Source organism: Mustelus asterias, unplaced genomic scaffold (assembly GCF_964213995.1).
Source record: "Mustelus asterias unplaced genomic scaffold, sMusAst1.hap1.1 HAP1_SCAFFOLD_1091, whole genome shotgun sequence".
Taxonomy (NCBI): Eukaryota; Metazoa; Chordata; class Chondrichthyes; order Carcharhiniformes; family Triakidae; genus Mustelus; species Mustelus asterias.
In genome coordinates, this window is record NW_027591036.1 from 1 (window position 1) to 126,977 (window position 126,977).

General features: G+C 44.4%; 1 protein-coding gene, 1 long non-coding RNA gene and 7 other non-coding genes across 9 annotated transcripts; 4 read left to right on the forward strand and 5 right to left on the reverse strand.

Moving 5' to 3' along the window:
- The first annotated feature begins 20,380 nt into the window (after window positions 1-20,380).
- On the forward strand, window positions 20,381-30,973 carry LOC144487869 (uncharacterized). The gene is made up of 3 exons (XR_013496477.1): window positions 20,381-20,456; window positions 21,600-21,757; window positions 30,754-30,973. It is a non-coding gene; the product is annotated as an uncharacterized LOC144487869 (long non-coding RNA).
- A 705-nt stretch (window positions 30,974-31,678) lies between these two features.
- LOC144487868 (histone H4-like) lies at window positions 31,679-31,990 on the reverse strand. The gene has a single exon (XM_078205922.1). The coding sequence runs from the start codon at window positions 31,988-31,990 to the stop codon at window positions 31,679-31,681; it is 312 nt and encodes a 103-aa protein (XP_078062048.1).
- A 5,890-nt stretch (window positions 31,991-37,880) lies between these two features.
- trnag-ucc (transfer RNA glycine (anticodon UCC)) lies at window positions 37,881-37,952 on the forward strand. Its single transcript has one exon. It is a non-coding gene; the product is annotated as a tRNA-Gly (tRNA).
- Window positions 37,953-57,892: 19,940 nt separating this feature from the next.
- On the reverse strand, window positions 57,893-57,964 carry trnam-cau (transfer RNA methionine (anticodon CAU)). Its single transcript has one exon. It is a non-coding gene; the product is annotated as a tRNA-Met (tRNA).
- A 9,414-nt stretch (window positions 57,965-67,378) lies between these two features.
- On the reverse strand, window positions 67,379-67,468 carry trnap-cgg (transfer RNA proline (anticodon CGG)). Its single transcript is given in 2 exon segments — window positions 67,379-67,414; window positions 67,433-67,468. It is a non-coding gene; the product is annotated as a tRNA-Pro (tRNA).
- A 30,256-nt stretch (window positions 67,469-97,724) lies between these two features.
- trnag-ucc (transfer RNA glycine (anticodon UCC)) lies at window positions 97,725-97,797 on the reverse strand. The gene has a single exon. It is a non-coding gene; the product is annotated as a tRNA-Gly (tRNA).
- A 1,842-nt stretch (window positions 97,798-99,639) lies between these two features.
- On the reverse strand, window positions 99,640-99,721 carry trnas-gcu (transfer RNA serine (anticodon GCU)). Its single transcript has one exon. It is a non-coding gene; the product is annotated as a tRNA-Ser (tRNA).
- A 5,638-nt stretch (window positions 99,722-105,359) lies between these two features.
- Window positions 105,360-105,443, forward strand: trnal-cag (transfer RNA leucine (anticodon CAG)). Its single transcript has one exon. It is a non-coding gene; the product is annotated as a tRNA-Leu (tRNA).
- A 6,757-nt stretch (window positions 105,444-112,200) lies between these two features.
- Window positions 112,201-112,272, forward strand: trnam-cau (transfer RNA methionine (anticodon CAU)). Its single transcript has one exon. It is a non-coding gene; the product is annotated as a tRNA-Met (tRNA).
- Window positions 112,273-126,977: the final 14,705 nt, after the last annotated feature.

Below are 126,977 nucleotides of genomic sequence, written 5' to 3' on the forward strand. Positions count from 1 at the left end.
TTATGGGGAAAAGGCAGGAGAATGGGGGATGAGAAAAATATCAGCCATGACTGAATGGTGGAGCAGACCTGATGGGCCGAGTGGCCTCATTCTGCTCCTATGTCTTATGGTCTTCTGGTTTTATGAACGAAAAATATACACAATACTTCAGTACGTGTATCCAGTACCCATCATTGGCCTGCAACCCCGAGAGAGGAGGATGAGGGGTTTTCAAGGTAGCGGGAGAGATGTCCGAGTTGCAACATTCTCTCACGCCCAAGTGTCCATCCTCGGGCTGTTGCTATGTTCCAGTGACACCCAACGCCAACTGGAGGAGCAGCACCTTTCGATTGTCCTTGTGAGTCTTCTGGACTCAACGTTGAGTTCAACAGTTTTAGAATGCAGACTTCCCCCTATCTTAATGCCCCATCCCACCCCTTTCTTATTTTGCTGTCAGTTGCTTTACGGCACACTGGCCTGCCCCCAGCACAACACCCCCCCCCCTTCCCCCCCACCCCCACTTGACCACCTGTGCCTTGTTCTGCTGTGGCTCCAATTAACAGATTCTGCCACCTCACCGTTTGCCGCTTTTAACACTCTTCATTCCTTCGTGGCACCATTAATACTTCCCATGTATCTGACATCCAGGACAAAGCTTAGATCTCTCCTTTCATCAAATCCATACGGTGCAGAAGGAGGTCATTCAGCGCATTAAGTCGACACTGGCAACAATTCCACCCATTCCATCTCCCCGTAACTGCAAGTATTTAACCTACTCGTCCCCCTGACACTAAGGGACAATTTAGCATGGCCAATCCACCTAACCCACACTCTTTGGATAACAAAGGGGCAACTTAGCATGGCCAATTCACCTCACCAGCACATCTTCGTGCACTAAGGGACGAATTAACATGGTCAATCCACCTAACCTGCATATCATTGGACGCCACGGGGCAATTTGGCATGGCCAATCCACCTAACCTGAAAATGATTGAACATTAAGGGGCAATTTCGCACGACCAATCCACCTAACCTACACATTTCTGGGCATTAAGGGACAATTTAGCATGGTCAATCCACCTAACCTACACGTCTTTAGACACTGAGGGTCAATTTAGCATGGCCAATCCACCTAACCCGCACATCTTTAGAATCTGGGACCAAATCTGGAGCACCTGGAGGAAACCCACAGAGACACGGAGAGAAGATGCACCGAGGCTGGAATCGATATAATAATACTGATGGAAACATAATAACGTAGAAAATAGAAGCAGGAGTAGGCCATTCGGCCCTTCGAGCCTGCTCCACCGTTCATTTTGATCATGGATGATCATCAAATTCAATATCCTGATTTCCCCCACCCCCCCTTCCCCCCAATATCTCTCGATCCTTTTAGACCCAAGAGCGGTATCTAATTTATTGTTGAAATCTCACAACGTTTTGACCTCAGCTGCTTTCTGCAGTAGAGAATCCCACCACTCTCTGGGTAAATAAAGTTCTCCTCACGTCAGTTCTAAAAGGTTATCCTCAAACTATGTCCCTCTAGTTCTGGACTCCCCCACCATCGTAACATTCTTTCTGTATCCACACTGTCTAACCCTGTTAGAATTTTATAAGTTTCTGTGAGAACCCCTCTCACTTTTCTAAACTCCAGTGAACATAACTGACTTAGTCTCTCCTCATATGTCACACCTGCTATCCCAGGAATCAGCCTGGTAAACCTTTGCTGCACTCCCTCGACAGCAAGTATATCCTTCCTCAGATAAGGACACCAAAACTGCACACAACACTCCAGGTGTGGCCTGGACAAAGTAGATAAGGAGCAGCTGTTCCCCTTAGTTGAAGGGTCAGTCACGAGGGGGCATAGGTTCAAGGTGAGGGGCAGGAGGTTTAGGGGGGATGTGAGGAAAAACGTCCTGAACCAGAGGGTGGTGACAGTCTGGAATGTGCTGCCTGGGAGGGTGATGGAGGCGGGTTGCCTCACATCCTTTAAAAGGTAGCCAAAGACGTGCAAGACAGGTGGATGCCCTGTACAATTGCAGCAAAACGTCCCTATTCCACTACTCAAATACTCTCGCTATGGAGGTTGTGTTTGTGAAGTTGGTATGCCAAATCTCACTGTATTGTACAGTTCGGAAACCATTGTAAACTAGTCATTAAAATAAAAACACATGGGCTGGATAGGTTAAATCAGCTATACAACAAAAGACATCAGTAAGGCCACACTTGGAATACTGTACAGTTCTGATCAGCCTATTGTCGAAAGGATTTTATTAAAACTGGAAAGAGTGCAGAAACGATTTACTAGAATGCTTCCAGGACTTGACTGTTTGAGTTATAAGGAGAAGCTGGGTAGACTGGGACTTTTTTCCCTGGAGTGTACGAGACATAGGGGTTAGCTTTTTGAAGTCTAAAAAATAATGAGGGGCATAGATCAGCTGGATAGTCAACATATTTTCCTAAAGGCAGGGGAGTCTAAAACTAAAGGGCATAGGTTGAAGGTGAGAGGGGAGAGATACGAAAGGGGCAAGAGGGGCACTTTTTTAACACAGAGGGTGGTGAGTGTCTGGAACAAGCTGCCAGATGTAGTAGTCGAGGCGGGTACAATTTTATCTTTTAAAAAGCATTTAGACAGTTGCATGGGTAAGATGGGTAAAGAGGGATATGGGCCAAACGTGGGCAATTGGGACCAGCTTAGTGGTTCGAAAGAGTGGCAGCATGGACAAGTTTGGCCAAAGGGCCTGTTTCCATGCTGTAAACCTCTATGGCTCTAAAGAAAACGCTGCAGATTCTCAGCGCGAGAGGCTGCATCTCTGGAGAAAGGCCCTTCGAACCTGATCCGCCATTCATTTTGATCATGGCTGATCATCAAATTCATTATCCTGATCCCCCCCGACCCTCCCCCATATCCCATGATCCCTTCAGCCCCAAGAGCGATATCTAATTTCTACTTGAAATCAGACAATGTTTTAGCCTCAACTACTTTCCATGGTGGTGAATTCCACACATTCGCCACTCTTTGGGTGAAGAAATTTCTCTTCACCTCAGGTCTAAAAGGTTTACTCCTTATCCTCAAACTATGACCCCGAGAATCACAGAATCTCTACAATTCAGAAGAAGGCCATTCAGCCCACCGAGTCTGTACCGACTACAATCCCACCCACGCCCTATTCCCGCAACCCCACACATTTACCCCACTAATCCCCCGACACTACAGTCAGTTTAGCATGGCCCATCAACCTAACACGCACATATTTGGAGTGTGGGAGGAAACCGGACCACCCGGATGAAACCCACGCGGACACAGAGAGAAAGTGAAAACTCCGAACAGATAGTGACCCGAGGTTGGAATTGAACCCGTGTCCCTGGCACTGTGAGGGAACAGTGCTAACCACGGTGCCCTCGTTCTCCTTCATCTGAATGAGGTTAGATATGTAATAGGTTTCATATTTTGACAAGAAAAAGAAGGAATGTGGATGGGAAGAAGAAAAAAAAATGAAATGTCCACGATCAAGAAAAAGTGAGAGATGAGGTGGTGAAATGCCTGAAGGAATCAGAGTGCAAGATAAAAGGCTGTGGTGAAGAATTATTGGAACCAGTGGTATAGTTGACCTGAAAATGAGAAAAAGCAAATCATAGAAGCTTACACTGCACAAGGAGGCCATTCGGCCCATCAAGCCTGCACCGACCACAGCCCCTTTCCCATTTAACCGAAGCTAGTCACCATGACGCAAAGGGGGAATTTAGCATGGCCAACCCATCTAACCCACGCATCTTTGGACTGTGGAACGGAGCCGGAGCACCCAGAGAAAACCCACGCAGACATGGGGGAGAATGTGCAAACTCCACACAGACAGTGACCCAAGCCAGGAATCGAAACCAGGTTCTTGACGCTGTAAGGTAGCACTGCCACCCACTGTGCCACCGTGCCGCCCCATTCCCATCATTTCCAGCAACTGTTCAGCAAAAGAAGTGATGACGTTGATCATGAAGCGAAATTGATCGACTGATTTTTGAGCCTGGGAGTTTGCAATGGGCCACAGCTCTGTCACATTTATGTTACAATTCCCTGGTGTTAAGGACTAGATCAGAAATTCCAAGGTGCATTGTGAAGTTAGCCTAGCCCCTAACTTTTCATTTGATTTTGGCATTATGGTGAGCATTTTGCACCAGGTATGAGTCGAATTACCCATTCGGAAGCTTTTATTGGAACAGGCTTCATTTAAGAACACAGTTTGAATATAACAAAAAGAATTAACATGACTTTTCCGAATTACAATACTTAAACATGACAAAGTATAATTCTTAACAGCTAGCTATCTCTATAGTTCCAATTAAAGCAATATCCCCACAGACATAGAACATAGAACATAGAACAGTACAGCACAGAACAGGCCCTTCAGCCCACGATGTTGTGCCGAGCTTTATCTGAAACCTAGATCAAGCTATCCCACTCCCTATCATCCTGGTGTGCTCCATGTGCCTATCCAATAACCGCTTAAATGTTCCTAAAGTGTCTGACTCCACTATCACTGCAGGCAGTCCATTCCACACCCCAACCACTCTCTGCGTAAAGAACCTACCTCTGATATCCTTCCTATATCTCCCACCACGAACCCTATAGTTATGCCCCCTTGTAATAGCTCCATCCACCCGAGGAAATAGTCTTTGAACGTTCACTCTATCTATCCCCTTCATCATTTTATAAACCTCTATTAAGTTTCCCCTCAGCCTCCTCCACTCCAGAGAGAACAGCCCTAGCTTCCTCAACCTTTCCTCATAAGACCTACCCTCCAAACCAGGCAGCATCCTGGTAAATCTCCTCTGCACTCTTTCCAGCGCTTCCACATCCTTCTTATAGTGAGGTGACCAGAACTGCACACAATATTCCAAATGTGGTCTCACCAAGGTCCTGTACAGTTGCAGCATAACCCCACAGCTCTTAAACTCCAACCCTCTGTTAATAAAAGCTAACATACTATAGGCCTTCTTCACAGCTCTATCCACTTGAGTGGCAACCTTTAGAGATCTGTGGATATGGACCCCAAGATCTCTCTGTTCCTCCACAGTCTTCAGAACCCTACCTTTGACTCTGTAAATTAGTCCTACCAAAATGAATCACCTCACATTTATCAGGGTTAAACTCCATTTGCCATTTTTCAGCCCAGCTTTGCATCCTATCTATTTCTCTTTGCAGCCTACAACAGCCCTCCACCTCATCCACTACTCCACCAACCTTGGTGTCATCAGCAAATTTACTGATCCACCCTTCAACCCCCTCCTCTAAGTCATTAATAAAAATCACAAAGAGCAGAGGACCAAGCACTGATCCCTGTGGCACTCCGCTCGCAATCTGCCTCCAATCCGAAAATTTTCCATCCACCACCACCCTCTGTCTTCGATCAGACAGCCAGTTACCTATCCAATCGGCCAACTTTCCCTCTATCCCACACCTCCTCACTTTCATCATAAGCCGACCATGGGGGACCTTATCAAACGCCTTACTAAAATCCATGTACATGACATCAACTGCCCGACCTTCATCAATACACTTAGTTACCTCCTCAAAAAATTCAATCAAATTTGTGAGGCACGACTTGCCCTTCACGAATCCGTGCTGACTATCCCAGATTAATCCGCATCTTTCTAAATGATCGTAAATCCCATCCCTCAGGACCTTTTCCGTCAATTTACCAACCACCGAAGGAAGACTAACCGGTCTATAATTACCAGGGTCATTTCTATTCCCTTTCTTCAACAGAGGAACAACATTCGCCATTCTCCAGTCCTCTGGCACCATCCCCGTGGACAGCGAGGACCCAAAGATCAAAGCCAAAGGTTCTGCAATCTCATCCCTTGCCTCCCAAATAATCCTAGGATATCTTTCATCAGGCCCAGGGGACTTATCAACCTTCAGTTTATTCAAAACTGCCAGGATATCCTCCCTCCGAATATCTATTTCCTCCAGCCTATTAGCCTGTAACACCTTCTCTTCCTCAAAAACATGGCCCCTCTCCTTGGTGAACACTGAAGAAAAGTATTCATTCATCACCTCGCCTATCTCTACTGACTCCACACACAAGTTCCCACGACTGTCCTTGACCGGCCCTAACCTCACCCTGGTCATTCTTTTATTCCTCACATAAGAGTAAAAAGCCTTGGGGTTTTCCTTGATCCGACCCACCAAGGACTTCTCATGTCCCCTCCTCGCTCTCCTAAGCCCCTTTTTCAGCTCGTTCCTTGCTAACTTGTAACCCTCAATCGAGCCATCTGAACCTTGTTTCCTCATCCCTACATAAGCTTCCCTCTTCCTTTTCACAAGACATTCCATCTCTTTCGTGAAACATGGTTCCCTCACTCGGCCATTTCCTTCCTGCCTGACAGGGACATACCTATCAAGGACACCCAGTATTTGTTCCTTGAAAAAGTTCCACTTTTCATTAGTGCCTTTCCCTGACAGTTTCTGTTCCCAACTTATGCCCCCTAATTCTTGCCTAATCGCATCATTATTACCTCTCCCTTGCTTTGAAATCTCTCCGGATTATCGTACTGTGAATTTCACTCATTCCCTAGCTTTGTTGAAACAGTTTCCTCGAACGTCATTCTAATATTTGTTATCCTGCAGGCCGTTTTTGTTTGTGTTACGTAAGCAGGATGTGCTTTACCCTTCCCTGAGGCAATAGTGTGCTGTATGGGAATAAGCTCCACACATCTGAAGCAATTCCCTGCCAACCATTAAAATGTTTTTGATGAATTTGGCAAATTGATCATTTAATTCAGTAACAGAGATATACAGTCAAAAATAAAGTTATAAAAAGCAAGCTTTATAAGATAAACCGGACAGAATACTTCACAGGTGTAAGAACATTCAAACACATCTGAAATGGGAACAGGAATAGGCCGTGAAGCCTCCGGAAGCTGCGCTGATACTCAATATGATAATGACTGGTCTTCTATCTGAAGTCAACCTTCCAGATACACCCCCTTATCCTTTTATCCTCTTGGTATCCAAACATCTATCATATTGTCTCCTAAATATACCCAATGCCTGAGCGTCTACAATCTGGGATAGGAAACGCCAAAGAGTCACAGTCATTTCAACAATAAATTTTCCTTGATCTTTGTCACTAATGACTGATCTTTAATATAAGAATGAGTCCTGTGGTTCTACATTCCCCATGCAGCACATATCCATAAGTGAGTGGCTATATCTACCAAATAGGATGAAATAGAGTTAGTTCTGGAGATCGGAAGGCAGAACTGCAGAAAAACATTGGAATGAAAAGCAAAGGTTCCTCTCGATTTCATCCCTATCTTGTTGTACTTGAAGCCATGGATGGAGCCTGGAACATTCAGGCAGCTCATTTCAAACAGGGAATGGAGAAGCTGGATTCATCAGAAAGCAATGTGTTAGACTACAGGCTGGGTTCAAGTGGAAAGGTTTGTTTTCGCACTGACCTAAAACATCAACAATTTTATTTTTTAGGGTAGACATGGGTAGAGAGGGGAAAGAAACAGATTGAAAGGAAACGGACATAGTGAAGACAGGATTACGGAGAGTGGAGAAGAAAGACAATGGGATGAAGAGAAATTCTTAATGAGAGAAGAGAGAATGAATGAGCGGGATGAGGTAGAGAAAATCAAGAGGGAAAGAGGAGGGAGCAGGGGATGCAGAAGCCAAAAGATGGAGAATGCAGAAGCAAGAAGGGAAAATGAGAATTGAATGAAAAGCAAGGGTCAGAGAATAAGAAAGTGAGATGACTCGAGAGTAAGCAGAGGGGGAGAAATGCTGGAAGACTGAAAGGGAATGAACTAGGAGTGGCACAATCAGAAAGAGAGATGGAGCAGAGACAGAGATGAGGGGCTTCACCTTAACTTGAGGAAAATGTTTCCTTTAGGATTCATTCAGCTGAAGAATTAGTTTCTTTTTCTCTATCGAATTTCATCCTATATTCAGCTTATTATTACCAAAGATTGTCTCTTCATCTGCGAATGTTTAGAGGCAACAGTACTCTTCTACACAATCGGTCCTCGTAATGACACCCTTCAATCGTTAGTATCATCCGGTAGAATCTGTCCTCTGCACCCCATCCTGAGAAAATACCTCATTCTTGAGGTGTGAAGTCTAGATCTGACTGCATCAGCTCCAGTGGGATCTTCCCTTACCTGTATTAGCATAACTGGATACAATTCATCCTTCTCCATGGATTTATCACCTCCATGTTTCACTGCTATCCCCTCTTTAATAGACGTCCTGAAATTTTCTTGACATGACGTTCAGCCCATTTGGTCAGTTGACTTGTAAAAACTGAGGCAGAGTAACAATTCAATATTTCTCCTACAATTCTGTCATCTGAGTTTATTACTTGTGCATCCTTCGGTGACTTTTTCTCGATTCTGATTTGCCTTCTCTTATTCTGTGCCCATTGTAAATTTTACTCATTAATTTGGCGTTCCTTCATAAATTGATGGAGACGTGAGAGGTGTTGGAGGATTGCGGATGTGGTTCCTATTTTCAAGAAGGGGAATAGGGATAGCCCAGGTAATTACCGACCGGTGAGTCTAACCTCAGTGGTTGGTAACTGATGGAGAAGATCCTGAGGGACAGGATATCTGAGCATTTAGAGAGGTTTAGTATGCTCAAGAATACTCAGCATGGCTTTGTCAAGGGCAGATTGTGCCTTACGAGCCTGGTGGAGTTCTTCGAAAATGTGACTAAACACATGGACGAAGGGAAGGCGGTAGATGTGGTTTATATGGATTTTAGCAAGGCGTTCGATAAGGTCCCCCCCATGCAAGGCTTCTAGAAAAAGTGAGAGGGCATGGGATCCAAGGGGCTGCTGCCCGGTGGATCCAGAACTGGCTTGCCCAAAGGAGGCAGAGAGTGGGTATAGATGGGTCTTTTTCTAAATGGAGGTCGGTCACCAGTGGTGTGCCCCAGGGATCTGTTCTGGGACCCTTGCTGTTTGTCATTTTCATAAATGACCTGGATGGGGAAGTGGAGGGATGGGTTGGTAAGTTTGCCGATGACACGAAGGTTGGTGGGGTTGTGGATAGTCTGGAGGGATGTCAGAAGTTACAGAGGGACAGAGATAGGATGCAAGACTGGGCAGAGAAGTGGCAGATGGACTTCAACCCAGATAAATGCGTCGTGGTCCATTTTGGTAGGTCAAATGGGATGAAGGAGTACAATATAAAGGGAAAGACTCTTAGTACGGTAGAGGATCAGAAGGACCTTGGGGTTCCGGGTCCATAGGACTCTAAAATCGGCCCCGCAGGTGGAGGAGGTGGTTAAGAAGGCATATGGTGTGCTGGCCTTTATCAATCGAGGGATTGAGTTTTGGAGTCCGGGGGTAATGATGCAGCTATATAAGACCCTCGTCAGACCCCACTTGGAGTACTGTGCTCAGTTCTGGTCGCCTCACTATAGGAAGGATGTGGAAAAGATTGAAAGGGTGCAGAGGAGATTTACAAGGATGTTGCCTGGATTGAGTGGCATGCCTTATGAGGATAGGCTGAGCGAGCTCGGTCTTTTCTCCTTGGAGAGACGAAGGATGAGAGGAGACCTAATAGAGGTGTATAAGATGTTGAGAGGCATAGATCGGGTGGACTCTCGGAGGCTTTTTCTCAGGGTGGAAATGTCTGCTACGAGAGGACACAGGTTTAAGGTGCTGGGGGGTAGGTAGAGGGGAGATGTTAGGGGTAAGTTTTTCACACAGAGGGTGGTGGGCGAGTGGAATCGGCTGACGTCAGTGGTGGTGGAGGCGAACTCAATAGGGTCTTTTAAGAGACTCCTGGATGAGTACATGGAGCTTAATAGGATGGAGGGTTATAGGTAGGTCTAGAAGGTAGGGACGTGTTCGGCACAACTTGTGGGCTGAAGGGCCTGTTTGTGCTGTAGTTTTTCTATGTTTCTATAACTTAATTATGTAGTTTCTCTTTGACACAGGAAAGGTGGAAAATGGTTGGCACTGCTGTCTCACAGCGCCAGGGACCCGGTTTGATTCCCGGCTTGTGCAGAGTTTGCACATTCTCCCCATGTCTGCGTGGGTTCCCTCCGGGTGCTCCGCTTTCCTCCCACAGTCCAAAGGTGTGCGGGTTAGATGGATTGGCCCTGCTAAATTGCCCTTTCGTGTCGGGGGGACTAGCTACGGTAAATATGTGGGGTTGTGGGGATGGGGGCTGGGTGGGAGTGTGGTCTGTGCCGACTCGAGGGGCCGAATAGCCTCCTTCTGCACTATCGAATTGTCTGATTTCTATGCTGCCGGACATCCTGATGTTTCCTTTCATCATCCTCTCATTTGCTGTTAATGTTTTTTCAGCACAAACCTTTTATTTAATTTCAATTTCCCCCTCATCCCTTTATTCGTCCAAGGCATTTCATTATTGGATAATGGGTTCCTGTTTGAGCAGAATATATTTCTCCTGATGTTGTTGAATCATTGCTATTCTCTTTGTTCATCAGCATTCTGTTCAGGTTTATCTTCATAAGTTACATTGTCAACTCCTCAGAATGTTCTATTTGTAATCTATTATTTTTCTTCTTTACATTTTTCTCAGTTATTACCTTGATCCTTATTGTATTCTGTTTGATAACTGGTTGTCACTGAACTGACTTCTCATTTCTGCTGGGGTTTATTTTCAATGACTGGACCCATCACCACTGTCTTCCTGGACTTCCTATCTACTGAAAATACTCCATTCCCTTTTCCCTTTCCCAACATTTTCTTCCTAGCTACTTTGCTGTTTAATGTTCACACTATTCACCTAAAATTTTTATTCACTTAACTCTCATGCAATGTAAATTCTATCTATAAATATGCCTCTAAATTCTATTCATTACATTGCTTTGCTGAGATATTTTCCTGGATTTGCTTCTATTATGAGATGCTGTGTAGAATGTATTTTTCATGTTATTTAACAAGGCTGTGATTCACCCTCCCTTGAGGGCTTTGTGCGCTCTGTGAGAAACGCACTCAGCCCAGCAGCAGCAATGGCTTGCAAATTATTCAAATATCTCACATCTATTTGCCAGCTGACCAAACAGCTTCGGTTACAGAGGCAGGTGATCAAATATAAGGAAAACAGGACCCGGACACGTAGTGTGCAGACACTTGGCAAAGAAATGTATAAAACAACATTAGAAATCAGAGCAACAGTCAACCACTCAACCCATCAGTGCTGTTCTCCTGATGAATGAAGTGCGGCTGATCCATTGCCTTAACTCCGTGAGTCTACCTTCCCACTCTTCAAATCCCTTATTGTCCAAAATTCTTATGGATTTCAGTTTTGAACATAAACAACAGCTGATCATCCACTGCTCTGTGGGATAGAGAATTCCAAAAATCCAAAAACATTTGAGTGAAGACAGACCTAATTTCAGTCTGAAGTGGCTGATCCTCGTTGTGCGACTGTGTCTCCTAGTTCGAGACACCCCGGCTGGTTCATAAACTGAACAAGTGGATAAGTCACCCAAAAGATGAGAGGAAATATGTAGGTAAAACATGCGAGCAGACAGACAGGACAGGGTTTATGGCTCAAATAAATACTCTTTATACAAGCACGCACAGTCTTTAGGCACATACTGAATTGCAAGTGCAAATGCAACTTGGAGGATACAATATGTTCACCTCAATGGTGCATGGCTCCATGACCGTCAGAACTGGGAACTAAACATACAAGGAACTAGGTCTACAGGAAAGATAGGGAAAATGGAGAGGCTGAAGCTTAACCCTAATTATTATAGATAAAATCACAAAAGGGCAGCACATTGGCACATTGGTTAGTGCTGCTGCCTCAGCGCCAAGGACAAGGGTTCATTTTCCGGCTTGAGTCACTATCTGTGTAGCATTTGCACGTTCTCCCCATGTCTGTGTGGGTTTCCACTTGGTTCCTCCCACAGTGCTCAAGACATGCTGGTTAGGTGCATTGGCCATGCTAAATTCTCCCTCAGTCTACCCGAAGAGGCGTCGGAGTGTGAGGAAAAGGGGATTTTCACAGTAACTTCATTACAGTGTTAACGTAAGACTATGTGTGAAACTAATAAATAAACATAAACTTCCATAATAAGGTAGGATATAAGGTGAGATCAGCCAGGACTGAAATAGATGAAATAAAGAAGTGATTAATATTTTAAATTTTGGCTGGAGTTGTCACCGGATAGCAGCCTGGAAATAGTTTATATACATTGTGAGATCTGACAAGCCTGCAGTGAAGTAGGTGTCGTTTCACTGGGGGATTTTAACTTCTGTGTAGATTGGAATAAGCAGAGCAGCACATGTCAAAAATGTAGGGAGTTTCTTTGGCATACCTGGGATAGCTTTCTGTTAGAGGAACAAGTTGGCAGATTATAGTAGAATTAACAATAAGAAATGAACCAGGGTGAGTTAACAGCCGAAAGGGAATTTTAAAATTACTTCATGGGATCCAGGCATTGCGAGTGAGACCAACATTTTGTGACCAGCCCTAATTCATCTTGAGAATGTGGTGAACGGCTGCAGGCCTTCAGGTGCAGGAAGAGCCACAGTGCTGCGAGGAATGGAGTTCCATGATTCTAACCCAGCGACAGTGAAGGAACAGAGGTTTTGGGAGGGAGGGGACGTGGTGAGAGCAAAGGTGTGTTAAATGGGACAGGAGCACTTTGCAGCCTTGTCAGCCACAGATAAAGCAGATTATCAGTTGACAAAAGAAACAGAAGATAAATTAGCAGTGTTTTTTATGAAACATTCCATATCTCTCCTCACAGGAGAAACAGTGATTTGTGTTCACTTCCTTAAGTTATGTATCCAACAGTCACTGCTCACTACTTTGGGCAAACTGAGTGATTGGTTTATGGAACATCCGTTCAGTTTGCAAGTCTGACTCCGAGTTTCTGATCACCAGTCATTTTAATTCTCCATCTTTTTCTCACACTGACCTTTCTGTCCTCAACCTCCTGCAGTTTTCTAATGAGCCTCAATATAAGCTCATCTTTCCTTTGAGAACTTTACAGCCTTCCAGACTCAACACTCTGTTTAGCAGTTTGAGAGTGCAATCTGTGTCCCAAGCTTAAGCATTTCTTTGAGTTTTAGACACATTTTTAGTTTCAATACGAGAGCATTTACCTTAGCCTTATATCATCAACTCCTTTGTCATTTACTGTCTCCTGCACTCGATGATGCTTTGAAACCAGCAGAGAAATATTCATGCTGAATTCAGTCATAAGTAACGAGAGAGAGTTAATTAATATTCTGACAGCAGCGAAGCATTCAGCAATGAGTGACCACAATATGTTTGAGGCAGAGAAAGGTCACACAAATGCTGTAATTTTTACCTTATGTAAGGTTGATATGGACAGAATGAGCGGTAAGTTGAACATGTTAAATTGGAACAGGTGCTAACAGGCAAACACAAACAATCAGAGACTGAGAAAGAAACATATGGAACAATATGTTTCTCATACAATCCCAAAGAAAGGAAATTTCACCTTCTCAATTCATGCTGATTTTCAGAACGAAATTTTATATTTTAAAGCAATGGTTAAGAAAGAGTGTAGATTTATGTCCCAGTAATTATTAATTGTGTCTTTAATGTGATGCAGTCTCCGCTGTGCTGAAACGCTTGTCCCTCTCAATGATATTTGTCACAGGGAAGATGCTGCTGTCCAAATAAGCATGGCGACGGACTGCAGGGTGAACTGGAGATTAGACACATTGCAGCTAATATGTACAAACTGTTACTGCAAAATCATTGATCGTCTCTGCTTCCACCATCCTCAAAGGGAATGAGTTTGAACCATTACTCGCAGCGAAATACTGCTGCTGTGGACGTGCGATGGTGGTGTAGTGGTGAGGATGGCTGCTTTCCAAGCATTTGACTCGGGTTCGATTCCTGGCCATCGCCCTCGTTTAATTTATTTACAACCTTATTCACAGCCTCATCTGGCCAGTGACCCGGTTTCAATTCCATCCTTGATTCACTGTCTGTGTGAAGTTTGCACATTCTCTTCGTGTCTGCGTGAGTTTCTTCAAAGATGTGCAGGTTTGGTGGACTGATCACGCTAGCTTGATGTCCGAGGATGTTTGGTTTGGGGGAAATATCGGGGTAATTACGTGGGGATAGTGCGGGATGCCCTGTCGGAGAGTTGGTGCAATCTCAATGGGCCGAATGCTTCCTTCTGAAGTGCGATGATGCTCTGACTTCTATGCATCTTAGAACTTCAGTGTTCCAAATCCTTCTGCTCGCAGTTACTGTAACAATTGCCCCCTGTGTAATATAGTTCAATATTTTATACAGTTTTACAGACCTCTCAGAGCACCACTCAATCCAGTTTGCTTCAATGGGAGGAACTCCGGATTCCCCAACCCAACCTTGCATCTAAGATCTCTCATTGCCTGGGTCCAATCCAGTAAATCTCATTGACAACCACCCAAGGATCCTGATACACTTCTGAAAATATGGTATCTCGGCCTGGATGCAATCCTAAAGCAGCTGCAGTTAACCAGAGCTTTATAAAAATGGAGCATAGCTTCCCTGATTTTATACTCAGTGCCTCCACTTACGAAGCCAAGGATCCAAACCACTTTCCTAATGACTCATTCAAAATTTCCTTTCACCTTCAAGGATCTCTCTGAACCTCAGCTCCCTCTGCACACTGTTTAGAACTGGACCATTCAGTTCCTATTGCATCTCCCCATCTCTTCTGTCAAATGCAGCACTGTCCCTGAGTGTGGGATTAATAATGTGCCTCTGCGACAATGTCAGTGAGAGCTGAGACTGCAGCTTCTGTTTCTCCAAAATAATTTTTCTGGACAAAGCAGGAATGTACAAGGATTTCAGTCACTGAGACATTCACAAGCATTATATTGCTTGTGAGTAATAATGCCTCGATTTTCATGAAACTTTAATATTGTTCTCTGCTCTCCTCATTGGAAGCAGCTGGAGGCAGCCCTGAATCCCCTTGTTTACCTTCAGAGATTCTGGGGGAGAAATGCGGCTTGAACACAGGGTAAATCCCCAATTCCTGTTTTGTATTCTACACTTGCTTCGTGTTTTCCCAGCCTCCTAGCTTTGACAAATGCTTCCTTTTTCCTTTTGACTAGGCTCACAATATCTCTCGTTACCCAAGGTTACCAAAACTTGTCATACTTATCCTTCATCCTTCCAGGAATGTGCCGGTCCTGAATTCCTATCAAGTTACACTTGAAAGCCTTCCACATGCTAGACGTTGATTTGCCCTCAAACATCTGCCCCCAATCTACATTATTCAGTTCCTGCCTAATATTGTTGCAATTAGCCTTCCCCCAATTTAGCACCTTAACTTGAGGACTACACTTATCTTTATCGATCAGTACCTTAAAACTTACTGAATTGTGGTCACTGTTCCCGAACTGCTCCCCTGCTGAAACATCGACCACCTGGGCGGGCTCATTCCCCAATACCAGGTCCAGTATGGCCCCTTCCCTAGTTGGACTATCTACTGTTTCAGGAAGCCCTCCTGGATGCTCCTTACAAACTCTGCCCCTTCCACGCCCCTAGTGCTAAGTGAGTCCCAGTCAATATCGGGGAAATTAAAATCTCTCACCACAACAACCCTGTTACTTTTACACGTTGCCAAAATCTGCCTACATACCTGTTCCTCAATCTCCCGCTGGCGGTTGGGTGGCCTATAGTAAACCCTCAAAATTATGACTACACCTTTCCTATTCCTGAGCTCTACCCATATTGCCTCGCTGTATGAGCCCTCCGAGGTGTCCTCCCAGAGTACAGCTGTGATATTCTATTTAACCAGTAGTGCAACTCCCCCACCCGTTTTACATCCCCCTCTATCCCGCCTGAAACATCTGTAACCTGGAATGTTAAGCTGTCAATCCTGTCCTTCCCTTAATCTGCATTGGCAACAACATCGTAGTTCCTAGTACTGATCCAAGCTCGAAGCTCATCTGCCTTACCTGTTACATTTCTCGCATTGAAACAAATGCACTTCAGTCCACCACATCCTCTCTGATTTGCAATCCCACCCTGCCTGCTGTTTCTCTGAGTCTTACTGGCCCTACTCTCTGGTTCCCCTTCAGCAAATTCACCTTTGCTTTGGTTCCCACTCCTTTGCCAAACTAGTTTAAATCCTCCCGTGTGACACTAGCAAGCCCGGCCAGAATATTTGTGCCCTTCCAGTTTAGATGCAACCCGTCCTTCTTGTACAGGTCCCATCTGCCCCTGAAGAGACCCCAATGGTCCAGATATCTGAAACCCTCCCTCCTGCACCAGCTGTTTAGCCACGTGTGGAGCTGCACTATCTTCCTCTTCCTTGCCTCACTAGCACGTGGCACAGGGAGTAATCCTGAGATTACAACCCGAGAGGTCCTGCTTTTTAACTTTCTACCAGCTCCCTAAACTGCTGCTGCAGGACCTCATCACTCTTCCTGCCTATGTTGTTAGTACCAATATGTACCACGACCTCTGGTTGTTCACCCTCTCCCTTCAGAATGTTTTCTGTCCGTTCAGAGACATCTTGGACCCTGGCACCAGGGAGGCAACATACCATCCTAGAGTCTATTTCATGTCCACATCTGCACCCCTAACTATAGAGTCCCCTATAACTATTGCTCTAGTCCTCTTTGTCCCTCCCTGCTTACAACAGAGCCAGCCGGAGTACAACTGCTTTGGTTGTTGCTGCTGGTATCCCCTGATAGCCCATCTCCCCCAACAGTATCCAAAACGTTATACTTATTAGAGAGGGGGATGACCACAGGGGATTCCTGCACTGACTGCCTGCCCTTTCTGGCAGTCACCCATCTATCAGCCAGCAATTTCGGTGTGACCACGTCTCTAAAGCTCCTATCTATGACACTTTCTGCCTCCTTCATGCTCCTAAGTGCATCCAACTGCTGCTTCAACATACCCAAGCATTCTGTAAGGAGCTGCAATTGGGTGCACGCCCTGCAGACATAGTCGTCCGAGATGCTGGAATTCATTCATTAGTTCAGAGACTTTTCTTCTATTTCAGCATTTTTTGTTCAATATAAAGAAATTGAAGCCGAATTTTCTGGCCGAAAGCATAATGTTAAAAAGTGAAGTCCATTCTATTCAGCGGCAAATGTTGCAGTCAAACTGCATTTGTCAAGATGCTTTGAAATGCAAGAGGATGTGGTTAAGGTTATAAAGACGTGACCAATATGATGACCAGGAATTGGACCTGGATCAATTGCTTGGAAAGCAGCAATGCTAACCACTATACCATCATTGCTCACTCAGTCGAATCAATAATTATTTCCGTTAGTTATAATTACAGAACTACTTCAGTCACTGATACAAGGAGTGTCCATGCCACAGTTCGTAAACTAATCTTGGCTGGGGGGTTTTCTGGACAGTTTAACTTACCTTTTTACTGTTGTTTCTGACTGAGAACACATTGATTAGCTCTGAGGCCTCTTCTTCCATTGAAACAAAGTTTACACTGAAATAAAGTTGAAGCTGGATTTTCCGTTAGTAACCCATTGATAATGAGAATATTCAGTGAATTTCATTTTAGGAGTGACCCCCTTCTGTTGTGACCTGCGATAGCTAATTAAATAAGTCACCGCTGTGCTGGCCAGGAACTGACCATTAGTCAAATGCTCGCACAGTGACCACCATCGCTCACCTCACTCTGCCACCCCCTCTGTATTTACGGAATGAATACACAAGCAATGAAGTGACAAAGAAATCAGAGATTAGAGAATCCTTGAACCGACATTCCAGTTCTGGGAGTTTTACATTTTCTGATAGATCGGGGTGAGCAGGGACGTGCAGTCAGAAAGCATATGTCCGGGACATGGAATTTGATTAATATCATGTCTTACAATCATTTCAATCGGTAAGTAAGTTATTTCACTCCAATTCAAAAAGGTTCTGAATTAATCATTACCTTGTTGTACAACTCGCGTTCAGCCAGGAGATCGCAGCAGTGAACAATAATTGAGATTTCCCGTTTGTGTCCACACATCTGGACAGGAATGGAGCTGCTGCTGCTTGCGGAGCTGGCCAAGCAAGAGGCACAGATATTGACAAACTGCACCCGCTCCAAATAGATTCACAAAATTACTGAACAAAAAAAAAACAAGTGCCACTGATCTTTTAAGAAGATATGACAGTCTCTCTGAAAGCATAATATCAACACTTATTCACAAATCAATTGCTGTAACTAATTCGATATGAACCATTTCGCTGTCAGCCCTATTCATGGCCAGTTCTCTAACAGGCATTGACTGGTTAGAAGTTTTAATGTTGTAGAGTCATCGAGGTTTACAGCATGGAAACAGGCCCTTTGTTTCTGCCGCCCTTTTATAAACCCCTGAGCTAATCCCAATTGCCTGCATTTGGCCCATGTAACTATCTAAATGCTTTTTAAAAGATAAAATTGTACCCGCCTCTACTACCACCTCTGACAGCTTGTTCCAGACACTCACCACCCTCTGTGTGAAAACATTGCCCCTCTGGACACTTTCGTATCTTTCCCCTCTCACCTTAAACCGATGCCCTCTCGTTTTAGACTCCACTACCTTTGGGAAAAGATATTGACTATCTACCTTGTCTCTGCCCCTCATTATTTTGTAGGCCTCTATAAGGTCATCCCTCAGCCTCCTACTCTCAAGAAAGAAAAGTCCCAGTCTATTCAGCCTCTCCTTATAACTCAATCCATCAAGTCACGGTAGCATCTTAGTAAATCTTTTTTGCACTCTTTCTAGTTTAATAATATCCTTTCTATAATAGGGTGACCAGAATTGCACACAGTATTCCAAGTGTGGCCTTACCAATGTCTTGCACAACTTCAACAAGACGTCCCAACTCCTGTATTCAATGTTCAACGGAGAACAGTTTTCAATATTCTTAGAGAAGTGAAACTGCTGCCCCGAACTTCATAGAATACCTACAGTACAGAAGGAGGCCATTCGGCCCATGGAGCCTGCGCCGACAACAATCCCATGCAGGCCCTATCCCCATAACCCCACGTCTGCAACATGCTCCTGACACGAAGGGGCAATTTAACATGATCATTCCATCTAACCTGGCACTAATTTTCATGGCTGACCTGCCGATTCTGGACAGACAAAATCTGCCTCTGGTGACACAAATGAAGCTGGTGCCTGCTTTGGAGCTTCTGAAACCATATGTTTTCATGGTGACAAAATCCTGCCCAAAACCGGTGTCTTGATTTGAATCGATTGCCAGCTCGAGTTTCCTATTTGGATGAGTAATACGGAATCGTATTCACCCCTCAAACAAACAACCAAAGAACAATAGAGCACAGGAACGGGCCCTTTGGCCCTCCAAACCCGCGCCGCTCCCTGGTCCAAACTAGACCATTCTTTTGGATCCCTCCATTCTCACTCCGTTCATGTGGCTATCGAGATAAGTCTTAAACGTCCCCAGTGTGTCCGCCTCCACCACCTTGCCCGGCAGCGCATTCCAGGCCCCCACCACCCTCTGTGTAAAATACGTCCTTCTGATATCCGTGTTAAACCTCCACCCCCCGCCTCACCTTGAACTCTGTGATGAACTCCGAAAATGAAATTCACTGAATATTCTCAATGACACTCTTGAAACCTTTTGAACTCTGAGTTGAAACTTCACCTCGGTTGGTGAATCTCAAAATAATTCATCAGTTCATTCTTAATAAGTGGGTCAACACGGACAGATGGTAAATGGATCTCCGACAAAGATGGGATGCGAATCCACGCTTACAGAGCACAATAGATTCGCAGTCCATCGCCTTCACCGCTCGGCTCCCACGTCAGGTGTTTGCTTTCTTTCAAACCAGCTCTTGTGTTCTTCACACCTGTAACCATATGTATATGATTGCACCTCGAATCGAGTAATTTTATTTGCCATGATTGGGTCTTTTTTCCTGTTATGCTTTTGCTCCTGAAGGAAATGTATAACTGTTACATTTTTTTAGTTTGCTCTTTTTGATATCTGACTGTCTCCGTTGCATTTTCTTAAAACGTATTACATTTCTAACTTTTACTTGTCCTGAGGAAAGAATGTTGGCTTGAAACATTAAACTTGAACAATTTTGCCTCCACAGGTGCTGACTTGTATACTTCCGAATTTGAATACGAAGTTCATATTTTCAGCATTCATTGGATATGGGCGATTTTCAGGACAACAAGATGGATTTGCAACGAAATCGCCGGCAGAATTACTACGGGTTTAAATATAATCACATGCACAATATTATTCAATGTAATGGTGGGAAGGGTAGCCCAGGACGCACCGCGCGTGTGAATACAGTCCATTTCATTCAGAACGGTCCTCAGTACGCGGGCGCCATTAGGCTGCGCCCCCCCCCCCTCCCCCCCGGTGCGGTTCCCGGAAGCTGAATTGGGCCGCGCGTAGCAGCAGCAAAACCGAATCTCAGTGGCTCTCCGAGCCCGGATCAGAGCCGGCGGAGTGCGGCGAGGGAGCCCGGGGAGCGGATGGTGCAGCGGGGCCACCCTCACCGCCCCATATGGAATAGTGTGAGTGAGAGGAAACAGAGAGTCGTGGTTAAAGGTTGTTTCCTCAGACTGGAGGAAGTGGAGTTCCCCATGGCTCGGTGTTAGGAGCCCTGCTCTTCCTGACATATATTAATGATGATGTGGAGATGCCGGCGTTGGACTGGGGTAAACACAGTAAGAAGTTGAACAACACCAGGTTAAAGTCCAACAGGTTTATTTGGTAGCAAAAGCAAAAGTGTGGCTTTTGCTACCAAATAAACCTGTTGGACTTTAACCTGGTGTTGTTAAACTTCTTAATATATTAATGACACACACCTTGGTGTACAGGACACAAGCTCAACATTTCCACACGCCACCAAAGTTGGAGGCATTGGCAACTGTGAGGAGGAAAGTGGGAAACTTCAAAAGGACACAGGCAGCTTGGTGGGATGGGAGACAAGGCGGCTCCTGGGGGGTATGTCCACTGTAAGAGTTTTAACAACACCAGGTTAAAGTCCAACAGGCTTATTTGGTAACAAATACCATTAGCTTTCGGAGCGCTGTGGAAAGCTAATGGTATTTGCTACCAAATAACCTGTTGGACTTTAACCTGGTGTTGTTAAAACTCTTACTGTGTTCACCCCAGTCCAACGCCGGCATCTCCACATCATGAGTATGCCCACTCTCAGTGCCTGAGCAATGTGTTGGATAGAGTGCTTTCTGGGTGCTGAGAACTGTGTTTCATCATTCATGTCATGTGGGCTTCACTGATATGACCACCATTTATTGCCCTAATTATCCTTGAACTGAGTGGCTTGTTAAATCATTTCACAGGTCATTCAAGTGTCAACCACATTGCTGTGTGTCTGACGTCACATGTAAACTAGAACAGTTCATGTGGGCAGATTTGCTTCCCTGTAGGGGCATCAGTGAATCAAATGGGTGGTTATGAGATGGCCCTCTTTAGACCTTCAATTCCAGATTTTTTTTGCGTTCAAATTTTACTCTCTACTATAATAATATTTGGTCCCATTGCATTGCACTGAATCACTAGTCCAGCGACAGTACAACTACGCATTACCTCACCATGTGGAAACCACGGCCACCATTAGCAGATATCAGTAAGTTTTATTTCAGGCTGATTGTCAGTGAGCTGAAACATGAACTCTGTTTCTCCTTCCACAGATGCTGCCTGCCTTGTGTATTTTTTGTGCACATGATTTCACTGGTGAATTATTGCAGCTCTTGCTCTGAAAACTGAGGCCAGAAATAGACAAATGAAGAACCATGTTTAATCAGGGTGGATGTTGGACGTGGCAGTCAGTTGCACACTTTCTGTGAAGGTAGGTTCTTGTTGGCTGATTTTGAACTGGGGTGTTGATGGAGGGAAAGCTGATGGGTTTAACCCTGAGTACGTTTGAGACCAGTAGCACTCAAACATTTCTCCTCGTGGTTTCCCGTACAGTAACAGAGACTGACAGAATCATTGCACTCTCACATAAAATAAGTGATAGACAGGGAATCAGTTCTGCACTCATCTGCAGTGTCAAATTTGAGTTAATTCCACACTAAATACTGTAACAGAGATGAACAAACAGAGGGTTCGTTCCACATTGACATCAAATCAGAACATACAAAGCAGGAGCAGCAGAAGGCAATTTCTTCTTTAGGGTTACCCCACTATTCAGAAAGATCATGGTTGATGTGATTATGGCCTCAACTCCACTTTATTGTCTGCTCCATAACCCTTGACTCTCCTGTAAATCAAAACTCTTTCTAACTTAGGATGGAGTCTATTCAATACCAAAGATTAAGGACAGTTTAAGAGAAGAAATTCCTTCTCATCTCCATCTTAAGTGGGGCATACTTTATTTTTAAACTGTATCCTCGAGTTCTAATTTTGCCCTCAAATGAAAACATTCCTCTTAATATCTACCCAGTCCCCTCAGATTCTTCAATGTTTCAATATGATCATATCTCATTCTTCTCAACTTCTATGAGATCGGCTCAACTTGATTAAACTTTCCTCATAAGATGACTCCTTCATCTCAGCAATCGGATAAGTGAATCTTCACTGCCTCCAATACAAGTATTTCCCCCTTTAAATCAGAGAAAACCTTTAAACATGTACAAGCAGCAATGTCATGTATTTGCAGCAACATTTCCCTACTTTTTTACTCCACAGATGTACTTATAATTACAGTTCGATCCTTCTGTACTGTAACATTCTGCTGTCTCTTTCTCTATGTAAATAATGTTCTGCCTTCCTATTCTTCCCTCTGAAGTGGAAAGCCTCACATTTTCCTAAATTTATCGTGGCTGCCAAATTTGTGTCCACTCACTTAACCTCTCTATATCCCCTTGCAGACTCTGTGTCCTCCTCACAACTTGCTTTCCCACCTATCTATGTATTGTCTGAAAATTTGGTGATGGCCTGTCCCTTCATCTGAGTCATTAATATAGATTGTAAATAGCTGAGAACCTAGCACTGATCACTAGGTCACTGATCTACTCGCTGTAGTTTGCTAAGCTGACAGTGACCCACTTTCATACAGTAACAGAGACTGACAGACAAAGAGTTAGTTACGCACATTATTATTGATAGATAGGGAGTGAATTACACAGTCACATAGAGTAACAGAGATTGACACAGTGGTAATTCCAAACTAAAATACAGTGATGGTGATTAAAGGATAGATAATTAATTCCACACACATACAGTAACACAGAGAGAGAGTTAATTACACATTCAGTTATACCAGCAGATCTGAAAACGGGGTAATGCTGCACTCATTCACAGTAACAAAGACTGACAGTTAATTCCATTCTCACACGCAATAACGGCGATGAACAGAGAGTTACTATTCCACTCACATTCAGTAATAGTGAAAAATAAATACAGATTTAATTCCATCCTCACATTCACGAATGAACATGAACTGAAGTAATTCCAAACTGAAACACAGGAAAAGAGAATGGCTGACAGAATTAATTCCACACTCTCACACAGTAATAGATTGAGAGTGAGTTAATTCCACACTCTCATACAGTAATCGATTGAGAGAGAGTTAATTCCGATCGCGTTTTTCGAGGAAGTGACGAGGGTGATTGATGAGGGTAGGGCAGTGGATGTTGTCTACATGGACTTCAGTAAGACCCTTGACAAGGTCCCTCATGGCAGACTGGTGCAGAAGGTGAAGTCGCATGGGATCAGAGATGAGTTGGCAAGGTGGATACAGAACTGGCTCGGTCATAGAAGTGGAGATGCCGGCATTGGACTGGGGTAAACACAGTAAGAAGTCTAACAACACCAGGTTAAAGTCCAACAGGTTTATTTGGTAGCAAACACAAAAATGTTTGCTTCCAAATAAACCTGTTGGACTTTAACCTGGTGTTGTCAGACTTCTTACTTGGTCATAGAAGACAGAGAGTAGTAGTGGTAGGATGCGTTTCTGAATGGAGGGCTGTGACAAGTGGAGTTCCTCAGGGATCAGTGATGGCACCTTTACTCTTTGTGATATATGTAAATGATTTGGAGGAAAATGTAACTGGTTTGATTAGTAAATTTGCGGATGACACAAAGGTTGGTGGATTTGCGGATAGCGATGAGGACCATTAGAGGATACAGCAGGATTTAGAACGGTTGCAGACGCGGGCAGAGAGATGGCAGATGGAGTTTAATCCGGACAAATGTGAGGTAATGCATTTTGGAAGGTCTAATACAGATAGGAAATATACAGTCAATGGCAGAACCTTAAGTGCATTGATAGGCAAAGGGTTCTGGTTGTACAGGTACACAGGTCACTGAAAGTGGCAACACAGGTTGAGAAGGTAGTCAGGAAGGCATACAGCTAGCTTGCTTTGGATCATTGAGTTTAAAAATTGGCAGGCCATGTTGCAGCTTTATAGAACCTTAGTTAGGCTGCACTTGGAATATAGTGTTCAGTTCTGGTCGCCACACTACCAGAAAGATGTGGAGGCTTTGGAGAGGGTACAGAAAAGATTTACCAGGGTGTTGCCTGGTATGGGAGGGCATTAGCTATGAGGAGAGGTTGGAGAAACTTGGTTTAATCTCACTGGAACGATGGAGGTTGAGGGGCGACCTGATAGAAGTCTACAAGATTATTAGAGGCATGGATAGAGTGGATGATCAGAAGCTTTTTCCCAGGGTGGAAGAATCAATTATTAGGGTGCAGAGGTTTAAGGTGCGAGGGGCAAGGTTAAAGGAGATGTACAAGGCATGTTTTTTACACACAGGGTGGTGGGTGCCTGGAAGCGCTGCCAGGAGAGGTGGTGGGAGCAGAAACGATAGTGAGTTTTAAGGGCATCTGGACAAATACATTAATACAATGGGAATAGAGGGAAATGGTCCCTCGAAGGGTAGGAGGTTTTAGTTCAGTCGGGCAGCATGCTCGGTGCAGGCTTGGAGGGCCGAAAGGCTGTTCCTGTGCTTAATTTCTTTTGTTGTTTGTTCTAATTCCGCACTGACATACAGTAATAGATTGAGAGATAGTTAATTCCACACTCTCACACAGTAATAGATTGAGAGAGAGTTAATTCCACACTCTCACACAGTAATAGATTGGGTGAGTCAATTCCACATTCTCACACACTAATGGATTGAGAGAGAGTTAATTCCGCAATGATTTGAGGGCCGAAGGGCCTGTTTCCTGTGCTGTACTGTTCTATGACACACAGCAATAGATTGAGAGTTAATTCCACACTCTCTCACAGTAATAGATTGAGAGAGAGTTAATTCCACACTGACACACAGCAATAGATTGAGAGTTAATTCCACACTGTCTCACAGTAATTGATTGAGGGAGTGTTAATTTCACACTCCCACTAAACAATTGAGAGTTAATTCCACATTCTCACACAGTCATATATTGAGAGAGTGTTAATTCCACACACACAGGAATGCATGGAGGGAGAGTTAATTCCACGCTGACATACAATAATAGAGTGAGAGGGAGTTAATTCCACACTCTCTCACAGTAATAGATTGAGAGAGAGTTAATTCCACACTTGTGCGGTCATGGATTGAGAGTTAATTCCACACTCTCAGTAAAAATTGAGAGAGTTAATACCACACTGACACACAGAAATGGATTGAGAGAGAGTTAATTCCACAGACACACAGTAATATATTGAGGGAGAGTTAGTTCCACACTGTCACACACTGTAATAGATTGAGAGAGAATAGACAGGAAGAAATTTACTGCATTTCCACCCTGCAACACAGTAACTGACACTGACAGATAGAGAGTGAATGGTGCTCTCATGTACAGATTGACTGATAGCGGGAATCAGTTAACTCCACATTCACATACAGTAACAGAGATGGCCAGATAGAGAGTTAAATCCACATACTCTCACTATAAAGGTTCTCATTTGAAGAATTCTTCTGACATGCTTCATACGGCATCTTCATTGTTTAATTATATTTTCTATCTTCCTCATCATCCAGCCCTGGCTTTGGTTCCCCTCCCTTTCACCCTCATAGGCATTTACCGAGTCAGTACCTGAAACATCTGAAAGATCACCCATTGTTCTGTTACAGTTTTTCATGTAAAGTTTGACTTCATTTAACCCTGGCTCAATCCCAGCTCCTCCCATTGAAGTTAGTCCACTTCCAATTGAGAATTTTTACTTTTGATTGTTACACACTAATCTTAATCTTATGATACAATGATCACTCCACCCCAAGTGTTAACCGACAGACACTTGGTTCATGTGGCCAACCTTGGCTCACCCCATTCCCCAGCAGCAGACCCAGCAATGCCTCCTTCATCATTTGACCGAGAGCATTCTGCTCCAGGAAATTCTCTTGAACACACTTGAGATACACCAGATATATGAATTAGGAGCAGGAGTAGGGCATTCGGCTCCTTGGGCTTGTTCCTCCATTCAATCTGATCATGGTTTATCAGATTATCATGATTTATCAGAACCTCAAACCCACATTCCATTCTACCCCCGATAACCTTTCACCCCCTTGTTAATCAAGAATCAATTTACCTCTGCCTTCAATATAATTAAAGACTCGACTTCCACTTCCTTTGCAGGAAGAGAGTTCCAGAGACTCAGAGAAAACATTTCTCTTGATCTCTGTCTCAAATTACGGACAATTTACATTTAAACAGTGGCCTCTAGTTCCAAATTCTCGCCATCCACCTTGCCAATACCACTCAGGATCTTAAATGCAGAATTAACTGATTCTCGCTATCAGTCAATCTGTACATGAAAGCACAATTCACTCTCTATCTGTCAGTGTCAGTTACAGTTTTGCAGGGTGGAAATGCAGTAAATTTCTTCCTGTCTACTCTCTCACTTTTCTAAACTCTGGTGAATATAAACCTAACCTCTCCAACCTTTCCTCATAAGAAAGCCCGCTCATTCCTGGTATCATAAACCATCTCTGAACTGCTTTTAACATGTTTACATCTCTCCTTAGGTAAGGAGACCAGTACTGTACACAATACTCCAGACGTGGTCTCACCAATGTCCTGTTCAACTGAAGCATCAATTCCCTACAATTCCTCACAAGCAATAACACTCTTATTTGCATTCCTAATTACTTGCTGCGCATCTATATCAGCCTTTTCTGATTCATGCACTAGGACACCCAGAACCCTCTGCACCTCAGAGCTCTGCAATCTCCCACCATTTGGATAATGAGCTTTGTTTCTATTTCCTGTCAAAATGGACTGTTTCACATTCCCAAACATATAGAATCATAGCATTTTATAAGCACAGAAGAAGGCCATTCAGCCTATTGTGTCTGCACCAGCTCCCCAGAGAGCTACCCAGCTCATCCCTTTCTTCAGCCCTATCCCTGAAGCCCTCTAAATTCATCACTTTCAAACATGTATCCAGCTCTCTTTTCAAACCTCCTGTGGAATCCGTCTCCACCACTCTCCCAGGCAGCGCATTCCAAATCCCAACTACTCTCTGAGTAAAGAGAGTTAATCTCTTTATTCTCTCTGTGGACAGCTGGAAGCAGTCTTTTCCCCCAGTTTTTGTGGCTATGACTCATCTTCATCCCCTCATCCTGCAGTATAAATATCTCCCACTTTCTATGCCTTGCAGCCTTGACAAAGGGTTGTCTGGACTCAAAACGTCAGCTCTTTTCTCTCCTTACAGAAGCTGCCAGACCTGCTGCGATTTTCCAGCATTTTCTCTTTTGGTCGCTGAGGAAAGAGATTTCTCCTCATCTCACTCCCAGCTCTCTTGCTGACCTTCTTGAAATTGTGACCAAGGCATTTTATTCATACGTTAGGAACAAAAGGGTTGTCAGGGAATAAATCGGATCTCTCGGGGACAAAAGTGGGGAATTATGCTTGGAGCCCAAAGAAGTCGGGGAGATCCAAAATGAATACTTGGCGTCGGTATTCACAAAGGAGAGGGATGTGTTGACTGGGAGTGTCTCGGAGGGGAGTGTTGACCCGTTAGAGAAAATCTCCATTACAAGGGAGGAAGTGTTAGGTTTTTTAGGGAATATAAAGACTGACATATCCCCAGGGCCTGATGGAATCTATCCAAGGCTGCTCAGGGAGACGAGAGATGAAATCGCTGGGCCTCTGACACAAATCTTTGTCTCGTCACCGGACACAGGTGAGGTCCCAGAGAATTGGAGGATAGCTAATGTGGTCCCGTTATTTAAGAAGGGTAGGAAGGATAACCCGGGAAATTATAGGCCGGTGAGCTTGACGTCCGTGGTAGGGAAGTTGTTGGAGAGGATTCTTCAAGATAGGATGTATGCGCATTTAGAAAGGAATAAACTCATTAACGATAGTCAGCATGGTTTTGTGAGAGGGAGGTCATGCCTCACTAACCTGTTTTTTGAAGAAGTGACTAGAATGGTTGACCAGGGAAGGGCCGTGGATGTCGTCTATATGGACTTTAGCAAAGTGTTTGACAAAGTCCCTCATGGTAGGTTGGTGCAAAAGGTTGGATCTCATGGGATAGAGGGGGAGGTGGCTAGATGGGCGGAGAACTGGCTTGGTCACAGAAGACAGAGGGTGGTAGTGGAAAGGTCTTTTTCCGGCTGGATGCCTGTGACTAATGATGTTCCGCAGGGCTTTGTATTGGGACCTCTGATGTTTGTGATTTATATAAACGATCTGGAAGAAGGTGTAACTGGAGTGATCAGTAAGTTTGCGGACGACACGAAAATGGCTGGACTTGCAGATAGTGAGGAACATTGTCAGAGGCTACAGAAGGATATAGATAGGCTGGAAATTTGGGCAAAGAAATGGCAGATGGAGTTCAATCCAGATAAATGCGAAGTGATGCATTTTGGTAGAACTAACGTAGGGGGCAGCTATACGATAAATGGCAGAACCATAAAGGGTGTAGATACGCAGAGAGACCTGGGTGTGCAAGTCCACAGATCCTTGAAGGTGACGTCACAGGTGGAGAAGGTAGTGAATAAGGCATATGGCATGCTTGCCTTTATAGGACGGGGCATAGAGTATAAAAGTTGGGGTCTGATGTTGCAGTTGTATAGAACGTTGTTTTGGCGGCATTGGGAATACTGCGCCCAGTTCTGGTCGCCACACTACCAAAAGGACGTGGAGGCTTTAGAGAGAGTGCAGAGGAGGTTTACCAGGATGTTGCCTGGTATGGAAGGGCTTAGTTATGAGGAGAGATTGGGTAAACTGGGGTTGTTCTCACTGGAAAGACGGAGGATGAGGGTTGACCTAATAGAGGTGTATAAAATTATGAAAGGCATAGATAGGGTGAACGGTGGGAAGCTTTTTCCCAGATCGGTGGTGACGTTCACGAAGGGTCATAGGTTCAAGGTGAGGGGGGGGGGGGTGGGGGGGGGGGAGAGGTTTAACACGGATATCAGAAGGATGTATTTTCCACAGAGGGTGGTGGGGGCCTGGAATGCGCTGCCGGGCAAGGTGGTGGAGGCGGACACACTGGGAACTTATCTAGATAGCCACATGAACGGAGTGGGAATGGAGGCATACAAAAGAATGGTCTCGTTTGGACCGGGAGCGGTGCGGGCTTGGAGGGCCGAATGGCCTGTTCCTGTGCTGTATTGTTCTTTGTTCTTTGTGACTCCAAGTCACTGACATCCCAACTACTGGAAACAAAATATCCTTCTTTCCCCTGTCAAAAGGGATCAGTGCTGGGTCCATTGTTGTTTGTTATCTATATCAATGATATGGATGATAATGTGGTAAATTGGATCAGCAAATTTGCTGATGATACCAAGATTGGAGGTGCAGTGGACAGTGAGGAAGGTTTTCATAGCATGCAGAGGGATTTGGACCAGCTCGAAAAATGGCAGATGGAGTTTAATGCAGACAAGTGTGAGGTATTGCACTTGGGAAGGACAAACCAAGGTAGAACATACAAGGTAAATGGTAGGACACTGAAGAGTGCAGTAGAACAGAGAGATCTGGGAATACAGATACATAATTCCCTAAAAGTGACGTCACAGGTAGATAGAGTCGTAAAGAGTGTTTTTGCTAATTTGGCCTTTATAAATCAAAAGTATTGAGTATAAGAGTTGGAATGTTATGGTGAGGCTGTATAAGACATTGGTGAGGCCGAATTTAGAGTATTGTGTGCAGTTTTGGTCACCTAATTACAGGAAGGATATTAATAAGGTTGAAAGAGTGCAGAGAAGGTTTACAAGGATGTTGCCAGGATTTGAGAAACTGTGTTACAGAGAAAGGTTGAATAGGTTAGGACCTTATTCCCTGGGGCGTAGAAGAATGAGGGGAGATTTGATAGAGGTGTATAAAATCATGATGGGTATAGATAGAGTGAATGCAAGCAGGCTTTTTCCACTGAGGCGAGGGGAGAAAAAAACTTGAGGACATGGGTTAAGGGTGAAGGGCGAAAAGTTTAAAGGGAATATTAGAGGGGGCTTCTTCACACAGAGAGTGGTGGGAGTGTGGAATGAGCTGCCAGATGAAGTGGTGAATGCGGGCTCACTCCTAACATTTAAGAAAAACCTGGACAGGTACATGGATGAGAGGGGTGTGGAGGTCCAAGAGCAGGTCAGTGGGACTAGGCACAAAAATGGTTTGGCACAGCCAAGAAGGGCCATAAGGCCTGTTTCTGTGCTGTAATGTTCTATCGTTCTAAAATTGTTCATAATTCTAAACACCTCAAGAAGGTCACCACTTAATCTTCCTTGCTCCAAGGAGAATAAGTTCAATTTCTCGAATCTTTCCTTGTATATAAAATTCCTCTTTTCTGAAATCATGTTTGATGATGTTTGAGATGACATCATCTCACGTGAGAACACCATCCACCAGGTACACGGTACATGCACTTGCAACTCGGCCAATGTTGTCTCCCTGATACGCTGCAGGAAAGGATGTCCCGAGGCATGGTACATTGGGGAGACGATGCAGACGCTATGACAACGGATGAATGAACGCCGCTCGACAATCATCAGGCATGAGTGTTCTCTTCCTGTTGGGGAACACTTCAGCAGTCTCAGGCATTCGGCCTCTGATCTTCGGGTAAGCGTTCTCCAAGGCGGCCTTCACGACAACGCGGAGTTGCTGAGCAGAAACTGATAGCCAAGTTCTGCACACATGAGCTCGGCTTCAACTGGGATCTTGGGTTCATGTCACATTGTCTGTAACCCCCATGACTTGCCTGGGCTTGCAAAATCTCACTAACTGTCCTGGCTGGAGACAATACACATCTCTTTAACCTGTGCTTAACCCTCTCTCCACTCTCACACTGTCTGGACCTTTAAGACTTGATTACGCGTAAAGACTCGCATTCAAACCATTATTTTCTAAATTGAGTTTGTGTCTTTATATGCCCTGTTTGTGAACAGAACTCCCTCTCACCTGATGAAGGGGCAGCGCTCCGAAAGCTTGTGACTTATGCTACCAAATAAATCTGTTGGACTTTAACCTGGTGTTGTGAGACTTCTTACTGAAATCAATGACGGCAGAAACTAGGGGGCTGTTCAGACAATACATTTAAACAGTTCAAAAACAATTCTCATCGCTGCTCCAAATGAAGTGTTCAATTCGGTGATTCCCGCACCGTAACATAAGCAAAGCAAACATGCATCTTAAACATCTCAAAGCTTGTGTGGCTTTTGCTACCAAATAAACCTGTTGGACTTTAACCTGGTGTTGTTAAACTTCTTACTGTCTCAAACACTGAACAGCCTGTCCCAGCTGCAATTCCCAGGTCACTGCTGTGTCTGTGAAGCGGGTGAGGAGCTTTTAAAAGAGCCTTTGTTGTGTGTTCGGTAGAAAGGGGCGAGTTGCTCAGCCGCCAAATCCATAGAGAGTGCGGCCCTGGCGTTTCAGAGCGTACACCACATCCATGGCAGTGACCGCCTTGCGCTTGGCATATTCAGTGTAGGTGACCGCATCCCTGATCACCTTCTCCAGGAAAACCTTCAGCTCCCCGCGAGTCTCCTCATAGATCAAACTCGAGATCCGCTTGACACCGCCACGGCGAGCGAGGCGGCGGATTGCTGGCTTGGTGATGCCCTGGATATTATCACGAAGCACTTTGCGGTGCCGCTTTGCGCCGCCTTTACCCAGTCCTTTGCCCCCTTTCCCTCTGCCAGACATGATGATTCTTCACTCAGATCTGTGCACAATATGAGAGGAAATCTTTCAGGCTCCTTTTATACAGCCCGCCCCGACCTGACTGAGAAAGGCGGAGTGAGAGCAGAGAGGGGAGGAGACAGAGTGGAGATTAAACACAGAGCGGGAGGGAGGAGAGAGCCGGACTGACACACACACACAGAACGGCCCCTGATCTTTGAGCTCCACCTCCAGTTTCCGCAACCTCCAATTTCAACCCGTTTATTAACAATGGAAGCGAAACACAGCTCCCCACACAAACCCTTCCAGAGCCATCCTTCACACACAAGAGTTTCCACAAACCCGGAGCTTTGAAATATGGAATCAAAACAGAAAATGCTGCAAATAATCAGCAGCTCCGGCAGCTTTTGTGAAGAGAGAGAGAGACAGAGTTAACGTTTCGAGTCGTGACTTTGTCCTTTTGTGTTTTTAAACCTGGTCCTGTTATAATTCCCACTTAGTAAGATTTCGACCTGAACACAGTCTATTCCATAACAAGAATCTTTCTCAGTAACATCCTCACCCACATCCACTTCCAGCTGTTTACAAAAACCTCATTGCGGCTGTCTGAGGCAATCTCCTCTGTTAAAATTAAGGGAGACAGGATGGCCGAGCGGTCGAAGTTGCTGTGTTCAGGTTGCAGTCTCCTCTCGAGGCGTGGGTTCAAATCCCACTCCTGATATTGATTTTGGGGCGGCACAGTGGCTCCCATTGCTACCTCACAGCGCAAGGGACCTGTGTTCAATTCTCAGCTTGGCTCACTGCCCTGTGTGGAGATTCCACATTCCCCCTGCGTGAGCATCCTCAGGGTGCTCCGGTTTCCTCCTCCACTCCAAAGATATGCGAGTTCGGTTGATGGGCCATGCGAAATTGCCCCGTCGAATCAGGAGGTTATTAGGATATATGAATAGGGTTATGGGGAGAGGACCTGGGTAGGATTCCCGTTGGTGCAGTCTCGAGGGGCCGAATGGCCACTGTCTGGATTCCAAGGAAGGTGGAAAGCAGTGTTTAGCCGCCAGTGTAGATTCATACTGAATCTACCAGACATCTTTATTATGAGAGAAAGTGGCGATTGAACAAATGTGAAATTCAAATGAAATTCAGCCTCTGCTGTGTTTTGCTTTAGTCTGAATTTGAAATGATCTCTATTGAGAATGAGCCGGGCCGCGGGACAGGAATCATTTTCTTGCGGGATCAGCTCCTTGCTGAGAGATGTGGGTGGCTCTGAGAAGAGCCTTTGAGTTCAGAGGTTTACAATTTGCTCGGGTTGTTTCACTTCTTTCCTGACGCTTTCTTCGCTTTTGCTGCTTTCACTTTGGGTTTGGCTTTCGATTTAGTCACTTTTTTGACGGACTTTCTGCCCGTCACCTTCTTCACAGGAGACTTTTTCTTCAGGGCTGCTTTCTTCACCGCCTTTTTTGGAGTTGCCGCCTTCTTGCTGCTTGTTTTCTTCACTGTTGATTTCTTCACTGGAATTTTCTTTGCTGCGGGTTTCTTGGCTGCGGGTTTCTTGGCTGCTGCTATCTTTGTTGTCACCTTCTTGGCCGCTGTTTTCTTTACTAAAGATTTCTTGGCTGTTGGTTTCTTCATCTTCTTTCCCATTTTCCCTGGGCTTTCCTTCTTAGCGAGTTTGAAGGAGCCGGAGGCGCCCTATCCCTTTGTCGGCACCAGAGACCCTTTCTCCACCTTCCTCTTGATAGTTAACCTGATCTGGGAGACGCGCTTCCCCACATCCACTCCACTGCCAGCCAAAGCTTTCTTTATCGCGGCCAGGGACATCCCCTTGCGATCGCTGCAACCCACCACAACATTGAGGATCTGCTCGCCTAACTTGGGACTAGCTGCCGCAGACCGGGGAGCCGCCGCCTTCTTCCTGGGAGATTTGTCTTGAGCGGCAGCGGCTGGAGGAACCGTTTCGGCGGCTACAGTTTCAATCCTATCAGAGAGTGTGTGGAAAATGTGTGTGAGAATCATAGAACATAGAACAGTACAGCACAGAACAGGCCCTTCGGACCACGATGTTGTGCCGAGCTTTATCTGAAACCAAAATCAAGCCATCCCACTCCCTATCATCCTGGTGTGCTCCATGTACCTATCCAATAACTGCTTAAATGTTCCTAAAGTGTTTGACTCCAACATCACTGCATACAGTCCATTCCACACCCCAACCACTCTCTGCGTAAAGAACCTACCTCTGATATCCTTCCTGTATCTCCCACCACGAACCTTATAGTTACGCCCCCTTGTAATAGCTCCATCCACCCGAGGAAATAGTCTTTGAACATTCACTCTATCTATCCCCTTCATCATTTTATAAACCTCTATTAAGTCTCCTCTCAACCTCCTCCGCTCCAGAGAGAACAGCCCTAGCTCCCTCAACCTTTCCTCCTAAGACCTACCCTCCAAACCAGGCAGCATCCTGGTAAATCTCCTCTGCACTCTTTCCAGCGCTTCCACATCCTTCTTATAGTGAGGTGACCAGAACTGCACACGATATTCCAAATGTGGTCCCACCAAGGTCCTGTACAGTTGCAGCATAAACCCACGGCTCTTAAACTCCAACCCCCTGTTAATAAAAGCTAACACACTATAGGTCTTCTTCACAGCTCTATCCACTTGAGTGGCAACCTTTAGAGATCTGTGGATATGGACCCCAAGATCTCTCTGTTCCTCCACAGTCTTCAGAACCCTACCTTTGACCCTGTAATCCACATTTAAATTAGTCCTACCAAAATGAATCACCTCACATTTATCAGGGTTAAACTCCATTTGCCATTTTTCAGCCCAGCTTTGCATACTATCTATGTCTCTTTGCAGCCTACAACAGCCCTCCACCTCATCCACTACTCCACCAACCTTGGTGTCATCAGCAAATTTACTGATCCACCCTTCAACCCCCTACTCTAAGTCATTAATAAAAATCACAAAGAGCAGAGGACCAAGCACTGATCCCTGTGGCACTACGCTCGCAATCTGCCTCCAATCCGAAAATTTTCCATCCACCACCACCCTCTGTCTTCGATCAGACAGCCAGTTACCTATCCAATCGGCCAACTTTCCCTCTATCCCACACCTCCTCACTTTCATCATAAGCCGACCATGGGGGACCTTATCAAACGCCTTACTAAAATCCATGTACATGACATCAACTGCCCGACCTTCATCAACACACTTAGTTACCTCCTCAAAAAATTCAATCAAATTTGTGAGGCACGACTTGCCCTTCACGAATCCGTGCTGACTATCCCGGATTAATCCGCATCTTTCTAAATGGTCGTAAATCCCATCCCTAAGGACCTTTTCCATCAATTTACCAACCACCGAAGTAAGACTAACCTGTCTATAATTACCAGGGTCATTTCTATTCCCTTTCTTCAACAGAGGAACAACATTCGCCATTCTCCAGTCCTCTGGCACTATCCCCGTGGACAGCAAGGACCCAAAGATCAAAGCCAAAGGCTCTGCAGTCTCGTCCCTTGCCTCCCAAAGAATCCTAGGATATATTTCATCAGGCCCAGGGGACTTATCGACCTTCGGTTTATTCAAAACTGCCAGGACATCCTCCCTCCGAACATCTATTTCCTCCAGCCTATTAGCCTGTAACACCTTCTCTTCCTCAAAAACATGGCCCCTCTCCTTGCTGAACACTGAAGAAAAGTATTCATTCATCACCTCGCCTATCTTTACTGACTCCATACACAAGTTCTCACTACTGTCCTTGACCGGCCCTAACCTCACCCTGGTCATTCTTTTATTCCTCACATAAGAGTAAAAAGCCTTGGGGTTTTCCTTGATCCGACCCGCCAAGGACTTCTCATGTCCCCTCCTAGCTCCCCTAAGCCCCTTTTTCAGCTCATTCCTTGCTAACTTGCAACCCTCAATCGAGCCATCTGAACCTTGTTTCCTCATTCCTACATAAGCTTCCCTCTTCCTTTTCACAAGACATTCCACCTCTTTCGTGAACCATGGTTCCCTCACTCGGCCATTTCCTCCCTGCCGGACAGGGACATACCTATCAAGGACACTCAGCATTTGTTCCTTGAAAAAGTTCCACTTTTCATTAATTCCTTTCTCTGACAGTTTCTGTTCCCAACTTATGCCCCCTAATTCTTGCCTAATAGCATCATAATTACCTCTCCCCCAATTGTAAACCTTGCCCTGCCGTACCGCCCTATCCCTCTCCATTGCAATAAGAAAAGACACCGAATTGTGGTCACTATCTCCAAAGTGCTCTCCCACAACCAAATCTAACACTTGGCCCGATTCATTTCCCAGTACCAAATCCAATATGGCCTCACCTCTTGTCGGCCAATCAGAACTGAATCCGAAATGAACCCAGTGGTGGCGGCACAGAGCAACTTAAAGGCAGAGAGCGGACGGAGCAGAGACAAGCTGCAGTCAGCTCCCGGCACCTCCTGCCTCTCTGTGTTTCTCTCTCCTCACAAACTCTCCCATTGCAATGAAATTCCGCCTCTCCAGAGATCCAGCTCACATCCTTCATGTCTCTGACACACGAATGTTTGCTGTTGAAAAGGTTTCACTCGAACTGAGGACTCCATTTTCCACTGAAACCCATTTTACTGCTGCACTGATCGCGCTCTCACATACGATCGCTGACATGTTCTCTACTTTTCCACTGAAATCCTTAATTTAGTGAAACAATTGCTTTGAAATCTAACTTTGGGGCTCAGCAGGGGGTTTAGCGGGTAACTTTGATTGAAAAATCATTTTATTTTACACAAGAGAGACTCGGAGATCTCATGATCAGAACAGGCACACAAACACAGTTGGATTCGTCTGACTCGCCCGTCCCTTTCATACACTCTCTCTTACACAATATTCACATCTACACATTCACAGGACAAAACATTTACCAACTGTAAGGTCCCAGGACGGAATTTCTCCTCCTTCCGGCCTATGCTCCGGATTCCAGGGGGTTATTTATAGTTTTTCACCTCAGTAACTGTTAAACACTCTGAGGCCCACTCCCCACAGATTGTCTTTGAATTCATTCATGGAATGTAGGTGTCGCTGTCTGGGTCAGCATTTATTGCCCATCCCTAATTGCCCTTGGGAAGGTGGTGGTGAGCTGCCTTCTGGAACCGCTGCAGTCCAAGTGGTGCAGGACCATATCTGTTCACCAGATTCCGTGGCCAAGTCAATCCTTTTTCTTTCAGTTATTACAATGATTGCAGACAGCACTATGTTTGTTTAGTTTGTACTATGAAAGTACAAATTATCTGCTCTCGGAGTCTCTAGATTTCCTGTTTTATTTGTTTCTCCTGCACTGACAGGTAACAGTAAATCACAACCTCAACAACCAGTGACAGCCAGTTAAATAATCATCCCACACTCGCTGATAATGGAGTTTCTGAGAGTGACAGACAGTTTCTGACCATCCTCCGATTGGCCCTGGAGGAAACCAGATTCACTGTCAAGAGCTGACCTTTCGCACTGAGAGAGTGGCAGAGCCAAGTGTGTGATGGTGGTGACTGTGCGAGCATTTGACCAATGGTCAGTTCCTGACCATCACAATGGTGATTTATTTAATTCGCTATCACAGGTCACAACAGTAGGTGGGCACTCCTGAAATAAAATTCACTAAAGATTCTCATCACCACTGTGTTTCTAATGGAAAATCCAGCTTCAATTTGCTTTCAGTTGTTTAAATGAAAGAACATGCCTCAAAACTAATCAATTAGTTCCCAGTCAGAAACAATAATAAAACGGCGGCTTAAACTGTCCAGAAAAACAAGACAAGACAGGTTCAGTTTACAAACTGTGCAATGGACACACCTCGTGCCTGACAAAATCAGCAAATAAGGTAGTTCTGTAATAATAACTGATTAAAATAACATTTGTTTAAGTATATTGAGCGATGGTGGTATAGTGGTGAGCATAGCTGCCTTCCAAGCAGTTGACCCGGGTTCGATTCCCGGCCATCGCAGTGATAATTTATTTAGAACCGTATCCACGGCCTCCTGTGTTTTAAACCGAGTGGACAAAAACAGTGCGAACACAACATTTGACAGGAATTAAATAGAGATTTCTCTTTTTCAATTTTTGTTCGGACGTAATTCGTTTCTGATGAAAAAATATTGAAATAGGAAAACAGGTCTCTGACCGAATAAATGAGTTCTCAGTCAGAGACAAAGATACAAAGTAAAGGTTGAGGAACACATTTCAGCTCACACACTGTGCTCTGCACAATCATGGTGCCTGATGAAGTGAATATAAATGCGACTGAGGTGGTTATATTATCCTCACGAATATGCAGCTGCGATGACCAAGTGGTTAAGGCGTTCAACTCGAAATCGACTGAGCTTTCCCCGCGCAGGTTTGAACCCTGCTCACAGCGATTATGATTGGAAGTATTTACTTCGGCTGCTTCAGGCAACCACAGAGTCGCAAATCCTAGTGAATTGTTGGCATGCAGTATTTGGGTCTCTCTCATGCTTTCAGCTGCATGGCTTCGGGCCAGGTGCAGGAAGGTGAGTTTGGAAAGGACATCTGGGTATCCTCAGACTGCCATGGACAAGATAGGCCGAATGGGTCCCCTCTGTGCTGTTACTGTTCTCTGGTTCTTTCTCTGGTTCCATGAGAAATATCATAACGTGAGCAGAATGAAAATAATCAGCATCAGGGGCACAAGGACAAAACAAGGTCTCATATCAGAGGAAGATTCTTATGTAATGACACACAGAGCACAAGAAATACATTTCATCAGAATACATTGAATGATTGAGAATTTCAAAATGCTGCTTAGATGATATGACATCGTGTTCATTCAAACACATTGCAACAAGCTGGTCATTACTGGGCGCTCTGTGTTCCTGGTTATATCAGTTTGAGAATGGAAGGAGCAGGTTCACATCTGCACATTGACAGGGTCAAACTGTGTCTCAGATTGACAGCTCCCAGGACAGGCTTTCCTCTCCTCTCGCACTGTGCTGTGGATTCTCAGGGATTAGTTGGAGTTTCCCAGCTCAGTAAGGGTTAAAGCCTTTGAGGCTGGCAATGCGCACAGTGTCTGCTCCCCAGATTCAGCGGGCTGCAGCCAATCAGAGCTGTGCCTGATTTAACCCAGAACTGGTTGAAATGATGATATTGTTCACAAGCTGAATTCTATTTGATCAGATGAAGATACAGATTGTGTGCACTCAGTCACTAAACAACAATATCCCGCCTTCATATAGAGTGGATGAGAGGGGTGGAGGGATTGACAGAGACAGTTTGAGTTAGGGCAGTGAGACACAGACAGCCAGACAATGTCTCAGTGACAGAAATCCTTGTAAATTTCCACTTTATCCAGAAAGATTCTATTGGGGAGACAGAAGCTGCGGTCTCAGCTCTCACATTATTAATGCCACACTCAGGAACAGTGCTGCATTTTGACAGAAGAGATGGGGAGAGGCAAAAGAAACTGAATGGTCCAGTTCTAAAGAGTGTGCAGGCTCAGAGTGTCCTGAGGTTCAGAGAGATCTTTCAACGCGAGAGATTTGAAGAGAGTCATTAGAAAAGTGGATGGCATCCTTGGCTTCACAAATGAAAGCACTGAGTATCCCTTGGATCCCTCATACACCACAGTCCAGAAAGATGCCAGCCGGCCCATCGTGTCTGCACTGACTCTCTGAAAGAACAGCTTTCGTGCATTTTTACGATGGCTAACCCCTTAACCTGCACATTTTGGGAGACTAAGGGGCAATTTATCATATCTAATCCATTTAATCTGCTCAGCATTGGACTGTGAGAAGAAATTAGAGCACACAGAGAAAATCCATGCAGACACAGGGACAACATGTTAACTCCACACTGATGCTGTGAGGCAGTAGTGCTAGCCACTGTGCCACCATGCCAATGGAACTTTAACAATCTAATTCCCTTCTCAATGCCTCATTTGAAGCTGCATCACCACATTGTCAGACAATGCATCCCAGAGATGAACTACTCGCTGTGGGAAAGGGTTTTCTCATTATGCTTCAATCACTAACAAAGGGTTTCATATGATACAACCCTTAGTAAACTGGGTCTGTATTCTCTGTGATTCAGAAACATGAGAGGCAAAACATTAAAACATACACGATTCTGAAGGGGTCTGATTTTGTGGACATTGGGAGATTGTTTAAGCAGGTTCAGTGTAAGGATCAGATCATTAAGGACTGAAATGAGAATAAATTTTTGCACTCACTGCGTTGTGATCCTTTGACATGCTCCATTATTTATACACTAGGGGTGGCACAGTGGTTCCCATTGCTGCCTCTAAGCGCCCGGTACCCAGGTTCAATTCTACCTTGGGTGATTGTCTGCGTGGAGCTTGCATGTCCTCCCCATGTTTGTTTCCTCCCAAGCTCCGAATGTCAGATGGATATGCAATACTAAATTGCCCCTTCGTATCACAAACGTATTGGTTCTGGGGGATTAGCGGGATAAATATGTGGGGTTATGTTAGTACAGACTTGATGGGTCAAATGGCTTCCATCTGCACCATAGGGATTCTATGACAGTAAAGGCAGAAATAGACAAATTTATGTTGCTCAGAGAATCAAGTGAGTGAGGAGTAAAGTGGAGTTGAACCCCAAGATCTGAAACTCTATAAGCAGCTGGTATGCCCACATCTGGAGTCTGCATCCACAGTTTGGACTCCAAACTTTCAGAAAGATATACAGCTGAAAGAGAGATAGTGCAAAGACATGTTACCAGGAAAATGGAAGGCATGAGGGGAATACTTTATTGGGATTAAGAATTCTTGGATTGCATTCTTTCGAGAAGGCTGATTTCTGGTTTAGTTCAAGTTTGTAAATTGATACATTTTAATTTGACATGGAAATTTACTATGGCCTTACTACCCAAGGCTGAAATGTTCTTTATTCACAGTTACTGTATGGTGGGTGGGCGCGAGTATAAGCTGCAGAAATTTGGTTCAAGTCTTCATAGTCACAGTTTGTTTTCCTCACATAGAACTGTTGATATTTCAAATGCTTTGCCTGATTTTGTTGTGAATGCTGAAAATATAGTGACTTTTAGAAAACTTGTCAGAAACCTATTGTGATTTCTATCTATGTAGATGTTGTTGCTGCTGTTCTTGTTTTTAAGACTGTGACTGTGTTTTCACTGTCCGGCAATAAAGATAAATAAATGAGTCATGATCGAATTGAATGGTGGAACAGAGTCAATGTGCCATGTGGTCAATGTCTGTTCTTAATTGCTGTGTTCTTGTTACTGGAAGAGACGGATCCATGGATACTGAGGGAAATAGGGGTGGAAATTGCAGAGGCAATGGATATTTTTTTTCTAACCCAGCTAGTTATATGAGTGGTGCCAGAGGATTGGAGAATTGCAAATGGTAAACACACCTCTTCAGAAAAGGTTGTAAGAATCAGCATTTTATAAATAAAGGGGCACACAGCAAACTTGTGTGAACATTTGGAGCTGATAGAATAAACGGGACAGCAGCAACATGGATAGGAAACTGACTGAGTGACAGGAAACACAGCAGTGGGAAATGTTTTTAGTTGGAGTGGATCGGTTAAAATGGGATCCCAAGAGGGTTGTTGTTTGGAATCCTGCTCTTCCTGATACATATTAGAGACATCGGCAATGCTGCACAGAGCACACATTCAAACTGTGGTAATTACACAGTACATGGCAGCATTGTGAACTGTGAGTGTTGTTTCTTAGGCAGCTTGTGGATTAGTCAGACAAGACCAATTTAAAGCAGAGAAGTGTGAAATGATTCATTTCAGTTGGCAGGAAAGGGAGACACAGTATTAAAATGGTACAATTGTAAAGGCAAGCAGGAGCAGAGGGACCTGCGGTTAAATGTGACACTAATAATTGCTGTCTGAGTGGCAGGTTGAGAGTGTGGTTACTAAAGCATTTGGTTTGGTGAGCTTTATCAGTAGGGGCACAGAGTACAAGAGCAAGCAAGTTTAGGGAAACCTGTATAAAACCCTGGTTTGGCCTCAGTTGGAGTATTGCACTCTGATCTGGACAGCAGAGTTTAGAAAGGATGTGAAGGATTAGCGAGGGCGCAATAAATCTCTGGGTATGGGTCCAGGGATGAGGAAGGTCAGTTACATCGGTAGATTGGAGAATTTGGGTCTGTTCTCTTTGACAAAGAGAAGGTTGAAAGGAGATTTGATAGAGGTGTTCAGGATTGTGGAGGGAACTGGAAGGAGCTGATAGGGAGAAGCTTTCATGTCCCAATCTTCCTCTGTCAGGAAGTGTTCCCCAAACTGAACGGACAGGTCATTGTTCCCGGTTACACTTAGCTGGCAATGCTAAATTTTCTGAGTATTTGTATTAATGTGAAACATTTAGGATAATTACACAAACACAATAAGTTATTCAGAGTGAAAAAGAAATATATTAAAAGTGAAAATTCATGTTGACTTCCCTCTGCTGGGCTTTGTGTCTTTCCAATATTGGCCAGTGGTCTGATTAATCTGGCAGTACTTTTCCCAGTCGCCTGTGTAACGTGACTCGAATCCCGGCCTTCCAGGTTTTGAACTGCACAGCGAAGCATTTGAGGAAGTATTTTGTGACGTCATTTGTGTTCCAGTCCTCATACCGTCTGGTGAGCTGATCTGACATCCATCCCAGAGTGGAGTCGCTGCACAGATTGCCTTAAAAATGGACTCTAAACTGAGGGAGTGACTGTGAATCTCGTCACCACTTCCATCCTGACTAATTTCCTCCACTTCAAACCGGAGTAGGAGACTTCACCAATGATTGAGGTCCCACCTTCGATCAATCGAGCATCCTGCCTTGCCTCACACCTTCTCTGGTCTCCAGCAGCGGTGATGTTCCAAGGGGCTTGGTTACGCTGAATGCCCTGTCCGAGGGTCTCCTTGCTCCAAAGCTGCTGACTTTGATGTCTGTCATCAAGTTGTTGAAACTTGGCTCCTCTTCGTCTCTGACTTCAGGCCAATCGGGAACTTCCATCTTCCAAGCTTCTAGGGCTGGTTGAGCAGAAACAATAATAATTGAGCATTCTGCGGCATTTTTACATTCGAGCAGATTTCCCCGAGAGGCATTTCATTAAGCACCAGCTTTTTCACTTCATTAACAACTGTAAGAATGGCAATGCAATGTATTGGTCCATTTATCGTCACAAAGGAGTTGGGATGTCTTGTTGAAGTTGTACAAGACATTGGTAAGGCCACACTAGGAATACTGTGTACATTTTTGGTGACCCTATGATAGAAAGAATATTATTAAATTGGAAAGAGTGCAGAAAAGACTTACTAGGATGCTACCGGGAATTGATGGTTTGAGTTACAAGGAGAGACTGGATAGACTGGGACCTTTTTCTCTGGAGCGTAGGAGGCTGAGGGGTGATCTTATAGAGGGCTATAAAATAATGAGGGGCATAGATGAGGTAGATAGTCAACATCTTTTCCCAAAGGTAGGGGGGGTCTAAAAGTGGAGGGTATAGGTGAGAGAGGAGAAACACAAAAGGGTCCAGATGGACAGTTTTTGCACACAGAGGATGGTGGGTGTCTGGAACGAGCTGCCAGAGGTAGTAGGAGATGCGGGGACATTTAGACAGTTACATGGGTAAGGTTGGTATGGAGGGATATGGGCCAAATGCAGGTAATTGGGACTCGCTTATTGGTAAAAACAGGACAGCATGGACGAGTTGGGCCAAAGGGCCTGTTTCCAGCAGTGAATCTCCATGACTCTATGACTATGACTCTCGTCCCAATAATGCAGATTGTCACTATCATTGCTGTAAGTGGGAGGGGGACAATGTTCACTCACAGCATCTGTTTTCTGCATGAACAGCTGGCAGGTAGAACACCAAATCAATGGTAAACATTCTGTCAGCATCCAGTGAAACTGGGTAACTATGGTAACAGGTCGGTACATTGACAACACAGGACTCTGACAATAGCTTCCTACCCAACAGGGTGATGTCACCAGGATCTACAATTCCCCCAGTTTGGAGATTCCAGTCAGGAAGCAAGGAGCAAAGTGTAAGACACCAGAGAAAAGACAAGAGATTTTCATTTCTATCGAACCAATCATTGTCTCAGGATTTCCCAAAGGACAGCCAATGAAGGACCTCTTTAAGAAGTCATAGAGTCGCAGAATTTTACAGCACAGAACAAGGTCATTCAGCCCATCGTGTCTGCATTGGCCATCAGCACCTACCTATGTCCATTCGGCGGCACGGTGGCACAGTGGTTAGCACTGCTGCCTCACAGCGCAGAGGACCCGGGTTCAATTCCGGTCTCGGGTCACTGTTTGTGTGAAGTTTGCACATTCTCCCCGTGTCTTCAGGGGTTTCCTCCGGGTGCTCCGGTTTTCTCCCACAGTCCAAAGATGTGGGGGTTGGGTTGATTCGCTTTGCGAAATTACTCCTCGTGCCACGGGGATTAGCAGGGTATATATGTGAGGTGATAGCAACAGGGGCTGGTTGGATTGTGGTCGGTGCAGACACGATGGGCCGAATGACCTCGTTCTGCACTGGAGGTACTCTATGATTCTAATCCCATTTTTCAGCACTTGGCAGAGACTCTCATATTCTACAGCATTGCAAATGTTAATTTCAATGTTGTGAGCGTTCATGTCTCTGCCACCCTTCCAGGCAGTGAGTTCCAGATTCCCACCACCCTCTGGGTGAAAATGTTTTTCCTCAAATCCCTCTAAATCTCCTGGCCCCTACGTTTATCCTATTCCCCCTGCCAAATGACCCCTCTACTCAGGTGAAAAGTTTATTTCTATCTACCCTCTCAATGTCCCTCCTAATTTTGTACACCTCGATTAGGCTCCCGCCTCAGCCGTGGGATTTCCTTTATTTTGCCCGCCGGTGTTTTTTTATAGCTCTTTGCTCTACTAATTTATTTTCAAATTACATTCCCTGCACGTTCTACACTCCAGGGCATCCATTGTTTCAAGCCCCCTCTCTCTGCGATAATCTCCCAAGTTTTCCTGCTCCAATGCTATAAATCCCTCACCATCCAGGATTCTCTGAATGTTTTTGCTCCCACCTTCACCTTTATGGGAACATGTTGGCCCTGTACTCTCTCTATTTCCTTTTTGAATGATTCTCACTGCTCCTCACCATATATATAAATGACCTGGATGAGGGAACCAAATATAACATTTCCACATTTGCTGACGACATAAAACTGGGCAAAATTGTGAGTTGTGAGGGGGATGCAAGGAGGTTTCAAAGTGATTTAGACAAGTTGAGTGAGTGCGCAAATATATGGCAGATGCAGGACAACGCGGCTAAGTGTGAAGTTATACACTTTGGTGTGAAAAACAGAAAGGAAAGGATGAGAGGAGATCTGATTGAAACATACAAAATCCTAACAGGGCTGGACAGACTAGCTGCAGGAAGAATGTTTCACCTCGTTGGGGAATGTAGAACAAGGGGACACAGTCTTAGGATACTGGGGAGACCATTTAGGAATGAGACGGGGAAAGATTTCTTCACACAGAGGGTGGTGATCCTATGGAATTCTTTACCTCAGAAGCTGTGGCGACCAAGTCACTGAATGTATTCAAGAAGGAGAGATTTTTTTTTAGATTTTAATGGCATCAAGGAGTATTGGGAAAAAAATGAGAATGTGGCATTGAGATAGAGGATCAGATATGAGCACCTTCAGGACACAGAGAGATGAACTAATGAGTGCAGAAATGAACCAGCCAGAGTCAGCACCTTGGGGAGAGGGGAGAGCCACCAGTGAGTTTGGAACTGAACCCACCCAGGGTCAGCACCTTCAGGGGATAGAGACGTAAATAATCTAAGACCTGTTTTCAAAAACAGAGGTAGAGAAGAAAGAGGGAACCAATGACCATTATCAAGCGTTTGGAAAGCAATGATATAAAGAGACAAAGTCAGCATGGATTTACAAAAGAGAAATCATGTTTGACAATACTACTGGAATTCTTTGATGTATCTAGTAGAGTTGACCAGGGAGAACCGGTGGATGTGGTTCATTTAGAGTTCCAGAAAACTTTGGACAAAATCTCACATAACGTTTTTACGTTTAAAGTTTATTTATTAGTTTCACAAGTAGGCTTACATTAACATTGCAATGAAGTTACTGCGAAAATCCCCTAGTCACCATACTCCGGCTCCTGTTCAGGAAGACTGAGGGAGAATTTAGCATGGCCAATACACCTAACCACAGCATGTCTTTCAGACTGTGGGAGGAAACCGGAACACCCAGAGGAATCCCATGCAGAGACGGGGAGAATGTGCAGACTCACACAGACAGTGACCCAAGCTGGGAATCAAATCCGGTCCCTGGTGCTGTAAGGCAGCAGTGCTAACCATCGTGCCACCGGGCTGCCCTTCTACTATGTAAAGTTGAAGTGCATGGGATTGCGGGTAGCGTCTTGAGATGGATAGAAAACTGGTCAGCAGATAGGAAGCAAAGAGATGGCATGAATGGGTCCTTTTTCTAATTGGCAGTCAGTGATTAGTGGGGTACTGCAGGGATCTGTACTAGGACCCCAACGATTTATATAATTTATTAATGATTTGGACGTGGTAAATAAATGTATTATCTCCAGATATGTAGATGATACAATAATGGATGGGAGAGTGAGCTGTGAGGAGGATGCTGAGATCCTTCAGCGAGATTTGGACAGTCTGAGCCCACACATGGAGTATAATGTGGATAAATATGTGGTTACCCATTTAATTATCCACTTTGGTAGCAAAAATGGCAAGGCAGATTATTATTTGAATGGGTGTAAATCGATGGAGGTGGATACTCAGCGAGACCTAGGTGTCCTTGTGCATCAGTCAGTAAAATCATGTTGAAGCTATACAAGATGGAAAATCATGTTGCAGCTATATAAGACTTTGGTTAGGCCACATTTGGAGTATTGTGTACAATTCTGAGTGCCACATTGGAGGAAGGATGTTGATGCATTGGAAAGGGTGCAGAAGAAATTTACCAGGATGTTGCCTGGTTTGGAGGATATGGACTGTAAAGAAAGGTTGAACAAACTTGGATTGTTTTCATTGGCGCGTCAGAGGATGAGGGGGGACCTGATAGAGGTTTACAAGATTATGAAAGGCTTGGTTGAGTAGATAGTCAGAGCCTTTTTCCCAGTGTCGAAAGTTGACTTACTCAGGGGCACAGGTTGCGAGTAAGAGGGGGAAAGTTTAAAAGAGATGTAAGGGGCAAGTTTTTCACACAGAGGGTGGTGAATGCCTGGAACATGCTGCCGGAGGAAGTAGTGGAAGCAGATTCTATAACGTTCAAGAGGCATCTGGATAGATACATGAATAGGCCAGGAACAGAGGGAAATGGACCACGCAGAGGCATGAAAATATTAGAGAGCTGTAATAATTCTTCGGAGGCAGACGTCCCTTCACCAAAACCCCTTCATTTACAACTCTAACAGCAGTACACAGAGTGCTAACAGTTAGCAGTCTACCTCCGAGGGTGTCAAAGGAACTGACACTCCCGGTTAAGTACAAGGCAAAGACTCCCTGATTGGCCGATCAATTGGATCCTTAGTCAAGGAATTCATACTCCAATAGGCCAACCTCAATGGCCCCATTGAAGTCATAAAGAGGCATCTGTGGTGGCACAGACTTGGTAGGCCAGAGGGCCTGTTCCTGTGCTGTTCTTTGTTTAGTCGCTGAAAGGAAGTTCGTAGGTACAGCAGACAAAAAGAAGGCAAATGTTATGTTGGCCTTGAAAGCAAGAGGATTTGTGTATAGGAAAAGTGATGTTTTACTGCAATTGTACAGGGCAATGATGAGGCCACATCTGGAGTATTGTGTGCAGTTTTGGTGTCCTTATCTGAGGGAGGATGTCCTTGCTGCAGGGAGAGTGCAGCAAAGGTTTACCAGGTGGATTCCTGGGATGGCAAGTCTTTCATATGAGGAAAGATGAAGTCAGTTAGCATTATGTTCATTGGAACTAAAAGAGAAAACGCTGGAAAATCTCAGCAGGCCTGGCAACATCTGTAAGGAAAGAAAAGAGCTGACATTTCGAGTCCAGATGACCTTTTGTCAAAGCTAAAAGGCATAGAAAGTGGGAGATATTTATACTGCATGGGGAAGACCATAAGACCATAAGACATAGGAGCGGAAGTAAGGCCATTCGGCCCATCGAGTCCACTCCACCATTCAATCATGGTTGATTTCAACTCCATTTACCCGCTCTCTCCCCATAGCCCTTAATTCCTCGAGAAATCAAGAATTTATCAATTTCTGTCTTGAAGACGCTCAACGTCTCGGCCTCCACAGCCCTCTGTGGCAATGAATTCCACAGACCCACCACTCTCTGGCTGAAGAAATTTCTCCTCATCTCTGTTCTAAAGTGACTCCCTTTTATTCTAAGGCTGGAAGGAAGGAATGAAAGATGAGTCAAAGCCATAGAAACCAGGGAAAAAGACTGCTAATAGCTGTCCAGAGAGAGAATAAAGGGTGTGAATGTCCAAACGGCAGAGAAGCTTTTATCCTTATGTTCATTGGAGTTTAGAAGATTGAGAGGGTCTCAAAGGAACGTATAAAATTCTAACAGGACTCGAAAGCGTAGATTCGGGAAGAATGTTATGGATATTCTTTGTGTAAGGTTAAGGGGAAAACTTTTCGGACTGAGGTGAGGAGAAATGTCTTCACCCAGAGAGTGTGAATCTGTGAAAATCGCTAATGCAGAAAGTAGTTGAGGCCAAAATGTGTGATGTCAAGAAGGAATTAGATATAGCTCTTGGGGCTAAAGGGATCAAGGCATATGGGTGGAAGGTGGGATCAGGAAAGAGAATTTGATCAACCAGGATCATAATGAATGTCCCAGCAGGCTCGATGGGCCTCATGGCGCCAAATGGCCTCCTTCTGTTTCCATTCGCTGTTTAAAGAGAACAAAGAAAAGTGCAGCAAAGGAATAGGCCGTTCGGCCCTCCAAGCCCGTGCCGAACATGGTGCCCTAAGTAAACTGAAGAAAAAAGCTTCCGCCCTTACTCAGTCCGTATCTCTCTATTCCTTCCCTATTCATGTACCCATCCAGATGCCTGTTTTGACCACCTCCTGTGGCAGCCTGTTCCAGGCACTCACCATTCGCTGCCTGAAAAACCTCCCCCGCACATCTCCCTTAAACTTTCCCCCTCTCACCTTGAACATGTGCCCACTTCCACCCTGGGAGAAAGCCTCTGCCTATTCAACCTGTCTATGCCTCTCACAATTATGAAGACCTCTATCAGGTCACCCTCAACCTCCGTCTTTTCAGTGAAAACAATCCCAGTTTATTCAACCTCTCCTCCTCGCCAACACCCTTGAGATCAGGCAACATCTTTCTATGTACGAGAGAGAGAGACCAGTCAGTGTGGAACTGAACCCATCCAGAATCATCACCTTCAAGGGAAGAGAGAGAGAAACTAGTGAGTGTGGAGCTGAACCCAATCAAAGTCATTGCCTTCAGGAGAAAGGGAGAGGAACCAGTAGAATTGAACTCAGCCAGTCAGCACCTTCAGAGGAGATGCAATAGTGAGTATAGATAGATTAGATGACTGCATTGCTGCAGAGATGGTACAGGAGGGATGGCTTTAGATTCCTGGGGCATCGTGACCATTTCTGGCTGAGCTGGGACCTGTACAAGTTGGGCAGATTACATCTGAACAGGGACGGGACCAACATCCTCCCATGGAGCTTTGTTAGTGCTATTGGGATGGATTTATACGAAACTGCTAAGGGGATGGAATCCTGACAGGTAGTGATAGGATCTTCTGTTTTGCCAAGTGGTCAGGGGCAGGAGGGAGTGACTGCAGCTGAGGCAGCTAAGAGGAATCAGAGGACAGCTATGTCAGTTTCTGCAACTGTCCAATAGCTCTGAGGTTGTTGCAGCTTCTTTGGATGAGAGTGGGGGCTGCAGGGTGAATGAACTGACTGACCTTGGCACTGCAGTACAGCATGCCATTCAAGTATTGGTAGAAGGGGTATAGTGAGGGGAAGTTACACTGTTCTCTGTAGAAAGGAGCGAGAATTCAGATGGCTGTGAGGGAGAATTCAGAGTGTGAATATGAATCTGCAATTAAAAATCTAATTGTCGCTATTCATAAAATCGTATCGGGTTTACAAATGTCCTTTAGGGAAGGAAATCTGCTGGTCAGGAATGTGTTTGAATCATCAAGCCTTGAGGTAACAAAAGCATGGATGAGGGTTTCAGGTATGGGTGAGCTGAGGTATTACAAATAATGTGTGATGTTACACAGCTGGAAATAAGTGATCTTGGTGAAGGAACAGATATGTGGTCAGAATCTCATTTCTGAGTCCAATGAGGTCCCAAAGATTATGAGGGTTTGTTTCAACCTCAGACATTGACCAGTGGGAGAGATGGAGTCAGTGACTGGGAATGGAATTTGTGGTGGGAACTTTGGTCTTCCAAATATTTAATTGGGGGAATTCTCTGCTGAGCCAGTACTGGAGGTCAGAGAAGGAGTCTAATAAATTAATAACAGGGGATTGGTTGTGAGATGTGACGGTGAGGTAGAGCTGGGTGTTATCAGCATACACATGAAACCTACCATTGTGTTTTCAGATAATGTCACCAAGGGGTAAGGTCTAGATGTGAAATAGGTGGGAGCCACGGAGAGATCCTTGGGGGATTTGGGTGATAACAGCACAGGAGTGGGAAGAGAAACCATTGCAGGTGATATTCTGCATATGAGCAGAAAGATAAGAATAGAACCAGATGACTGCAGTCTTTCCCAACTGAACAATCCCTCCTCATCCTTCTCAACCTATCCATGCCTTTGACATGGTCGACTGCACCATCGTACTCCAATATCTTCCCACTGTCAGGTCATTGTTCACAGCAGATGGAGATGACACCCGGAGGAAACATAATGAAGAACGGCTGGGCCTCAGTAAACAAGTCTGGAGAAGGCTGGAGTTCTCAATCATCTTCATCCCAGGCGGCAGCTCCTCCATCTCAATGTGTGTGGTGAGATCAGGCCATTCTGCTCAGTCAGGAGCACCCAGACTGACTGTAAGAGATTGGTTTTTGCAATTAGAACCAACAATCAGGGAGATCCACTCAATCAAGCCCCACCCAAACACAGAACCATAGAATCCCTCCAGTGCAGGAGGACATTCGGCCCATCATGTCTGCACCGACCAAATTCCCACCCAGGCCTTATCCCCTTAACCCCACATATTTACCCTGCTAATCCCACTAACACTAGGGTCAATTTAGCATGGCCAATCAACCCAAACCACACATCTTTGGAGTGCGGGAGGAAGCCAGAGCACCCAGAAGAAACCCACGCAGAGACAGGGAGAATGTGCAAACTCCGCACAGACAGTGACCCAGGGCCGGAATTGAACCTGGGTCCCTGGCGCTGTGAGGCAGCAGTGCTAACGACTGTGCCACCGTGCCGTTCCTACAGAGCACCGAAAGATCCCAGTATCTCTCCCTGGCCTATACAGAGTGAAGGGCTCTGACCCAGTGTGGCACTGAGCCCCACACACAGAGCACGGGAAGATTTCAGTCTCTGTGCTGATTGGTCTGACTGCAGGGAATTTGTATAACCGCCACTGCTGAGCCTGGGGAACTGCAGCGTGATGTGGAGATGCCGGCGTTGGACTGGGGTAAACACAGTAAGAAGTTTAACAACACCAGGTTAAAGTCCAACAGGTTTATTTGGTAGCAAAAGCCACACAAGCTTCGTTGTGTGGCTTTCGCGACCAAATAAACCTGTTGGACTTTAACCTGGTGTTGTTAAACTTCGAACTGCAGCGTGACATGTTTACACAGGAAACTGCCATTGGAAACCCTGAGCTGAGGATTCACAGCCGGGCGGGACGGGATTCCCGCTGCCGAATCCTTCATCCACCCGGAGCCCCGCCGCGGGCTCAGGATCCGGGCCCGGGGACTGAAGCCACCTGCCGGGCATTTGCTGCCGTTCCGCGCGGTGTATGATGGGCCCAGAATAAATCCCCGCCTACGGCCTGTGACCGGCAGCTGGGAAAAACAATCGGAAATTGAGGCATCACGGTTATCCAATGGCCGCTCTGCGCCTACTGAGTGACAGCTACTTTATCCAATCCGTGAGCTCCATCCGCTCGAAGTGAGAGAACACATGTAAATGACGCTCACAATTATAACCAATCACAGACCGCGCTGATGGCAACACACGCCCCTCAATGTTATTGACATCTCTGCTCGCCAATCGCAACGCACTGACCAATCAGCGTCCGTCCCAGTCCAGCGTCATTGCGTTATTCAATTCGAACCGGAGCTGTGACCAATGAGAAATCAGAGAGCTGGAGGCGGAAAGAATCCTTAAAGTGAAACCGCTCACAGAATTATAGTTGTGCAACTATAATTCGGTGATGGCAGTTGACGGGGCAAAAGTCAGAGGGTGCAAAAGGTGAATCCCGCAGGAAAGGAAAGAGGAAATAAATGAACGAGGAGGAAAGCAAGTGAGATGCGTCTAAAGAGGCAATTCCAGAGCTGAGACCCAGAGAGCTCACTGGTGGAGTGAATCAAGATGTGGAGATGCCGGCGTTGGACTGGGGTAAGCACAGTAAGAAGTCTCACAACACCAGGTTAAAGTCCAACAGGTTTATTTGGTAGCAAAATACCATAAGCTTTTGGAGCGTGCTGCTCCTTCGTCAGATGGAGGAGTGAATCAAATCAGGAATGCTCACCAGGCCAGAATCAGAGGAGGTCAGATATCTCAGAGGATTGCTGGGCTGGAGGCGATGAAAGGGAGGAACAGCTGACGACATGGAGGGATTTGGAAACAAGGATAAGAATTTTAAAATTGAGGCATTGCTTAACCACGAGTCAGTGTTTGTCAGTGAGCACAGGGTTGATGCATTAATGGTGTTTGGAGTAAATTCTGATATGAGAAATCAATTAGCAGCTTTCTGGACCCAGCAGCACAATAAGTCAGATCAGAAGTGGACCACATGGCCCCTCAAGCCTGCTCCGCCATTAAATATGACCATGTTTTAGATTCTCAAACCACAGAATATTTGCAATGCACTACAGCCCATTTGACCATCAAGTCTACACTGCCTTATTGAAACAGCATTCTATCTAATCCCACTCCCCCTCCTCACAGTCGCAGAAACCCGGGTTTGGGTCTGGCCTTTGGTGACTGTGCAAAATCAGCACCTTCTCCCCGTGGGTTTCCTGGGTGCTCTCGTTTACTCTCGTGGTTCAACTATGTGCAGGTCAGGTGGATTGGCCATGTTAAATGTTCCTATCGTGTCCAAAGTTGTGTACATTAGGCATTGAATCCGTGCAATTTTGACACTTATTTTGAAATTTTGCACCTGGTTCTTGATCAACTCTTGATGGGAACATGAAAACCTCTATCATAGAATCCCTAAAGTGCAGAAGATGGACATTCGTCCCATTGAGTCTGCACTGATTCTCTGACCTATTCACGCAACCTCACATATTTACCTTGTTAACCTTCCTAATCTCAATATACTAGGAACATAAGGGGAAATGTAGCACGGTAAACCCACTTACCCTATCAATGGAGTGTGTGTGTGGCGGGAGGGGGGGAGGGGGGGTGCAAGAGCACCCGGAGGAAAACCATGTGGACACAGAGAAAATGTGGAAATTATGAACAGTCACCCAAGGCCTGAATTAAACTGGATCCCTGTCAGTGTGCGGCAGCAGTGCTAACTACTGTGCCACTCTTCTTTCTCTTATAAAAGATTATAAGACATAGGAGCAGAATTAGGCCACTCTGCCCATCGAACCTGCTGCACCATTCAATCATATATTTTTCTCATTCCCATTCTCCTGCCTTTTCCCCATAACCCCTGATCCCCTTATTAATCAAGAACCTATCTGCCTATGTCTTAAAAAACACTCAACCACCTCGCTCCCAAATCCTTCGGCGGCAAAGAGTTCCACAGATTCTCCACTTCCTCGCTGAAGAAATTCCTCCTAATTTCTGTTTTAAAGGATCGTCCCTTTAGTCTGAGGTTGTGCCCTCTGGTTCTAGTTTTTCCTACTCGTGGAAACATCCTCTCCATGTCCACTCTATCCAGACCTCGCAGTATCCTGTAAGTTTCAATAAGTTCCTTCTAAACTCCAATGACTACAGACCCAAGAGTCCTCAACCGTTCCTCATACTCTTCATTCCGGGGGTCATTCTTGTGAGCCTCCACTTTCCAAGGCCAGCACATCCTTCCTTAGATACGGGTCCCAAACTGCTCACAATACTCCAAATGGGGTCTGACCAGAGCTTTTGCCAGCCTCTGAAGTACATCCCTGTTCTTGTATTCTTGCCCTCTCGACATTACATTTGCCCTCCTAAATGCCGACTGCACATGCACATTAACATGAGGAGAATCTTGAACTCGGACTCCCAAGTCCCTTTGTGTTCCTGGTTTCATAAGCATTTCCCCATTTAGAAAATAGTCTATGCTTCCATTCCTCATTCCAAAGTGCATAACCTCACAGTTTTCCACATTGTATTCCATCTGCCACTTCTCTGCTCACTCTCCTAGCCTGTCCAAGTCCTTCTGCAGTCCCCCCACCCCGACCTCCCCCTTGCTTCCTCAATGCTACCTGTCCCCCTACAGGTCTTCTCATACTTCTTTGCCTCATGAAAAATACCCGACTTCTCAAATCTACCTTCATAGCGACAGATCTTTATCAATAGAATCATTCATTTGAATCTCCTTTGGACTCTCTCCAATGTCTTCACAACCTTCTTCAATTGTGGTGCTCAGCACTGGCCTCAGTGCTCCAGGTGAGGCCTGTCTAGTGTATTTAAAAGCTCAACTTGACCTTCTTATTCATGTATTCAATCCTCCAGTAAAAGGTAGGATGCCATTTGTTTTATTACCTGCTCTCTCAACATGCCCAGCCAACTTCAATTACTTTTGTACTTAGAAACTGAGATCCCGTTGTTCCTACATTTCCTTAAGAGTTTCTCCCTTTATTTCTCCACTCTCAAAATGAATCAACTCACACTTCTCTGCATTGAACTTCATCTAATTAGGTGCATTGACGCGAACAGATGCTGGAATATGGAGACTGGGGGAATTTCACTGTAACTTCATTGCAGTATTTATTAGTCAAAATTCTGACTTATGACTAATATCTAAACTCTATTTAAAGTTAACTTTACTTTACATTTACTTTATCTGCCGCTCGTCTGCCCAGAGGACAGGAATGGAAGCATTGCCTCAGCATTTACACATTGTTTTGAGCTCCAGGGTCTGTCAACTTAATTCACTCAGCCTCTCCTCACTGAACAACCTCTTCCTTCCGGGGGACAATCTAGTGAACCTTCTCTGTACCGCCTGCAATGCAAGTCTATCCCTTCTCAAATGTGGAGACCATAGCTGTACACAGTATTGCAGATGTGGTCTCAATAAAATCCTGGACAATTGCAGCAATACACCTTTCTTCATCTACTCCAATCCACTTGCAATAAAAACAAACATGCCATTTGCTTTTCTAATAGCTTTAATGAATAATCCCGATTGTGCTCCGAATGCCCTTCAACATTTTAAAATCTGTCACATTTCAGCCTCTCTTCAACTCTGAAGAAGAGTCATACAGACTCGAAGTATTCACTCTGTTTCTCTCTCCGTAGATGCTGCCAGACCTGCTGAGGTTTCGAGCATTTTCTGTTTTTAATTCAGATTTCGTCTCCCTGCCATTCTCACCTTTCAGGCACATATTTGTTCTTTTTTTCACTCTCCCATTAGACTTATGACTCCCCCAGCTCTGTTGCCATATAATCATTGCTGCACTTCTCCTTGTTTAGAAAAGACAAGAGAACAATTCAAATTCGATTCAGTGATGAGTGATGAATGAGAAATTATGTGATAGAAAATGAACATCTCCACCTTCTCCCTGTAACCCTGCACATTCTTCCTTTTCAGGTAACAGTCTGATTCCTTTTGAACGCTTCAATCGAATCTGCCTCCACCGCACTCTCTGGCAGTGCATTCCACACATTAAGCACTCCCTGTGTGAAAAATGTTTTCCTCGTATTCCTATTCCTTCCTTTGCTAATGATGCTGAATCTGTTCTCTCTCATTCTTCATCATCCCACGAGTGGGAACAGTTTGTCCCTATCCACTCTGTCCAGATGTCTCATGATATTTAATACCTGTAAGTGGAATCCCTCATGGGGTGGTAAGATTTTCAAAGCAGTCGACATTAAGGCATTGATAAAACCACCAGCATTCAGTTAAATGAATTGTTAAATATGTTAATGAACTAACAAGAAGCAATTTACAAATATGAGATGCAGTAATTGACTCAAACGAGTGATTATGATTGTAAAACACATTTGCTGATATTTTGAATGGATTATTATTGACTTTAAGGATGTTATCAGTTAGCAGTAAACCAGTCCAGATGACCCTTTGTCAAAGGATCATCTGGACTCGAAAGATGAGCTCATTTTATTCCTTAGAAATGCTGCCAGACCTGCAGAGATTGTCCAGCATTTTCTCGTTTGGTTTGAGATTACAGCATCCGTAGTAATTTGCTTTTATTTTAGAGTTGTACTGTTGCACCACATTTAGAGTTATAGGATTGAGAAACCTCACTAATGAAATGGATTCGAAAATTTGGAACTGTTTTCCTTTTACTTTTCATTGTCTCTCTATCATCTTCCTATCAGAATGAATCACTTCATAATTCTCAGCTTTGAATTTCATCTGCAACTTGTCCACTCATTCTGTCAACTTGTCGATGTCCTTTTTGAAGTTTTACACGATCCTCCTCATAGGTCACAATGGTTCCAACTTTCAGATCATCCACAAATTCTGAAATTGTGCCCAGTGCACTCTTGCCTCAGTCACTGATATATCCTGGTGCATGTTCACAGTATCTACCGCTTGTGTGCGGATCAATGTGATTTGCTGCAGTTTGAGGGTGAAAACAGAAGCCAATGTAAATGCCTGCACATTCCACGTAAAAGTTGCAGAATTGCTGTCAAGTGGCTTTGTTATCATCGCTAACAGAAAGTAGCAGAGGATAGCTTCGATGCAGCAACCTCTGAATTATCAGTCCAGCACGCTTCCGCTGCGCCACTTTGCTCTGGCAAAGCCAGCTCTCCCCTGCTGCCTATCAATGTAGTCATTCAGGTATTCACTTCCACATTCTTGTTTCACACCAGCACGATTGTCAGGGAGGTTCAGTCTGACCACACAATTCCACTGCAGAACACCAAGAATGCAATGGACAGAGAAAGACCGCACAGAAGCAGCAAAAGAGACTGTTTGGACACGTGTAACGACAGACAAAGGTGGCGGAAACCGGCAAGACACGGAATTGATCACTGATGTTTTAAATTAATTTTCTGTTGCAAATGTATGTTTGTAAAAACATTTCCTGCTGTGTAGCTGTCCTCTCTGCTGTTCAAAGATGTTCACTGTTGGTTGTGCAAAGTGTTTCACTGTTTATAAATATATTTCCTGGTGTACTCTATGATGTAGAGGGTTACAGCATGGAAACAGGCCCTTCGGCCCAAAGTGTCCATGCCGCCCAGTTTTTTTTTTACCTCAGAGCTATTCCCAATTACCCGCGTTTGGCCAATATCCCTCCAGACCAATCTTACCCAGGTAACTGTCTCAAATGTTCTTGAGAGTTTTTTTTTCTGCTGTTGTGTAAAATGCTTCCCTGTTGTTGTGTTTCCGGCTCTGTAAATATTTGTTTCTTCTGTTCTGTTAATATGTCCCCTTCTCTTGTAAACGTGCTCCCTGTTGTGTAAAAAGATTCTCCGTGAAGGTGTTTTTGTTCGTAAATCGTTGCGTGTTGTGTTAAGATGTTCCCTCTTCTTGTGTAAAACTCTGGTTGCATATAAAAGTGACTAACGACAGATCGAGGTTTTTTTGCGGCAAAGAGAACCTGTTTTCTCCACGTGAAAGTCACAAGTGCTATGCAGTTGGCGCACTATCACTATGAACATGAATAGCAGAGGATGGTTTCGATCCATCGACCTCTGGGTTATGGGCCCAGCACGCTTCCGCTGCGCCACTCTGCTACGGAAAAAGCTGCTTCTGTAACAAGACAGACTTTCACTCCTATATCGTTTAACAGGAACACCAGTGTGAGGAGGCATCACTGCATCACACCGAGAATACAATAGACAGAGAAAAACACGCAATAGCAGCAAGAGACTGCTCGGACACATGTAACGACAGACAAAGGTGCTGGGAAAACGGCAAGACAAGGAATTGCAGAATCGATCATTGATTTTTAAAGGAATTTTCTGTTGCAAATACATGTTTGTAAACATATTTCCTGCTGTATAACTGTTCTCTGTGTTGTTGAGAGGTGTTTTCTGCTGCTGTGTAAAATGTCTCCCTGATGCTATAAACGTGTTTCCGGCTGTGTCAATATGATCCATCTGGTGTCAATATTTCTTTAATATTCTGTTAATATATGCCCTACTCTGTAAACGTGTTCCCTGTTGTGTCAAAATGTTCTCCGTGAAGATGTTTTCTGTTCAGCAAAAGTTACTTATCTGGTCTCATGATGTTCCATATTGGGTTAAAATGTTGCATGTTGTGTTAAGATCTTCTCTGTTCTTGTATAAAACTCTGGTTAAACTGCAACTGGGTAATGATCGCCCAATTTCGACTGTCTTTTACCCTCTGTGGTGCTGTGTTTATGGGTGTGGTAGAGGTGCTGTGTTTATGGGTGTGGTAGAGGTGCTGTGTTTATGGGTGCAGTCTAAGAAGAGTAGATGAAGAAATATTGCTCCCATTGCCAGAGGAGAGAAAGATGGCTTTTAAAGTGCAAAGTGTTTAGGACCTGGGATGAACTGCCTGAGAGGGTGGCAGAGGCAGCATCAAATCAGTGTTCTCAAAGGGGAATGGGATCAGCACCTGAAGTGAAAGGATTTCCAGGGTTATGAGACAAGGACTGGGAAAGGGATGAGCTGAGTTGTTCTTGTACAGACCAGCATACAGACAAAGGGCCGAATGGTCTCCCTCTCTTTGTTGTATCCACTCTAAGATTCTATATGTATGAGTGTTGGACTCATTTTGTATCGCTCTGTCTCTGGTGTGACAAATGTGTGTGATATTTATTATAAATCTATGTGAGAGACTTTGAAAATCTGTACACACTCTACACGGAAGATACCTAATTGAAACCAGGCCTTTTGTTCTAATTAGTACATGATTCCACACGATCCTCTACTCAAAATCTTCAATGTAACATCATCTGCTTATCTCTGAAATTCATTCTCCATCGTCTCATTTGCTAGATTTCCCTTTAGTACATCGATGCTAGTCGACTCAACTGCTCCAGATAATAGCAAATTCCAAGTTATATTGACTATATGGGCAAGTACACTAATATTGAATTTTCCATGGGCTTTAGTGCTGCATCCAATCATTAATTCCTGTTTGACCTGTCTCTGCAACAGCGACAGTTCATGTGATTTATTTCCCTCTACTGCAGTTCTGTGTTGCGGCCAGTAGATGTCAGCACACTGTGGTAGACTGAACTTCAGACATCAGAGAGGGATACAACAGACAGGAAATGTTCACATTGCACTGAACCTGGGACGGGGGAATTTCGAAATACTAAATGTGTTGGCCATATCAATTTAGAATCTACCAGTGGCGCAATGGATAGCGAGTTGGGCTTCTCAATGATGGCACGTTAGCCATTCAAAGTTTGTGGGTTTGAGCCCACCAGAGTCGGATTTTGGATCAGATTAGTAACAAACAGTTTGCTACTTCATTGATGTGATTCAGCTTTGGCACCGACATTTCCTGCTCTGCCATCTCTCCATGCTGTTTCTGTTTACTCGGCTCCAAGGGAAACCACTGCTTTCCTTTGTATTGATCAATTAAATACCGATAAATCAGCAATGCTATGCGTTTTAAGTACTTTTGAAGTGAAAGTATTAGTACCAATAGGTATTTTCTTTTGAACCAAGTGGTATTTTGAATCATTGTTGTTTAGAATGGTTAGAATTTCATTATACAAGATTTAATTATTAGTACAGCGCTATTAAAGCATATATTACACCAACTTTTACCTATTTCTGATTGGGGGTAGTATATAGAGAGAAATTTGCTTTTCTTGATATATATTACTGACCTATATCTGGGTGTCCAGGTTTCAATCCCAAAATTTGTCAGTGGTGCAAAACTTGAACATATTATGAACTTTAGTGAGAAGCATATTGATAATCTTCAAGACGATTTGGACAGGCTGGTGGAAGGTGCAGACACGTGACGTATGCAACTTAATTAATGTAAGGAAGTGTGAAGTGATACATCTTGGTCCGAAGATCAAGGACAGGCGATATAAAACAATTTATATTTTACATAAAATCATTTAGCATTCCTAATCCGTATTGCACCTTTACCATGCCAAGATGCCGCAGTCTATTCACCCATCTCAGAACCATTGAATATCCAGACTGAAGTCTGCATTTCACCGTCTACTTGTACAGTGATCATTAAACATTTAGCACTCCCACTTTCCTATGTACCTTCACTCTGCAACGACTCCCTGCTCCGCCTGACAACCCAGTCAATGTCGCACCTTCACTTTGTGCACTGCCCATGGTAGGCTTATCCTGCCCAGTCCCCATTGCGTTTCACCTTGCTCAGTTACATTCGCCAGATTGCAACTGTTCCAACTTTTCTTTTCTCCATTAATAATGAATGAATGAATGGAACCATCCCTTGAATAAACACTGTCACCTTTCAATGTCTAGCGGGTGAGTTTCATGACGTGCTGTGTGTGATTCCCGCCTTTATGCTTCTGTACAAATTTAGTCAAAGGAAAGTTATCCAAATATATCTGCAATTCTCCTTCTCAGTCACAAAAAACTGAGCGGATCATGGATACAGTTTCAATAGTAGCTTTAAAAAGATAGAGAATGGATTAACAAATTTAAAATCCAAGGGTGACATCAATGCCTGAAGTGGTTTTCAGGCTGTGGCGACGAGAAGAACAATGCAGATTATCAATTTGAATTGTTCAAAATCATAGAATGGAGCATCCATTGTTGATGAAAGGAATCTTTAAACTGTGCAGCTGTGCTGTGCTTCAGGAGCTGGTTTTATGGAAATCTCCATTAATCAAAAATGTTGCCTCACCTGGTGAGCATGTCCAGCATTTTCTGTTTTTGTTTCAGATTTCCAGCTTCCAGCTTTGCATTGTGTTCTGTGCAGCTGTTTCCCTGGAACAGGGAACAGGTTCTGATCAGTCCTGTGACAGATAGAGTAGAATGTGTCTCCCGACTATCAAACCCTCGCGGGTTTGATCTCCAAGCTGTACAGGAGAATGAGGAGGAGAGAGAGGGAGGATCATTCTGTGATTAACATATTTCCTGTATAAAGGACACAAAGGTTTGTATTTCCACAGCCGTTTTAACAGACATAAGATGCCCCAAGATGACTTGCAATCAATAAAGTTCCTCTAAATAGTTCTTGACATTTTAACTACGAGAGTTTTGAACTTACCAGTCGTTTCTACGTTGTCAAGAATCCATGTATAGAACTGTAAAGTGAGTTTCCGGCACGCGGCTCTGTGGCGCAATGGATAGCGCGTAGGGCTTCTAAATGATGGCATGTTAGCTATTCAAAGTTTGTGGATTCGAATCCCATCAGAGTTTTGGATCAGATGAGTCACAAACGGTTTGCTCCTTCATTGCTATGATTTCGCTTTTGCTCCGACATTTCCTGCTCTGCCATCTCTCCATGCTGTTCCTGTTTACTCGGCTCCCAGGGAAACCACTGACTCGAGAAGAAATCGCAAACCCCAGCTTTCTTCAAGATTGACATAACATTCGCTGGTTGGGTTAGAAATAGTAATTTTTCAATTAGATATTCCGCTTCCTTGGAAGATAAAGAAGATTAAAGAACACACACGGAACAACAGCAACTTATAAATAACTACAATCAATAACTAAATATCAGTGCCTTGCAAACTGGTGGTATTATTTTGATGTATCTGCTGCGCTTGTCCTTCTCGGCTGCGGTGGTCGTGGGTTTGGAAGGTGCTGGCAAAGAAGCCTTGCTGAGTTGCTACAGTGCATCTTGTAGATGGTGCACACTGCTGCCGTTGTGTGTTGGTAGTGGACGGAGTGAATTTTTATACATGGGAAGCGAATGAAGTGGGATGCTTTGTCCTGGATGGTGCCAAACTGTAGAGCTGTTCACGCTGCATTCACCCAGGCAAGTTATCCCAGGAAACCGAGTATTCCGGTTTCCTCCCACAGTCCAAAGACGAGCAGGTTGGGTGGATTCGCCATGCTAGGTTGTCTTTTGGTCCCCAAGGTGTTTGTATCGGTAGATTAGCGGGGTGCAAAGCTCCTGTGTGCGATTCTCTGTCGGAGAGTCGGGACAGGCTCGATGGGCAGAATGGTCTCCTTCAGCACTGTCGGGATTGTGTGATTCTAAGGCCATTTGACTGTGTTAGAAATTCCCTGAGGAAAAAAAAATGGAAAACTGTGTTTGTAGAATTTCCAGCATTGGTTTTATTGCAGAATATTTTTTTTGACTGCAAAATGATGAAAATAACTGAATTGTAAAAATAAACAGTCGAGATGTTCGTGGTGAGTCTCGAAATCTGTGTTTGTTTCATCTTTGTAGATCATCCACTGGAAAGGGAAAGACAATATTGATTCGCAAGAAAGGGACATTGTAACTTGAGCAATTGCAATGAACACTTGAAAGATCACGTGAAAGTAATCAAGGCACTGCTCGTGTCCGTGAAACCAGGATCTACCTGTTACTAGACAGGCGCTTTAACCAACTCAGCTGCAGAGCCTGGTACTGCTACTCCTGGTGCAGCAGAATGCTGGAAAAACGCTCCAGATCTGGTGGTGTTTGTGAAAAAGAGATACTGCCAGATCTGGAACGTATCTGAGAAAATAGAGGTAGTTCACATTTCAGATGCAGACCTTTCACGGGAACGACCGTTTCTCTCTCCCTCGATGCTATGGGATCTCGGATAGATTCATGAAACAAAATAATTGAATCCCACAGTGGCCCATCAAGACTGCACCGATTTCCCTGTAAACATTTCAAATCTGCCTTTCCCCGACATAGAACAAGCACATCAGAGGGAATCGCAAACATCACTCAGTGAAACTCTTCCGCTCAACATTGAGCGGTTTATCGTGAGCTGGTTCCATTTACTGTTTTCAGACACACATCTGGTATGAAAGTAGCCGTCTTCAAGATTTGATTCACACATATAGTTTACTGCTCGAAAGTTGATCTTTTTTAAATACTTCATTCATACGGGATATGTGTGTCACTGGCCCGGGAAGCATTTATTGTTCAATTTAAATACTTCTCAGTCATTGGCGATGAACTCATTCTTGAGCCACTGCAGTCCATGTGCACATACACTGCTGTTCGGAAGGGAGTTGCAGGAATGCGAGCAAGCCACAGCAAATGCGATACATTTCCAAGTCAGGATGCAGTGGACCTTGCAGGTCGTCGTTGTTTCTCTGCATCTGCTGCCAGGTGAGAGATGCCTTGGGTTTAGAAGGTGCTTCACGACGGAAAAATCACTGCCAAGAGCGAGATTTGAACAGACGTCTCCAGAGGAGACTGCAACCTAAACGCAGCGCCTTAGACCGCTCGGCCATCCTGACTACATTGGAGCTCGCCTAAAAACTCTGCACAAATCGATTTGAATTACATCTTGATTGTTATTACATTTAAAAGTCGATGTGTATTTTTCCATTTGTCAATCCCAGCCAGAGGCCCGTATCTGAGTCCCATCCTTCTCCAAGCCGCCGGGGCGGGGGGGGGGGAGCAGTTTCTCATTGCTGCATTGTTCTGTTTGCCCAAATCAACAAAGACCCAATTCCCGCCCTACTTGTTCTTTACATGAAGGTGTTGAGAGTGTCAGATCTGAGCAACATGAAATATTCAATTGTAGAGTTACATCCTTGCGACAGGAATATCTCTCCACAGCTGCTTTCGGAGCTGCTGAACATTTCCAGCATTTCCTCTTTCTGATTTTGTACCGTCATTTCAGGAGTTCATTTACTGACAACCCAAAACTTGTCTCTTGGACGCAGCTCCAGATACAGGTTTTCTGTGATCTTCTCACAGACAAGTTCACTCTTCACTTTCCTACACACATGCTTTAAAATCGGCTGTTTTACACTCAGCTCCCTGCGGCATTGCGTTCAAACCTCACCACACCTCCCATCCGCCCATCAGGGTCACAAGGGTACAAGTATTTTTAAATAAGAATTCATCGGTGCAAAGGGATCACAGTGTTTGTGAGGGAATATAGGGGATTAATCCATACTCACAAGCAGAATTAAAATGAGTTAATCTCTCTCTCACACGCACACTCACATAAACACTCACACATCCACCGCCACGGCAGATGGTGAAATTCGACATCAATAAAAGTGTCTGGAATTAATGACCTTGAATCGATTGTCGTAGAAAAAAAAACAACTGATAAACTGATGTTCTTTAGGGAAGGAATTCTTACCTGGTCTGGCCTGAATGTGACTCCCGACCAGCAGCAATGTTATTGACTCTGAGCTGCCCTCAAAGGTGGCCCAACAAGTCACTCAGTTGGAGGGAAATTTGGAGGCGATGTCTTTGTGGTATTATCGCTGGAATATTGATCCCGAAACTCAACTAATTTCAGTGGGGATCCGTGCTCAAATCCCACCACGGCAGCTGGTGGAATTTGAATTCAATGCAAAATATTTGCAATCAAGAATCTATTTATGCTTTCGTGCATTGTGCATTATCGGAATAACCATTTGGTTCACCAGTGCCCTTCAGGGAGCGACATCTGCCGTTCTTGTCCAGTCTGGCCTACATGTGACTCCAGAGCCACAGCATTGTGGTTGACTCTCAACTGCACTCGGGCAACTGTGATTGGGCAATAAATGCTGGCCAGCCAGTGACGCCCAAGCCCCATGAATGAACACAAAAAAAGGTTGGCCCAGTCAGCGACGCTGAAAAAAATATATCGGAGATTCAAAATGACGAGATGCATCAACTGGTTTACAATCCCAGAGCTTGCAAATACAGAATGAATTCCAACTAATTTACAGATCCGGGAGCTGACGGTTAGACCAAATCGCTTGTGCACGCACAATTCCACAGACAGAATGAGAAAGATCCCAACCCCCACACAGCAGCAGATAATGAAAAACGCAGTTTAACTATGACCCTGATGTGGCGATGCCGGCATTGGACAGACGTGGGCATATTAAGAAGTCTCACAACACCAGGTTAAAGTCCAACAGTTTTATTTGGAATCATGAGCTGTCGGAGCGCTGCTCCTTCAAGAGGAACGTTGCTTATTTGGGACTAAAACAATGAAAATTAGTAATTCTAGTTGTTTACTTTCTTCTTTAAATATTGTTCAATTGTTTATAGTTAAGTTGCTTCATTTGTTAGAGTTGGTTTTAAACTGTGACTTAAACAAACATCTTGCTGTAAAAGATCTTTAATTTGTCAGTAGAATTACTTTCTGATCCAGTCTCCTAACTCTTAAACACAAGCTTCTAAACCCACGATCGTGACCATCTAGAAGAACAAGAGGAGCAGATACCTGGGAGCACCTCCACCCAAATGTTCCCCTCCAAGTCACTCACCATCTTGATTTGGAAGCATATCACCGTCCTACACTGTCACTTGATGCTGCTATTGCTTCTTTTGACAATTACCTCCAATATCTGCCCTCTGGGTCTCGATCCTACTAACAATGAGAACAAATTTCTATCAATCTCCCATGAGGATTTGCATATTTTTCCCAATTCTCCTCTGAACCTTCTCTTCTCTGAGTAGAGAAGTCGCAGCGTATCCAACCATTCTCAGGAACTGAAGTTCTTCATCAATTGAACTATTCTGGTGAAACATTTCTGCTACCTTCTGAAATCTTTTATATTGTTTTTTTTAAATTTGCTCTCCAGAAAATGGAAACAATATCCACTTGAAACCGAACTCGATTTAAATGCAGGCTTAACATAGTTTCTATACTTTTGTACTCTGTGCCCCATTAATAAAAAGCAAGGCACCGTCTGATTTATTATAATCACTCTGCTCACCATCCTGTGTACAGTTCTGGACACGCTATTATAGAAAGGATATTATTAAAATAGAAAGAGTGCAGCAAAGATTTACCAGAATGCTACCAGGACTTGATGGTTTGAGTTACAAGGAGAGGTTGGATGCACTGTGATTTTTTACTCTAGAGCTCAGGGGTGGTCTCATTGAGGTCTACAAAATAATGAGTGGCCTTGATTAGCTGGACAGTCAATATCTTTTCCCAAAGGTAGGGGAGTCTAAAACTAGAGGGCATAAGTTTCAGGTGAGTGCGGGCGGGTGGGGGGGGTGGGGGGGGGGCGGTGGCGGGGGAGCGGGGGGGCGGTGGATACAAAAGGGTGCAGCGGGGCAATTTTTTCACACAGAGGGTGGTGCGTGTCTGGAAAAAGCTGCCAGAGGTAGTCATAGAGGTGGGGACAATTTTGTCTTTTAGACAGTTACATGAGTAAGATGGGTATCGAGGGATATGGACCAAACGCAGGCAATTGGGATTAGCTTAGTCGTTAAAAAAGGGCGGCATGGACAAGTTGAGTCGAAGGGTTTGTTTCCATGCTCTAAACCTCTATGCCAATCCCTGTCAACTTGGGAGATGTATGTACTTATTTGCCTCTTTAGAATTGCACCATGTATTTAATGTTTTGAATCTGGGAACTTCCTTCAAAGCAGATCAATTCACATTTTGATACATTTAATTTAATCTGCCGCATCAAAAATTCCCATGCTTTTGGAAGTTTATGTAAACCGCATGAACGGCATTACCCTCATCAACACTCTCGGTTACCACTTCAAAATACTCGAGATAGTTAGTTGAAAACATTGTTACCTTACTAAATCCGAAATTGGAAAGTTATTTCCAATTTTTTCGCAATTACAGATCATTTCCTTCAGTATCCTTAGATGCATGTCACTCGGTCCTCGTGTCGAATCAAATACGGACAGCCTCTCCAAATCTCCTCTTCACTGAGTTAATTGCCTCTGGAGTGGAATGCCGAACAGCATCACAAAGATTCACTTCCTGCTCAGTGAAATGCCTGGAGCAGAGTTAAAATATAATCAATTCAAAACCAAACTGTGACCCCCAGCTTTGTCAGACTGCAATTTCTTTCTGACTAAAATACAATTGAACACACGATGCAAGAATCCCTGACGCGATAAGCAATGGACAGTCCTGATTGATTCATTGGGATAAGTTTACAGTCTGGTTACGTGGGTGAACATTCTTGAAAACTTTTCATTTTCTCCATGTGCAGCATTGGGAAAATTGTCGCGAGGTGTTGCAGGATTTCAAACCTGATCTCGAGATATGTAAGTCCCGCCATCTAAAACGCAACGTATTTTGTTCAGATCAACGACCAGCATTTGGGATCAAAACTGGCAGCAAGCGAGGGCTCGTCCGGGATTTGAACCCGGGACCTCTCGCATGATCAGACGACGAAATCCCCGAAGCGAGAATCATACCACTAGACCAACGAGCCGCTGGCAAGCAGGCTCCTCAACCAATACACTTCTGCTCACTAGCTGTCTTTACAGACAATGTCATAACAATGGAAAATTGAAGAAAAACACAGCAGACTCACGGGGAAATGTGATCCTTTTTGTCTTAGACCCTGAAAATTCAACCAGATGTTCAATGTTGGGATTGTAGTTTCTCTCAGCGAAAGAAATTCCCATCACGTCAGTTCAAAGATTGTTGTGAAGAACCGACATGAGCAAAGTGTGGAAGACCACAGCTGCATGTGTTCAAATACAGAGAAGTTATTTGTTAAACGTTCCGTAGATTAATGATGAGAGTGAGTTTTAAACTCACCCGTGTAGACCATCGCTAAAACCGTTCGGCCATCTCCTCAGTCACGCAGGAGCTTGGAAAAAGGCTTCCATCCATTTGATTTTCGATCCATGAATATTTGGGGAAGAAGGTCACCCTCACCATCGCTCCTGGATGCCCAGCCAGATGGAATATGTTGGAAATGTAGTTGCTGCAAAACAGAGGAAATTTCCATCCCAGCAGGTCACCTTCTATTGCCTTTTAGCTCTGATAAAGGGTCAGCTGGACTCGAAACGTCACCTCTTTTCTCTCCTTACAAATGCGACCAGACCCGGGAGATTTTCCAGCATTTTGTCCATTGTTCATTAACATTTCTGATTTTACAATTGCGTTGCGAAAAGATGGTTGATAAGCTTAGGGAGACAATAAAAGTATGTTTGCACTGGATCTTCATGTAGCGGCTGGCTCACCTCACTGGCCAGAGGGCATGATTCTTGCTTGGGGTAATGACATTACAATGCTGGAGGTCTCCGGTTCAAATCCTGCATGATCCCAGACACAATTTAAAAAGAAAGTTCTTCGCAATGGAGATGGCGACAATGAACAAAAGTTGGGGCAGAGCTCATCTCCCGAGAAATCATTGCAGAGAAGAAACCATACAGTCTGACAGAGTTGGCAATCCCACGGTTTTGTTTTATTTTTTCCACATTTTGGTATTACTCTGGTTCTCCCACTGAGCCTTGAGGATTGGTGCGTTTCAGCAATCCAGTTCAGGGGAAATTAACAATTAGGATACATACACAAGAACACTGGAAACAGGAACAGAAGTAGGCCATTCGGCCCCACGAGCCTGCCCCGCCATTCAATAAGATCATGGCTGATCTGTTTGTGGTTCAATTTCCACATTCCCATCTACCTCCGATAACCTTTGATTCTGTTGCCGAACAATAATCTATCCATCTCTGCCTTAGTAAATATTTAGTACCCTGCCTCCACCGCCTTCTGAGTCAGAGAGTTCCAAAGTCGCACAATACTCTGAGAGAACAAAATTCTCCTCACCTCAGCCCGAAAAGCGGAAGATCAGTTTTCTTTAAGTGTCTGTTTTTCTGAATTCACCCACAACTGGAGACGTCCTTTTCACGTGTATCTTCTGAAGGTCATTCAAGATCTGATGTACATCGAGCAAGTTACCTCCAATTCAGCCAGTTTGCGTTACCTTTCAGCCTAGTAAATCTCGTCTGCACTGTCCACCCACTCAGTTATCAAACTAGTAAAGCTTTCTGGACCGTTTCCAACGCAATTACATCCTTCATAGAATATGGATACCAAAATTTCGCACAATGGTCGAGATACTTCACAAATGACCTGTACAACTGAAGCATAATATTCGTTTCTTTCATGGTCAATTGCTTGTAATAAAGCAAACATTCAATTAACCTTCTTTATTACTTGCTGTACCTGCATACTAATTATTTGCGCCTCATGCACTAAAACACCGAGACCCCCTCTGCAACTTCGAATTCCACAACCGTTCTATATTTGAGTAATAATCTGATTTTGTACTCCTTCTGCCAAAATAAATAACTTCACATTATATTCCAGTTGCCAGGCTTCAACCCATGTCCAGAACTCGTCTATAACTAGCTGCATGCTCCTTCTGTCCTCTTCACAACTCACTTTCCTCGATGTATTGTGTCTCCTGCAAATTCTGCTCCTATGCTTTCATGCTGTGGACTGGGGTAGCTGAGCTTCTATTGAAAGACAACTCCCAGACACAAATGTCTGAATGATCTTTTCCTGTGCTGTAACTATTCTATGTGTATCGATGTAGGAGTCATTCTGTGTCACTTGGTGTGTGGTACAGGATTTGAGTGTGGAATTCATTGTCTATCTGTCAGTCACTGTGGGTGTGTATGAGTGAATGATTCATTCTGTGTGACTCTGTCTTTGCAAATACTTTGTAAATCTGGAGTAATTCAATAAATAATATACCTAAATGAAATTGGGTCAATTAGTTCTAATTGGTAAACTGCTCGACACACCCCTCCTTCCAGATTTCCATTAATTACAGCTGCGCTAATCGTCTCCAATTTTCTGGACGACAGCAAATTGCAAATGTTGCCGATCCAATCATAATTTAACAGTGATTTTTAGAGTGGATTTATTGATTACATTACGAGGTCTGTCCTATCCCATCCCATTATTAATTCTTCATATTGACCTGTTCCTGCAATATCGAAACTTTATGTGAATATCTTCCCTCTGTTGAAGTTCTGGTTTCGGCGAGTAGATGCCAGCAAACTCGGGTAGAACGAAGCTCACGTATTAGAGAGGGACAAACAGACAACACTTGTTCATGTTCTGTTGGCGATGAGAAGTTTTAGCAACACTAATATTGAACGTGGCTTTTAATGGCATTTACTTTGTAACAAACATTTGTTGTCGTTGGCTGTCCATCGATTCGAGGATAACATCCACTCAGGTCCGTAAGTTTCTCCTATGGATCTTCATGTGAGTGAACGGGGCGATTCTCGGCCCACAGATCTTTGGACACATGGGACAGGATGTCCCACGAGGTAGTGGGATCAAGAGCGCAGAATTAGCTTCCTGTTACTTTCTTCTCTGCCGCCATTCTGCCTCATCATTAAGATCCTGTGACTCAAAGCGTGCTGCAGCTTGGGGGACCGATTTTGGCCATTTTGAACGATGACTAACAAACTGCTCCCAGTCATCAGCATGAATGAATCGCTTCAACCTGGAGGACGTCGGGGAGGCATTGCTGGTACAATTCCTCTCGTACACTTAGGATTCTCTGATACACTGGAGCAGTTACCTCATTGTGCTGAAACCACCAACAGTCAACGACATATATGAGAGAGTGAGATACATTCTTATCTGCCCTTCTCTGGTCCATTTTATCGAAATCTTTCACTAATTTCAAGCCCAGAATGAGGCCACCCCTCAGCCTTGTTATTACAAGAAAAGAAAGATGCAAACAGTCAAAACTTTACTAGGCCTTTCCTTTGTTCTTAATGATTCTTCTTTTTATGGGCTGTGGATTTCACCTGCAGGACCAACATTTGTTGCCCTTCCCGAATTGCCCTTCAACTGAGAGTGGCTTGCTCGCCCATTTCAGAGGGCAGGTAAGAGTCACCCACATTGCTCTGGCTCTGGAGACACATGTGCCCAGACCAGGTAAGGAGGGCACACTTATTTATCTAAAGTGCACTGGTGAACCAAATGAGGTTTTATAACAATCGACGGTAGTTTCAAGGCGGCCATTACTGAGACCCAGTTTTTCAATTCTAGATTGATCAAATCAGTGAATTTAAATTTGACCAGCTGCCATGGTGGGATTCACTCCGTGTCCGCAAATATTAGTGCGGGCCTCTGGATTACCAGCGCAGTGACATTGCCTTTCATCCCTGTAAACAAAAACAGTTCATTCAGTTCATTATTAAACCTCTTCCTGAGGAGAATAGATTCCCCTCCCCACAGAATTCTATGAAATCTATTGCTGCAAAGCCTGTTGCTCCATTCGGGAGCATCAATAATTTATTAAGATTACACAGATGAGATTGATTTCTCAGGAGCTCAATAAATTAATGATATGAGAAAATTGAATGAAGCAGACAACAATGAAATACTTCCTGAAAAGGCGCCCTGCAATGTTTGCAAGAAAATGCTAAACTAATAGTTGATAAGTAACATGGTGGTTTTCCGGATCTTTTCTGCATAATGCGACGGTGACAGGACACGAAACTACAATCTTCTGATAACAGCGTAATCACGAAGTCTTATCCATTAGGCCACGCGATCAGCACATGTATTGATGCAGAGGGTGTTACTGCCATGTGAATAACTACCGTGGTTATATTCATTCTCAGTTCTATTTTTGGATGCTCCGCTGCTTTCCATATACCAGAAACTCGAAGGGAAATCTCCAGCTGCTCTAACCTGCAGAAAACTAAAGTCCACTTCTAACATTCCTGGGTGCTGTCTGTGTGGAGTTTGAAATCAAAAGAGAAAATGCTGGAAAATCTCAGCAGGCCTGGCAGCATCTGTAAGGAGAGAAGGTGCTGACGTTTCGAATCCAGATGACATTTTGTATGGAGTTTGCACGTTCTCCCCGTGTCTGCCTGGGTTTCATTCAGGTGTTCCGGTTTCCTCCCAGTTTCAACAAGGTGCAGATTAGGTGGATTGGCCAGACTATATTGACCCTTAGTGTCAGGGGGATTAGCAGGGTCATTACGTGTGGTTACAGGGATGGGGAGGGATTCTCTGTCAGAGAGTCGGTGCAGAATCAGTGGGCAGAATGGCCTCCTACCGCACTGTAGGGATCCTATGCCTCCAACACATCCTGCCTTAAACATTCAACACCTATCCCCGAATCTCCGTGCTCGCAGTTAATGTAGCAACTTCCCCTATGTGCCTTAGTTCAATATGTTTTTTACACGTCTCTTACACCACTCAATCTCGTGTGCTGCAAAGAGAAAACGCTCCGAATTATCCAACCAAACCTTGTAGCTAAAATCTCACATCGCTGGGTCCAAACCAGTAAATCTCCTTTTCTCCCTCCTAAGGACCCTCACACAATTTCTAAAGTGTGGTTACCAGGTCTCGTTGTGATTCTAAAACAGCCGCAGTTGATCCGAGCTTTATAAAGATTGAGCATAGCTTCCCTTCTTTTATATTCAGTGTCCTAATTAATGAGGCCGAAGATGCAATCCACTTCCCGAACGACTCACTCAAAATCTCCTCACGTTCAAAGATCTCTCTAAACCTCAGGTTCCTCTGATCCTGCAATCCTGTGTAGAACTGGAGCATTCAGAGTGGCAGGGTGGCACAATCATTGACACAGTGGTTAACATATTGCCTCACAGGTTCCATTCCGGCCTCAGTTCACTGTCAGCTTGGAATTTGCATTTTCTCCCCATGTTGCATAGGTTGCCTCCAGGTTCCCTCGTTTTCCCCACACAGTTCAAATATGTGCGGGTTAGGCTGATTGACCATGGATTGAATGCATAGTGTCAGTGGGATGAGACGGGTAAATGTGTGGGGTTATGGGAATAGGGCCTGGGTGGGATTGTCGTCAGTACAGACTCGATGGGCCAAAGTGCCTCCTTCTGTACTGCAGGGGTTCTATGTTCTGTTGCCTCTTTCCATCCCTTCTATCAGAATGCAGCACTGTTCCTGATTGTGGGATGAATAATGTGTTTCTACTACAATATTAGTCAGAGCTAAGACTGCAGCTTCTGTTTCTCCAAACCGGAATTTACAAGGACTTTTGGCATTGATACATTATCTAGCCGAGCAGACTCTGTCTCTGTCTATCCCTCCACCCACTCTCATCAACTCTTTATGAAGGCTGAATATTGTTTAGTGTCTGAATGCACATAATATGTATCTACATCTGATCATATAGAATTCAGCTTGTGAACAAGATCATCATTTCAACCAGTTCCGGGGTAACCCAGGCACAGCTCTGATTGGCTGCAACCCCCGAATCTGGGGAACTGACACAGTGAACATCGCCGGCCTCAGAGGCTTTAACAGTTACTGAGCTGTGAAACTCCAACTAATCCCCGATAATCCACAGCACAGAGCGAGAGAGGAAGGCCTGCCCTGGGAGCTGTCAATCTGAACATAAGAACATAAGAAATAGGAGCAGGAGTAGGCCATCTGGCCCTTCGAGCCTGCCCCGCCATTCAACAAGATCATGGCTGATCTGAAGAGAATCAGTTCCACTTACCCGCCTGCTCCCCATAACCCCTAATTCCCTTATCGATCAGAAAACTATCTACCCGTGATTTAAACATAATCAACGAGGAAGCTTACACCACTTCAATGGGCATAGAATTCCAGAGATTCACTACCCTCTGAGAGAAGATGTTCCCCCTCAACTCTGTTCTGAACCGCACCCCCCCTCCCCTTATTTTGAGGCTGTGCCCTCTAGTTCTGGTTTCCCTTCTAAGTGGAAAGAATCTCTCCACCTCTACCCTATCCAGCCCCTTCATTATCTTATATGTCTCTATATGATCACCCCTCATCCTTCTAAACTCCAACGAGTACAGACCCAATCTGTTTAATCTCTCCTCATAAGCTACACCCCTCATCTCCGGTATCAACCTGGTGAACCTTCTCTGCACTCCCTCCAAGGCCAATATATATTTTCACAAATAAGGGGCCCAAAACTGCACACTGTACTCCAGTTGCGGCCTCACCAGTGCCTTGTACAGTTGCAGCAAGACCTCCCTGCTTTTATATTCTATCCCCCTCGTGATAAAGGCCAACATTCCATTCGCCTTCTTGATCACCTGCTGCACCTGCAGACTGAGTTTTTGCGATTCGTGCACAAGGACCCCCAGGTCCCTCTGCACAGTCGCACGATGTAATTTTTCTCCATTTAAATAATATTCCAATTTACTATTATTTCTTCCAAAGTGGATAACCTCACATTTGCTAACGTTATATTCCATCTGCCAGATCCTCGCCCACTCGCTCAGCCTATCCAAATCTCTCTGCAGACTTTCCGCGTCCTCCACGCAAACTGAGACATAGTTTGACTTGTCAATGTGCAAATGTGAATATTGTGTCAGAGAGAGTGTGTTGAAGGGGCGGCTGGGTTAGACTAATGTTATTGTGTTTGTGTGTCCGCCCTCAGCGCCGGATCTCGCCGTCCTTCTGGTGTCAAATCGCAAGATTTCCTGGCATAGGATCGCGCTGTTCCCTTGCTCAGGCCTGAAGAGAAAATTTAATGGAAAATGTTCGTCGATTGCAAGATTTCAGTTGACAAACGGAGAATAAGTCAGCGCTGGACTGAGAGAGCGCGATCAATGCAGCAAAGAGACGGGTTGAAATGGAAATTGCTGCCCGGAATTCGGATGGAACTTTCTCAACAGGAAATATTCGGATTTCAGTAACAGAAATAATTAGTCTGAGAATGCGAAATGTCAAGTTTTAATTGTAATGGGATAGATTGTGAGGAGAGACAAACACAGAGAGGCTGGCGGAGCCGGGAGCTGACAGCAGCTTGTCTCTGCTCCGTCCGCTCTCTGTCTTTAAATTACTCTGTACCGCCACCACTGGTTTCATTTCGGATCCAGTTCTGACTCTCACACACATTTTCCACACACTCTCATATGTCATTGTTTAAAAAGGGCTGCCGGGAAAAGCCTGGGAATTACAGGCCAGTGAGCCTCACAGCTGTGGTGGGTAAGTTGTTGGAAGGTATTTTGAGAGACAGGATCGACAGGCATTTAGTGACGCAACGACTGATTAGGGACAGTCAGCATGGCTTGGTGAGTGGAAAACCATGTCCCACAATTTTGATTGAGTTTTTTGAAGGGGTAATCAAGTGCAGTGAACTTGATGTTGCCTACATGGACTTTAGCAAGGCCTTGACAAGGTACCACATGATAGGGTGTTGCATCAGGTTCAATCTCACGGAATCCAGGGTAGCTAAATGGATACAAAATTGGCTTGATGACAGAAAGCAAAGGGTGCTTGTCGAGGGCTGTTTTTCAAACTGGAGACCTGTGACCAGCGGTGTGCCTCAGGGACCGATGCTGGGTCCGCTGTTATTTGTTATTTATATTAATGATTTGGATGAGAATAGAGGAGGCACGGTTAGTAAGTTTGCAGATGACACCAAGATTGGTGGCATAGTGGAGAGTGAAGAAGGTTATCTCTGATTGCAACGGGATCTTGATCAATTGGGCCAGTGGGCTGACGAATAGAGTTTAATTTAGATAAATGCGAAATGATGCATGTTGATAGATTGAACCAGGCAAGACTTCCTCAGTTAATGGTAGGGTGTTGGGAAGAGTTACAGGACAAAGGGATCTTGGGGTACAGGTTCATAGCTCCTTGAAACTGACGTCACAGGTGGACAGACTGGTGAAGACGGCATTCAGCATGCATGGTTACATTGGTCAGAACATGAAATACAATAGATGGGACGTCTTGTTGAAGTTGTACAAGACCTTGGTAAAGCTACACTTGGAATACTGTGTACAGTTCTCGTTACCCTAATGTAGAAAGGATATTATTAAACTGGAAAGAGTGCAGAAGAAATTTACTGGCATCTAACGGGACTTGATGGTTTGAATTATAAGGAGAGGCTGGGTAGATTGGGACTTTTTCCTCTGGAGCGTAGAAGGCTGAGGTATGATCTTATAGGGGTCTATAAAATAATGAGGGGCATAGATTAGCTAGATAGTCAATACATTTTCCCAAAATTAGGGGAGCCTAAAACTAGAGGCCATAGGTCCACGTTGAGAGGGGTGAGATACCAAAGAGTCCAGAGGGGCATTTTTTTTCATAGAGAGGGTGGTGACTGTCTGGAACAAGCTAAGTAAGAAGTTTAACAACACCAGGTTAAAGTCCAACAGGTTTATTTGGTAGCAAAAGCCACACAAGCTTTCGAGGCTCTGAGCCCCTTCTTCAGGTGAGTGGGAATTCTGTTCACAAACAGAACTTATAAGACACAGACTCAATTTACATGAATAATGGTTGGAATGCGAATACTTACAACTAATCCAGTCTTTAAGAAACAAAACAATGGGAGTGGAGAGAGCATCAAGACAGGCTAAAAAGATGTGTATTGTCTCCAGACAAGACAGCCAGTGAAACTCTGCAGGTCCACGCAACTGTGGGAGTTACAAATAGTGTGACATAAATTCTGATTCTAGGATCGCATGATAAAGACTCAGGAGGAAAAAAGCAGAAATATTTATGTGAAATAGTGTGACATAAACCCAATATCCCGGTTGAGGCCGTCCTTGTGTGTGCGGAACCTGGCTATCAGTTTCTGCTCCGCGACTCTGCGCTGTCGTGTGTCCTCCGTATACACAGGATCTGCTCGGATGAGGAGGATCGCAACAGACACCTCCAGACGCTGAAAGATGCCCTCATAAGAACAGGATATGGCGCTAGACTCATTGATCAACAGTTCCAACGCGCCACAGCGAAAAACCGCACCGACCTCCTCAGAAGACAAACACGGGACACAGTGGACAGAGTACCCTTCGTTGTCCAGTACTTCCCCGGAGCGGAGAAGCTACGGCATCTCCTCCGGAGCCTTCAACATGTCATTGATGAAGACGAACATCTCGCCAAGGCCATCCCCACACCCCCACTTCTTGCCTTCAAACAACCGCACAACCTCAAACAGACCATTGTCCGCAGCAAACTACCCAGCCTTCAGGAGAACAGTGACCAAGACACCACACAACCCTGCCACAGCAACCTCTGCAAGACGTGCCGGATCATCGACACAGATGCCATCATCTCACGTGAGAACACCATCCACCAGGTACACGGTACATACTCTTGCAACTCGGCCAACGTTGTCTACCTGATACGCTGCAAGAAAGGATGTCCCGAGGCATGGTACATTGGGGAAACTATGCAGACGCTGCGACAACGGATGAATGAACACCGCTCGACAATCACCAGGCAAGACTGTTCTCTTCCTGTTGGGGAGCACTTCAGCGGTCACGGGCATTCGGCCTCTGATATTCGGGTAAGCGTTCTCCAAGGCGGCCTTCGCGACACACGACAGCGCAGAGTCGCGGAGCAGAAACTGATAGCCAGGTTCCGCACACACAAGGACGGCCTCAACCGGGATATTGGGTTTATGTCACACTATTTCACATAAATATTTCTGCTTTTTTCCTCCTGAGTCTTTATCATGCGATCCTAGAATCAGAATTTATGTCACACTATTTGTAACTCCCACAGTTGCGTGGACCTGCAGAGTTTCACTGGCTGTCTTGTCTGGAGACAATACACATCTTTTTAGCCTGTCTTGATGCTCTCTCCACTCCCATTGTTTTGTTTCTTAAAGACTGGATTAGTTGTAAGTATTCGCATTCCAACCATTATTCATGTAAATTGAGTCTGTGTCTTATAAGTTCTGTTTGTGAACAGAATTCCCACTCACCTGAAGAAGGGGCTCAGAGCCTCGAAAGCTTGTGTGGCTTTTGCTACCAAATAAACCTGTTGGACTTTAACCTGGTGTTGTTAAACTTCTTACTGTGTTTACCCCAGTCCAACGCCGGCATCTCCACATCATGGAACAAGCTGCCAGAGGTAGTAGTAGAGGCGGGTATAATTTTGTCTTTTAAAAAGCGTTTAGACAGTTACAGGGGCAATATGGGCACAGAGGGATATGGGCCAAATGCGGGCAATTGGGACTATCTTAGGTGTTTTAAAGAAAAGGGCGGCATGGACGAGTTGGGCCGAAGGGGCTGTTTCCCTACTGTAAACCTCTATGACTATATGACTCTGTCATCTTGTCGGCTTGGTGCATATTGTACCAGAAATATATCGTGTGCGTAAACAAGACAACAACTGCTTTCTGAACGAGCTGTCCAGCTCGATTCAATCTGTCAGAAATTATTGGACGTCTTTTAAAGCAACATCGGTTTATTTGCAATATTCTCTAATCTCTGAATATATACCATCAATTTGTCGCTTGTGTTTGGGATCCTGGGAAAAGCGAGCACTTAATCCAGACATCTTGAAATCAATTCTAACATGGAATTTCCATTGATGTCTTATTATTCTCAAGAATCCTCTTTCACTAACGTCCCAATATGACTATTCCTCCCTATTTTTCACGTGCTCCTTCCATTCCCAAACTGTTATCACCAGGAAGACCGAACGCTCAGCTTGTTGCAATGTGTTTGAATGAACACGATGTCATATCATATCCCCAGCATTTTGAATTTCTCATTCATTCAATGCATTCTGGTGAAATGCTTTTCTTATGTCCTGTGTGTCATTACATAAGAATCTTACTCTGACAAGAGACCTTGTTTTGCTCTTATGCTGCTATGTTTATTTTCTTTCACGTTATGATTTTTCTCATGGAAGTTACAGCACAGAAGCCATTCGGCCCATATTGTAGATGCCAGCTGAGAACACCCTGGTGCCCATTCCAATACCAACTTCCTGCGCCCGGCTCACAGCACAGATCCAGCTTTTCATAGAAAAAAAATACTGAAAATTACGATTCATTCCCGTGGACTGCCCTGGAGAAGCTAATTAAACATTTAAAATGAGAACCGCTGCGAGCAGGTTTCCAACCTGCGCATGGAATCCCCGCTGTGGTTCGAGTCCAACACCTTAACTGCTCAGCCACCACAGCGGCTTATCCGTACGAATGATGTAACCACTTCAGAAACATTCATAGCAACTTCGTCAGGCACCCAGATTATGCAAAGCACAGCGTGTGAGGTGAAATCTGTTTGTCTCTCTCTTTTTGGTATCTTTATCTTTGATTATGAATTCACTTATTAGTTCAGAGATTTTCGTCTATTTCAATATTTTTTTCAGCATAAAAAATTGAAGCCGAATTTAACATCGGCAAAAAAAAACAAGTTAAGTCCATTTTAATTCACAACCGGCAAACATTGCGTTCGAACTGTTTGTGCCCACATGCTTTGAAACGCAAGAAGCCGTGGATAAGGTGACAATTGATTAATACGATTAGCGGGAATTGAACCCAGGTCAACTGCTTGGAAGGCGGCTATGCTCAGCACTATACCACCATCGCTGTGTTGTTTAAGTGCCCGTTAATTTCATTAGTTATAATTATGGAACTACCTGAATTGCTGATTTCATCAGACACCAGGTGTGTCCAAAGCACACGTTCATAAACTGAACTTGGCTTGTCTCGTTTTTCTGGACTGTTTAACTTACCTTTTTTACTGTGGTTTCTGACTGAGAACTCATTGATTAGTTTTGAGGCCTGTTCTTCCATTGAAACAAAGTTTACACTGAAAGCAAATTGAAGCTGGATTTACCGTTCGTAACTCATTGATAATAAGAATATTCATTCAGTGAGTCCCATTTTACGAGTGACCCTCTTCTGTTCTGACCTGCGATAGCTAATTAAATAAGTCACCACTGTGATGGTCAGGAACTGGCGTTTGGTCAACTGCTCGCACAGACACCACGACACCACCATCGCTCACCTGACTCTGCAACTTCCCCTGTATTTACGGAACTAATACACAAGGAACGAATTGGCACAGAAATCAAAGATTCGAGAATCCTATAACCGACGTTCCGTTTCGCGGAGTTTTACATTTTCCGTAGATCGGGGTGAGCAGGATCGCCCAATCAGAAAGCAGATCTCTGGAACATGGAATTTGATTGATATCATGTTTTACAATCATTTTAATCGGTAAAGTACCACGTTGATGTTATTTCACTCCAATCCAAAAAAGGTTCTGAATGAATCGTTAACTTGCGTTCAGCCAGGAGATGGCGGCAGTGAACAATAATTTGGACTTGCTGTTTGTGTCCACACATCTGGACAGGAATGGACCTGCTGTTGCCGCGTAGTTGGCCAAGCAAGAGGCACAGATACTGACCAACTGCACCCGCTCCAAATAGATTCACAAAATTTCTGAACAAACGGAAAACAAGCGCAACTGATCTTTTAAGAAGATATGACAATCTCTGAAAGCATTATATTCACACATCTTCAAGAATCAATTTGCTGTAACTAATTCAATATGAACCGTTTCGATGTCAGCCCTATGCATGGCCAGTTCTCAAACAGGCATTGACTGGTTAGAAGTTTTAATGTTATCAGAGAACAGTCATCAATATTCTCAGAAAAGTGAAACTGCCACCCCGAACTTCATAGAGTACCTACAGTACAGAAAGAGGCCATTCGGCCCATCGATCCTATGCCAACAACATGCAGGCCCTATCCCAGTAACCCCACGTATTTAACATGCTAATGCTCCTGATACTAAGGGGCAATATAACTTGACCATTCCACCTAACCCGGCGCTAATTTTCATGGCGGAACGACCGATTCTGGAAAGACAAAATCTGCCACTAGTGCCGCAAATGAAACTAAATCTGCTTTGGAGCTTCTGAAATCACATGGTTTCATGGTGGCAACTCCTACCCAAAGCTGGTGTCCTAATTTGAATCGGTTGTCAGCTCGGGTTTCTCATTTGGATGAAGAATACGGAATGGTGCTGGACTATTCACCCTTCAAACCTGTGGAACTCTGTGTCTTACCTTCACATGGTTCGTGAACCTCAAAATAAGTGATCAGTTCATCCTCAATCAGTCAAGTCGGAGACAGAGTTTTAAATGTCATAACAATAAAGATGGAATGCAAATCGATTTGTGCAGAGATTTTAAACATTGACGTCGCTGGTCAGGATGGCCGAGCGGTCCAAGGTCACAATCTCCACTGGAGGAGAGGGTTCAAATCTCACTCCTGACCTTAATTTCTCATTCGCGAGCCACCATCCAAACCCAAGAAATCTCTCACCTGGCAGCACAAGGGCAACAGACGCAGAGAAACAACGACCCGCTCTAAGTTCCACTCCGAAACCCACATCATCCTGACTTGGAAACATATTGCTGTTCCGATGGGTCACAATCCTGGAAATTCCTCCCTAACAGCAGTGCATGTTCTGATACCACATGGACTGCAGTGGCTACAGAATGAATTCATACCAATTACTCAAAGATAATTAATTTGGATAATATGTGCTTCCCGGGTCAGCGACACACATATCCCGTTTAAATGAAGTATTTTAAAGAAATCACCTCGCGCCACAGAATGGCCTTCAGAGCAGAAAACTGTGTGTATGAATCACATCCTGAACACGGCTACTTTTATAGCAAAAGTGGATCTGAAAACAGTAAATGGAACCAGCTCAAGATAAACCGCTTAATGTTTAGCGGAAGTGTTTCACTGAGTGATGTGTGCAATTCCCTCTGATGTGCTTGTTCAATGTCGGGGCAAGGCGGATTTGAAAGGTTTATGGGGAAATCGGTGCAGTCTCAATAGACCGCTGTAGGATTCAAATATTTTTCTTTCATGAATCTTTCCGAGATCCCGTAGCATCTGTGGAGAGAGAAACGGTCGTTCCCGTGAAATGTCTGCATTCGAAATGTGAACTATCTCTATTTTCACAGTTACGTTCCAGGTCTGGTCGTATCTCTTTTTTCACAAATACCACCAGATCTGGAACGTATTTCCAGCATTCCGCTGTACCACGAGTAGCAGTGTCAAGCTCTGTGGCTTAGTTGGTGAAAGCGCCTTTCCGGTAGCAGGCATGACCCTCGTTTCAAATCAGTGTGAACATGCACTGGAAGTGTCTCTTTTTTGACAAATACCACAAGATCAGGAACGTTTTTCCAGCGCTCGCTTGTCCCAAGAGTCTCTGGGGTTTAGTTGGATAAAGCGCCTTTCTAGTAAACAGATGATTCTCAGTTCAAATCTAGTTAGAGCCTTGACTTCTTTCACGTGATCTTTGCAATTGCGTAAGTCACAATGTCCGTTTCTTGCTAGTCCATGTTGCCTTTCCCATTCCAGTGCATGATCTCCACAGATGAAACAAAACCATATTTCCAGACTCCCCACGAATATCTCGAATGTTTACTTACACGATTCAGGTATTTTCATCATCTTGCAGTAAAAAAACATTTAATCTGCAATTAACCCAATGCTGCAAGTTCTTCAAACACAGATTTTCATTTTTTCCCTCCGGGAATTTCTAACCGTCAAATGGCCTTCGATTAATACAATCCCGACAGTGCTGAAGGAGACCATTCTGCTCATCGAGTCTATATCGACTCGCAGACAGAGAATTGCACACAGGAAATATCCCCACGGCGCCACGCATCCACCCCGCTAATCTACCTATACAAACACCTTGGAGACCAAAGGGCAATCTAGCATGGCCAATCCACCCAACCTGCTCATCTTTGTGGGAGGAAACCGGATGACCTGGTTTGCTGAGATAACTTGCCTGGGTGAATACAGCTTGAACAGCACTACAGATGTTTGGCACCATCCAGGACAAAGCATCCCAATTAATTCGCTTCCCATGCATAAAAAAATCACACCCTTCACTACCGAAGCACAATGGCAGCAGTGTGCACCATCTACAAGATGCACTGCAGCAACTCAGCAAAGCTTCTTTGCCAGCACCTTCCAAATCCACGCCCATTACAGACTAGAAGGACAAGCGCAGCAGACACATCAGAATAACACCACCACCCTGCAGGGCACGGATATTTTTTTATTGATTGCAGTTATTTATAAGTTTTTGTTGTTGCGTGTGTGTGTCCTTTAATCTGCTTTATCTTCCAAAAGAAGCAACATATCTAATTGAAAAATATGTTACTATTTCTAACGCAATCAGCGAACGTTGTGTCAAACTTTAAGAAAGCCACTGGGGATTAAGTTTTCTTCTTGAGTCAGTGGTTTCCCTGGGAGTCGAGTTAACAGAAACAGAATGGAGAGAAGGAAACGTCGGTGCCAAAGCTCAATCACAACAATGAAGCAGCAAACCGCTTGCTTCGAATCCGACCCAAAGTCAGACTTTGGTGGGACTCGACCCCGCAACTTTTGAATGGCTAATTTGCACATTACTTTGAAGTCCAACGCGCTATCCATTGCGCCACAGAGCCGCGTGCCGGGAGTTTATGCTCCACATATGGATTCTTGACAATGTAGAAACGATTGGTAAGTTCAACAACCTCGTAGTTAAAATGTCGGGAACAGTAAAGAGGAACTTCATTGTTTGCAAGTTATGTTGGAACATCTTATGTCTGGTAAAACAGCTGTGGAAATACACACCTTTGTGCCCTTTACACAGAAAATCTGTCCATCACGGAATGATCCTCCCTCTCTCTCTCTTCCTCATTCTCCGTACAGCTTGGCGTCTAATCTCACATGCTTCATAGTCGGGAGACGCATTCTACTCCATCTGTCACAGGGCGGATCAAAACCTGTTCCCAATTGCAGTAAAACACCTGCACAGAACACAACGCAAAGCTGGGAGCTGGAAATCTGAAACAAAAACACAAGATGCTGGAAATGCTCAGCAGATGAGGCAACACTTTTGTTTAATGGAGATTTCTGTAAAACAAGCTCCTGAAGCACAGCACAACTGCACAGTTTAAAGTTTCCTTTCATTCACAATGGATGCTCCAGCATATGAGTTTGAACAATTAAAATTGATAATGTACATTGTTATTCTCGACGTCACAGCCTGAAAACGGCTTCAGGCATTGATGTCACCCTTGGATTTTAAATTTGTAAATCCATTCTCTATCTTTTTAGAGCGACTATTGAAACTGTATCCATCACCCGCTCAGTTCTTTGTGAATGAGAAGGAGAATTGAAGATATATTTGGATAACTTTCCTTTGACTAAATTTCAACAGAAGCATAAAGGCGGGAATCACACACAGCACTTCATGAACTCACACGCTAAGCATTGAAAGGTGACAGTGTTTATTCAAAGGATGGTTCTATTTATTCATTTATTATTAATGGAAAATAAAAAAGTTGGAACAGCGTGCAATCTGGGCAATATAACTGGGCAGAATGAAACACAATGGGGACTGGGCAGGATAAGACGACCATGGACAGTTCACAAAGTGAAGGTGCGACTTTGACTGAGTTGTCAGACGGAGCAGGGAGTCGTTGCAGAGCGAAGGTACAAAGGAAAGTGGGAGTGCTAAATGTTTAATGATCACTGCACAAGTAGACGGTGAAATGTAGACTTTATTCGATGGGTTCTGACAAGGGTGAATAGACTGTGGCATCTTGGCGCGGTAAATGTGCAATTGGGATGAGGAAAGCTAAAGTTATACAAATTATTTTATATCACCTCTCCTCGATCTTCGAACCAAAATGCATCACCTCACACTTCCTTACATTAATTGAATTGCATCCGTCACTTGTTTGCCCATTCCACCAGCCTGTCTGTATCTTCTTGAAGAATATGAATACCCTTCTCACTAAGGGTCAGAATATTTTCATGTTTTGGACCACTGGCAAATTTTGAGATTGAAACCTGTACACCCAGATATAGTTCAGTAATATATATCAAGAAAAGCAAGTTTCTCTCTGTATACCATCCCCAATCAGAAATAGGTGAAACTTTGTGTAATATATGCTTTAATAAGTTTGTACTAATAATTAAACTGTTGCATAATGAAATTCTAATTATGCTAAACAATAATGATTCAAAATGCCACTTGGTTCAAAAGAAAATACATACCGGTACTAATACTTACACTTAAAAAACATAGCCTTGTTGCTTTATCGGTATATAAATGATGAATACAGAAGAAAGCAGCGTACTGGTAGATTTCGAATTGGTATGGCCAACACATTTAGCATTTCGAAATTCCTCTGTCCCAGTTCAATACAATGTGAACAATTTTTGTTTGTTGTGTCCCTCTCTTACGTCTAAACTTCGGTCTGGTAAGAAAACTCACAACACCAGGTTAAAGTCCAACAGGTTTATTTGGTAGCACAAGCCACAAGATTTCGGAGCACTTTCCCTTCATCAGGTGAGTTTTACTAGTTACTGTGAAATTTCTCTCGTCGCCAGACTCCAGCGCCTTTTCGGGTCAATGCACCTTACCAGCACATCTTTCAGACTGTGGGAGGAAACCGGAGCACCTGGAAGAAATCCATGCAGACATGGGAAGAACGTGCAAACTCCACACAGACAGTGACCCAAGCCAGAAATCAAGCTCTGTTCCCTGGCACCGTGAGGCAACAGTGCTAACCACTCTGCCACTGTGCAGCTGCAGGGTGACCAAGGGTGGGAATTGAATGTCCCAGGGTATTCAATATTTAGGAAGGATAGTCATAAGGGAAGAGTGGTGGAGTGGCACTGCTGGTTAAAGAAGAAATAAACGCAACAGTGAAAAAGGATATTAGCTCTGACAATGTGGAGCCTGTATGGGTAGACATGAGAAATAGCAAGTGACAAAAAAACCTGAGTGGGTGTCTTATATAGACCCCCAAACTGCAGTGGTGATGTTGGGATTGGCATTAAACACGAAATTAGAGATGCATGTGAAAAGGGAATATCGGTGATAATGGGTGATTTTAATCTGCACAAAGATTGGACAAATCAAATTAACCACAATGCCAGCGAGGAGGAATTCCTGGAGTGTATACAGGATGGTTTTCTTGAACAATATGTTGAGAACCGACCAGAGAGCAGGCCATCTTCGACTGGGTACTGTATATTGAGAAGGGAATAATTGCAAATCTAGCTGTATGAGAACCTTTGCGGATAAGCAACGATAAAATGATTTTTTTTAACAAGATGGAAAGTGGAGTAGTTGATTCGGAGATTGTGGTGTTGAATCTTAATGAAGGAAACTATGAGGATGTGAGCCGTGAGTTAGCCTTGTTCGATTGGGGAGAGTTCTGAAAGGGATGACGGTGGATAGGCAAAGGCAAACATTCAAGGAATGCATGGGGGAACTGCAGCAACTGTTTATTCGGGTCTGGCACAAAAGCAAAATGGCGAAGAGGTCCAATCCATGACTTACAAAGGAAATTAGAGAGAATATCCGATCTGAGGAAGAAGCATACAGGTTGACCAAGGGAAATAGTAGATCTGAGGATTGGGAGCAATTTAGACTTCACCAAAGAATAACCAAGGGATTGATTAAGAAGGGCAAAATACTGTACGAAAGTAAGATTGCAAGGAACATAAAGGATGACACTAAGAGTTTTTATGGATACGTGAAGAGAACGAGGTTGGTGAATGGAGGTCCCCTCCAGGCAGAAGCGGGGGAATGTATAATAGGAGACAAAGAAATGGCCGAGCAACTGAATACATACTTTGGTTCTGTCTTCGCAAAAGAGGTTATAAATTAAATGCCTGGAATATTCGTGAATGAACAAAGAACAAAGAAAATTACAGCACAGGAACAGGCCATTCGGCCCACCAAGTCTGCACCGACCATGCTGTCCGACTGACCTAAAACCCCTACCCTTCTGGGGACGTATGCCTCTTTTCCCCTCCTATTCACGTATTTGTCAAGACGTTGCTTAAAAATCATTATTGTCCCTGCTTCCACTACCTCCCCCGGCAGTGAGTTCCAGGGACCCACCAACCTCTGTGTAGAAATCTTGCCTCGTATTGCGCCTTTAAACTTGCCCACGCACCTTAAAATTTTGCCCCTTTAAATCTTGCCCACGCACCTTAAACCTGTGCCCCCTGGTAATTGACTCTTCCACCCTGGGGAAAAAGATTCTCACTATCCACTCTGTCCATGCCACTCAAAATCTTGTAGACTTCAATCAGGTCGCCCCTCAACCTCCTTCGTTTCAGTGAGAAAACCAAGTTTCCCCGACTTCTCCTCATAGCGAATGCCCTCCATACCAGACAACATCCTGGTAAATCATTTCTGTACCCTCTCCAAAGCCTCCACATCCGTCTGGTAGTATGGCGACCAGAATTGAACACTATATTCCAAGTGCGGCCTAACTAAGTTTCTATAATCCAGTCAATCTCTCCAATCTCTCTATAAAGCTGCAACATGACTTGCCAATTTTTAAACTCAATGCCCCGGCCAATGAAGACAAGCATGCCGTATGCCTTCTTGACTAACTTCTCCATTTGCGTTGCCACTTGCAGTACCTGTACACCCATATCCCTCTGCCTATCAATATTCTTCAAGGTTCTGCCATTTACTGTATATTTCCTATCTGTATTGGACCTTCCAAAATGCAGTACATCACATTTCTCCGGATTAAACTCCATCTGCCATTTCTCTGCCCAAGTTTCCAACCGATATATATCCTGCCGTATCCTCCGATGGTCTTCATTGCTATCCACAAATCCACCAAACATAGTGTCTTCCGCAAACTTACTAATCAATTACATTTTCCTCCAGATCATTTATCTATATATTACAAACAGCTAAGGTCGCAGGACTGATCCCTGAGGAATACCACTTGTCACAGCCCTCCATTCAGAAATGCACCCTTCCACTTCTACACTCTGTCTTCAATGATCGAGTCAGTTCTGTATCCACCATGCCAGCTCACCTCTGATCTCAAGCGCAATCACCTTCTGCAACAGTCTGCCATGGGGAATATTGTCAAAGGCCTTATTGAAGTCCATGTAGACAACATCCATTGCCCTACCCTCATCAATCATCTTCATCACTTCCTCGAAAAACTCGATCAAGTTAGTGACAGAAGACCTCTCCTTCACAAACCCATGTTGTTCTGGCGAATCCGTCCACCTATTTCCAAGTGGGAGTAAATCCTGTCTCGAAGGGTCCTCTCCAATGATTTCCCTACGACTGACAAGATTTAGTGAGGGGGAAGAACTGAGGGAGATTAATATCAGTAGAGAAATGGTACTGGGAAAATTGAAGGGGCTAAAGGCGGATAAATCCCCAGGGCCTGATAATCAACATCCCAGAGTACTGAAGGAAGTGGCTCCAGAAATACTGGATGCATTGTCATCTTCCAGGATTCTATAGACTTTTGAACAGTCCCTGCAGATTGGAGGGTAGCGAATGTCATTCCAATATTCGAAAAGGGAGCTAGGGAGAAAACAGGGAACTGTAGACCAGTAAGCTCAACATCAATAGGGGGGAAAATTCTCGAATCCATTATCAAGGATTTATCGCAGAGCATTTAGAAAGCAGCGGCAGGATCAGACAGAGACAGCATGGATTTAAGAAGGGGAAATCATGCTTCACAAATCTGCTGGAATTATTTGAAGATATAACCGGTGGACCTGACAAAGGGATACCAGTTGATCTGGTATATTTGGACTATCAGAAAGCGTTTGACAAGGTCCCGCACAAGAGATTATCGTGCAATGTTAAAGCAATGGAATTGGGGGAAGTGTATTGAGATAGATAGAAAGTTGGTTGGCAGAGAGGAAACAAAGAGTAGGAATTAATGGGTCCTTTTCAACTTGGCAGGCAGTAACCAGTGGTGTGCCACAGGGATCGGTGCTGGGACTCCAGCTCTTCACAATATATTTTAATGATTCGGATGAGGGAACAAAATGTAACATCTCAAAGTATGCAGATGATAACAATTTGGGTGGGAGGGTGAATTGTGACGAGGATGCAGAGATCCTTCAGAGCGATCTGGACAGGTTGGGTGAATGGGCTAATCAATGGCAGGTGCAGTATAATTTGATTAACTGTGAGGGTATTCACTTTGGAAGCAAAACAAGAAGGCAGATTACTACCTGAATGGCTGTAAATTCGGAGCGGGGGTTATGCAGCGGGAGGTGGGTGTCCTTGTGCACCAATCACTGAAGGTAAGCATGCAGGTGCAGCAGGCGGTAAAGAAGGCAAACGGTATGTTAGTCTTCATTGCGAGACGTTTCGAATACAGGAGCAAGGATGTGTTGCTGCAATTATACAGGGCCTTGGTGAGGCCACACCTTGAGTATTATGTGCAGTTTTGGTCTCCATTTCTGAGGAAGGATGTTCTTGTTCTCGAGGGAGTGCAGCGAACGTTTCCCACGATGATTCCGAGGATAGCAGGTTGGAGAGATTGACTAGATTAGGATTATTTTCGCTGGAGCTCAGACGAATAAGGGGATTCTCACAGAGACGTAAAATTCTAACAGGACTGGACAGGGCAGATGCATGGAGGATGTTCCCGATGCTGGGGGAATCCAGAACCAGGGGTCACAGACTGAAGATTCAGGGTAGACTGTATAGGACGGAGGTGAGGAGACATTTCTACACCCAAAGAGTGGTGAGCCTGTGGAATTCATTTCCACAGCTAGTAGTTGATGCAAAAACATTGAATGTATTCAAGAGGCGGCGAGATATAGCACTTGAGGCAAAAGGGATCAAAGGGTACGGGTAAAAAGCAGGATTAGGCTATTGAGTTGGACAATCAGCCATGATCGTAATGAATGGTGGAGTAGGCTTGAAGGACCAAATGGCCTCCTCCTGCTCCTGTCTTCTATGAATCCCCCAAAGCGAGAATCATACCACTGGACCAACGAGTCGGTGACATGCAAGGAGCTGAGCCAATCAATATATGTTCCGCTCAAAGCAGACTAGCTGTCTTTGCAGACCATGATCGAGGAATAGAAAATGAAGAAAACACAGCAGATTTAAAGGGAAACATGATCCTCTCTGTCTTAAACCCTGAGTATTCAACCAAATGTTCAATGTCGGAATTGTAGTTTCTCTCAGCGACATTGATTCCCATCATATCAGTTCAGAGAAAGTGTGGAAGAACACAGCTAAGTGTGTTCAAATACAGAGAAGCAATGCATGAAACGTTCCATCGATTCATGATGAGAGTGGGTTTTGCACCCACCCGTGAAGAATACAATCGATAAACAGACCATCGCCAAAACCACTCGACCATTTCGTCAACTTCTCAGAAACTTGTAAACCGTCTCCTTCCATTTGATTTTCTATCCATGAAGAATTGGGGAGGAAGGTTCCCCCCACAATCGCTCCTGGATGTCCAGCCAGATGGGACCTGTTTCAAATGTAGCTGCTGCAAACACAGGAAATTTCTATCCCATCAGGTCAGGGAATGTTAGGAATGGAGCGGTGTGAAACATTCCCAGGCCATGTCCCACATGTTTCTCCTCAGCATGAAAACTCACCGCGGAAAGACTGAAACAGAGGCTCATTCAATCACATCATGATTCACATCACTCACACCTTAACCATGAGGCCACTGATGAAGTCAGGATGACTTCGAATTTCTCCTAAAATGCCAACTGACTGGCAGAATGACATTACACACGGGACTGGCGAGTCACAACCATCGGCTGACTTGGCGAGTAGTGAAAATTGATATAACTCCTTCTGATCTTCACGAGAACAGGCAGTGAAATAGAACATTGTTCATTGACACCTCTGCTGCATTGTGAAAAAGTGGTTGATAAACAATTGCGTTGTGAAAAGATGGTTGATAAACTTTGGGATACATTGAAAAGTTGTTTTCATTGCGTTGAGCTCCAACGGGTGGCTCGTTGGTCTCGGGGTGTGATTCTTGCTTTGGGCGTAGCATTAAAATGCGAGAGGTCCCGGGTTCAAATCCCGGACGAGCCCAGGCAGGCTTTTTTTTAGAAGATAATTCCTTGCAATGAAGAGGGCGACAATGAGCGAAAGCCGAAGCAGTGCTGAGCTCCCGAGAACTCATTGCAGAGAAAATATCTCTGCAAAAGTCCGGAGGCAACCATACAGTCTGACAGAACTGGGAATCCCACGGTCTGATATTAATTTTTCCATAATTTACTTTCATTCCGGTGCTCCGAGTGAACCGTGAGTATTGGTGCATTTCAGCAATCCTGTTCAAGGGCAATTTACAACCAGGCGACATACACATCAACAGAGGAAATAGGAGCAAAAGTAGACCATTCGGCCCCACAAGCCTACCCCACCGTTCACTCAGATCATGGCTGATATGTTTGTGTTTCGATTTCCACATTTCTATCTATCCCCGATAACCTTTGGTTCTGTTGCCAAACAAGAATCTATGTACCTCCGGCTTAAAAATATTCAATATCCCCGCTTCCACCGCCTTCTGAGGCAGAGTTGCAAAGTCGCTCAATGCTCCGAGAGAACAGAATTTGCCATCCGAAAAGAAGAAGCTCAGTTTTCTTTAAGTGCCTGTTGTTCTGGATTCACACACAAATAGAGACATCACTTCCACGTGCAACTTGTGAAGACCATTCAAGATCTGAGGTGCTTTGAACAAGGTACCTCCCACTCGGAGTATCTCTGGGACAAAGACGCCCAGCCAGTCTGCGTAACCTTTCCTCTGATCAACCTAGTAAATCGTCTCTGCACTGTCGAACTATTCATGATATCAGACTGGTAATTCTCTTCTGGACCGTTTCCAACACATTCCCACCCTTCATTAAATATGGACACCAAAACTTCAGACAATATTCGAGATACTTCACTAATGACCTGTACAACTGAAGCATGACATTCTTTTCTCACACGCTGAAATGCTTGTAACAAATCAAATATTCCATTAACCTTTTTTATTCCTTGCTGAACATGCATACTAATTATTTGTGACTCGTGCACTCGAGCACCGAGATCCCTCTGCACCTTGGAAATCTGCAGCCGTTCTATATTTGAGTAATAATCTGATTTTGTTATCTTCCTGCCAAAGTGAGTACCTGCACATTATATTCCAGTTGCCAGGTTTCTGCCCATGTACAAAACCTGTCTGCAGCTATCTGCAAGCTCCTTACGCACTCTCCACAAATTACTTAACGACATATATTGTGTCTTCTTCAAGTTTTGCTGCCATGCTTTCATGATGTGGGCTGGGATAACTGAGCTTCTATATAAAAGCCAACTCCCTGACACAAAGGGCCGGATGATCTTTTCCTGTGCTGTAACTATTCTGTGTGTATGGGTGTGATAACCATTCTGTCGCACTTAGTGTGTGGTGCAGGATTTGAGTGTGGAATTCATTGTCTATCTGGCAATCTCAGTGGATGTATATGAGTGAATGATTCATTCTGTATCACCCTGTGTTTTGTTCATCCTGTGATTGGGGAATTACTAAATGTCTCCCAGTCTCTCAGACACTTTGTAGATCTGGAGTGATTCAATAAATAAGATACCTAAGTGAAATTGGGACCATTTTTTCGAATTCTTAAACTGCTCGTCCCGATACTCCACCCAACTATTTCATGTAACATTATCTGTTTGTATCTGAAATCCATTCTCCTTCCAACACTTATCCAGCTTTCCATTAAATGCAGCTGTGCTAATCGTCTCCAATCGTAGAATGCCGAAAGTACAGAAGGGAGGACATTTGGTGCATCGAGTGTGTACCGACTACAATCCCACCCAGGTCCTAGTTCAGTAACGCTCATTTACCCTGCTGATCCCGCTGACAATCGGGTCCATTTAGTATGGCCGATCAACCTAGCCCGCACATCTTTGGACTGTGGGAGGAAAGCCACACAGACATGGGGAGAGCGTGCAAACTGCACACAAACAGTGAACCGAGGCCGCAATTGAACGTAGGACCCTGGCGCTGTGAGGCAGGAGTGCTAACCACTGTGCCACCCAAAATTATTTCCAGTCTCTTCGCAAATTTCCCGTGTCATATCCTCCAGTACCTTTGGATGGTCAAACGAAATTTAAATCTGGTGATCGTTTCTTCTCGTGTTCTGCAGTGACATATTCACTGCAATGATTTCTCATGACCTCAAACCTGCTCCCGATTTAATAAACGATCGCTGGGCTTGTCCGGGTTTTAAACCCGGAAGCACTGGCATACTAATATTACCCTAACCGAGAATCATACCCCTCGACCAACGAGCCAACTGCCAATGCTCTGGACGATAGCAAATTGCAAATGCTGCCGACTCAATGATAATTTAATATTGATTTCTAAAGTGGATTTAATGATTAAATTACGAGGTTTATCCAATCACACCCCTTTATTAATTCTTCATATTGACCTATTCCTGGAACACCCTCACTTGACGTGAACGTCTTCCCTTTGTTGAAGTTCTGGGTTGCGGCCAGTAGATGTCAGCACACCCAGGAAGAGCGAAGCTCACAGACCAGAGAGGTATAAATAAACAAGAATTGTTCAGACTATCGGGAAGTTTTAACAATATTAATGTTGGACGTGGCTTTTTTATGTTAGTTATTTTGTAACAAGCAGTTGTTATCGTTGTCTGTCTCTTGATTTGAGGATGACACCCAGTCAGGGCCGTGAATTACTGCCATGGGTCTTCAACTGAGTGAACAGGCCCATTCTCGGGCCACAGAGCTTTCTTCTCTGTTGCTTTATTCTCTCCCGCCATTCTGCCTCATAAAAGCGTGCTGTAGATTGAGGGATATGTTTTGGCTATTTTCAACGATGAGTAACAAACTCCTCCCAGTCACCAGCATGAATGCTGCCTCGCTTCAATCTGGAGGATGGCGGGGAAGCATTACTGATGGAATTTCTCTCACACTCTTAGGATTCGCTGATACGCTGGTCGCATGTACATCATTGAGCTAAAACCACCAACCATCAATGAGAGTGAGATACATTTTTATCTGCCCTTCTCTGGCCTATTGTATCGAAATGAAATTTTTCAAAATCTTTCACTAATTTACAGCCCAGCATCAGACCACCCTCAGCCTTGTTATTGCAGGAGAAGAAGCATCCAGTTTCTCAATCCGTTACCAGGCCATTCTCTTTCTACATAACTATTCTACTTTTTATGGGCTGTTGGTGTCGCCTGCTGGACCAGCATTTGTTGCCTTTCCCTAATTGTCCATCAACTGAGAGTGGCTTGTTCGGCCATTTCAGAGGGCAGGTAAGAGTCACCCTCATTGCTCTGGGTCTGCAGTCACATGGAGGGCAGACTTCTTTATCTAAAGTGCACTGGTGAACCAGATGAGGTTTTACAACAATCGGCGACAGTTTCAAGGCCGCTATCACTGATACTAGCTTTCAATTCCAGATTGATTTAATCAATGAATTAAATTTCACCAATGGTGGGATTTACTCCGTCTTCCCAATGATTAGTGCACGCCTCTGGATTACCAGCCCAGTGACATAACCTTTCATCCCTGTAAACAGAAACAGTTCATTCAGCTCATTATTAAATCTCTTCCTGAGGATGTGAGAATTCCCTCCACAGAATTTGATTAAACCATTTGCTGCAAAGCCTGTTGCTCCATTCGGGAGCATCAATGATTTATTAAGATCTCAAAGATAAGATTGATTTCTTGGGAGGAGAATAAAATAATGAGATTAGAAAATTGAGTTAAGAAAACAACAAGGAAGTGCATTCTCAGATAACGCCCGGCAACGTTTGCAAGAAAATGCAGAGCTTTCAGCGATAGAAGGACATTTCGTTTTTTTCCGGAACTTCGACCAGATTTCTGCATAAAACGACCGCGACATGACACGAACCTGCAATTTTCTGATAGCATCATCACTACGATTGCCGAAGTCAGACGCCTTATCCATTAGGCCATGCGGTCAACAGATGCAATGGTGCACAGAATGTCAGTACCATGTGAATACCTACCGTGTTTATATTTATTGTCAGTCCTATTTTTGGATGCTTCGCTGATTCCCAGATGCCACAAGTTGAAGGGGAATCCCCAGCGTTTGTAACTGGCAGAAAACTGAATTTCATTACTAACATTCTTGGATGCCTGTCTGTGTGGAGTTTGCACGTTCTCCCCGTGTGCGTGGGTTTCCTTCGGGTGTTCCGGTTTACTCCCATCCCCAACGATGTGCAGATTAGGTGGATTGGGCAGGCTGAATTGACCCTTCTTGTCGGGGGGATTAGTAGGGTAATTACTTGTGGTTGCAGGGAGGGATTCTCCGTCGGTGAGTCGGCGCAGAATGTCTGGGCCGAGTGGCCTCCTTCCGCGCTGTTGGGATCCGATGCCTCCTATACATCCTGTCTTAAATCTTCACTGCCTGTCCCTGAATCCTTCTGCTCGCAGCTAATCCAGCAAATTGGCCTGTGTTCAATGTGTTATGCTCTTTTACACGTCTCTTACATCACCACTCAATCCCGTCAGCTGCAAAGAGAGAAAATCCGAATTATCCAGCCAAACCTTTTCGCTAAAATCCATCATCGCTGGATCCAAAGCAGTAAATCTCCGAAGGACCCTCACACACTTTCTAAAGTGTGGTTACCGGGTCTGGGTGCAAACCTAAAACAGCTGTAGTTAAGCAGAGCTTTATAAAGATTGAGCATAACTTCCCATTTTTTATACTCAATGCCTCCATTTATGAAGTAAGAAGTCTCACAACACCAGGCTCAAGTCCAACAGATTTATTTGGTGGCTTACTTCTTACTGTGTTTACCCCAGTCCAAAGACGGCATTTCCACATCATGGCTTCCATTTCCGAAGCCAAGCATCCAATCCGCCTTCCTGACAACTCTCTCAAACTCGCCTCTCTCCTTCAAGATCTCTCTGAACCTCTGGTCACTCTGAGCCTGCACACTGCTCAGAACTGGGCCATTCAGTTTATATTGCCTCTCCCCATCCCTTCTGTCAAAATGCAGCACTGTCCCTGAGTGTGGGATTAATAATGTGTCTCTGTTACAATATCAGTGAGAATCTCCAAGAGAATCTTTCTGGATAAAGCCGGAATTTACAAGGATTTCAGCCACTGAGGCATTGTCTGGCCGTCTGTGTATCATCGCCCTAACTCACTCTGTCCATGTCTATCCTTCCACCCCCACTCGTTAACTGTATATGAAGGGGGGATCTTGTTGGTTAATGACTGAGTGCAAACCATCTGTATCTTCATCTGAAAAAATAGAATTCAGCTTGTGAACAAGATCATAATTTCAAACAGTTCTGGGTTAAACCAGGCACAACTCTGATTGGCTGCAGCCCCCCGAATCTGGGGAACAGACACTGTGAGCATCGCCAGCCTCAGAGGCTTTAATAGTTACTGAGCTGGGAAACTCCAATTATTCTCCCCGAATCCACAGCACAGAGCGAGAGGAGAGGAAAGCCTGTCCTCGGAGCTGTCAATCTGAGACACAGTTTGACCTGTCAATGTGCAGAGGTGAACACTGTGTCAGCGAGAGTGTGCTAAAGGGGCGGCTGGGTTAGACTAATGTTACTGTGTTTGTGTGTCCGCTCTCAGCGGCTGATTTCCCAGTCCGTCTTGTGTCAAATCACAAGATTCTCCTGTCATTGGATCGCGCTGCTCAGACCTGAAGAGAGAATTTAAGGGAAAGTTTGGGTCGATTTTAAGGTTTCAGTCGACAAAAGCGCGATCAATGCAGCAAAGAAACGGGTTGAAGTGGGAATTGCTGCCTTGAATTCAGATGGAATTTTCACGACAGGAAACGTTCGGATTTCAGTAACAGAAATAAGTCAGTCTGAGAATCTAGATAGTCTAATTTTAATTGCAGTGGGAGAGTTTGTTAGGAGAGAGAAACACAGCTGGAGGATCCGGGAGCTGACAACAGCTTGTCTCTGCACCATCCGCTCTCTTCCTTTCAGTTGCTCTGTGCCGACACCACTGGTTTCATTTCGGACCCAGTTCTGACTCTCACACACATTTTCCACACACTCTCGGATATCATTTTCTGCCAGAAATACATCTGATGCGTAAACATGGCAACAGCTGCTTTCTCAATGAGCGGCCCAGCTCGGTTGGATCTGTCAGAAATTATTGGGAGATTTTAAAGCAACATCGATTTGGTTGCAGAATTCTCTAATATCTGAATATATTCCATCACTTTTTCGCTTGTGTTTGGAGTCCTGGGCTGAGTGACCACTTAATCCATAGACATTTTGAAATTAATTCTAACGTGAAATTTCCTGATGTCTTATGATTGTCTATAATCCTCTTTTACTAACGTTCCAATATGATTATTCTTCCTTATGTTCCACATGTTCGTTCCATTTCCAAACTGTTTTAAGCAGGAATACCGAACGCCCAGTAATGTCCAGCTTGTAGCATGTTTTGAATGAACATGATATTTCATCATCTAAGCAGCATTTTGAAATTCTCATTCATTCAATGTATTCTGATGAAGTGTATTACTTATGTCTTGTGTGTCATGACACAAGAATCATTCTCTGAAATAAGACCTTGTTTTGTCCTTGTGCTGCTCTTTTTCTTTCTTCTCAAGTCATGATTTTTCTCATGGAAGTTATAGCACAGAAGCCATTCGGCCTATATTGTCGATGCCAGCACAGTTCCCGGTCTTTATAGAAAGAGCCCACAGTAAATTAGAATTCAATATCATGGGCTGCCCTGGAGAAGGCAATTAAACATTTCCAATCTCGCTCATTGCGCACAGAGTTTGAACCTTCGCGAGGAATCGATGGTTTTGAGTCCAACGCCTTAAACACTCGGCCAACGCAGCTGCTTATCTCTCAAAATGATGTAATCACCTCAGCGATGTTCATGTTAACTTCATCAAGCACCAGGATTGTGCAGTGAGCAGTGTGTGAGCTGACATGTGTTCCTCTATTTTTATTTGGTGTCCTTATGTTTGACTGAGAATTCATTTGTTCAATTATTCTTCTATTTCACCATTGTTTTCAGGATAAAGAAATTGAAACCGAATTCTCGGTCCGAAATAAATAAAGTTAGAAGGGGAAGCGTATTTATCGGCAATTGCCGCGTTCGAATTTTATTTTGTCCACAAAATAAAGTCATAACCCCTACATTACCAATGCGATGGCCGGGAATCGAACCCGGGTCAACTGCTTGGAAGGCAGCTATGCTCACCACTATACCACCACTCGCTATGCTTAAACGATGGTTATTTACATTTGTTATAATTACGGAAGTGCCTTAGTTGCCGATTTCCTCAGACACCAGGTGGTCCTGACGCACATTTTGTAAACTGAAATTGTTCACCCTTGTTTTTTGGACAGTTTAAGCCTACTTTTTAATATTGTACCTGCCTGGGAACTCATTGAATAGTTTTGAGGCCTGTTCTTTCGGTTAAAAAAGTCTCCAATCAAAGCAAATTTAGATTCCAAGTCGAACGCCTGAACCACCCTGCCATCGGAGCTGTTTATTGGCCAGTCGATGCAACGACCTCAGTAACGTTCATATTGACTTCATCAGGATTATTGAGATCACAGTCAGGGAGGTCAACTGTGTTCGGTTCCCGTTACTTTATATCTTTGTCTCTGACTGAGAACTCATTCATTAGCAGAGAGACTTCTTCCTCCTCAATATTTTTTTCTGCAGAGAGAATTTGAAGCGGAATTTTCCGTCCGAATAAATAATATTTAAACGGGACGTCCTTTTTTGTTTCATTTCCGGCAAATGCTGCGTTTGAACTGTTTTTGACCACATGATTTGAAACGCAAGAGGCCGTAGATAAGGACCGAAATAAATGACCAGTGCTCAGGGCGGGAACCGAATCCAGGCTAACTGCTTGGAAAGCAACCATGCGCACCACTACACCACCATCGCTTACTCTGTTAAATAGGTTGTTATTTTCATTAGTTATAATTACGGAATTACTTTCGTTGCTCACGAAGGTGTGTCCATAACACAATTTGTAAACTGATCTTGGCTGTCGCGTTTTTCTGCACAGTTTAACACCCCTTTTAACTGTTGTTTCTGACTGAGAATTCATTGAATAGCTTTGAGGCCTATTCTTTCATTGCAACAAAGTTTACACAGGAAGCAAATCGAATAAATATTTCCATTAATAACTCATGAATAATGAGAATCTTGAATGAATTTCATTTCAGATGTCCTGTTCTGTACTGTTCTGACCTGCGATAGCTAATTAAATAAGTCACCAATGTGATGGCCAGGAACCTTGATCGAATGCTCACACAGTCACCACCCTCGCCCACTTGACTCTTGGAGCTGCTGCTGCCCACAGAGGTGGCCAAGCAAGAGGCACAGATGTTGACAAACTGCACCCGCTCCAAGTAGATTAACAAAATTACTGAACAAAAAAAGGCACTATGACAGTCTCTGTGAAAGCATTGCACCAACACCTCTTAAAGAATCAATTTGCTGTAACTAATTCAATATGAACCTATTCAATGTCAGCCCTATTCCTTGCCAGTCCTCAAACAGGCATTGACTGGTTAGAAGTTTTAATCTTATCCGAGAACAGTTGGAGAAATTCTCAAAGACGTGAAACTGTCGCCCTGAAATTCATAGAATCCCTACAGTACAGAAAGAGGCCATTCGGCTCATTCGGCTGATCGAGCCGGCGCCATCAGCAATCCCATGCAGGCCCGTAACCCCACATATTTAACATGCTCATGCTCGTGACAGTAAGGGGCAATTGAACATGACCATTCCACCTAACCCGGCACTAATTTTCATGGCGGAACGTCCGATTCTGGAAAGACAAAATCCGCAACTGGTGCCTCAAATGAAGCTGGAGCCTGTTTTGGAGCTTCTGAAACCACATGTTCTCCTGGTGGCAAACGCCTGCCCAAAGCTGGTGTCCTGATTTGAATTGAGTTTCTCATTTGGATGAGGAATATGGAATGGTGCTGGATTATTCACCCCAAATACCTGCAGAACTCGGTCGAAACTTCACGTTTGTTCGGAAACCTCAAAATAAGTCATCAGTGGGTCAATACGAAGACGGAGAAAATGCACCTACGACGAAGATGGGATTCGAACCCACGCATGCAGAGCACAATGGATTAGCAGTCCATCGCCTTAACCACTCGGCCACCTCGGCATGCGTCTCCACTCCCCCAAACCAGCTCTTGTGCTCTTAACACCCGCAACAAGAGGACATTTCTCCCGCAGGACAATGTTGTGTTCCTGCTCTCTCGTTAATCTCGGTTCGTTGTAACTCTTCCATTCGATGTAAATCCATAGAAAGTAAAGAGGGAGACAGTTAATTTATCAGGTCCCTCCAGGTCAGAAGGTTGCGTGTTTAATTCACGTCAGGCTCCTGGAGGATTTCTGCAGTTGGTCTTTGCACTCTGCATCCGGGGAAAGTTGATTGTTTGCAAATGTTCGCGAAATGATACATTTCAAAATTATGATGAAATGATATTTTAGGGATACCTCCGGTTTCCACGAGCAGGTCATATTTTTGCTGTTTGTAAATTTAAAGCAACGTCCACGGTCCGAGATGATTCAGCGGACATCTCGGGGAGAGCTGACTTCTGGTGATTTGACCGGAGGATTCACATCTCAGGCGGGGAGCAAGGCTGAGAAGGCGGGGCCTGTATCAATAATCTCAACCGATACGGGAAATGATCGGGAGCTGTTGGCTGAATCTGCTGCACAGCCAACTGAACTAAACCTGGGACAAATGCGCTGTGCCACTCACGGTAACACAAATCAACATGACGAAGCAAATTTGCTGCCGAGAAAATCCAGATTTTCTATTGGACAGCAGCCGAATATGCCTTTTTGATGCGAGTGAAAACACGATAGCAAAGGGTGGTTTCGATCCATCTACCTCTTGGTTACGGGCCGCTTCCGCTGCGACACTCTGCTCCAAAACATAATCGCTTCCTGCCTATGATTGTTGCGCGGCAGTCCGACAACTATTAGAAACATAGAAACATAGAAACCCTACAGTGCAGAAGCAGGCCATTCGGCCCATCGAGTCTGCACCGACCACAATCCCACCCAGCCCCTACCCCCACATATTTACCCGCTAATCCCTCTAACCTCCGCATCTCAGAATTCTAAGGGGCAATTTTTAACCTGTCCAATCAACCGAACCCGCACATCTTTGGACATCTATTGATTTAAAACAACAACCTCCGTGGTGGGAAGCACACCCTGGCTGGACAATAACACATGACATCACCTCGAGTGTAACAGATAGAGAAAGACACACAGAAAAGCAGTAGAGACTATCAGGATACACACACAATGACAGACAGAAAAGGTGCCGAGCAAACCAGCAAGATACTGAGATGGAAAACATGATTATTTCTGAAAAGCTGTTTTCTGTTACACAAAGCCAGGCCCTGTTTTGAAATCTATTTCCTGCTGTTTAACTGTGTTCTGTGCTGTGTAACTGTTCTCTCCGTTGTGGAACGGTGACTCTGTCGTTGACAGATCTTCACTGTGGTTGTGTCAAATTCTTCCCTGTTGTGTAAATGTGTTCCCTGTTGTGTAAATGTGTTCCCTGTTGTGTAAATATGATCCATCTTGAGCAGAAGTTTTCTCGGTTCTGTAAAGGCGTGTCCTGTTGTGTGACATGTTCTCTGTTGTTCTGTGATGTTGTCTCTGGAAAACAATCGACGGAAATTTCAAGGCAGCCATTTCTGAAGCTTGCATTCAATTCCCGCTTTATTTGGGCCGAATGGCCAACTCCTGTTTCTGTTTTCTATCCATGTTTCTATGTATTAAATCCGTGAATTTGAATTTTGCAAGCTGCCGTGGTGGGATTTACTCCGTGTCCCCAAATATTAGTCCGGACCTCTGGATTGCCAGCCCAGTGACATAACCTTTCATCCCTGTGAACAAAAACAGTTCATTCAGCTCATTATTAAACCTCATTTTGTTCGAGTTGGGAACATCAATAATTTATCCAGATCAAACAGATATTGTGGAATTGTTCGGATCAAAACTTCTAAGATAATGAGAATTAAACGGACAAAGTTACAAGGGAAGTAATTCTGAGAAAGCTCCCTGCAATTTCTGAAAGAAATAGTGGATTTCAGTCAACAGGCTCAGTTTTGAGGAGGTTCCACCAGATTTCTGTACAAAGTGACTGGGTTGGAAACTGTAATCTTCAGATAGCATCACAAAAGGCACCGTTCGGCTCCGGTTACGCGCCTGAAAGTGAGTGATTTTTGTGGAGTATGTGGAATATTTCTGGTTCCAATCCTGTTCAGCCACCGCCACCGCCCCCCCCCCCACCCCGCCACCCCCTCTTCCCACCCCCCAACTCTTTTTCCGTTACGTCGATGACTGTATCGGTGCTGCTTCCTGCTCTCATCTGCGCCTGGAAAAAATAGCGATTTTGCTTCCATTTTCTACCCTCGTATTTTCGCATGGTCCAAATCCGACACTTCCCTTCCCTTCCTTGACCTGTCTGCCTCCAATTCTAGATAGACTGACCACCAGTAACTAAAGCCCCACCGACTCACACGCCGAGTACAGATCCTCATACCCCGCTCCCTGTAAGGACGCCATCCCCATTCTCCTAGTTTGTTCACCTCAGTCGGAGCTGTTACCCTGATGCACGGTAGCACAGTGGTTAGCACTGCTGCTTCACAGCTCCAGGGTCCTGGGTTCGATTCCCGGCTCGGGTCACTGTCTGTGTGGAGTTTGCACATTCTCTTCGTATCTGCGTGGGTTTCCTCCGGGTGCTCCGGTTTCCTCCCACAGTCCAAAGATGTGCGGGTTAGGTTGATTGGCCGGGTTAAAAATTGTCCCTTAAAGTCCTGAGATGCGTAGGTTAGAGGGATTAGCGGGTAAAATATGTGGGGTTAGGGCCTGGGTGGGATTGTGGTCGGTGCAGACTCGATGGGCCGAATGGCCTCCTTCTGCACTGTAGGGTTTCTATGATTCTAAGATTCTTTCCAAATCGGCGCTCCTGACATGGACTCCAACTTCCTGAAACCAAGGTGCCTCCACCCCGACCCTCGGTGTTTGGTTGGGCGCTCAACCGTGCCCTATTCATCTCCCGCACCTCTGACCTCACCCCTTTCTCCTCGCAGAGCCACGATCGGCTCCCAAAATACAGAAGTCAAACAGACATTGTTATCGTCTTCTTTTCCATCTGCTCACTCAATATTTCGTCGATATCTTCACAAAATCCAAAAGGAATGGCGATCAGTTTTCCAGTCAGTGATCAGCCCTCTGGAGGTGATAAAAGAAAATGAACAGTTTCATCCACTCTCGAAACCCTGGGGGCTTGAACATGCGCGGTGAACCACGTTAGATTTTAAATCAAACGCCTGAACAACTCGGTCATCGCAACTATAACCAACATCTAACAAACCAGTTTATGAACAGCTGATTTCTTCAAAGTTTACCTTTGATTGTCTCGCCAGACAATGACGAGGAATCTAACACACTATCCGTTGCGTCACAGAGCCACACCTGGTGCACTTATTCCCCATCCCCATATGGGAATTTCTGACGTATCGAACAGACAGTTCAAAAGTTCAGCAATTGGACAATGACTATATTTCAAAAATCCTTTATTATCAGTGAAATGATTTGGGACGCCCTTTGGTTCTGAAAAGAGCTACAGAAATTCCAGTCGAACTCTGAAAGGACACAGACAGCTTAGTGGAATGGGAGGACATGTGGCGGATTAAGTGATTCATTTTGGTGGGAAGAACGCAAAGAGACAATACAAAATAAATGATATAATTCCAAAAGGGGAAACAGGAACAGCGGGAAATATATGGACCTGTGTACAAATCATTGAAGGTGGCAGGGCAGTTTGTAACAGCCGTATATTATCCCCGGATTTAAAAACAACATCAGGATTTTGATACAAATTTTCTGCAAAGAAAATCCAGATGTACTATTCGATCGCACATTAGATATTCCAAGCATTGCCTGTCGCCTGAGGTATGGTAACCCTTGGGTTAAATCGCCACAAGTAAGCTCTCCCTTTTGAGGCGGAAAGCAGCCTCTGGTCATTTGCAACTACGGTGACTTTATCTTTATATCTGTGTCATATTCTTTGATTTTATTTCATTTGATTTATTCTTGTCACATGCATTAGTACACAGTGAGAAGTATTGTTTCTTACATGCTACGCAGACAAAGCATACCATACATAGCGAAGGAAAGAAGAGAGCGCACAATGTAGAGTTACAGTCACAGCAACATGTAGAGAAAGATCAAATTAATACGAGATAGGTCCAATCAAAATTCTGATGATAACAAGGAAGACGCTGTTCTTTACTTGGTTCGTGCCTGCCGTCAGATTTTTGTATCCAGTTCTCGACAGAAGCCGGGGGAAGATAATCTGTCCACGGTGCGTGGCTGCTTCAACTGGCTGCTTTTCCAAGGCAATGCGGCGTGTCAATGGATGGCAGACTGGTTTGCGTGATGAACTGGCTTTGTTTACGACACTTTGTAGATTTTTTGCGGTCCTGGACAGAGCAGGAGCCGCACCAAGCTGTGATGCAACCAGAAGGAATGCTTTTTCTGGTGCATCTGTCTGTATTCAGACTGTGTTTTGCATTATCTGCTGCTCAATGAAGATTGGGATCTTTCTGATTCGATCAGTTAAACTGTGCGTGGAGAAGTGACTTGTTCTGACTGTCAGCTTCCGGAACTGAAACATGGTTTCTCAATGAATTCTGTCTCTTTCAACTTTTGGTACTGCAACTGAGTTTCTGTATCCCCTCATTTTGACTCACCGATTTATGTTGTTTATTCATTTCTGGTATGTGGGTGTCGCTGGCTGGGCCCGCATTATTGCCCATCCTAAATTTCCCTTGAACTGAGCGGCTTGATAGGTCACCTCAGAGGGCAGCTTAGAGTCACCAAAGTTGCTGTGTGTCGGGGGCCCCATTTAGGTCCAAACCAGTTAAAATATTCATTCCTTAAAGGACATTAGTGAAGCAGTTGTCTTCCTTTTGACAATCGATCCATGGTCGTCAGACTTTTAATCCCAGATGTTCTTAATTGATGAAATTTCACCATTTGCCTTGGTGGTGGTGGTGGTCTGTGTGTGTGTACGTGAGAGAGAGAGATTCTCACATAATCAGTCCGTTTGTGAGTGTGGATTAACCTTTAATATTCCCTCACAAACACTGTGATCCCCTTGCTTTTGTGAATTCCCAAGAAGCATTTGTACTACTGAGACCCTGGTGGTCGGGTGGAGGGTGGGGTGAGGGTTGAAGGCAATGCCGCAGGGTGCTGAGTGTGGAAGCAGCCGATTTTAAAGCTTGTGAGTTGGAAAGTGAAGAGTGAACTTGTCTGTGTGAAGATCACAGAAAAGGTATGTCTGGACCTGCGCCCTCGAGACAAGTTTTGGGTTGTCAGTAAATGAACTCCTGTAATGAAGGGACAAAATCAGAAAGAGGAAATGCTGGAAATATTCAGCAGCTCCGAAAGCAGCTGTGGAGAGATATTCCTGTCGCCAGGATATAACTCTCCGATTGGATACTTCACGTTGCTCAGATCTGACACTCTCAACACCTTCGTGTAAGGAACAGGTAGGGCGGGAATTGGGTCTTTGTTGATTTGAGCAAACAGCGCAATCCAGCAATGAGAAGCTCCTCAGCCCCCGGCGGCTTGGGAAAGGATGGGACTCAGATACAGGACTCTGGTTAGGGTTCAAAAATGGAAAAATACATCGAGTTATAAATGTAATGACAATAAAGGTGGAATTCAGATCGACTTGTGCAGAAATTTTACACTTGGCTAATGTAGTCAGGATGGCCGAGCTGTCTAAGGCGCTGCGTTCAGGTCGCAGTCTCTTCTGGAAGGCGTGGGTTCAAATCCCACTCCTGACAGTGATTTTTCGTTCGCGAAGCAGCATCCAAACCCAAGAAATTTCTCACCTGGCAGCACAAGGGCAGCTGATGCTGAGAAACAACGACCACCTGTGAGTTCCACTCCGAGACACACTTCATCCTGACTTGGAAATGTATCACCGTTCCCCTGGCTGACTCACAATCTTGCAACTCCCTCCCGAACAGGAGTGTCTGTGTACATATACCACATGGACTGCAGCGGCACCAGAATGAATTCATCGCCAATTACTCAAAGATTATTAATTTGGACAATAAATGTTTCTCGCGCCAGCGGCACACATATCCCGTATGAATAAAGTACTTTTTAAAAAATCACCTCGTGCCACAGAAGGAGCACAACTGCCTTCAGAGCAGAAAACTGTGTGTGAATCACATCCTGAACACGGCTACTTTTATACCAGATGTGTGTCTGAAAACAGTAAGTGGAACCAAGCTCACGATAAAACTCTCAATGTTTAGTGGAAGTGTTTCACTGAGTGATTTGTGTGATTCCCTCTGATGTGCTTTCTTTTGTGAATTCCTAAGGAGCACCTCCCCTGAGACCCTGGTGGGCGGGTGTCGGGGAAAGGCGGATTTGAAAGGTTTACAGGGAAATCGGTGCAGTCTCGATGGGCCACTGTCGGATTCAGTTATTTTTCTTTCATGAATCTATCCGAGATCCCATAGCATCTTTGGAGAGAGAACCGGTCATTCCCGTGAAAGGTCTGCATCTGAAATGTGAACTATCTCTATTTTCAGAGGTACGTTACAGATCTGGTAATATCTCTTTTTTCACTAATACCACCAGATCTGGAAAGTATTTCCAGCATTCTGATGTACCCTCGAAGAGCGGTATCAGGCTCTGTGGCTTAGTTGGTTAAAGCACCGATTTAGTAAATCAGAAGATTCTGGATTCAGATCCTCTGATTCCTTTCCAGTGAACTTTGCAACTACGTAAGTCGCAATATCCATTTCTTGCTTGTCAATTTTGTCTTTCCCTTCACAGTGGATAATCTACAACGATAAAAAAACATAGTTCGAGAGTCTCCTCGAATATCTTGACTATTTATTGACGTGATCCAGGTACTTTCATCATCTTGCAGTAAAAAAACATTTAATTTGCAGTAAATCCAATTCTCCAAGTTCTACAAACATAGCGTTCCATTGTTTTCTCAGGGAATTTCGAACAGAGTCAAATCGCCTTAGAATCACACCATCCCGACAGTGGTGAAGGAGACCATTCTGCCCATCGAGTCTATCCCGACTCTCCGACAGAGAATCGCACACAGGACCTATTCCCGCAGAACCACGCATCCACCCCGCTAATCTACCGATACAAACACCTTGGTGACCAAGGGGCAATCCAGCATGGCCAAATCCACCCAACCTGCTCATCTTTGGACTGTGGGAGGAAACCGGAGCACCTGGTTTCCTGAGATAACTTGCCTGGATGAATGCAGTTTGAACAGCACTGCAAAAACTTGGCACCAGCCAGGACAAAGCATCCCACTTCATTCGCTTCCCATGCATAAAGCTTCACTCCCTCCACTACCGACACACAATGGCAGCAGTTTGCGCCATCTACAAGATGCACTGCAGCAACACAGCAAGACTCCTTTGCCAGCACCTTCCAAACCCACGACCACGACAGCCTAGAAGGACAAGCGCAGCAGACACGTCAGAATAACACCACCAGGTTGCAGGGCACTGATATTTATTTATTGATTGTAGTTATTTATAAGTTGTTGTTGTTGCACGTGTGTGTTGTTTAATCTTCGTGATCTTCAAAAGAAGCGAAATATCTAATTGAAAAAGATGCTACTATTTCTAACCCAACCAGCGAACGTCGTGTCACACTTTAAAAATGCTCCCGGGGTTTGCGATTTATTTTTGAGTCAGTGGTTTCCCTGGGAGCCAATAAACAGAAGCAGCATGGAGAGATGGCAGAGCAGGAAATGTCGGTGCCGAAGCTGAATCACATCAACGGAGCAGCAACCTGCTTTCGACTAATGGGACCCCAAGTCCGATTCTGGTGGGCCTGAAACCCACAACCTTTGAATGGCTGACTTGCCATTATTTAGCTGTCTAACGCGCTACCCAAAGCGCCACATGCTGGAAGTTTGCTTTACTTGTCCATATATGGATTTTTGACAATGTGGAAAGTTCAACAATCTCGTAGTTAAAAAGTCAAGGACTGTGAAGAGGGACTTTATTATTTGCAAGTCATGTTGCTACATCTTATGTCTGTTAAAACAGCTGTGGGAATACAGACCATTTTGTCCTTTGTACATGAAATCTGTCCATCACAGAATGATCCTCCCTCTTTCTCTTCCTTATTCTCGTGGACAGCTCGGAATATAATCTCACAGGCTTGATAGTCGGGGGCACATTCTACTCTATCTGTCACAGCGCTGATCAGAATCTGTTCCCTGTTCCAGTTAAACACCTGCACAGAACACAACGCAAAGCTGGAAGCTGGAAACCAGAATCAAAAACCGAAAATGCTGGATATGCTCAGCAGGTGATGGATGAATGGAGATTCCTGTAAAAGAGACCTTGGGGTACAGGTTCATAGCTCCTTGAAAGTGGAGTCACAGGTGGACAGAGTGGTGAAGAAGGCATTCGGGATGCTTGGTTTCATTGGTCAGAACATTGAATTCAGGAGTTGGGACGTCTTGTTGAAGTTGTACAAGACATTGGTAAGGGCACACTTGGAATACTGTATACAGTTCTGGTCACCCTATTATACAAAGGATATTATTAAACTAGAAAGAGTGCAAAAAAGATTTACTAGGATGCTATCAGGACTTGATGGTTTGAGTTATAAGGAGAGGCAGGATAGACTGGCACTTTTGTCTCTGGACTGTCAAAGGCTGAGGGGTCTATAAAATAATGAGGGGCATAGATCAGCTAGATAGTCAATATATTTTCCCAAAGGTAGGGGAATCTAAAATGAGAGGGCATCGCTGTAAGGTGAGAGGGGGAGATACAAAAGGGTCCAGAGGGGGAATTTCCTTCACACAGAGGGTGGTGAGTGTCTGGAACAAGCTGCCAGATGCAGTAGTAGAGGCGGGTACAAATTTGTCTTTTAAAAAGCATTTAGAGAGTTACATGGGTAAGATGGGTATAGCGGGAGATGGGCCAAATGCGGGCAATTGGGAGTAGCTTTGGCGTTTTGATAAAAAGGCGGCATTGACAAGTTGTCCGAGGGCCTGTTTTCATGCTGTAAACCGCTATGACTATATGACAAGCCGCTGAAGCACAGCACAGTTGCACAATTTAAAGTTTCCTTTCATCCAAAATAGATATTCCATTCTAGTATTTTGAACAATTCAAATTGAAAATGTGCATTGTTATTCTCGTCGCCACAGCCTGAAAACAACTCCAGGCATTGATCTCTCCCTTGGATTTTAAATTTGTAAATCCATTCTCTATCTTTTAAAGCTACTATTGAAACTGTATCCATCACCCGCTCATTTCCTTGTGAATGAGCAGGAGAATTGAAGATATATTTGGATAATTTTCCTTTGACTACATTTGTACAGAAGCATCAAGGTCAAGGAGGGAACCACACACAGGACTTCATGAAATTCACCCACTAAAAGGTGACAGTGTTTAATCAAGGGATGGTTCTATTTGTTCATTTATTATTAATGGAGAATATAAAAGTTGGAACGTTGTGCAATCTGGGCATTGTAACTGAGCAAAATAAAACACAATGCGGACTGGGCAGGATAAGCCTAGCATGGGCAATGGACAGAGTGGAGGTGCGACGTTGGCTGGCTTGTGAGACGGCGCAGGGAGATGTTGCAAGGTGAAGGTACATCGGAAAATGGGAGTGTAAAATGTTGAATGATGAATGTGCAAGTAGATTGTGCAATGTAGACTGCAGGCTGGATATTCAATGGGTTCTGTGATGGGTGAATAGACTGTGGAATCTTGGCATGGTGAAGGTGCAATGGGGATTAGGACGGGTAAAGGTGTATCCTTTATTTTATATCACCTCTCCTCGATCTTCGGACCAAAATGCATCACTTCACACTTCCTTACATTAATTAACTTGTATCTGTCACGTGTCTGCCCATTCCACCAGACTGTCTATATCTTCTTGCAGATTATCAATATCCTCCTCACTAAAAATCATAATATTTTCAAATTTTGCACCACTGACAAATTTTGAGATCGAAACCTAAGCACCCAGATATAGGTCAGTAATATATATTATGAAAAGCAAATTTCTCTCTATATAATATCCCCAATCAGAAACAGGTAAAACTTTCTGAAAAATATGCTTTAATAGGTTTGTACTAATAATTAAACTGTTGCTGAATGAAATTCTAACTAAGCTAATGATTCAAATGCCATTTGGTTCCAAATAAAATGCGAACCGACACTAATACATTCAATTATAAGCATAGCCTTGCTCGTTTATCAGGATTTAAATGACGAATACAGAGGGAAGCAGCGTACTGGTAGATTTCAAAATGAAATGGCCAAAAGATTTAGTATTTCTAAATTGCGCAGTCCTAGGTTCAATATGATGTGAACAATTCTTGTCTGTTGTGTCCCTCTCTGATGTCTGAACTTCAGCCTACCAGAGTGTGCTGACATCCATTGGCCGCAATACAGAACTGCAGTAGAGCGGAAAAATGCATCTTAACTGTCGTTGTTGCAGAGACAGATCAAACAGGAGTTAATGATTGGATATCGGCATTACATTCCATAGAGAAATCAATATTAATGTACTTTTAAATGCAGTCAGTATGACTTCGAATTTGCTATTACCTGGAGCAGTTGAGTCGACTAGCACAGATGTACGAAAGGAAAATCTCGGTAATGAGACGATGGAGAATGAATTTCAGAGATAAGCAGATGATGTTACGTTGAAGAGTTTTAGTAGAGGATAGTGTGGAATCATGTACTAATTAGAACAAAGGCCCTGTTTCAATTATGTACCTTCCAGATAGAATGTGTACAGATTTGCTAAGTCTCTCAGAGAGATTCATAATGAACATCACACACATATGTCGCACCAGAGACAGAGCGATACAGAATGAGTCCAACACTCATACACCTCGAATCTTAGAATGGATACAGCAAAGAGAGGGAGATCATTCGGCCCTTTGTCTCTATGCTGGTCTGTACAAGAACAACTCAGCTCATCCCTTTCCCGTCCTTGTCTCATAACCATGGAAATCCTTTCACTTCAGGTGCTGATTCCATTCCTCCTTGACAGCCCTGATTTGATGCTGCCTCTGCCACCCTCTCAGGCAGTGCATCCCAGGTCCTAAATACTCTGCACATTAAAAGTGATCCTTCTCTCCTCAGGCAATGGGAGCAATATTTCTTCATCTACTCTTCTTAGACTGCACCCACAAGCCCACCACCTCTACCAGGGTAGAGACAGAGAGATTCTTTCCACTTAGAAAGGAAACAAGAACTTGAGGACACAGCCTCAAAATAAGGGGGAGTCAGTTTAGGACAGAGTTGAGGAGGAACTTCTCCTCTCGGAGGGTAGTGAATCTCTGGAATTCTCTGCCCATTGAAGCAGTGGAGGCTACCTCGTTAAATATGTTTAAGTCACAGGTGGATAGATTTCTGATCAATAAGGGAATTCACGGTTTTGGGGAGCGAGCGGGTAAGTGGAACTAAACCACTATCAGATCAGCCATGATCTTATTGAATGGCGGGGCAGGCTCGAGGGGCTAGATGGCCTACTCCTGCGCCAATTTCTTATGTTCTTACCATCTCGAAGGACAGCGGCAATAGATACATGGCAACACCAGCACTGCAAGCTCCCCCTCAAGCCACTCACCATCCTGACTTGGAAATACATCGCGGCTCTTTCGCTGTCAGAGTGGCAAAATTCTGAAAGACTGTATGGCGAACAGCACTGTGGCTGTACCGACACCTCATGGACTGCAGCCGTTCAAGAAAGCAGCAAACCATCACCTTTCGAATGTCAGTTGGGGATTGGCAATGAATGCTGGCCTCTTCAGTGATGCCCACCTCTCGAAATGAATAAAACAAATAAACTCTCGCAACTACAACCGGAGACAGATAGATACAGAACAAATCTCACTCACGTGCATGTTTGGATACAATCTGAATCCCCCAATCACATTCACTAACAGAGGGTAAAATGCAGTCGAAATTGGGCGATCGTTATCCAGTTGCAGTTTAACCAGAGTTTTATACAAGAATAGAGAACATCTTAACACAACGTGCAACATTTTAACCCAATATGGAACATTATGAGACCAGTTAATCATCTTTCTGCCGAACAGAAAACATCTTCACGGAGAATATTTTCACACAACACGGAACACGTTTACAGAGCAGGGCATATATTAACAGAACATTTTAAAAAAGTGCACAACATGGATCATATTTATACAACCGGAAAGATATTGACAGCATCAGGGAAACATTTTACACAACAGCAGAAAGCACCTCTCAACAACAGAGAGCAGAGTTACACAGCAGGAAATATATTTACAAATATGTACTTGCAACAGAAAATTCCTTTAAAAATAGAGATCGATTTTCCAAGTCCGTGCTTTGCCGGTTTCCCATCACCTTTGCCTGTCGTTACGTGTCCAGACAATCTCTCTTACTACTGTTGTGTGTTTTTCTCTGTTTTATTCTCGCTTTGATGCAGTGGCTGAGCGTCCTGACACTGGAACGTGTATTAAATGATACAGGAGCGAAAATCTGCCTGACTATATTGATAGGCAGCAGAAAGGGCACTTGCCGGAGCAGAGTGGCGCAGCGGAAGCGTGCTGGGCCCATAACCCAGAGGTCGATGGATCGAAACCATCCTCTGCTATTCCTATTATCACTGACAATTAAACGACTTGTGGCTTTTCCGTGGAGTCTGCAGACAGGTATTTACATCGGCTTCTCTTTTCTCCAAAAAACCTCAATCTGCAGTGAATCAATTTTATATGCAAGAAAGCATACGAACGGGGAACATCTTAACACAACATGCAACAATTTACTGACAGAAACATCTTCACGGAGAATCTTCTCAAACAACATGGAACACATTTGCAGAGCAGGGGCCATATTAACAGAATAGAAAAAAAAACATTTACACAGCCGGAAACACAACAGCGGAGCATCTTACACAACAGCAGAAACCATCTCTCAACAACAATTGAGACAGTTACATGGGTAAGATGGGTCTGGAGGGGCAAACACGGGCGATTGGGAATCGCTCGGTGGTAAAAAACTGGGCGGCATGGACAGGTTGGGCCGATGGGGCTGTTTCCATGTTGTAAAACTCTATATCATAGAGCACAGCAGGAAAAACAGTGAAACACTTTGCACAACAACAGTGAACATCTTTGAACAGCAGAGAGCACAGTTACACAGCGGGAAATATATTTATAAACATATTTACAAGAGAAAACTCCTTTCAAACATCAGTGATCAATTCCGTGACTGTCGTTACACGTGAACAAACAACCTCTTTGGCTGCTTTTGTGTGTGTCTTTCTCTGACCCTTTATTCTTGGTGTAATGCAGTGGAATTGTGTAGCCAGACTGAGCCTCCTGAAACTGGTGATGGTGTTAAACAAAAGTGTGGAATTGAATATCTGACTGATTCCACTGATAGGCAGCGGGGGTGGGGGGTAGGGTGAGGGGGAGGAGGAGAGGGGGGAGGGAGGAGTGGGAAGGAGGGAGGGGGGACGGGGAGAAAGAGAGGGGAGAGGAGAATGGAAGGGGGAGGGGGAGAGGGAGGGGGAGGGGGAGATGGGAGGGGGAGCGGGAGGGGAAAGGGGGGAGGGAGCAGGGGAGAGGAGGGGGCGGGGGAGGGGGGAGGGCGAGGGGTGAGGAGGGGAAGGCATGTGGAGGGGAAGGGGAAGGAGGGGGAACGGGGGAGGAAGGGGAGGGGGAGGGGAGGAGGGAGAAGGGGACAGGGGTCGTGGGGGAGGAGTGAGGGGGCTGAGACTGGGGAGCGGAGGCGGGGGGGGCGGAGGTGGGGCGGGTGGAAGCGAAGATGGACTTTCTGTAGCAGAGTGGCGCAGCTGAAGAGTGCTTGGCCCATTGCTCAGAGTCCGATGGATCGAAACCACCCTCTGTTACTTCCTCTGAACAATAATAACAAAACCACTTGACTACAATTCTGCAGCATTTACGTGGAATATGCAGGCAGGTATCTGCATTGGCTCCTCTTTTCTGTTTTAAGCCTCAACCCAGTTTGATATGCACACAAGGTGTAGATACTGTGAACATGCACCAGGGTATATTAGACAGAGGTAATGGTGCACAGGGCACAATTTCAGAATTTGTGGACAATGTGAAACTTGGAAGCATCGTGACGTGTGAGGAGCCTGGTGTAAAACTTCAAAAAGGACATCGGCAAGTTGACGGAATGCGTGGACAAGTTACAGATGAAATTCAAAGCTGAGAATTGTGAAGTGATTCATTCTGGTAGGAAGATTATAGAGAGACAATGAAAAGTAAAAGGGAAACAGTTCTAAAGTATCTAATCCATTTCATTAGTAACGTTTCTCAGACCTACAACTCTAAATGAGGTGCAATAGTACAACTCTAAGATAACACCAAATTACTGCGGATGCTGTCATCTGAAACCAAAAGAGAAAATGTTGGAAAATCTCTGCCGGTCTGGCAGCATCTGTAAGGAGTGAAATGAGCTCGTGTATCGAGTCCAGATGACCCTTTGACAAAGGGTGATCTGGATTGGTTTACTGCCAATTGGTAACTTCCTTGAAGTCAATAATAATCCATTCAAAATATCCGCATATGTATTTTACAATCATAATTACTCATTTGAATTAAATTACTGCATCTCACATTACTTCGTATTAGCTCATAAACGTATTTAAAAGTCATTTAACTGAATGCTGCGAGTTGTATCCATGCCTTAATGTCTACTGGTTTAAATATCTTACCACTCCATCAGGGGTTCCACTTACAGGTATTAAAAGTCATGAGAAGTCTGGACAGAATGGATAGGGACAAACTGTTCCCACTTGTGGAATGATGAAGAATGAGAGAGAACAGATTGAACATCATGAGCAAAGGAAGGAACAGGAAGACGAGGAAAACATTTTTCACACAGTGAGAGTTTAAAGTTTGGAATACACTGCTGGAAAGTGCGGTGGATACAGATTCAATTGAAACGTTCCAAAGGAATTAGATTGTTATCTGCCGCGTTACAGGGAGAAGGCGGAGATGTTCATTTTCTGTCACAACTCCTCACATAATTTCTCATTCATCATTCATCACTGAATCGAGTGTGAACTGTTCTCTTGTCGTTTCTAAACAAGTAGAAGTGCAACACTGATTAAATGACAAGACAGTTGGTGGCCTAAGTCACTGGAGAGTTAAAAAATTACAAATATGTGTCTGAAAGGAGATGAGGATGGCACAGTGACGGAATTTGAAATAAAAACAGAAAATGCAAGAAACCTCATGCAGGTCTCACAGCATCTATCGGGGAGAAACAGAGTTAATGCTTTCGGTGTCCGTGACTCTTCTTCAGAGTTGAGGAGAGTTTGAAATGTGACGGATTTAAAATGTTCTCGAGAATTCGGAGCACAATCTGGATTATTCATTCAAGCAATTACAAAGGCAAATCGCATGTTTGGTTTTATTGCACGTGAATTGGAGGAGATGAAGAAAAGTGTCTTGCTACAATTGTACAGGAGTTTATGGAGACCACACCTGCAATGCTGTGTGCAGCTGTGGTATCCACATTTGAGAAAAGATAAGCTTGCATTAGAGGCGGTACAGAGAAGGTTCACTAGATTACCCCCCGGAATGAGGTGGTTGTTCCATGTTGAGAGGCCGAGTGAATTATTCTGAGAGACCCTAGAGCTCAGAACAATGTGTAGATGCTGAGTGAATGATTCCATTGCTGTCCTCTGGGCAGACGAGTGGCACATGAAGTAAAAGTAAAGAAAAGTAAAGTTAAAGTAAAGTTTATTAGTCACATGTAAGGCTCACATTAACACTGCAATGAAGTTATTGTGAAATTCCCCAATTTGCCACAGTCGGGCACCTGGGTGAGTCAATCACCTAACTAGATGATGTTCAATGCACAGAAGTGTGAGTTGATTCATTTTGAGAGTGTGGAGAAATAAATGGAGAAACACTTAAGGAAATACAGGAAAAAAGGGATCTCGGTTCCTCAGTAGAAAAGTCATTAAAGGTGGTTGGGCATGTTGAGAGAGCAGGTAATAAAGCAAATGACACCCTATGTTTTATTGGAAGATTGAATACATGAATAAGAAGATCATGTTGAGATTTTAAATACACTAGATAGGCCTCACCTGGAGCACTGAGTCCAGTGCTGGGCACCACTCTTGAAGAAGTTTGGAGGGAGTGCAAACGATATTCACATGAATGATTCTGTTGACAAAGATTTGTAGCAATGAAGATCGATTGAGAAGTTGGGTATTTTTCCTCACGGGAAGAAGTCTGTGAGGACCTGTAGAGGGAAACGTAACATTGAGGAAGCAGGTGTGCTGCAGAAGGATTTGGATAGGCTGGGAGAGTGGGCTCAGAAATGGCAGAAGGAAAACAATGTGGGAAAGTGTGAGGTTACGCACTTTGGAAGGAGGAATGGAGGCACAGATTACTTTTTAAATTGTGAAATGCTTAGGAACTCAGAAGCACAAAGGGACTTGGGAGTCCTTGTTCAGGATTCTCTTAAGGTGAACGTGCAGGTTCAGTCGGCAGTTAGGAAGGGAAATGCAATGTCGAGAGGGGTGGAATACAAGAGCACGGATGTACTTCTGAGGCTGGCAAAGGCTCTGGTCAGACTCCGTGTGGAGTATTGTGAACAGTTTGGGCACCGTATCTAAGGAAGGATGTGCTGGCCTTGGAAAAGATCCAGAGGAGGTTCACAAGAATGATCCATGGAACGAAGAGCTTGTTGTATGAAGAACGGTTGAGGACTCTGGGTCTGTATTCGTTGGAGTTTACAAGGATGAGGGGAGATCTTATTGAAACATAAAAGATACTGGGGGGCCTGGAGAGAGTGGACACAGAGAGGATGTTTCCACTTGTAGGAAAAACTACAACCAGAGCACAACCTCAGACGAAAGGAACGTTCCTTTAAAACAGAGATGAGGAGGAATTTCTTCAGCCAGAGTGTGGCGAATCTATGGAAATCTTTGCTGCAAAAGGCTGAGGAAGTTAGGTCGTTGAGTGTATCTAAGGGAGAGATAGATAGATTCTTGAGTAATAAGAGGATCAGGGGTTATGGGGAAAAGACAGGAGAATGGGAATGAGAAAAATGGCGGAGCAGATTCGAAGGGATGAGTGGCCTAATTCTGCTCCTATGTCTTATGGTCTTATGGAAGAGAAATAAGAGTGGCTTTCGCACTGCTGCTGCAGAATGACAGGGACCTGGACTCAATTCAGGCCTTGGGTGACTGTACGCATTTTTCACATTTTCTCTATGTCCACGTAGCTTTCCTCTGTGTGCTCTGGTTTCCCCCCACACTCCATTGATAGGGTAAGTGGATTTACCATGCTAAATTTACCCTTATGTCTCCCAGTATGTTTAGATTAGGAGGATTAACAGGATAAATATGTGAGGTTGCGTGGATAGATCAGAGAATCAGTGCAGACTCAATAGGCCGAATGGCCACCTTTTGCAATGTAGGGATTCAATGATAGAGTTTTTTATGTTCCAGTCAAGCGTTCATCAAGAACCAGGGGGAAAATTTCAAAAAATGTGTCAAAATTGCACAGATTCAGTTCCTAATGTATACATCTTTGGAAACTCAAAGGAACATTTAACATGGCCAATCCACCTAAGCTGCACATCTTTGAATCGTGGGAGTCAACCAGAGCACCCAGAGGAAACCCACGGGGGAGAATGTGCAAAATTTGCACAGTCGCAAAGGCCAGGAGCAAACCCGGGTCTCTGGGGCTGTGAGGCGGGAGAGTGGGATTAGGTAGCCTGCAATTTCAATAAGGCAGTGCAGACTTGATGGACCAAATGGGCTGTTACGGCATTGTAAAGATTCTGTGGTTTGGAATCTAAAACATGATCCTATTGAATGGAGCAGCAGGCTTGAGGGGCCAAGTGGTCCACTTCTGATCCGATTTATTGTGCTGCTGTGTCCAGAAAGCTGCTAATTGATTTCTCATCATTAAATCAGAATTTACTCCAGATACCGTTAATGCATCAACCCTGTGCTCAGTGACAAACACTGACTCGTGGTTAAGCAATGTCTCAATTTTAATATTCTTATCCGTGTTTCCAAAACCCTCCATGTCCTCAGCTCTTCCTCCCTTTCATCACCTCCAGCATAACAATCCTCTGAGATATCTGAGCTCCACTGATTCTGCCCTCATGGTACGAAGTCTCACAACATCAGGTTAAAGTCCAACATGTTTATTTGGTCGCCAAAGCCACGAGCTTTCGGAGCGCTGCTCCTTCATCACGTTACCTGACTTACCTGATGAGGGAACAGCGCTCTGAAAGCTAGTGGCTTTTGCGACCAAATAAAACTGTTGGACTTTAACCTGGTGTTGTTAGACTTCTTACTTGGTTCACTCCACCAGTGATATTCGTACTTTCAGCTCTCTGGGTTTCAGCTCTGGAATACCCTCTCTAAAAGCCCCTGGCTTCCAGCTTGCTTTCCTCTCGTTCATTTCTGTCGCCTGTTCCCTTCATTTCTTTCCTCCTTTCTTTCCCGCGGGTTTCAGCTCTTGCATCCTCTGACTTTCCGCAGTCCTTTTGCCGCTTAAACTGCCATCAACGAATTATAATTGTACAACTATAATTGTGTGAGCGGTTCCACTTTAAGGATTCTTTCCGCCTCCAGCTCTTTGATTTCTCATTGGTTTCAGCTCCGGATCGAATTGAATGACGCAATGACGCTGGGCTGGGAGTGAAGCTCACGAGTTTGTTTATTTGGTTTGACCTAAAAAGAGGGCAAATATCAACGATAACCCACGACCATCGGACCGGCAGTCGCGCACGAGCGGCACAGTCCGATTGGACACTGCGTTACGATTGGCTTGACAAGATGTCAATCACATTTTGGGGCTGTTGGTGTTAGCAACGCGGTCTGCGATTGGTTACAATTGGGAGCATCATTTTCAATGGTCTCGCACTTCTGACTATGGAACCCATTGATTGGGAATCAAGTAGATAAGGTTGTTAAGAAGGCATATGGTGTCTTGGCGTTTATTGGTAGGGGGATTGAATTTAGGAGTCGTAGCGTTATGTTGCAACTGTACACAACTCTGGTGCGGCCGCACTTGGAGTACTGTGTGCAGTTCTGGTCCCCACATTACAGGAAGGATGTGGAGGCTTTGGAGAGGGTGCAGAGGAGGTTTACCAGGATGTTGCCTGGTATGGAGGGGAGATCCTATGAGGAGAGGCTGAGGGATTTGGGATTGTTTTCGCTGGAAAGGCGGCGGCTAAGAGGGGATCTTATTGAAACATATAAGATGATTAGAGGTTTAGATAGGGTGGATAGTGATAGCCTTTTTCCTCTGATGGAGAAATCCAGCACGAGGGGGCATGGCTTTAAATTGAGGGGGGGTAGTTATAGAACCGATGTCAGGGGTAGGTTCTTTACCCAGAGGGTGGTGAGGGATTGGAATGCCCTGCCAGCATCAGTAGTAAATGCGCCTAGTTTGGGGGCGTTTAAGAGATCCGTAGATAGGTTCATGGACGAAAAGAAATTGGTTTAGGTTGGAGGGTCACAGTTTTTTTTTAACTGGTCGGTGCAACATCGTGGGCCGAAGGGCCTGTTCTGCGCTGTAATGTTCTATGTTCTATGTTCTATGTTCTAGCTGTCACTCAGTGGGCGCAGAGCGGCCATTGGATAATCGCGATGCGCCAATTTCCGATTGGTTTTCCCAGCTGTCGGTCGCAGGCCGTTGGCGGGGATTTACCCTGGACCCATCAGACACCGCGCGGAGCGGCAGCAAATGTACCGCCAGTGGCTTCAGTCCCCGGGTCCGGATCCATCCACAGCGGGGCACCGGATGGGTGAAGGGTTTTGGTAGCGGGAATCTCATCCTGCCCGGCTGTAAATGGGGTGGCACAGTGGTTAGCACTGCTGCCTCACAGCGTGGGGAGTGTGGGATTCCTCCGGGGGCTCCGGTTTCCTCCCACAGTTCAGAGATGTGCGGGTTAGGTGGATTGGCCATGCTAAACTGCTCCTTCGTTTCATGGGGACCAGCTCGGGTCAGTGCTGGGGGTAGAACCTGGGTGGGATTGTAGTTGGTGCAGACTCGATGGGCAGAATGGCCTCCTCCTGCACTGTCGGATTCTATAAATCCGCAGCTTAGTGTTTCCAATGGCAGCTTCCTGTGTAAACATGTCACGCTGCAGTTCCCCCGTCTCAGAAATAGCGGCACTGCCCTAAAAAGAGGGCAATAGCGGCACTGCAAACTCCCTGGAGTCAGACCAATCAGCACAGAAATTGGGATCTTCCCGTGCTTTGTGTGTTGGGCTCAGTGTCACAGCAGGTTAGAGCAGCTCACTTTGCAGAGGCCGTGGTTAGATACTGGGATCTTCCTGTGCTCTGTTTTGGGATGGGGCTTGGTTACTTTGAGTGAATCTCCCTTATTGTTTGGTTCTAATTACAGCCTCTCTCTCTCTTACAGTCAGCCTGGGTGTTCCTGACTGAGCAGAATGGCCTGATCTCGCCACACATATTGAGAGGGAGGAGCTGCCGCTCGAGATGAAGATGATTGAGAACTCCAGCTTTCTCTCCACTCGTTTACTGAGTGGGCCTTCATCCATCATTAGTTTTCCCAGGATGTCAGGTACATTAACACCTTCACCTGCTGTGCACACTGACCTGACAGTGGGAAGGTATTGGAGCATAATGGGGCAGTCAACCATGTCAAAGGTGTGGGTCGGTTGAGAAGGATGAGGAGATGAGGAGGGATTGTTCAGCTGGATAAGACTGCACTCGGCCGGTTCCATTCTTATCTTTCTGGTCATATGCAGAGTATTACCTGCAATGGTTTCTCTTCCCATCCTGTTCTGTTACCACGGAAATCACCCAAGGATATATCCTTGGCTCCTTCCTATTTTTCATCTACACCTTACCCCTCAGTGATATTATCTGAAAGCACAGTGTTAGTTTTCACATGTCTGCTGATAATACCCAGCTGTACCTCACCATCACCTCTCACAACCAATCCCCTGTTATTAAGTTATTACACTCCTTCTCCGACCTCGAGAACTGGTTAAGCAGAGAATTCCCCCAATTAAATATTTGGAAGACCAATGTTTCCACTACAAATTCTGCTCTCAGTCACTGAGTCCATCTCCCACTGTCAATGTCCGAGTTTGAAACAAACCCTCATAATCTTGGCACCTCATCAGACTCGGAAATAAGATTCCAACCACATATCTGTTCCTTCACCAAGATCACCTATTTCCAGCTGTGTAACATCACACAGTGTTTGTAATACCTCAACTCACCCGTCCCTGAAACCCTCATCCATGCTTTTGTTACCTTTAGACGTGACAATTCAAACACACTCTGGCCCAGCAGAATTCCTTGCTTAGAGGACATTAGTAAACCAGATAGGGTTCAATGACAAGCGACAATTAGATTTTTGATTGCAGATTCATAGTGAATTCAAATTTCATCATCTGCCATAATATCCACATAATACTACATCTGCCATGTAGATGCCCACACACTCAGCCTGTCCAAATCACGCTGGAGGATCTCTGCATGCCCCTCAAAGCTCACCCTCCCACACAATTGTATCATCTACATATTTGGAGATAATACATTTAGCTCCCGTGTCCAAATCATTAATATATAATATGAACAGTTGGGGTCCTCGCGCAGATCCCTGCGGTACCCCACTAATCACTGCCTTCCAATTGGAAAAATACCCATTTATGCCATCTCTTTGCTTCCTGTCTGTTCACCAGCTTTCTATACATCACAAGGCACTACCTGCAATCCCATGTACTTTAATTTTATATAGTAGAGAGGTGGCACAGTGGTGAGCACTGCTGTCTCACAGCGCCAGGGACGCGGCTTCGACTCCTGGCTTGGGTCACTGTCACTGTGAAGTCTGCACGTACATCTATGTACGTCTGCATCTATGTGGGTTTCCTCTGGGTGCTCCAGTTTCCTCCCACAATCTGAAAGATGTGATTGTTAGGTATATTGGTCATGCTAAATTCTCCCTGAACAGGTAGCAGAGTCTGGCGAGTGGGGGATTTTCACAATAACTTCATTGCAGTGTTAATGTAAACCTGCTTCTGACACTAAAAAACAAATTAACCTTTAAAACTTAAAAACGTCATGTGAGACCTTGTCCAAAGCCTTCTGAAAGTCTAAATAAACCGCATCCACAGGTTCTTCCTGGTCTACTCTCCTAGTTACATCCTCAAAGAATTCCAGTAGTATTGTCAAGCATGATTTCCCTCACTTAAATCCATGCTGATTATAACCCTGCTTTCCAAATGCTTGATGATGGACTCCAGCAACTGCCCGCTGACCGGCGTTCAGCTCGCTGTTCATTGGTTCCCTCTTTCTTTTCTGCCTCTGTTCTTGACGTCCAACAGGTTTATTTGGTAGCAAATACCATTTGCTTTCGGAGCGCTGCTCCTTCGTCAGATGGAGTGGAAATCTGCTCTCAAACAGGGCAAACTGTGGCCTTTTGAGAGCAGATTTCCACTCCATCTGACGAAGGAGCAGCGCTCTGAAAGCTAATGGCATTTGCTACCAAATAAACCTGTTGGACTTTAACCTGGTGTTGTTAAAGCTGTTACTGTGTTTACCCCAGTCCAACACCGGCATCTCCACATCATCTGTTCTTGAATACAGGGTTTAGATTAGTTACCTCTCTATCCTCTGAAGGTGCTGACTCTGGCTGGGTTCAGTTCCACACTCACTGGTTCCTCTCTCTCTCCTGAAGGTGCTGACTCTGGCTGGGTTCAGTTCTACACTCACTGGTTCCTCCCTCTCTCCTGAAGGTGCTGACTCTGGCTGGGTTCAGTTCTACACTCACTGGTTCCTCCCTCTCTCCTGAAGGTGCTGACTCTGGCTGGGTTCAGTTCTAACTCACTGGTTCCTCTCTCTCTCTCTACTGAAGGTGCTGACTCTGGCTGGGTTCAGTTCTACACTCACTGGTTTCTCTCTCTCTATTGAAGGTGCTGACTCTGGCTGGGTTCAGTTCTACACTCACTGGTTCCTCTCTCCCTCTCGACTGAAGGTGCTGACTCTGGCTGGGTTCAGTTCGGAAGCTGGAAATCTGAAATGAAAGCAGAAAAGCAAGCTCAGCAAATTGTGCAGCATCTGTTCAGACAGAGAAACAGAGGTAGTGTTTCAGGTCTGTGACCTTTCATCAGAACTTGAAAACATAGAAACTGGGAAGAGGAGTCGGCCATTCAGCCCTTCGAGTCTATTCCATCATTCAATGTGATCATGGCTGATCCTCTATCTCAATTCCATACTCTCGTTTTTTTTCCCCAATACCCCTTGATGCCACTAAAATCTAAAAAAAACTCTCTCTCCTTCTTGAATATACGCAGTGACTTGGTCTCCACAGCTTCTGAGGCAGAGAATTCAACAGGTTCACCACCCTATGAGTGAAGAAATCTCTCCTCCTCTCCTTCCTAAATGGTGAAGATGGAAGTCCCCGATTGTTCTGAAGTTGGAGGTGAAGAGGAGCCAAGCTTCAACAACTTGCTGACAGACATCAAAAGGCAGCTGCTTTGAGCAAGGCGATCCTCGAACAGGCCATTCAGAGTTGCCAAGTCCTGGAATATCACCGCTGCTGGAGAACAGAGAAGGTGTGAGTCAAGGTAGGATGCTCGAGTGGTCAAAGATGGGATTGAACCATTGGTGGAGACTCCTACTCCAGTTATGACTCCTTCTGGCATTGATGGATGGTTTGAAGTGGAGGAAATTAGTCAGGATGGAAGTGGTGATGAGATTCACAGTCACTCCCTCAGCTTCGGGACCATTTCTAAGGCAATCTGTGCAGCGACTCCACTCAGGGGTGGGTGTCAGAACAGCTCACCAGATGGAAGGAGGACTGGAGCACAGCTGAGGCCATTCAGCCCCAGTACTTTCTTAAACTCTCTGCTGTGCAGTTCAAAAACTGGAAGTCCAAGATTCAAGCCATGTTACGCAGGCGACTGGGAAAAGCATCATTGGATTAATCAGATCAGTGGCCCATACTGGAAAGACTCAAAGCCCAGCAGAGAGATGTCAACATGAATTTTCACTTTTAATGTCTCGTCTTTACTCTAAACAATTTATTGTGTTTGTATAATTATCTTAAATATTACACGTTATAACAAATACTCGGAATATTTAGCATTGCCGGAGAAGTGTAACCGTGAACAATGCCCTGTTCATTCAGTTTGGGGATCACTTCCTGACAGAGGAAGATTGGGACATGACAGCTTCTCCCTATCAGCTCCTTCCACTTCCCTCCACAATCCTGAACACCTCTATCAAATCTCCTCTCAACCTTCTCTTCACCAAAGACCCAAATTCTCCAATCTACTGATGCACCTGAACTTCCTCATCTCTGCACCCTCGCCCAGAGATTTATTGCAACCTCTTTTATGCCTTCACCTCCTTTCTAAACACTGCTGTCCTGTAGATAATGCAATACTCCAACTGAGGCCAAGGTTTTATATGGCTTTCCCATAACTTGCTTGGTTTTGTAAGCTATGGCCCTATGTATAAAGCTCACAATCCCAAATACTTTAGTAACCACACTCTCAACCTGCCATCCAAACAGCAATGATTTGTGTCACATTTAACCACAAGTCCCTTGTGCTGCCATGTGTTGTGTAATGACCACAGTTTGAATCTGGGCTCTGTGCAGCATTGCCGATGTCTCTAATATGCATCAGGAAGAGCAGGTTCCTAACACCAACCCTCCTGGAATCCCACTTTAACCGACCTCCATTCCAAATAAAAACATTTCCCATTGCTGTGTTTCCTGTCACTCAGTCAGTTTCCTATCCATGTTGCTGCTGTCCCTTTTATTCTATCAGCTCCAAATGTTCCAACAAGTTTGCTGTGTGCCCCTTTATTTATAAAAGGCTTTTTGGCAGTCCATGTTCACATTAACCACATTACCCTCATCAATCGTTTCTGTTACCCTCATTAAAATCTCAAGCAAGTTAAATATGATTCCCCTTTAATAATTATGTCTGTGTTTTCCTTAATTAATGTACATTAGCACAAGTGAGTGTTAATTTAATCTCCAGTTATTGTTTGGAGAATATTTCACGTTGCTGAGGTTAAACTGATTGGATTTAGTTGGCTTATTGTCACAGCCTTTTCTGATCAAGTGTATTTACCATTTGCAATTCTCCAGTCCTCTGACACCACCCATATAACTAGCTGGGATAGAAAACGTTTAACCATTGCCTCTGCAATTTCCACCCTTTTTTCCCGCAGTAACCATGCTTGTGTCTTGTCCAGTCACAAGAACATAGGAAATAAGGGCAGACATTTACTATGTGGCTCATCAATAATGTTAAACCATTCAATGCAATTATGATTTCTGTATCTTTATTGCCATCCAGTGCAAAGCACAGAGGCACAACATTAAAACAAGAACAGCAACATCATCAGACAATACATAGATAGAAATCACACTATATTTCTAATATGTTTTCTAAAAGTCACTACATTTTCAGCATTCCCAACAAAATCATTTGAAATATCAACAATTCTATTGGGGGGAAGACAAACTGTGACGATTAAGATGTGAATCAAATTTCTGTAATTTATACTGACGATCACCAAAAATATGGTAACTCCGAATAAAGAACTTTTCAAGCTTGGGTAATAAGGTCATGTATCAATTTACTAATTTGAACTAAACCATAAATCAACCTCTTGAAAGGTTGCAATCCAATAATTCTTAATCCCTCATAAAGTATTCCCCTCATGCCTTCCATTTTCCTGGTTACACAGCTTTCCACTCTTTCTATCAGCTGTATATCTTTTTGAAAGTGTGGGTTCCAAACTGTGGGTGCAGACTCCAGATGTGGGCATACCAGCTGCTTATGGAGTTTCAGATCTTGGGATTGAACTCCACTTTACTCCTCACTCCCTTGATTTCCTGAGCAACCAAAATTTGTTTATCTCAGCCTTATTTGTCATAGACTGTCATAACCTGCAGTGCAGATGGAGGTCATTTGGCCCATTGAATCTGCACTGACTTTCTGACAGAGCATCCCACCCAGAACCTATCCCGGTAACCCCATATATTTATCCTGCTAATCTCCCTAACCAATATATTTTGGACACTAACAGGCAATTTAACATAGCCAATGCACCGAACGTTTGGAGAATGAGAGGAATCGCAAACATGGTGAGGACGTGCAAACGTCACACAGGCAATCACCCAAGGTGGAATTGAACCCAGTTCCCTGGTGCTTTGAGGCAGCAATGCTAACCACTGTGCCACCACTAGTGTATTCAACAATGGAGCATGTCAAAGGATCGCAACCCAATGAGTGCAGAAATTTATTCTCATGCCAGTCTGAAATGATCTGATCCTTACACTGAGCCAGCTTCCGCAATCTCCCAATGTCCACAAAATCAAACCCCTTCAGAATCTTGTATGTTTTAATGTTTTGCCTCTCATGCTTGTGAATCACAGAGAATACAGACCCAGTTTATGAAGGGTCACATCGTATGAAACCCTTTCACCCTCGTGGACCAATTTACTGACCCTTAGTTAGTGATTGAAGCATAATGAGAAAACCCTTTCCCGCAGTGAGTAGTTCAGCTCTGGGATGCATTGTCTGACAATGTGGTGATGCTGCTTCAAGTGAAGCATTCAGAAAGGAATTGGATTGTTAAAGTTACACCAGCAGAGTGGCACTGGTTAGCGCTGCTGCTTCACAGTGCCAGAGACCCATGCTCAATTCCTCCATGGCGACTGTCTGTGTGGAGTTTGCACATTCTCCCTGTATCTGCATGGGTTTCCCCAGGTTCTCCAGTTTCCTCCCATAGACTAAAGATGTGCAGAATAAATGAATTAGACATGATATATTGCCCCTTCGTGACCCAAGATGTGTAGAGTAAGAGGGTTAGCCATGGGCGAAAGATGTTCTTCCAGAGAGTCAGTGCAGATGCAATGGCCTCCTTTTACACTGTGGATTATGCGGGACCCAATGGATACTCAGTTCTTCCATTTGTGAAGCCAAGGATCCCATCCACTTTGCAACCGACAGTCCTAAACTGTCTCACTTTCAAATATGTCCCTGAACCTCACTCCCTCTGAGCCTGCAGATTGTTTGGAACTGGACCATTCAGTTTTATTTGCCTCTCCCCATCTCTTCTGTCAAAAGGCAGCACTGTTCCTGAGTGTGGGATTAATAATGTATCTCTTCCACAATATCAGTGAGAACTGATACTGCAGCTTCTGTTTCTCCAAGAGAATCTTTCTGGCTAAAGCTAGAATTTACAAGGATTTCTGTCACTAAGACATTGTCTGGCCGTCTGTGTCTCACCGCCCTAACTCACTCTGTCTCTGTCTCTCCATCCACTCTCATCCACTCTATGTGAAG

Excerpts from the sequence above, each read along its gene's own strand:
- LOC144487868 (XM_078205922.1), bottom strand. The coding sequence starts at position 31,990 with ATGTCTGGCAGAGGGAAAGGGGGCAAAGGACTGGGTAAAGGCGGCGCA.